This window comes from Dreissena polymorpha, chromosome 4 (assembly GCF_020536995.1).
Source record: "Dreissena polymorpha isolate Duluth1 chromosome 4, UMN_Dpol_1.0, whole genome shotgun sequence".
Lineage (NCBI taxonomy): Eukaryota > Metazoa > Mollusca > Bivalvia > Myida > Dreissenidae > Dreissena > Dreissena polymorpha.
Genome location: NC_068358.1, coordinates 21499529 through 21607504, shown reverse-complemented (window position 1 = coordinate 21607504; position 107976 = coordinate 21499529). Strand labels below are relative to the sequence as shown.

Here is a 107976-nt window from a genome sequence, read left to right as displayed (position 1 = left end):
AGAAACAAGATTAAAATTAAACAAAGAAAAAAAAGAAACCCTCAACTGGGCTAAAACCCTTGACCCCAGGTGTAGAAGTGTAAGGCTTAGACCACTCTGCCATCCGTGCTCATACAATTAATGATGTATTTTATACTTAATAAAAGCCTTTCTCGTAGTACCACAAAATATAAAGACAACAACAGAACTCTCACAATTATTCAATCGTTTCGCGTTGCAACGCTTTATAATTTTCAAGTTTTTATGCCCCCGGTAGGGTGGCATATAGCAGTTGAACTGTCCATCAGTCAGTGTGTCTGTCCGTCCGTCCGAAAAAAACTTTAACATTTGCCATAACTTTTTAAATATTGAAGATAGCACCTTGATATTTGGCATGCATGTGTATCTCATGGAGCTGCACATTTTGAGTGGTAAACTTTCAAGGTGAACATCATCCTTTAAGGTCTAGGGTCGAAAAAACAAAGTCAAGGGAAGTAATAAGCTTTAAATGGACATAGTTATCTGACCTGCCCACGTATATATTTTTGATAAATTAATCAAAGCGGCGCAGGAGGCGGCATTGTGTTTCTGACAAACACATTGTGGTAAAAGGTCAAGGTCATCCTTTACGGTCTACGGTAAAAAATACAGATTTAAGGGAAGTAATAAGCTTTTAACAGGAGAAAATTATTCAATATTGAAAATAGCCTATTTATATATTTGGCATGCATGTGTATCTCATGGAGCTGCACATTTTGAGTGGTGAATAACAGTAATGGTAGTGGCTTTTTATTATTTACTACTAAAAATAGAGATTTGTTACAGACAATTATTTTCAAGGAAAGTAATTTATATAATTATAAATCTCATATTATATATTTCCTTACCAAAAATTGAAGTTCTTTTCACAGTTACTGTACAGATTTATTATTTTGATTATTTATAGCCCAAATGATTGATTTGTCAAAGTTTTTTTGTAAATGATATAATTATAATTTCTTTGATGTTCATTACATACCTGTGGACTTACGTCCATAGATACATGATCAACTCTGGCTATGATCTCTTTTATACCAAAGGCCTTGGTTGTCAGTGATGTCTGACATGGTCATAATTGACTGTGAGGCCCTCCCCCCCCCCCCATCCCCGGTTGGATTGGACAAAATTCAAGGGAAGTTATAACCTTTAAAGGGAGATGATTTCTATACCTGCCAAATGATAAATAGAAATTTTATTTCAATGCGGCGCAGTAGGGGTTAATTGTGTTGCTGACAAACACATCTCTTGTCTTAGAGTGTTTTCGTCTTATGATTTGGAGATAAAACAAGTCATATTCAAACTTTATGACTTGCTAAATCTTCTTAACTTCTGCTGCATTTAAGTGGCGTACACGTTTTAAATACTCAATTTAGAACTAAGGAGATTTGGTTGCATTGTTGTTCGATGATAATGTTTGATTCATTTGTGGGTTTGACAAAACTATATTTTTCAAATTTTTAAAATGTTTTTTTAATGAAGTTTCTGTATATTTGGCCAAATAAACATATTATGTAGTCATATATATACCAATCTCTATATTGCTTGGAAAGATATCATCTGCTTATAATTGTGTTTTAATGTATATTTGATGTTATTAATGAAACAGTAGTGCCATATGGCAAGATAAAGTGATTCATCAATTAGTGGAGTTAAATACAAGTAATACACAACTGGCATGTATTAAAAGTTTTACAACAGCAGTTTGAATTATGACGTAAAGTAAAAGCTGAAATTGGTAAGAAAAAAACTGCAAGAAAATGAAGGAACTAAATGAGGTGACAGAAAATGACGTGTAAGAGAAGCTTGGAATTGAGTACACAACCGCAGGATGTGACAGTTTGTTGAAAACCAAGTCGGTCAAACTGTTCTGAATCGACAAGCCCACGCAGCAAATGGTGGCCAGGATCCAACAGCAACTCAAGCAAAAATATTACAAATATCTCAAGAAGAAAAGGTTGGTTTCCAGGTACTGACCAAGGGTCATAGGAATTTGGGATGCATAAATGCTTGTAATTGAATCTGTAATTATCCCCCGCCAACGGTGGAGGGATATAGCCTTAGTGTTGTCCATTCGTCCATCCGTTTGTAACAAAATTTATTTTGGACGGGGGATATCAATTGATAGAATTTGCTTGTTTAGTTGTCTTCATTGCTAATGTACAAAGAAATCATTTAAGGTTTTTAATCTGTAATGAATTTCATGTAATAGTGCCTTATTTCGCACATTTCTGTCACCCCAAACTGTCCCCGAGTAAGTGTGTAAAACAACGATTTTTGAAACAAAATCTAAAGAGACGGTTTCTTATACATAACCACTCTTATTGTGCATAAAGTGGGCTATAGGTCAATCATAGATCATATGTCTAGAAGTGCCATGTTTGATTCCCGCAGTGGTCAATGCATTTTGAATCAACGTTTGTTTTTATCTCACCTGTGAGGTTTCATTTTTGCCTTTTGTCCATTGTTTGTTGTGTATCGTGCGGCGGCAACATTGGCCTTGTTGACACTTCAGAGGCCACATTTATTGTCCGATCTTCATGACACGTGGTCAGAAGATTTGTCACAAGGATATCTTGGACTAATTTGAAGATGGTTCCGGTTGGTTGAAAAGCAAGTCCGCCAGGTGGTGGGGCATTTTCCATTATATGCCTGTAGTAAAACCTTGTTAACACTCTACAAGTCACATTTGTTTTCCAATCTTCATGAGACTTGGTCAGAACATTTTGTTCTTGTGATAACTTGTTTGGGTGTTTAAATTATTTTAAACTATTCCTAATATTACAGTGTTGTAAATAAACATGTTAAAGGACATTGGTAAAAATTTGAAAAAAGTGCAAACCAGACCATTTATGTCACAAAGTCAGAATTTCCACTTTCTTTTACATGATCCAAAACGTCTCTTAAATTCCAATGTTCCAGGGTTAAGGTGAGTTATTCCTTCATGATCTGTGCACATACCATGAAAACATATTGCTTTTATGCTTTTATGTTCCCCGAAGGAGGGCATATAGTGATCGGACCGTCCGTCCGTCTGTCTGTCCTTCCGTCACACTTTGCGTTTAGGTTTCGAAAAATGCTCAAAACTTCTATGTCGCTTCAGATAGCAACTTGATATTTGGCATGCATGTGTATCTCATGGAGCTGCACATTTTGAGTGGTAAAGGTCAAGGTCATCCTTGTACATAAATAACAACTTTGAATATTTTCAAGCTACCATGAGCGCCTAAAGCAAAACTAATTCGAAATCATGGAGGATTTACACAATACAAACGCAATTGCTAGTAGCAATAAGTAAGTTTTCAATCCTTATTGTCTTTTTGAGTTGTATTAAAAACGGTAGTGGATCCAGTGTGGCTGGAATGTTAATCAGGTAAATTTTACATAATTTCGCGACCTGTCTTGAAAGCATCTTTCGTCATATACTAAGATTTATCATTAAATGATATTGTTCCTATGCTTTATCAGGCCAATACGGCTGTCTTCAGCTCAATAACAAAGTCGATATGAATTCAACTTATTAATAACATTATAGTATATCGCCTGAAATAAACATAATTCCAAAGTACTTGATTTATATTGTTCACTGGGAATGTGTGGCATCGAGGGAAAAACAATTCATGGATAGTAACTAAGTGATTGCGAATGTTTCTCTACGTTATAAGCGATATGTTTGCATGTGTGCGCGATGTCCGAGTATTTATGATAAACGTATAACATAGAAACTGAGTGCAATGGTCTACATTTGAAAAACGAAATTCTCATTGGTAATGTTTATTGTTTCAGTCATTTATTTTACGTTTCCTAGCGGGGACGATTGTATGTGGTTGTAATAATGGAGTGGTTGTTGTAGCATTATAACACATGTGGTAACATCAAAACTCAGCAAATGACTTCACTCCTTCATCAGTCGACATCCGCGTTCCTTGAACATATTGGAAATCTCCTCGCGGCTAATGAAGCCGTTCCCGTCTATATCGTACATATTGAAGGCCAATTTCAGTTTGGTTTCCGGCTTCTCACTTCCGGACGCGCACATACCCACTATGCACTCTGGTGCAGGAAGAAGGAAACATGGGAATACGTAAGCTTATATGGCATCAGTGACATAACACAAATATAAGTCCAAAATAAATGGTAGCAATGGTGAATTGGTTCTGAATAACGCATAAAGTGAATATTAGAGGACGGACTCGAATGTGTAATATCTTCTACAGTTAATAGTGTTGCAATACAGCACTTCTTTACATTCAAAGTTGCAATTATTACCACGTTTTTGTTTTTAAACCACAAACAGCACTCAATTGCTCCTTTGTATAAAACTATATAGCACAGCTTGAAATCCGCAATCGATGATCGGCTGACATTGAAAGTTCATTCCAATATGATTGACACATATGGAAGTTTTGGATTCGATCCAACTTCAGGAAAGGTACGTACACTTTTTCCATTCTATTCTATAATATAACATGAGCGTTTTATACCTGAACATGCACATATGGAATATATGGCAGAATACTTTCATGGAATACGAAAACAGAATTGCATTTAAGATTTACATGTATTACCATCCAAAATTGAAAACTTCTTAAAATGAAAATCCTTTAAAATATGTTTTCAACTGAAGAAGTAAACGTTTATCAATCTTAATGACTATTCAGTACATAAAACATTTTAAATCTGGTATCAGGGGAAGAATTTGAGAATAACGCAACGATTCCATTGGGTGGAGACCAACTAACACGTCTTACATTTGACTCGGCACGTCATCGCAGGTCTGGTACTTGCACTCGAAATGATCGTCTGGAACAGTTCACACCAGTCATAGAGGAATTGTGTCATGTCCAGCAGGATTTACTTGAGGTAGTTGTTAATTCTTTTTTCACCTTATCACATACACAACAGCAGTCATTAATGTTTTAACTTTTTTGGCAACCAAAGGTTTTCAACATAACTTCTCTTAAACATCTTGAGTCATTTTTTACAGTAATCGATGATACTTTGTTTAATTCCTGTTTGTTTTCGAATGTCTGTATTGTTAGAGTACAGAATTTACTTGGGAGGCAATCTTTTCCAGCCCTTCCAGTTTCCTGAAAGTAATTTTCTATGGAGGTTGGTGGTTTGTAGTGTATGACAACTCTTATATGGGTTGCATTGAGTCCCATACCTAATTCTACTTTAGCAAAAATAAGTCTTATCTTGCAATTTTCTTTTCCTAATATACTTACAATGAATTTCTTTATTTTTTCGGTGAATACATGTGGTATTGAGTAAAAAGTCTACTTTCTTGGATATTTTCTCCTCAGTACTGATCTTTCCCAATCTTTTTTTTTTTTCAAAAAAGGCATATGCATAACTGATTACATTTGTGTCTGTGTAAACAATAGTTAATGAATATTTATCTTTTACTTCTAGCAGCTGGCTCACCATAGGTTCACTGATCTTGTCTAAATGGTCATGAGTGTTTGAGGATGGAAGTCGTTCAATGTTTATGAACTTTATATTTGTTCTATCAGGGTTCATAAAAACTATTTTGGACTCTTTAGTTGAAGACTTTTGCAGATTTTTGTCCGGGCATCAGGGGAAGCTGTAGGAGTGAAGACCATTATGGCAATGTCTGTAAACCCTGCCAGAAGATCCGAGCCAATGCTGCCGAAATCTTTCCTGAAGTCATTTCCTTTGAAATACAATAACGAATAATATACATATTTCAGAAGATGTTCAAGACATTCTACAAGACAAAAACTGCCAGTGAGGCTGGCTCCCTAGTCAACTACAGAGCTGTTTTCCACAGAACGAATGTAAATGGTAATGTAAATGAAGCCCACAAGGATTACCTCATTACTGTTACGAGGTAGTTTCTTTGTCTTAATGTTATCGCCATTTATCATTGACATATTTATTAGAAGTGTTTTATCGAGTTAATTGAAAATTAATATTTACATTTCTGCTGCACTTGCCTGCGATAAACTATTTTGTCAGAATGCATTTTATATTCCTATGAAGCGCCGTTGCTCCCGGGGCGAAGCAATGACTGTTACGTATTCTCTGTGCACTAATTGCATGCAAAACATTAGCTCGCTGGGCTTTGCTATAATTGTTAGGCATTCTCAACTTAAGGACCGCACACAATCATGTTAGTAACAGAAACAATGCATGGAAATCATTTGTAAGAGGTGTGGTTAATATGTATGTGGATTTTCTGGCAGTTGTGGCTTAAGGGCACATCAACACAGAATGGCAGTCACCGTTTAACCCTGCGTAATTATAAGAGGCCGCTAAATTGGTGTCAATGATTGGAGTCTATCCATCTCTTAGGTCTAGCAGGTCAGGTGGTTTCGATCCCTGGTGTTGCTTTGAATTTCATAACACCCGAGGTTAGCCAAAATAATGTATTCGTTTTGTGGCGCCCCATGATCTGAAAGACTGATCATTGGGCTGTAAAACCCAACAATTACGTTAATTGATACATACATTATGATATGTCTATGTTTCAGAGCTTTGTGAATGGAACTGACATGTGAATTACTTCGGTTAGAAAAACCTGATACAGAAAATGCTACCGACTGACCTTCAAGAAATGACGGCATCTAACAAAAGAAGATGGTTTGAAAAAAATCAGCCCAGTTGTTGTAAAGATTGTGCGTACATCCTCAGCACCACCGGCACCGGACACGAATGTCTAAGTACGCCACAAGGGTACTTTGTATCATGTTGCCATCGGTAAGGATTTGTTCAACAAAGACTTTGTTCAATTTTAACTCAGCTGTTTTCGGAGAAAACCCGAGGTTTTGCCCGGCTGTCCTCCGTCGTTTGCTTCCCGCCAAAAAAGTTAACATTGGCTCTGAAATAAAAGTGCTTCCACCGCAAACTTTGAAACTTCATGTGTAGATGCATATTAATGGATTCTACTTGCTACACCCTTTTTGAGTCACTAGGTCAAAGTCAAGTCCACTATGACCTCTAACAGAAAACTTTACTTAAATGAATGCACTTCGTTTACAGTCTTCAAATTAACTTTTGGCAAACTAGATGGCCAAGTTAAACGTGACCTTTTCAACTTGTTTTCTCCTGACAAGCATTGTGTTTCACAAAACTATACCCAACGTTGATTTTTTTCACCCGCTTTTCAGTGGTCTTGTCATATCATAAGCCTGAACAAATACTTTTAGTGTTGTGACAGACTTAGACAGGCAATAAGACTATAAATTAAACATATATATAGAGATATGAATTTCTTTAGACAGGGTTGATCTTTTTTATGTTTTCACACATTGTTCATCTTTCCAATGATTGGTGCAGTCTCCTAAATTTACCTTTCCTTGATACAGATAAGAACAAAACTGAAGTCATTTCCATTTTAACAGCTATAGATATGTCTTTTTTAGGTGACATCATGCAGATCAATGTGCCTGCACAGTAAGAAAATGTCCAAGAAGAAATGGAAGATTATGTCCAAAAGTTCAACACTAGCATTGTTCGGGTAGCTATTGACTTCATTGTGTTCTGTGAAGTGATAAAGGAAGGAGATATAAACATGATCAGTATCTTAATGAAGCGATTCATTCCACCCTTCATTGGATTATCCTCCTAAAAATCGAAATATGCAATAGAGTGTGTAGATTTAATAACTAAAACAGATTGTCTTTTGTCAGAATATGATAGCGTGCGAGTTAAACTCGGCCTGCTTGTTAATCGTACAGGCAAACCAGGAAAAACCCAGCCGATATGCAACAAGAAAACAACATAAAGCTAGTTAAGCATGTGATTAGAGGACTTGTTGCTGGAAAGACAGCCGAAGATATGATGAGAGTTTCAAAGGCTGCACTAGTTGTCATTGAGCTTGAAAGCAGTGGGGCTGTTATCATTTGTTGTCCAAGTGTATTACAGAACATTATACAAACAAAATTTATGGAAATAATACAGTATTCTACAGACAACCTATAGCAAAGAAAATGCTGATATCTTTATTTGCAAATACAGTTCTTTAGGTCTGTCATTTCATGAAGTCTTGCTATGCTGACAGTTTTACAAAAATGAAATACTGTCAATCCAGGATATATGGCATTAATATAATGTCTTTCATCGTGTGACTAAATTTAGCTGAAATATGAAGACCGTCATTGCATTCAATTTTAGAGATCTCAAGTAGTTTTTCACAAGTAACTGATTCTAATATTTAAAATTCCAATACAGCATCTTGAACATAGTATCAGTATTGATTTAATATAAATGTCTTAAAATATTTAATAAAACTATATGTAACGATCGATTATGAATAAGCTAACAGTGATTGAATTTCATCAAATTATTATAATATATGTTTTATTAAATGTAATGGTTGTGTTTTTTTTGTATTTGTATTAAATTCTGGTCATACAACACAGTGATGCAGCTGCTTATGATGATGATGATGATGATGATGCATATGATAATGCTGCTGCTGAGTATGATGATGATTATATGATGGGACTTGGGTATAAGAAAATTTGTGAGGTTCAAACACGAAATCTGCAGGATAATAAAAGGAGTATAAAATAAGCATAACATTTGGAAAGTGACCATTCAAGGATCATGTGGGCTTCATCAACAGCAATGCATGAAACAGACAGTTCTATCTCTTTCAAATGCACTCAATATTGCTGTTCCATTTGTTGTGCTCAGAAATGCTTCTGGATGGGCATACACCAATTAGTACTTTAATTTAATTTTTTCTTCAAAAGGCACATCAACAACACTTTCGCCCTTAGCAGTATCTTCCTCGTCAGAACTGTCTTCAACACTTGCTGTGGTCTGACCACTTTGACAGTTATAATCAAGCCAACACGCACTTTATTGCCTGTTTGCTCAATGCATTAATTTGGTCCATCATGATACTGTTTAAAGGTGTCAAAATAAAACAAACTGAACAAGTCAACTTGAACTTCTCTTTCAATGCAAATGGAGCCACTTAAAATATCAAACTTTTCCCATACCCAATCGGCAATATAGACATGGCATCGTGTCTATTCAAAACACGCATCAGACACTCCTTCTGACACTCTTCAAGCGGTTTTGAAAACCCTATTTCATTGCAAACTTTTGTCAATAAAGGATCCGTGTTGTCATAAAACCGAAAGTGAAAGTACAGTTTAAAAAAAAATGAATAAAGAGCAAAATTGTTGAAAATTGACGAACATTTTTATTGATACTTACGTAAGACAATAAGACTGAACAAAATAACAATTTATTTCTAAACTTAAAAATGTTTACTTCTAAAACAAATTCGTCATTCATCCGCGGACGTATTTGTGTCGTAGTCATAAATGCCTCCAAATGGATTTGTGTGAAGCGTCAAGCAATAGAGATGACAATAACATAGTGACGTCATCCTCTATTTATAGATTGCACCACTAGGTTTATGGACTACCTCGTCTATGGCAGAGTCGCGTCCATTATTTACAGCCTAAAATAAATAGAGAGGAACTGTTTCATATGCAGTTTTGTCAAGTAAATATTTTATTGAAACGTGTAATAAAATGTTGAACTCGCGAGGTTGATTTATCACTTAGTTTTAGTGATTGAACGGAGTAAAATATTTGTGAAATATTTTATCAAACATGAATTTGCATTTCTAGTTTCGCTATGCATATGTTGAATGTGTGAAGATGGCAGACAGAGAAAGGATCGGATTTATTTTATGACGTTTGCTGCGATATATGCGAAGAGAAAAATGTCAATAAGCAAGCCATGTTTTATTGTCAGAAATGTTCGAAAGGCCTTTGTGACGAGTGTTTAGGGCTTCACAAACACTTTTTCACAAAGCACGTCGCGTATGGAAGAGAAAAGATGGATAAATGGTCTTTTACAACAAAATCTTTCGATGAACTGCAGTTTTGTCTACACCATCCTGATCGTCTGATAGAGATGTTTTGTGAAGATCACAGTAAATAATGTTGCTCCATGTGCCACTTCCATGAACACAGGTAGGCTCAGTTGCAATAATTCAATTCTAAGCTTTATAGCCCAATGGGCTGCTTCGAGTTGCAATGCGCTCTCTCTTGTCCATGGGTGCAAAATATTATCAACAATGCAAGGGTTAAGGAACACTGAAACAGCAAGAACTTATTAAAGTTTACCTATCTAAACCACAAACTTATCTAAATGGTACCATTAAAGCAAGAAATAATTGATTTTATTGACTTAGGTTTTGTTTTGTACGCTGTATCCGCCATATTGGAAAATTGACCCAATATTGATTAGGTCGCAGTACACCAATATTGTGCACGTCGAGTTATGTGCTCCAGCCTATAACGTCGATAACGATGTGTTATTCGATACAGAATACACTGTTTCGAATTTAAACATAAACATGTCAGGTAGAAAAGTGTGTTGAAACATCGTCGTGTTTTTATAGGGTGCATGCAAAGGATAACATCCGTAGGTTGCCATTCAGGTAAATTTAACATGGCTATGAAGTTTATTCATTATTTTCCTCAATTTGTCTCGAACGACGTCTGTTAAGTGAAGCGAACGGAAACGCTGCGCTGAACTGCACCCATGTATATGAAGGGGTGCATATGGACTGCCAGAGCCGCCATAGCAAAAATTATCAAAGGCTCTGGGAGTCCGTTTATATGGACTAAGGTAGGCTATATCATTTCTGTAAAACATTCAGTTACAGACTTTAAACAGTTTGCAAGACTAACCCGTTGCGGTAAAAATAAATAATTGGACCCTATTAAATGTATGGACGGTGAAAAACATAAGGTATAGTCAACACGGACTTATTGATTAAAGTGTACAGTAGCTTTGCCGCGGAATTCCTATGCTCCACTTAGTTCATAATGTCAAAATCGAAAGTACATATACAAGTTTGATATCTAGACAGTTATTTAATAAACTGTTCGAGCAAATAACTAGTTTTACACACATATTTCGGTCAGTTGACAGTAACATCAAGGCTGCCAATAATTGTATGCTTTATATTATGTTTAATAATAAGTAGTATAACAGACATATCTATAGAGTTTCATTATTTGTATAATAGTATTTCACGATAAAAATGTTAAATGACGAAACCTCATTTGAAGTTTTTATTGTATTTCGATTAGATCAATATCACGTTCAATTCTGTATATTAAATTAAAAAATGATTGAACATTAGTATGTAATGAGAGTTTTTGAGACAACACAAGATCGCAACCATCTAAGTAAATATCTCAGAAACTTTAACAAGATTTGTTTGTGAAACCTTATGCCCCAACCCCCACCCCGACTTTCCGCAAAGTTGCAGCTGCGCAATCGAAATTAGATCTCTTGATTTGAAATTCATTAGGGGTAATTATTTGACTAGAATAACCGGCACACTATTGTTTGTATGATCTTACAAAATCAATTTAGCGGAAAACAATTGCATAGAACTTCCCATTTGTATTTAAAGAATAAAAAATGACACCCTTCAAAAAGATTATATAATCATCAACATGTGTTAACTACATTGTATATACAATCGATTTCACCATATGGGGGCGGAGCAATTGCAAATTTAGTTCAGTTAATATAAAGAAACAAAATACAAATTCTCAGTCTGCCAAAACGAAAGTTTGCACAATTTTTAGACATTTTTTGAAAAGAAGCGAAATAACACTTATTAAAAGTACAATATTCAAAATATCAGTTCATTTATTTAAAAACACAAATCAAAATATGTAAGGTAATATAGCGTATATAATGCTTTTAATCGATAATTTGAAAAAAAGAGGATATTTTTAATATGCCCTTCACATCGGAATCAGCCCTTACTCCAAAAAAATCATTTTTTTTGGGAAAACGCCGATAGTTGTTGATGCCGCTGTGCTTCTCTCTTTAAGTAAGATTTAATACTGACAATCATGCCACGTGTTCATGTTATCGGATGCATTCACGGCGTTCTAACCAAATCCTTTGCTTTTTACATAGCTTATACTGCTATCTATCAAGGTTCACGCGGCGATTATCGGCGACTTAAGACGTCCACACTACGTTCCTTTTGTGAATAGTGCAGGGTTTACTCTGGCATTTGTAAAATTAGACAATGACTTAAAATCGACCAATTTGACTACATACATATCTATTTTGCTTAAACTATTTCTTCCTTTAAAGGGATCTTTTCACGCTTTGGTAAATTGACAAAATTGAAAAAAGTTGTTTCAGATTCGTAAGTTTTCGTTTTAGTTATGATATTTGTGAGGAAACAGTAATACTGAACATTAACCATGCTCTAATATAGCCATTATATGCATCTTTTGACGATTTTAAAACCTAAAAATTATAAAGCGTTGCAACGCGAAACGATTGAATAATTTGGAGAGTTCTGTTTTTGTCGTTAAATTTTGTGAAACTACGAAGATTGCTTATATAAGGTATAAAATACGTCAAGAATGTGTACTCGGCGGAATAGCTCAGAAGGCTAAAGCGTTTTTACTTCAGGACTCTGGCAGGACTCCAGGGGTCACTGGTTCGAAACCTGCTCCGGGCAATGTTCTTTTCCTTTTTTTAATTTTTTTCTTGATTTTTTACTGGAGCTTTTATGATCCAATGTTTACATTCATCAATATAAAGCATTTAATGAATAAGTTAAAAAATTGCCAAAATCTGTGAAAAGGCCCCTTTAAACTCATTAAAAAATTATTCAGATGGAATTTTGGCGAAGCAAACATTTTAGCCAGCGATAACTGCGACTGTTATAGTATACACTATAACTGTAATAAGAACAAGAACGCGACAGTGTCGTAATAAGAACCCAATGTACGAAATAGGAATTTAGTAGGGTCGCCGCATAATATTCATTCTTATGAGAACCAATTCTGTAAGTTTCCACAGTGACTCTAGTACGATTGCTCTAGGTCCCCTTCACGTTCTTCGCGTTTCTATCGCGCTGCTGCTGCGTTTATGTCAAACCTATGGCGTTGAAACCAAGACGCCGTAAAAAATGTCAAACATTGTCGCGGTAAGGTCGCCGCCTTATGCGGCGTTATAGGCTTTTGAATGCCGCCTTCTTGCGTTCTCACGAGGACCCCACGTTCTTGCCGATCCTACGGCATCCTGGGTCGCGTAAGAACGCAGTTAAAATGCCAGTATGGTGTGACGGAGATATAAGCGCGTTTAGTTTGCTTCTAGACGTTCTGGGTTCGAAACTCATTGAATGCGATTATTTTTATTCAAACATTTTTACTAGTATAATTAGTGATGGCTGTTTCAAGTAATAAGTATTTGTAAGTTAAATGATATTAATACGAAAACCTTTGTACATGTCGCTTGAATGTACCTATTCATTTACACATCTTAAACCAGTAACTTACATTATAGCAATTATTTTCTAAGACAGCATAGCCACATATTCATCCTTAAATTAAAACGTAATATATTACAGGCCCTGTATCAAGCTTGTGCTGATAAAAGACTAATAAAAAGCATTCCATGATGCGGGGAATTTCATAAAATATCTGCAACTATAACCAATGTTCAACAAGAGCTTAAGACTGCAATTGATGATACACAGGAATTTCTGAAGAAACTGCTGGATTCGTATGATAAAGCTTATGATGAAATTAAATTGTTTCGTCAGAAAATCAACGATATACTTGACGAATTGGAGAGAAGTACAATAAATTCCATGGACACCTGGCTGCAAACAATGAAAAAGTATTTACAAAGTGACACAGACAAGTGTTCGAAAGCCACAAACGGTTAAAAGAAAATCAGCGATGCGATCAATAATATAAAAATGATCAAAACGATGTAACATTTATAGCGCAACAAAGAGCATCGGAAATGGTTTCACATGCTGATAGTATTTTAAAAGAGTTGACTGTTCACAGAAGCACTGTTGTAACGTTTAAGAGCAACCCTAGTATTGATGAAACACTATAAGGGTTTCGTTGCCTTGGAGATATTAAATGTGATGAAAAGCAGCCGGATAAAAACAAAAACACGACACTCGAGTGTAGTAACAAATCGCTTTATGATATCCGAATCGCATCTGATCGTAGTTCATGCGACATAAGGAACATATGCGGGCAGAAATCCTTATAGCGGACAGAGTCAACATGAGGACGAAATTGCTTGATGCGCAGTACAAAGTTGTCACACATACTGACACATACTGACCTTAGGTCCTGTCCATGGGACATGTGCAGTATCAGTCCTACCGAGGTCGCTGTTACAGTTGGTGTTTTTGTAATACTTAAACTGTCCAGTTCCTCACTGTGAACAACAAACAGAAAATTTAAGGCAGGGAACTGAAATTCAAACACAATTGTCATGGTATAACACACTTAAACGGCAGTTTGTTTATCACATCAATGACTACCTTGCATCAGTACACACTGGCTGGTCAGCAGGTGAAGAAGATCTATGAAGATACTTCTCATGAATACACAGGTATGATTGACAGTATTATTAGTTACACTGTTAGTAACTGATGGTGTATTGGATATACACCCTCGGTAACTTCGTACTATACGAGAGCAAGGCTCGAGTATGGTATTAAATTACCGAGGGTGTATATCCCATACACCGTCAGTTACTAACGGTGTAACGATTATATCTAAACCAAATACTTGATTATCCGAGGTGTATTGAAATTACAAGGGGTATATGGAAAATATACCATGGGCACGTGACCGCTCTAATCCAATCGGATTAGGTCATTTTTGTAGAAGGTGAGATATACAACAAACATGTAATGTTATGCTTCAATCTTTTTAGCTCACCTGAGCACAATGTGCTCATGGTGAGATTTTGTGATCGCCTTTTGTCCTTCGTCCATCGTCCGTTGTGCGTCGTGCGGCGTCAACATTTGCCTTTATTTACACTCTAGAGGTCACATTGTCCAATCTTCATGAAATTTGGTCAGAAGATTGGTCTCAATGATATCTTGAATGAGTTTGAAAATGGTTACGTCTGTTTGAAAAACTTGGCTGCCAAGGGGCGGGGCATTTTTACTTATATGGCTATATACATGTATGGCTATAGTAAAATATTGTTAACACTCTAGAGTCCACATTTATTATCCGATCTTCATGAAACTTGATCAGAAAGTTCATCCCAATAATATCTTGGAAGAGATTAAAAATGATGCCGGTTGGTTGAAAAACATGACCGCCAGGGGGCGGGGCATTTTGCCTTATAAGGCTATAGTAAAACCTTGTTAACACTCTAGAGGCCACATTTATTTTCCGATCTTCATGAAACTTGGTCAGAAGATTAGTCCCAACGATATCTTGGATGAGTTCGAAAATTGTTTTGGTTGCTTTAAAAACATGGCCACCAGGGGGCGGGACATTTTTCCTTATATGGCTGTATATGGCTCTAGTAAAACCTTGTTAACACTCTAAAGGCCACATTTTGTGTCCAATCTTCATGAAATTTAGTCAAAAGATTGGTCTTAATAATATCTTGGATGAGTATGAAAATGGTTACGTTAGCTTGAAAAACATGGCTGCCAACAGGGACCGAATTTAACCTATTAAGGAACTTGCATTTTTTTGCAAGTTGATTTTTTTTCACTTGCAAAATAAAAAACTTACTCGCAATTGGGGATTTTTTATATTGTTTATTTAAAACAATACATTTCTTGTACCATATTGCTTAAAATTGTGCATTATATGTTGGCTACTTGAACAAGCATAATTATTGGAAAAAAACAGTTATCTTAATGATTATAGGCATGGATCCATTTTTTAACTGTTATTAGAGCTGCTTTCGGCGTGTCTTTCTCTGTAGTTTTTTTAGCTTTAAGTTTTTTTTTGCTGTCTCGACGCCGGCCTTTTCAGAAATGTGTCCATGATTGATGAACATTTTTTTATCATGCAGACGGAAAGATTTTTAGAAAGTCGCGATCTCCGAGACGCTTATTAGCCGCAAAAGCCTAGCGAACCATAGCTCGTACCAGAGTTGCTTCCTTTGAATCTTACAACAACAACAATGGTGTCCGAATGTGTTCACGCAATTTTTTAACACTTTAATCGTTTAATTTTAGCAAGATTTCGATCTTGAAAATGGGAGTCGTGATTATAGAAAGTAATTATCTCTCAATACTTACAGGATTTATGGAAAAGCAGGTTTGAGAAGTTTGATCATCATGAAACTTGGTCAGCTCTATGTGCTAATGATATCTTGGATGAGTTCGAAATTGGTTCTGGTTGGTGGAAAAACATGGCTGCCAAGTGGGCGTGGCATTTTTCCGTATATAGCTATAGTAAAGCCCTGTTAACAATCTAGAAGACACATTTATTGTCCAATCATCATGAAACTTGGTCAGAAGGTTTGTCCATATGATATCTTGGGTAAGTTTTAAAATGGTTCCAGTTGCTTGAAAAACATGGTCACCAGGGGGCCGGGCATTTTTCCTTATATGGCTTCATGAACTGTGTGAATGGTGATACAGTTAGACAAAACTGTTTTAAAAATGTTTCATTGTTGTTACTTTATAGTCTGCAGGTAGCATCAGCTTCATGCAAATTTACAAAGGTGTACAGTTATTATAGAATATAGAATAGAACAGTTATCTTTTAAGTAGTTCTAAGTTATCTTCATATATTGATCTCATTTTGATTTCATTTTGATATCTGATGAGATAATTATGTTCTTGTACCGTTCTTCTTGTATTATAGAATTCTAACAGTTATCTTTTAAGTAGTTCTAAGTTATCTTCATATTGACCTAATTCTGATTTAGTTTTGATATCTGATGAGAGAATGTACTTGTACCGTATACTTAAGGTATATCTGCTGATTATTGCGATGTTTATTGTCATTTTGTCATGTATACCATAGCATCTTATTCTTGTTTTTAAGATATGCATCCACCATTGTGTGTCTGATACCTATGGGATTAGATTGTTTTACAATTGGTATTAATAACACATTGCATTTTTGTTCAATTAATCATTTTGATGTTCGATTTTAAATATATTTATATGCAGACGCTGCAAGAAAAATCTTATATTCTGTATGTACAATGTTATGTTGCACTCTTATGTTAGGTTGTAAAACTATGTTTAATAATGTTTTGTATTTTGCTGATTGTTAACTATTTTAAGTTCATGTGTCCACATTGATGACCACAGTGTGTTGCTGCATCAGCATATCTGCCTTGGTGGCGAAGATGAGGGACTGTTTTGTAAAGTAAAACATGAATTCAGTGATTATTGACGGAAAACAAGTAAGTAAGAAGTTCTCTACGTATCTCTAGAACATTACTTTTTACCATAAAATTCCTTTATTTTAACCCTAAACAAGCCCAAACCTCCTGCATTTTGATGCAAAATATTCTAATATTTTTTTCCAATATTTTCACCTTAAGTCAGTTGACGGCCTGAGTAAAGTATTTGAAAAATGTTTCAAAACAAAAAAACATTCCCTTTTGGCTATACAATTACCAAGTCACCATTCACACACAGATGAAATATGCACTGGATAGATAAAAAATAATGTATTTCGAACGGTCAGTAGGATGTTCGTTCCGTAGATCGTTCGGTATCTTTGAGAACGCTTAGACCTACCATTATCCAGATAGGTAGGCTGGTTGTCTTGTAAGTAAATAAAACGTATTTAACTTATTAGTCATACAGTCTGGGTTTTACAGAAACAATAAAAGTTTGGGATCAACAAAATATTAATGGTGTGATTTGTTTCCACTTCTGGTGTCATTTACAATAAAAAATATTTCCTTTCTATTGTAATTTTATTAAATGTTTTATTGATTATGATATATTCTTAAAGTATCTGACATTTAACCTACTTAATATGAATGATAGTCGATGGACATACGTGTTTTCAAACAAATTGGTATAATGATTGCCTTAATATAATGCGTGACTTATTAGGTATCTTATTACACGAACACATGCGATACAGCCAACGCTAGTAGAGCGAAAACTAACTTTTATTAGAAAAACGTATTTATTTTAAACAAATCCTGTACAGACAGAATCAAGAATCATAACATGGTATGTACAGTTCAATTCCCACCACGGTGTAGAATGGATGAATCACACCATGGTAGGGACTTTTGAATCACACAGTGTATGTACCGCCAAAATCTAATCATGGTATTACATACTGAATCTCACCGGGAAATGTGATGACTATTCCTCCCCTCTCACTATTCTACGTTCAGACTGAATCTCACCATGGTTTATACTGACTAAATCTCACCTTGTTTTCTACAGACTGAATCTCACCATGTTTTCTACATAATGAATTTGACCATGTTATATACTGTTTTAATCACACCATGTTTTGTACAGACTAAATCTCACTACGATATTTATAAACTTAATCACATAACGGTATCTACAGACTGAATCTAACCATGTTACGTACAGACTAAATCTCACCATGTTACGTACAAACTAAATCTCACCATGTTACATACAGACTGAATCTCACCATGTAACGTACAGAGTTAATCTCATCATGTTACGTTCAGAATGAATCTCATCATGTTACGTATAGACTAAATCTCACCATGTTACGTACAGACTGAATCTAATCATGTCACGTACAGACTGAATCTAACCATGTTACGTACAGACTAAATATCACCATATTACGTACAGACTGAACTTCACAATGTTACGTACATACTAAATCTCACCATGTTACGTGCTGACTGAATCTCATTATGTTTCATACACTAGTCAGACTGATTCTTACCTTAGTATGTGCAGACTTAAAATCACCATGGTACAACTTACTGAATCTCAAAAGGGTTTAACTTACTTAATCTCACCATGACAAACACTGACTGAATCTCAACACGATATAAACTGACTAAATCTCAACACGATAAAAACAGACTGTATCACACCACGGTATAAACTGATTAAATATCAACACAATATATATTTATTGGTGTTTGATAAATCAACCCAGATAAAACTACTTGCATGACTAAAGATCTAAATTTGTTTGTAAATAACTCAAAAATAAAAATCTTGCAACCAAAACTTCTAAGTATCCATATTGATAAGCATTAAAATTGGAAGGCCCATGTTGATAAAACTTGTTCAAAACTTGTTTCGAAATTATCACTGTTCAGGCGTACATAATATTTTCTAACACTTGAATGTTTCAGTTTCAGTTTATTAGCAATCGGCAAAATATTTGCCTTTGGCCATTTACAAATATAAAAACTTATGGCAAAGACAATCATATACATATATACAAATACAATTTCTATATAAACTAATTCCATATACATATAACAAAGAACACAACAGAGTTTTACATAACGATCAGAGAATAGTTAGGTTTTCAAGAGCTTCTTGTCTTATACATAGAGATTCTTTAATATATTTTGCAAGATTATACATACATTTTTTACTATTTGTTGACATTAATAAAATGAATTTTTGAACAGTAGGCCATGAACAATTTCCAATATATTTTGATCTTATACATCTATACTTTGAGCAACATAAAATGAAATGATATTCTGATTCTACAGCATTTTGATTACATAATTTGCACAATCTATTATCTCTTTCTATGTTATAATATCTTCCTACTTCTATCTCTAGACTATGGGAACATAATCGTATACTTGTCAATAATTTTCGTAACTTGTCATTAGTTATAACATCTAAGTATTTTTCAAAACAAAATTCGGTTTTATATTTGCAATAACTATCAAGTTTTGACATTGCATTAATACTATCATGCCATTCCTGAACAAATTGATCTCTTATTCTTGATTTCAACAAACTATAATAATACACGTTATGATCGAAAAATAATCTGATATGTGCATAGCCTAGATGATCGACAATGGAGTTTATTCTACTTGCCCAACAAGGCGTATTGACATTATCGCATAGATCATTATAGATGTGATATATAGGTAATTCGTTATTTTTCATTATTTTCAACCAAAATTTAACAGCTCTTTCTTTACAAATAACAGATAGAGGTACTCGACCAAGTTCACCATACACTGCATATGTAGGAGTTTGCTTCTTAACACCCAGTAAATACTTACAAAAACGTATATGCAATTTGTCTACCTCTTTATAATTATAAACACCCCATACTTCACAACCATATGTTAATATAGGCACAATCATAGAGTCAAACAGAGATAACTTTGTACTAATATCAAAACTGACCTTATCAAAGACATTCAAAAGGTTATTATAAGCTCTAAGGGCTTGTTCATTTAGTGCTCTAACTGCATTTTGCATATTACCAGTATATGTAAATTTAATTCCAAGATAAACAAAATTGTCAACAATTTCGATTTTTTCATTATCTATATAAAAGTCAGGATATACATTTTGCTTCTTTTTTTCAAAAACACATATTTTGGTTTTGAATGAAAACTATGTTCTATAATGCGTACATAACACCAATTATTGATTATCGATGTGTCACATGGCAAAATGCACATAAACATAAACATAAACAGAATATCAAAACTGCAAGGAAGGTTTTTAAGAGTAATATTACGTAAAAATTTTCATATAAATTATTATGATGTATCACAAAAAAAATCAATGGCTTTCTTTTGAAAACAGATGTAAATATTTCACAAGTATAATTATTTACAAATCTCTTCATAATTTAACGCTCACATATATCGACGACCTAATAAAACTGGTCAAACACAACATTTACAATTTAAGATCGATATCAAACAATGATTTGACGCATAAAAACCTCACTAAAACCTTTTTAAAAAGGCGTGTAGTTACTCTGGTATGGAAATATGGAACCGCATACCGGTAATTATTCGACAATATGTCACTCTCACCACTTTCAAACATGGCCTTAAGAAATATTTCCTTATTGAGGCGCATAATGAGTCTCACGCGTAGTAACATTTTCTGTCTTTCTCTTGTTCAAAAGTCAAGTACTACATAAGTGTCGTTATGATTACTGTAGATTTCATTTCTGCAAACAAATATATACATATTGCTTTTTCTAAATATTTATTTCGCAAGGAGATGCAGGCTATTCTTCATAACAGTTGTGTGATTACATATCCTATTATGAACACTGTTCATGAATGTTGTTTTCTGTAATTATAATGTTTGTGTATATCAGCCACTTTCTGTCAATCGTAAACATTTTCAAGAATAATGTATTTCACGTTTTTAAACTCTGACTTTGTACAATAATGTACGCGGCTGTTCTTGTTAACTTCTTGTTATTGTTAATTGTCGTGTTAATTAAGATATAGTAATTGTATGTGTGTGTGTATATGTGTGTGTGTGTGTGTGTGTGTGTGTGTGTGTGTGTGTGTGTGTGTGTGTGTGTGTGTGTGTGTGTGTGTGTGTGTGTGTGTGTGTGTGTGTGTGTGTGTGTGTGTGTGTGTGTGTGTGTGTGTGTGTGTGTGTGTGTGTGTGTGTGTGTGTGTGTGTGTGTGTGTGTGTGTGTGTGTGTGTGTGTGTGTGTGTGTGTGTGTGTGTGTGTGTGTGTGTGTGTGTGTGTGTTGATAAAATTTGTTCAAAACTTGTTTCGAAATTATCACTGTTCAGGCGTACATAATATTTTCTAACACCTGAATGAAAACTATGTTCTATAATGCGTACATAACACCAATTATTGAGTATGGATGTATCACATGACAAAGTGCAAATACTAAAGACATAAACAGAATATCAAAACTGCAAAGAAGGTTTTTAAGAGTAATATTACGTAAAAATTTTAATATAAATGATTATGATGTATCACAAAAAAATCAATGGCTTTCTTTTGAAAACAGATGTAAATATTTCACAAGTATAATTATTTACAAATCTCTTCATAATTTAACGCCCAAATATATCGACAATCTAATAAAACTGGTCAAACACAACATTTACAATTTAAGATCGATATCAAACAATGATTTGACGCATAAAAACCTCACTAAAACCTTTTTAAAAAGGCGTGTAGTTACTCTGGTATGGAAATATGGAACCGCATACCGGTAATTATTCGACAATATGTCACTCTCACCACTTTCAAACATGGCCTTAAGAAATATTTCCTTATTGAGGCGCATAATGAGTCTCACGCGTAGTAACATTTTCTGTCTTTCTCTTGTTCAAAAGTCAAATACTACATAAGTGTCGTTATGATTACTGTACATTTCATTTCTGCAAACAAATATATACATATTGCTTTTTCTAAATATTTATTTCGCAAGGAGATGCAGGCTATTCTTCATAACAGTTGTGTGATTACATATCCTATTATGAACACTGTTCATGAATGTTGTTTTCTGTAATTATAATGTTTGTGTATATCAGCCACTTTCTGTCAATCGTAAACTTTTTCAAGAATAATGTATTTCACGTTTTTAAACTCTGACTTTGTACAATAATGTACGCGGCTGTTCTTGTTAACTTCTTGTTATTGTTAATTGTCGTGTTAATTAAGATATAGTAATTGTATATGTGTGTATATGTGTGTGTATGTGTGTGTGTGCGTGTGTACGTGCGAGTGTGTGCATATGGGAAAATGTAATAAACAAGAAATTAATATTCTTACATACTTTTTGTAAATAAATAATTGTTCCTTGAGACCATTTAATATTGAAAGAGAAAATAATAATATAAGAGAAGTCATGTAATAGACTTGCTTTTTATAACACTTCTATTACACTGTTACAGTACTCTTCATGTCCGTCAAAGTCGCACAAATGTATTTATTTATTGTGTTAATTCAGTTATTTTTATGCCCGTTGTGAAAAGCATATATATATTCTTATCAAAAAATATACACATGTTCGCATGATAATGCAAAGATGCATTATACATGTCATATTTGTTTGAAGGCCTCATTGAAAATAAGATTGCCATTGTTAAACTGTTTGCATGGCGTTGTATCAATGTGTTGTCTTAAAGGGATCTTTTCACGCTTTGGTAAATTGACAAAATTGAAAAAAGTTGTTTCAGATTCGCAAATTTTCGTTTTAGTTATGATATTTGTGAGGAAACAGTAATACTGAACATTTACCATGCTCTAATATAGCCATTATATGCATCTTTTGACGATTATAAAACCTAAAAATTATAAAGCGTTGCAACGCGAAACGATTGAATAATTTGGAGAGTTCTGTTTTTGTCGTTAAATTGTGTATTACTACGAAGATTGCTTATATAAAGTATAAAATACGTCAAGTATGTGTACTCGGCGGAATAGCTCAGTAGGCTAAAGCGTTTTTACTTCAGGACTCTGGCAGGACTCCAGGGGTTACTGGTTCGAAACCTGCTCCGGGCAATGTTCTTTTCCTTTTTTTAATTTTATTCTTGATTTTTTACTGGAGCTTTTACGATCTAATGTTTACATTTATCAATATAAAGCATTTAATGAATAAGTTAAAAAATGCCAAAATCTGTGAAAAGGCCCCTTTAATGAGATACCTTCGGAAAATAAAGAGATTATTATTATTATTATTATTATTATTATCATTATTATTATTATTATTATTATTATTATTATTATTATTATTATTATTATTATTATTATTATTATTATTGTTATTATTATTATTATTATTATTATTATTATTATTATTATTATTATTATTATTATTATTATTATTATATAGACAGACTGAATCTCACCACGGTGTACTGATTAAATTTCCACACGATATAGTTAGACTGAATCTCAACGCGGTATACTGATTAAATATCAACACGAAATAGACGGACTGAATCTCACCACGATGTATACTGATTAAATATCAACACTATACAGACAGACTGAATCTCAACACGGTATACTGATTAAATATCAACACGATATAGACAGACTGAATCTCACCACGATGTATACTGATTAAATATCAACACGACATAGACAGACTGAATCTCAACATGGTGTAAACTTACTGATTAGGTTACTATTAATAGTTTTGAATATGTGCTTCCATATTTTCTGTCTTGGGGAACGACATTCTAAGGTGTCAAAACATCCTGGTGTGTTTTGTTTTATTTTAACACCAGGCACACATGACATTTGACAATTTTTTTCAAAGTGATACATATTTTAATTAATGCATTCACATGATAAGCAGTTTATTCAAACGGTTTAATTCAAATTCAGTTTTTTTTTATATCTGTGTAGCATGCTTAAACGCCAATATTAATATATATTTCAAAAAAGTGTATAATACAGTATTGCATTTAAATATTTTGACATGAAATTGTATTTATAGTGTACCCATCCATTGATTCTTATCCTATTATAACAAAGTATTATATTATACATTTATAGTGTTTAAGTGTACAGTTAGTGCGGCTGGATCAAAGCTGTTTGCTACCAACTACAGTCGCGACAGGCTCCTGACCTTGTCAATGGATGGGACTGTCCTGTCATCCTTGGAAGATCCTGCACTAAAAGGTCCTAGAGGTCTACACATATCACAGACAGGACAGCTGCAGCTGGTCTGTGGACGTGGTTTACAAAACGTGGTCCAGGTGAATGGTGAGGGTGGAGTAGTGACGCTGGCTTCCAAGACGGATGAATTGTGTGAACCAGAGTCTGTATACTTCAGTGCTTGTACTAGCAGGGTTATTGTACGTTGGTCAAACCAGTGATAAAATTCTGGTTATCAAGACTTACTAAAACACAAAATGTATTTATTGTATTGCATACTTACATTTTAATCCACGACAACAGTGCATATTACGAAAACATTTGCTGGTAAGAACAATCATACATATACAACTCACTCGGTAATCTGTTTGCTTCAGTTTAAGTTGCTCATATTTTTTTTAATAACACAAGTTAGACAAGTCCATAATTTAGTTTTGAACTTATAATCTGTTTGGCGCTGTTCCCGATTATAGTGTCTATGTCAGTACATTGAAATATGTCATTACCATTCAAAACTGAGCTTAAATTGTTGGTGTTCTCATATTGTTCAAATAACATAAGAAGCACATGTAGGGTACTTATAATAAGTGCCAACACTTAAGTACTGTTCATTACCTAGTTTAAACCTATTCATTTTAGCTCAATTGCATCGGAAGTCCAAGGCTTATAAACGCTCTCGAGTTCGTTTCCTGTGCCTAGAAACAGTACTTGGTGTCTTTGGGGGGATCTAAAGAAAGCTCCCACGGTGGTTCGAGCCCGTGACCTCGCGGTCGCTAGGCGGACACCATATCCATAACACCACGGCGACCTGTTCATAAATTCATTTTCGATAACGAAGCTTAGGCACCTTTATAAAAAAAGAGGGATGGCGGATTTAGTTTTATTTAAATATTTATTTTATTTTTGTGCTCCCCGAAAATTTTCGGGGAGCATATAGTTGCCAGTTTGTCCTTCCTTCCTTACTTCCGTCACACTTTTGTTACATTTTGTCATAGCATCTTCAATACTTTACCGATCTCTTTCATATTTGGCATGTATGTACCTTGCATGGACCTCTACCTGTTGATGAGGTTTGAGGTCACTGGGGTCAAGTTCAAGGTCACCGAGGCTAATAATAGATTTTTCTGTCACACTTTTGTTACAGTTTGTAATAGCACCTTCAATACTTTACCGATCTCTTTCATATTTGGCATGTAGGTATCTTGCATGGACCTCTACCTTTTGATGAGGTTTGAGGTCACTGGGGTCAAGGTCACCGAGGCTCATAATAGATTTTTCCGTCACACTTTTGTAACAGTTTCTCATATCAGCTTCAATACTTTACCGATCTCTTTCATATTTGGCATGTTGGTACCTTGCATGGACCTCTACCTTTTGATGAGGTTTGAGGTCACTGGGGTCAAGGTCACCGAGGCTTATAATAGATTTTTCCGTCACACTTTTGTTACAGTTTATCATATCAGCTTCAATACTTTACCGATCTCTTTCATGTTTGGCATGTAGGTACCTTGCACGGACTTCTACCTTTTGATTAGGTTTGAGGTCAATGGGGTCAAGGTCACCGAGGCTAATAATAGATTTTTCCGTCACACTTTTGTTACAGTTTCTCATAGCACCTTCAATACTTTACCGATCTCTATTATATTTGGCATGTAGGTACCTTGCATGGACCTCTACCTTTTGATTAGGTTTGAGGTCACTGGGGTCAAGGTCACTGAGGCTATTAATATATTTTCCGTCACGCTTTTGTAACAGTTTCTCATAGCACCTTCAATACTTTACCGATCTCTTTCATATTTGGCATGTAGGTACCTTGCATGGGCCTCTACCTTTTGATGAGGGTTGAGGTCACTGAGTTCAAGGCCACCGAGGCTAATAAAATATTTTTAGGTGGTTATTAACACATCGATTGACAAAGCGCATCATCGGTGAGCATCCATCTGTTTCACTGATATTCTTGTTGTTTCTGCTCTTGTATTTACCATAGTTAAATAAGAAAATAATTGTATTAATTGTTTGTTACTATTGATCCATTTTTCACATATTTTTTCTAAATAGTTTTTTAAATGTCAATTTAGAGTGTGTTAAAACCATTTGTTCTCGGCTTGAATGATTACGTTTTCATTGGGCGCCTCATCTGATCCAGCTCATTACTCAAAGAGAATTGTAAGATATTATAATACAACATCATACAGTGAAATTATATTTGTATTTTGTCCCTGATATAAGCTTTTATAACTTCATAATTGCGTTTTCAAAATTTTAATTGAAATAACGTGTTTTTTTCCGAAATAAAATATTACAATTTTTGTAATGTGCCTACCGCTGAAATCATGGTTTAATTTCCCCGGCAGGAGGGCCACATTGCAGTCTTACTGTCATTCCGTCTATCCGTCCGTCCGTCCGGCGTTCCGGAGTTACATGACTAACAGATCAAGTTCGAGTTTTGTTGCGTTCTATAGAATTTAGACGAGGTTACGGGCATTGGAATAAACCATGCTCGTTAAATATCACTTTTCCGAAATGTTTATCATAGTTTTTTTGTTTTTGTTTTTCAACTTTGCGTTTATAAATAACTATTAAAACATTTTCATTATTTATTTAAAAAAAAAACACTTTTTGCGAAACTGCATATTTATTTATGCCCCCCCTCTTCGAATTCGCATTTAGCAGTCACTCTGTATCTGGGTTTATGCGAAACATAGTGTCTTTGTTATAACTTTGCCATGTATTGGTGGATTTTGAAATAACTTGGCTCAAATGTCAATCATCGTGAGACGACATTTCGCATGTTACACCTAATACGTCAATGTCACACTAAGACGTCAATGTCACACTAAGACGTCAATGTCACACGAAGACGTTAAAGGTCAAATTGTCCATGATAATTTTATCTTTGCTATTACTTTGCCTATTATTGTTTGATTAAGGAATAACCTGGCGCACGTGCTACCATTATAAGACCACCTGTCACATGTTAAAACTGTCCTCTACGTAAAAGGTCAAGGACACGCTTTAAGGTCAAAGGTTAAAGTTGGCCACGCAGCGGCACATTTGTTTTAGGCATATGTGCCTTGAGAACACATGTCTTGTTTATTTTGTGTTTTTTTTTTGTGAAAACTTGTTTAAACTTAAACTAAAAATGAAACCCGTCACAAAAAAATATAAATCTGCAACACATCGACAATGTAATTCATGCGCTTTATGGTGTAAGTAATTTCTTAATTTTATTTGTCCAGTGCTGATATAATGGAATAAAAATGTTGTAATGTTCGGCTGCATTAGTTTTTGTTTGCATTTTACGATAATTAAATTTTGCATACGCAGCTTTAGTTCATTATACACGTGAAAAGTCGTGTTATGATGGATTTCATTTTAGCCAAGTTATTTAAAATTCCATCAATATATGGTAAAGAAATGGCAGATACAGGAATGTTCAATATGCTTTATTGCCAAATTTGATCTTCAACAACTAAGTGTGACCTCGACCTTTAAAGAAGGGAGACGGGAGCTACACGTGACTTGTTATATTTATGATGGTGGACATTTAAGCAAAGTTGTTAAAAAAATCCATCAACATGGCAAAGTTATAGCTGAGACAGAAAATTTCGCACAGACGTACAGACGGACAAGGCGACTGCTATTTGCCGCCTTTTTCAAAAACGGACATAAACCAATCGAACCTCGAATAATAATTAAGTACAAACAAATAATACACACGAGTAAAGTGAAGTATCATGAATAACTGTGCAGTCAATAAGGAGTAACTTAGTCAATCATATATTCAATATAAATAAGAGTTGTCTCACGTATTATATTTTTTTATTTTGTGAAGACTGGTAAAAGGGGTTTTCTTATATTTGACCTATTGAACTTGTTTTTGAAGCACGTCGCCCAGATAATACTGGGTCTAGAAAAGGATAAGACAAACATTCGGACCGTATTTCATCAAGATATAGTTATAAATGCGGCCTCTAAAGCGGGAACAAGTTTTTTTTCTTTCTAAAGTGTGACCTTGTGTCTAGATAATTTCTAGAGTAAGATTATCATCAGGATTGACTTAAAGTGTCGTCTGAAGAGTGGTAACGAGCTTTGAACGTTCACGACTCACACCGCATACTTGACACCGCGAGACGACAGACGCCGAACATAGGGAAATCCCAAAAGCTCATCTTACGCACTTCGTGCTCAGGAGAAATAACAATCAACAAGGACAAACATGCAGCATTTGATTATATTTATTTCCTTCATCACTGCAATACACCTCAAAACGCTGTTGGTTACATAGTCTATCACACTTGAGCATTACACTTTGTACGCAAGCACGTCTGCATGTCGTCATGGCAGGGTTTTCCATTACACGTCTGTGGCAGGTGCATAGGCGAGTCCTGGCACGGCAATATACATGCGTGGTACGTCTCCATACAGCCCGCTCTACACTTCACACTGGCGAAGCCATGGTCAACCACCATCAGTGAAACCATTAGCACGGCCACAACGGTTTTTAACGAAGAGTTCATTCTGTGCAAAAACAACGACATTTTCAGTATAGTTTTTATCCAATTGTTCCTTCTTAGTTCGATAAATTTTGAATAATCATTTTGAGTTACAATTGTCATTCTTAAATAACAGTAAAGAAAACGCTTTAGCCGCCTAGTTCAAGAGCAAATAACTTAGGAAGGCGAGGACAGCTTGCGATGAAAATAGTACCTGTAACGTCTGTCTTACATGGTGATGATATATTTGATGTTAAGATCATTCGATTGAAAAATGCGTAAGTTCGCAAAAAAAAACATTTGAAATTTAATGCCGTTATGTTATACTGGCAACACAACCTTCCAGCAATTCAAACACTGGATGGTATGAGTTATGTCATATAATATGTTTTCATAGTTTAAATAAATAAAAAGCGTTCAAAACCTAGGTGTGTTGTTTAGCTGCATTACATTGAAACATTATATGCGTGAGAAACTTTGTGATATAACTAATATGTTGTTCGTTTGCCATTAACTGTACGCAGATATGGCATGCGCCGATTTGTTATGTTTTAGAAAAAGGTAAGAAAAACACCTCACATTGTTTTACCTGAGTCGTAATGTTAAAAAATTGAAAGACATCAACGATATTCTTCAACATATTGGACAAGCAAAAATTGACTTACCTCATGTTATATTTTCTGAGTCGGTAGAATGTCTATCCCTACTACGAGAGTTGTGCTGATGTTTATATACAGCTGCCGTAAAGATCCAACGTCAGTAAAGCGTTGCGAGTTCTATGTATGCGTGCTGTAAACAACCTGTTTTGAAATATGCAAGCGTGAAATAACAGTGACTGATGGGCACAAGCTTTATTTTATCATAGTTAAAGGGACATGTTCACAGTTTGGTAAATTGAAAATGTTTGTCCAAAAAAGTCATAGCTTCAAACAATATAATATGACACTATATTCAGGTAAGCAAACTTATACTTTTGACTCGGACTGTTTTATCCAGTTTTTCACCTTCATCGACCTTTTACATAACTGCAGCAGACCCGAATGGGTACATTTCATTTATTTCATTGGCTTATTTGAGCAAAGTCACCAATACCATTGGCAACATCATCGCGTCTTTGAAGTGTGGGATGTAACACTTTTCAGTGTAGGGAGATGCGGGCACATTTTGGTCAAATTACAATTACGCACTACAGATAAATTCCAGCCCAAAGACTTTCAGGGACAAAGCTGGATCCGAAAATCGCTAGGGGAAGACGGAATGTACTGTTAATAAACGCCTTGTGTTCCAGCCCAAAGACTTTCAGGGTCAAAGCTGGGTCCGAAAATCGCTAGGGGAAGACGGAATGTACTGTTAATAAACGCCTTGTGTTGGTAACACAATATAGTTTTCCATATATCAAATGACACGATTTTTAGGAAAATAAATAAATTAAAACCTATCGGTAAATTCCACTTGTCTTGCATTGTGAGAAATGGGTCTTATATAGTAAAATAATATATTATTCTGCCAGCGTTGCTCCTGCCCAGCCTGCGCATCCGCACAGTCTTGTCAGGATATGTATACTGAATAGGCTTCACTGGAGATACAAACCTTGCGAGCTTTTTTATAACGGAAAGCGTAGCCCCTGACTAGACTGCGCAAGTGCATATGCAATAAGGCCGATATTCGCATTACGTGGATGTAACAGTGTCGTTTAAAGGCGGGGAAAGAAAAATGCGTCTTAGTAAAAAATCAACGTACCACATGGTTGGATCACGAAGACATAAATTCATAATAAACCATGTTATGACACATATGATGTGATCTTACGTAGTAAAATTCGTATCTACAAAAACTAGTATTTGGTTTATTAAACGTGCAGTTGATAACAAACATTTCATCCGGTGTATATGCAACTTTTTAGTGAAAAGAGAACACAACAATACTTAGACCTTTTTTTTAATTTAATAACTTAGAACTGTCAATTTTCTACCTTTATTCCAAATATCCTTATGCACCCCGAGTAGGCGCACTTTTGTATATGCCTCTAAGATCAGTTATAACTATTCCAAATATTCGAGTTTTGTTATTAAATGCATTTAATTACATTAAATAAATATGTGAACGGGTCCCTTTAAGATCTAATGTTCTCGTCTGAGTAAACAGGTCTGTTTAGAAGTATTTGTACTTCACAATTCACACAAATGGATAATGAAGCGTCACTTAAGTACAATGTTTATGTTTTTGTTTATAACAACGGTTGATTAACGATGACATATGAACAAAGACGTGTCCGTCGGTTTTCCGAAGGTAGACGTGGAGTTGCGCTCACTTGTTCATCCTAATATAATTCTTGTTAATTTTGTTTTGAGTGAAACGTTTAATGTCACATGCATACTCAAATATATAACGTCAAAATAACAATAAGTTTCAATTTGGAATAGACCTTAACATTACTACCGTTAGTTCAGACTGGAAGTGTTATGTAGTTTTTTTTGTAGCGTTTTACGACACACTTCTGATGACGTCGATTTTTTTTCGAAAAAGTTTATTTCCATTTTTATGACAATGTCATACTTTAAATCCAAATGTCAAAAGAAGCATTGTTTGCAAAAATACGGCTTCTTAAAGCTATAATTTCGATAAGTTTTTAAGGATTTCAAAACAACTTGGCACACATTTTAACACGTGCCACAACAATTATTACAGACACAAATAAAAGCAACAAATTTCTTTCCTTAAGGTCACGGTCATACTTCAAGGTCAAAGGTTGAAAATAGCACTTTAGTGATCAATAAATTTAATTTGAATTTTGTTTCTCAAGTATTTACTTGACTTACGTAACTTAACTTATTCCATTGAACTCCTTATGGATCATAGGGCCTCGGCAACAATCTACTAGCGTACTCTGTTTTGGGCTTCTTTCTTTAGCTCTCCCCATGACATGTTGCAGTTCTTCATTTCTTCCTCAAAGGATCGCCTCCAGGTGGTCTTAGGGCGTCCGACTCGTCTGTTGCCCTGGGGATTCGACTGTAAGGCCTGCCGAGTGATGTCTTCTGGAAGTTTTCGCAAGGTGTGACTAATCCACCTCCATTTCCGCCTTGCGATCTGCTGTCCGATGGGATCCTGGTTTGCTTGTTTTCATATGTCGGTGTTCTTGACTTTGTCTCGCCATCTGACTTTTAGGATGTTTCGGAGGCACCTGTTCATTAAGACTTGGATCTTGTTGGTCAGAGTGTTGGTGACTCTCCAGGTCTCAAAGCCGTAGAGGAAGACAGACTTGACGTTGCTGTTTAAAATGCGAAGTTTAATGTGAATAGACAGGGATGCTGCTTTCCAGACTGGCCTTATCAGAACCGCCTGTTTCTGACACAACACTGCCAAGGTAGGTGAAGGAGTCCATCTTCTTGAGCTCTTTGTCTTCTAGGGTAATAGGCTTCTGTTGTTTCTTGTTATTGACCATGGTCTCGGTCTTTTCGAGGTTAATTTGCAGTCCGGATTTTGCTGCTTCTCTGATAAGGTTGTCTGTTTTCTTTTGCACGTGTTGAAAGGAATAGGACATCAGGTACAAGTCATCTGCAAAGTCGAGGTCCTCCAATGTCTGTTTCAGGGTCAACTGGATTCCGGTCACCCGCATGACTCAATCCACCAAAAGCAAAAATATCATCGTTGACGGCATGCACCGTTGGCAGACTCCTGGAGATTCTCATAGTCCTCTGTCAGTTTGCCATTGTGGATCACCTGGCATGTTGCGGCCTCGTAAAGTTGCTGAATCAGGTTGACAAATGTTGGCGTGATTCCATAGTGGTGAAGGAGTCTCCAAATGGTCTCTCTGTTAACACTGTCGAACGCTTGGCGGAAGTCTACAAAGTTTAGGTACAGCGTTAACTGCCACTCCAGGGACTGTACAATCATTACTCTAAGCGTGGTGATCTGGTCGGTGCACGACTTGTCTTTTCTGAAGCTAGCTTGTTCTGGTCTGAGTCTTTTGTCGACTGCATGTTAAGTCGCTCCAAGATGATGCGGGCTAGTATCTTGCTTGGCACTGACAGTAACATGATGCCTCGCAAATTTTTTGCAGAGTCCGAAGTCCTTTTCTTTGAAAGTTTCACCAGGTGTCCTTCTTGCAAATCTGCTGGGACTCTTCCATATGCCCAGATTTCCTGCAGTAGGGGCAAAAGCATGGTTTCCGTGGTGGAAGAGTCTGTCTTTAGTGCTTCTGTTGGAATTCCATCTGGTCCAGGTTCTTTGTTGCTTTTCAGCGCCTGCAAGGCCTTCTGGATCTCAGCTTATGTGAGAGGGTTGGTTTTGACTCTGAATGGAGTGTCTGCAGGAGGGAAATCCGGTCTCTCTGATGGTTGAGGTCGGTTTAAAAGGTTCTTAAAATGTTTGGCCCATCGATGTCTCTGGTTTTCCTCCTTGGTGATAGTATGTCCCTCGCTGTCTTTGACTGGTATGATTTGGTTAGACTTCTTTGTAGAGAGAGTTATGGTGATCTTGTACAGAGTGCTGATGTCTCTCTTTTCATCTGTCTGTTCTGCTGCTGTTGCCAGGGTGTCATAGAAGACTCTCTTGTCCGTCCTGGCACTTTTCTTTACTTCTTTGTTCATGCTAGTGAATTCTTCCTGGAGCACTTTCTTTTCATCTTCATCCTTGGTGTTGTTTATTTCTGTTTATGTCTCGCCTGTTCTGTATCAAGTTCCTGGCGTTTCCGGAGAGCCATTCTTTAAAAGTGCTTGCTCTTCTTCCCAGGACTTCTTGACACGAGTCTTTCCATATGTCCCTCAGGCAGCTGCAATGTTCGTCCAGTGGCATTTCTTCTGTCACCATACCAAAGGCCTCAAATCTGTGTTCAAGAGAAACTGAGAAGGAATCATTGAAACCTGTTTCTTTGAGTCTTTGGATGTTGAATCTAGCCTGAGGTCTATCAGCTGTGTCTCTGAAGGCCCGTAGCTTGATCTTGATGACTCCCATTACAAGTTGGTGGTCTGATGCTACTTCGGCTCCTTTTTTGTGTTGATATCCAGGTTACTTTGTGGATACCTTTGTGTTGAAACGTGCTTCCGCTAATGACCAGGTCATTGAAGGCACAAAAGTCTGTGAACAGTTCGCCATTTTCGTTCATTTATCAGAGTCCGAGGGCATGTGTACCCATGATCAATTCCTTACCTGTGTTGTCTTTCCCTATCTTAGCGATCATGTCACTCATCAGTAGCTTGACGTCTTTCTTGGGTAGTTCGTCGACTACTGTTTGCAGTGCGTCGTAGAACGTTTCCTTTGTCCCTTCATCTGCTTTGTTAGTGCGGGCATAGCACTGTGTGATGGTAACTTTCGTCCCTTTAGAGTTAAACCTTGCTGTCATGATTCTGGAGGAAACTGGCTGCCACTCCATAAGTGCGTTTGCAGCTGCAGGGGACATCATGATGGCAGCTCCTTCTGTGTGATCATGGTTTTCTTCCGCATGTCCCGAGTACAGGATCTTCTCTCCAGTTGCTAATGTGGTCAGGCCGGATCCATTCCATCTACTTTCACAGATTCCTAGTACTTGGATGTTGTAGCGCTTCAACTCATTTGCTATATTGACTGTTGCTTCGGCTTCTGTAGCGGGGTTCTTGTTCCGGGGAGGTATTGCTAACCCCACGACAAATCTTCATCCTTTCGCATATGGGGCTTAGGACCGTCTATGGCGGAATTCTCAAGTATTTAAGGACTTCAAAAACCTTCGCACAAAAATATAAAAGATAACTCCGTCAGTTCAAAGGTCAAGCATGAGCCGCTTAACTGAAAATGTAATAGATGTAGTAATACTTTACCAATTACATTGTATATGGCACATTATGTGCTAAACTAAATAAGGTCATGTGTTGAGCATAATAACCCGATGGTAACATTTAATGATGAAGTAAAACAAAACAAGTCAATAGTTAAATGTATTTCGTGTTGTAATTCAAATTTATTAATGAGTTATACTTGTGAGTGCCACAAACATTTTTTGTATTTTATATCCGATACTTGTGAAGACAACACGTAATACATACATCTAATCATTTACACAAAACGTGCATCCCCAATTCCGACACGGGGAGGTAGTGACGAAAAATAACAATATAACAGAAAGAGCGTAATACACAAGTCTAATCACGTATAAAGATATTGGTATTGGGGGTAATACACACGTCTAATCACTTATAAAGACAGTGGTAACACACACGTCTAATCACTTATAAAGACAATTAGTAATACACACATCTAATCACTTATAAAGACAATGAGTAATACACACGTCTAATCACTTATAAAGTCAATGGTAACACACACGTCTAATCACTTATAAAGTCAATGGTAACACACACGTCTTATCACTTATAAAGACAATTAGTAATACACACGTCTAATCACTTATAAAGACAATGAGTAATACACACGTATTATCACTTATAAAGACAATGAGTAAAACACACGTCTTATCACTTATAAAGACGATGAGTATTGGGGGTAATAAACACGTCTAATCACTTATAAAGGAAATTGTAATACACACGTCTAATCACTTATAAAGATAATAAGTAATTCACATGCCTTGAGGCACGATCGAAATAATATTTAATTGCTTTCATTTTCTTCATGATTTCATCAATTTAACAATGTTGCTTGACATATATCTACCGGAACAGAGAGAATTGTTTTAATAAATGTATATATCTATATGAATTTATGTCAATATCTTCTTTGATTTGCATGGAAAGTTTATATTTCCATGGGCCATTTCCAGCCAAAACAAAAGAACTACGTGGAGCTAAAGTGATGAAACTTATAAATCAGCAGATGAACTTGCGCATCTCCACAGTTTGAGACCGTTCGGAAATTATTTTTTTTTATTGTTTGGTGTGTTTTAATGTTTTTGAAGATATTAAACTGCTATGGTTACGCACTGTGATCTTGCGCACCTCCATTTGTTTGGTCATATCTGAGCAAAATGTACATTTTTAAACTTGTGTTTTGATGCTTAAGTTGAAAAACACAACAAGCATATTAATCTTACTGTGAACTTGCACACCTCTGTTTTTAGATCTAGTTTTTATACAAAATATTCATTATGGTCCCTTTTATCCTTAAATGCCTTTTTAAATACGTGTGCCGCGCGTATCTCTACATCATTCACATACGAAATAGTTTCGTCATAAAAAGTGTTAGGGCACTTGTTCAACAAAAATATAATACATTTTAACTTGTGTCACTCTAGAAGTTTTTCTGCTATAGTAAGAAAACTTTATGAACATATAAAGTAATGTGAACTTTTTCTTCAATTTTTGTAGTGTTCATACATAAATAGAATCTTCGTGTCCTACGCAAACATGCCCAGTGTATTTCTACACGTGTTATGAGTTTCTTGAGATATCAAGGTTTTGTTTTTATTGCAATGACATTAAACTTCAAATTTCGCGGGCTAAATTTAATGCACTTCAAATCATGCGCAAAGTTTAATAAATCAAAACACTATTAATTTTGGGTTGAATACGTTCATTTTAAACTACCGGTAATGACAATCTGAAGGTAAGTAATACCTCCACATACCAAATTGTCATGTTAACACATGTTACAAGAGAGTATTGGTGGGATCAGTTTGATATACACATATTTGACATTAAGATAGTGACTGGACGATAACGGATTGAACACTGGCTTGCTAGGCGGTTCGTCTGATGTCCATTAACCAGGTCGGTATCCGAAATTAAACCCGTAAGAATATACAACTTTTTGCGGCTTTGCACATAATAAAATGTTGTAAACAGAACTCAGGTCACTTTAGTTTAAAACAAGAGCACCGCATAACGCGTGCCAACGCTCGGCTGCGGGTGCAGTTTTGAATAAACGAAAGCTTGTCCGAAGAAATATTTATATATATATGTATGTATTTATGTATGTATGTATGTATGTATGTATGTATGTATGTATGTATGTATGTATATATGTATGTATGTATGTATGTATGTATGTATGTATGTATGTATGTATGTATGTATGTATGTATGTATGTATGTATGTATGTATGTATGTATGTATGTATGTATGTATGTATGTATGTATGTATGTATGTATGTATGTATGAATGTATGTATGCATGCATGCATTGACCTTTGTATGAAGTTTCAAAGTTGTAGATGGAAGCACTTTGATTATAGAGCCAATGATATGGTTTTAGTACGGCATTGACGGCGGACGAGCTGGCTATGACAATACCTCAGGTTTTCTCCGAAAACAGTCGAGTTAATAATACATAACTCCTTTTAGTCAGGTTCTTTGCATGTGTATCTCATGTAAACATGTGGAAGCAAAACAATGTTTGCCGGAGAAAAAGAAACCATGATTGCTTAACAGCTGTGAAAAATGTAAGTTCGTATTTGTATTACCAAATGATGGTCTGGCATATATGTATTTACAAGATATACAGATGCCCATATCCACGGCATCCTTCTTCCATGTATAACTTGCTTTTAGATTGCAAGGGTAAATGATAAATTCCACCGTCGGACGGGAATTTAGTTAGTTAGTGGTTATCTCCGCCGTCTGTCCTGGCCACTATCTTCTCCTACACTATAAGCACTAGAACCTTTAAACTTACATAGTAGCTATGAACATATGTGCGACCCTGCATTATTTGGAATTTTGATCTGACCCCTGGGTCAAAAGTTATGGGGGTTGGGGTGTGGCCAGGTCAGAGATTTTCACTCATTTTTATGTCCCCGGTATGGTGCATTGGCCATAACGCTTGCACTGTTGAAGATAGCAACTTAATATTTGGCATGCATGTGTATCTTATGGAGCTGGTCATCCTTCAAGGTCAAAGGTAAAAAAAACAAATCCAAGGGAAGTAATAAGCTTTAAAGGGAGGTAAGTAGTGAACCTGCCAAATGATTTTTTTTTAATAAATCAAAGCGGTGCAGGAGGCATTGTGTTTCTGACAAACACATCTCTCGTTTTTCATTATTTTGCTTTAACTTCTTCATTTCTACACCGATTCACTTCAAATTGATACTGAACATCTCTTATGACAATCTATACTAGGGGACCTATTGTTTTTGCCCCGTCGGTTTGTTGGTCTGCGTCAATCTTTAATATTGGCCACAAATTTTGCAATATTGAAGATAGCAACATGATATTTGGCATGCATGTTTATCACATGGAGCTGAACATTTTGAGTGATGAAAGGTCAAGGTCATCCTTCATGGTCAAAAGATATGGGGGGCATAATGTTTCACAAACACATCTTGTTCTAAGCATTTTATTACTGTAAATTAGAATAAGAAGTAGCAAATGGATACATTATAAAAATACTAATACATAATTACATGTATAATCACAACAGAACAGAAAAAAAGAAATAACTCATTCTGCTTTGACTTTTTAAATGACACAGACAAGTGAGTTTGGTGAATAGGCAAATAGTATATAAAATTATGTATATTAATTTTCTAATACTTAACAAAAATGTTTAAACTATAAAACACAAGCTCTCATTGAGTTCTCTAGTAAACTCTCAAGTTTATTTGTAGAGCAGATGCAATTTAAAATGTAGTAAGAAAACTTTTTGAAGTACTTGTCTCTACTGCTTTAACAACTAGAGCTTAGTCACAGACGTGACGAATACCCCCACATGCCGCATTGACACATAATATTTTGCATGTCGTCTTCACACAAAAAAAGCGGACACCATGCTCAATTTTTTAAACGCACTAAGTGACCCCTTGACGTAGTTTTTGACCCAGAAAGGCCCATGTTCTAACTTGGCCTTAAGATCATCTCCATAAAACTTCTGACCAAGTTTGGTGAAGATCAGACGTGAACTACTTGAATTAGAGCGCGGACACAATGTTGAATATTAAAAAAAAGTGACCTCGTGACCTATTTTTAGGCCCGGAATGGCCCATGTTCAAACTTGTCCTAGAAATCATTTAGATAAAACTTGTGACCAAGTTTGATGAGGATTGGATGAAAACTACTTGAATTAGAGAGCGGACAACATGGCGAGGTTTAAAACGCACTAAGATACCCTGTGACCTAGTTTTTGACCCCGCATGACCCATATTCAAACTTGACCTAGACATCATCTAGATACAACTTCTGACCAAGTTTGGTGAAGATTGGATGAAAACTACTTGAATTAGAGAGCAGACAACATTGTGATGTTTAAAACGCACTAAGTGACCCCGTGACCTTGTTTTTGACCCGGCATGACCTATATTCAAACTTGCCCTAAACATTATTCAAACTTGACCTAGACATCATCTAGATACAACTTCTGACCAATTTTGGTGAAGATTGGATAAAAACTACTTGAAATAGAGAGCGGACAACATGGTGAGGTTTAAAACACACTAAGTGACCCCTTGGCCTGGCCCATGTTCGAACTTGACCTACACATAATCTAGTTACATCTTCTTACCATGAGTGGTGACGATCGGATTTAATTTACTTGAAATAGAGAGCGGACACCATGCTCAATGTGTAAAACATACTAAGTGACCCTGTGACCTAGTTTTCGATCTGGCATGGCCCATGTTCGAACTTGGCCTTCAGATCATCTAGATAAAACTTCTGACCAAGTTTGGTGAAGATCGGATGAAAACTATTTGAATAAGAGAGAGGACAATATGCTGAATGTTAAAAAACGCACTTAGTGACCCCGTGACCTAGTTTTTGACCCGGCAAGGCCCATGCTCGAACTTGGCCTTAAGATAATCTAGATACAACTTCTGACCAAGTTTGGTGAAGATCGGATGAAAACTACTTGAATAAGAGAGCTGACAACATGCTGAATGTTTAAAACGTATTTAGTGACCCCTGTGACCTAGTTTTTGACCCGGCAAGGCCCATGTTTGAACTTGGCCTTAAGATCATCTAGATACAACTTCTGACCAAGTTTGGTGTATCTCGGATGAAAACTACTAGAATTAGAGAGCAGACAACATGCTGAATGTTAAAAACGGACTAAGTGACCCCGTGACCTATTTTTCGACCCGGCAAGGCCCATGTTCGAACTTGGCCTAGACATCATGTAGATACAACTTCTGACCAAGTTTGGTGAAGATCGGATGAAAACTACTTGAATTAGAGAGCGGACACTTAATACGGACCGACAGACAGAGCGATCGACCGACAAGTTCACTCCTATATACCCCCCTAAACTTTGTTTGTGGGGGTATAACAAGAGCACAACAAAGGTTATAACACAGAATAAATAATACAATGCACATATACAAGACAACAGGTATAAGACAACACTTAAAAATAAACTTGTGATTAATATTTATTGTTAACTTGTATCACTAACAGCGCATCAAAACAAACTTATTTTGCGAAAAAATATTTGTAAATTGTATCAAAATTCACCATTCTTATGTTTTTTTTATCATCCCAGCAATGCCCATGATTTAAATACCCTACCGCACAATTGTGCCTACATAAATAAGTAGCTTCATTTAAGAGAAAAACAAAATGTAAAATACAACAAATATTTTACCTGAGAACATACAGATTGTTTACAATGATTCTTCTAAATAATAAGTTATGGCTGTGTAAATAGGTAATTTGCATTAACAATTTTCTCAGAATGAGCGATGGAAGAAAAGCAGCTCTTTGATGCATAATTATGAATGTAAAATTGATCTTTTCATCTCTCCTATTTTTGGTAAAAACAATGAGGTTTTGAAAATCATAAAAAAATGTACTACATGTCTATAATTGAACCATAACTATCCAGGCTTGATTTTTTTCTATTATACTAGTACTTTTATTCCTATTATTAGGCTTTTGATATGGGAAGTACAAAATAAATATGATGACTGCTTATTATTTGATTATTTACATGGTAAGCATTACATAAAAAGTAGTTTTTCAATATTTGACATACCAGAAAAATTGAAGAAGAGACTTCAGTTACCAAGATGACAAATATGATTCAATGTTCAAAGAATAAAGTTAATTTACAAAGCTATCTGATAAGTTTAAAGCAATGACCAATGTGAAAAAGAATCCAAACAAACCAGAAACACAATAAAGCAATAGTATTATTTCCAAAAAGATACCCTCATAAATATGTGGAGTCATAGTGTCTGGTAATGAGAACACAATACCTTGCCTGACTTTTGAACACACAGTAGCTCCAGACTAGTCCGTCCAAATGGGAACACTGGTCTGGAGCTACGCTGGTTGCATATGATATACATGTATCCTTTTCTACACTATTCAGCTTACATATCATTGCAATCAATGTCAAAACAAGAGTCGCTGTTTGATAAACACGCATCCCAACTGATTGATACTTGACAGCCCATCTGGTTTAAGGGTGAAATGGGAATGGAAAAAGCAATAACCATCAGTTAGACAGGAATGTAACAGCAGATAACTGTTGACCAAATTTGGGTGAAAGTGAAGGCAAAAGTGAGGCCTGGTGATAACAGTGGATTAGAAATACACATCTAGCACATGACTGATTCCTTATCAAGGTGGGCTGGTTTGAGTGCCTTTAAAACCCCAATAGACTGTATAACCCCAACTGCTATGCTAGTGGGTTTGAAAACAACTGACAGAGCTCAAAAGCTGTGCAGGTTGAAGGGTAGAGGTCATATGAATATCAGCCATCTTTACTTGAGGCTAATGGGTATGAAAAGAATCACTCAGAGAGCAAAACTAAGGGCAGGAGAGTGTCTAAAGCCTTGGCAAGCAAACCCCCTAGGACATGGACAAGTTGGGAAATATGCCACTGCAGAAGACAGGTGCACTGAACATAACGACCGTGCAATTCTTTTCACTCCAATTATTAGTGGTCAACAAACAAAAGAAGGAATATTGTATTCTTATTGGTAGCCCAGAGGAGTTTCTGCAAGAAAAAACAAGAACATCCTAATAATCGAAAAACAGCCATTTTAATTTACCATTGATTCCCAAATAAGGTCAAGGACAATGTGAGGAATCACCATAACCTGTCATGAACGGACAGATAATCATTATATAATTTACCTTCCATAGGAAATGCAGGAGGCGTAAACAATAAGAACAGCTTCATACGCATATACTCAAGTAGAAAACATGAGGGCCTGAGAGGCCCAAATTTGCTCACCTGAGAGAACAAGATCAGTCCTGTTTACCCTACCGATTGCTTCTCAGTAGTATGGAGGGCATCTCTCAGTAGTTTTGGACTGTTGTCAGTAGTTTGAAACTTTTCAATCATTTTGAGCATTAAAACAACATGACTGGGTCACATATCAATTTAATGGTACATAAAGCATTAGATGAATCTAGTTGCTAATAATTAAATCTGTTAAGTGATTGTTTTGCTTTGATTTGTTACAGCCTGTGCCATTTGGTTTGGGAAAATTCGCGCGTTAAACCACGAAATTGGAAAAAATAGCGCGATAAACCATGAAATTGGGAGACATTCAGCATTATACATATGCTTATAAGTAAAAGAATTAAAATTGTTTTTAAGTGCATGTTCGACAGCATTTTATATTATAAAGTGCTGCTTCAATGTCTTATTACAATGAAGACAATATTTAGTTAATATCCATCCACATGCATATTCAACTTGCAATAATCTATAGATTCTTAAATACACCATTTGATCATGAGCTCTTTAAGAATAGCTATTAGTTTAATTCAGTATTTTTTAAAATTAACTATCATAAGGGGAAAACAAACAAATATTGACAAACATCCTTTAGTGTTCTTGTTTTGTTAATGATATATTAAATAGAGTTAAAATAATATATTTTATTTGTTTACCCAAAGACCTTTAGAATCTATAGGTCTTTGGTTTACCTTTAAATATTTTGCACTTGACAACCTCAGTTCAATGCTATTTCATTAAACTGCACAGCGTAACAAATATAATAAAGCAGAATACGCATATAAATCTGATTATACACAGATCCACTAACATATAAATCAAATCATGTTTGTCTCTTTTCATTTTCGAACGATACTCATCTTATTATAATAAATGCTTTAACTTTGTGAGTAGACAATTTTCCAATACTCGTTTCCGTGACGCACATTCACTGTGCAGATTTCTGATAAATATTTTGTTCAAATCTCAAACGTAGTATGTTGCGTTAATTGACACACGCATTACATTATTCCCTAATGACCATATGATATTCCTTGTTAATTTGAATGGTATTTATTATTTTCGCCATTAATCACAATTTCTCGTCTGCTTGCCGCCATCTTGGACGTGTGTAAAAACAGGCGTGCTCAATCCTGATACTATCGTCGGTATTATCCGCAATAGAAAGAGAGATGTGTATACTGGATAGAAACGTAAAATCATACATATTCGGATAAATTTGCGAACCAATACGCAAGTCAGTTGTCGTTCGGTGACGACTTGACAAGTTTGATCAGCACTCCTTCTCCGGGAGGCTTGAATTTCAACGTTTTTTACTATGCAAGTGCCAAAATGATTATGATTGGTACATTACCCGTTAAGACCGAAAATAAGCGAAAGTAGGATTAAAAACTGAAATTTGACCATTTTGATCGATGAATCCGTAGTTTTTCAGTACAAATCCGTAGTGCGTAGTTTAGCCCAATAATCCGTAGGAACTACGGCGAATCCGTAGAAGTAAACAGGTCTGCAAGATATTATTGGGACAAATCTTCTGGCCAAATTTCATGAAGATCGGAAAATAAATGTGGCCCCTAGAGTGTAAACAAGGTTTTTCTATAGCCATATAAGTAAAAATGCACCGCCCCCTGGCAGCCATGTTTATTCAACCAAACGGCATCATTTTTTTTATCTCTTCCAAGATATTATCAGGATGAATCTTCTGACCAAGTTTCATGAAGATTGGACAGTAAATGTGGCCTCTAGAGTGTTAACAAGATTTTACTATAGCCATATAAGGAAAAACGTCCCGCCCCTTGGAAGCCATTTTTTTTTAAGGAAACATAATTATTTTCGAACTCATCCAAGACATCATTAAGACTTATGTTCTGACCAAGTTTCATGAAGATTGGATTATAAATGTGGACTCTAGAGTGTTAACAAGATTTTACTATAGCCATATAAGGAAAAATGCCCCGCCATTTGGCAGTCATGTTTTTCAAGCGAACATAACCATTTTCGAACTCATCCAAGATATCATTGAGACCAATCTTCTGACCAAATTTCATGAAGATTGGACAATAAATGTGGCCTCTAGAGAGTTAACAAGGCAAATGTTGACGCCTCACGACGGAACAGACAAAAAGTGATCACAAAAACTCACCATGAGCACGTTGTGTTCAGGTGAGCTAAAAATTGAATAACAAAATACATGACTGTCAACAGTAATAAAATTGCAGTACCGGTACTAGAAGAATATACCTATTTTGTTCAAGGTCAATAAGGTACAGAAAATAAAATAACATCAAAATTATGCAAACATGATATAATCATGTATCATAATGTAAAATGGTTTGCTTACAATTGCACAACAAATGTAATATGTTACAATCATTGTTAACAAGAATTGCTAACAAACTTCATAAATTGTATAAAAACTTCAGTTAAGAAACTCCATGTTCTTACTTCTAACAAAACTTAAAAGAATAAGCTGAAAATGCTGGTTTATTAAAGATTACATATGGACCTACAAGCATAAGCAGTATAAAATTTCATCTAAAATAGCTCTGGTCTGTGTAAATGGTACTGATAAACAATGGCAATATTTGATTATGGCTTGCATGTGGTATTCTTAGTGTTCCGCTTCGTTTACATTGGTAACCTTTTAATGGCGTGAATATGCAGTGCTGATTTTCATATACATAATGCATGGCAACAAAAATCTCTATAGTTTTGAAAGTATACATTAATGTACAAAACAATTGCAAAACATTTGCTAAATTTATTACAATTATTTAAAAGCCTGAATGTTGATACCTGCAAACTGACTAAACAAGGTTCGCGTCAATGTTTCTTCTGTTTCCCATTGGTATGGGACTCCGAGCTGGTACCGGGTTTCTTTTTATATGCCTGGATGTAGAAATTGGCAAACATAACGAGGAAGATGACAGCATAGGCGAGTATCCAGTACGCGAACAGGCGTGGGTAGCGACAGTCCTTCATCCAGAGGAGCTGCACTGAGTGGACCGTAACCAGGATAAACTGGATCTGGAATCACAAAAGAGTATTTACATCCAATGTTTTACGGATGGGTATTTACGTACTTGTACTATGTCGTTATTGTGTAGAGATTGTAGGTATAAGGTGAGTATTTGACAAGTATTGCACTAATATTTTTTCTTCGCTTGTTTTTCATCTTCATCTTTATCTTATAGTGAATAGGTTATGGCACATAAAATACCAAAGATGTTCAACTTTCTGAAGAAAGCACCAACATGTGTATGAAGCTTATTTAATATACCCTTAATAAGATAAGACGTGAGGACACGCTCTATCTGTCCGGGAACCTACTTTTAAACCAATTTCAAAAAGGGAGGTAACAACGGCTTTTCTGAGATTGAGATTTTCCTGAAATTGCTATATGTCACAATTATTGTGTTAAAATGATTTGAAAGTTTAAATAATGCAATATTATGAAAGAGAGGTGCGTGAACTGTTGAAATTGTATTGGTATTCATTGATGCATTACATGATAATCCTCCAAATTCGTTCTTGAAAGGGGAGATTATAAGTACATCACCTTTAGTACATATACAAACTTCTATAACATTAGAAGTAAATATATTTAATACCCGTATCATCTAGTATTTACCTTCATTTCAAATCTTTAGGTAAATCATTATATTAAACCTTATCTTGTCGGGCTAATTTGTATCAAAGAGATAATATTAATTAACTAAAGCACATTTTAATAAAGAGCATCGTGCTTGTTTTTGAATGATGGATTAAAATATCAAGAACAGAACAGAACATGTACATAGTTTATTATTGAATTAAATAACATATTAATTAATGTTAATTACACCATGTAATTGAAAGTATTTAAACATGTATATATGCGATGAGTATGCAATGATCTCAGAGCATAATTATAATTATGTTATATACACATATAATAATGATATCAAATTATTAAGAAGTAAACAATTAAATAGTCCTTACTTTTTCATTGTACATCTATTTATGTTCATATAAACAAGTTTAGATAGCATAAATAGTATGCCAAATAAACTTAATAGAATTCTTGTCAATTTATAATAATAAACTGATAAGCTGCTACATACATGTAAATTTAGTATTGTCATGATTGTAACCCAAACTTTTCTTGCAAAGAAATTTCATGGTGATTTGCTATGATTAAGCATGGCATGGATTTTATAAAACAGGCGACGCAGTACAAGAATCCTTTTCAGACCCCTGTCTTAACTGTAGATCAGCCACTGTATGCTATTGCAAAACAGATCCATTGGTTATGGCCAGAGGAATACCGTGAGAGAAAGTATTTTATAATGATGGGTGGACTACACATCGAGATGGCATTTTTGAAAGTCCTTGGTAAATGGTTATATGATAGTGGTTGGATTACAGCAATTACCACAGCTGGAGTAGCCACGGCTGGTAGAGCTGACAGCATTAAGAATGGTGTTAGTACTTCACGTGGTCAGTGGGCCCACCAAGTGATGGTAGCTGCTCTTTATATATTGAAGTGTAAAGCTTATAAAGAGTATACCGAAAGAGTCACAGATAGTGCTGAAAAGTAAGCAGTGGTCAGATATGATGGATAATTTCCACCCTCAATTTGCGTACTGGAAAAAAACAATGGAGATTGAAATACTGTTTTTACAGTTTATGAAATCTCAAAGGGAGGCTAATTACGAGATGTATGTAGAAATCCTAGGTAAGATGGTGCCATGGATGTTTGCAATGGACCATGTTCGTTATGCTCGTTGGCTGCCTGTCCATTCACAAGATTTAATTTAACTTATAGAAAGAAGTATCGATGTCAACGAAGAGTTCACAAGAGGATACTTTGTAACAAATAAAACTAAACACAGATTTTTAGCACTTGCTCACGACCAAATTCATGAGCGGCAGAATGCTATAGTAAAGGATGACGGTGGATACGTTGGACTAACCGAAAGTCCAGATGCACTTCGAAGATGGATGGTGTCTGCACCAGAAACATTACGCATTCTTATGTAAGCGAGTGATAATACAGACAATTCAGATGATACGAAACACCATTAGGAGAAGCAAACTAAACAAAAAAAGTTTCAGACTAAGGTACGCCAGCTAGTCGAAACAATAGATGATATGGGAAATCCCTTTGAAGAAGACACATCAGACCTTTATACACTTGACACAAAAGTTGTCATGTCTCCTGAGGTAATCATGTCAGTCAAGACAGCAGAATCAATTGGAAATGCTCAGTACGAATCTATGATTGTTGAACGTCTAAGCAACAATATGAAAGGTTTTTACGAGACAATAAAGAACAAGAGTTCCGCGGTCGGAGATGACCGCATTGAAGCCGGATTTTTTATTTAAATGACAGGAAAGTACCTTTCGTGTTTTTGTCAATGCAATACTTAAATTACTGAAATATTGTTCAAAGGTCAAAATGAAATGTAAGTACTTTTCAAGGCATGAGCAAACCTTGTGTTATGTTTTGAATGCATGCATATACATGAACAACAATAACATTTAAGGTCACAAATATGAACTTGAATTGACATATCAAGTTTGAAGACTCTAGGTCTAAGCATACCAAAGTATTAACAACTTTAACATATTTACATCCAAGGTCACAGTGACCTCGACCTTCAAATGAATGACCTTGAATGACCAGTGGTCATCTAAGTGTGCTTGCAAACCTTTACGTCAAGTTTGAGATTCTAGGTCCAAGCATACCAAAGTTACAACAATTTTAACATTTTAACATTTAAGTTCACAGTGACCTTGACCTTCAAATGAATGACATTGAAATGAATGACCTTGAAATGACCAGTGGTCATCTAAGTGTGCTTGCAAATCTTTACGTCAAGTTTGAGATTCTAGGTCCAAGCATACCAAAGTTACAACAATTTTAACATTTTAACATTTAAGTTCACAGTGACCTTGACCTTCAAATGAATGACATTGAAATGAATGACCTTGAAATGACCAGTGGTCATCTAAGTGTGCTTGCAAACCTTTACGTCAAGTTTGAGATTCTAGGTCCAAGCATACCAAAGTTATAACAATTTTAACATTTTAACATTGAAGGTCACAGTGACCTTGACCTTCAAATGAATGACATTGAAATGAGCAGTGGTGATCTTCTAGTACTGGCCAACCTTTATGTCAAGTTTGAAGACTCTAGGTACAAGCATACCAAAGTTATAACATGGAATAAGAACTTTAACATTTTTACCTACCAAAGTTATAAGAACTTTAACATTTTTACATTCAAGGTCACAGTGACCTTGACCTTAGAATGAATGACCTTGAAATGACCAGTGGTCATCTAAGTGTGCTTGCAAACCTTCATGTCAAGTTTGAAGACTCTATGTCCAAGCATACCAAAGTTATAACAATTTTAACATTTTAACATTTAAGGTCACAGTGACCTTGACCTTCAAATGAATGACATTGAAATGACCAGTGGTCATCTTCTAGTACTGGCCAATCTTTATTTCAAGTTTGAAGACTCTAGGTACAAGCATACCAAAGTATAACATGAAATAAGAACTTTAACATTTTTACATTCAAGGTCACAGTGACCTTGACCTTCAAATGAATGACCTTGAAATGTCCAGTGGTTACTTACTAGTTCTGGCCAACCTTCATGTCAAGTTTCAAGACTCTAGGTCCAAGCATACCAAAGTTATAACAACTTTAACATTTTTACATTCAAGGTCACAGTGACCTTGACCTTCAAATGAATGACCTTGAAATGTCCAGTGGTTACTTACTAGTTCTGGCCAACCTTCATGTCAAGTTTCAAGACTCTAGGTCCAAGCATACCAAAGTTATAACAACTTTAACATTTTTATATTGAAGGTCACAGTGACCTTCGCCTTCAAATGAATGACCTTGAAATGACCAGTGGTCATCTGTTAATCCTGGCCAACCTTCATGTCAAGTTTGAAGACTCTAGGTCCAAGCATACCAAAGTTATACCATGAAATAAGAACTTTAACATTTTTACATTCAAGGTCACAGTGACCTTGACCTTCAAATGAATGACCTTGAAATGACCAGTGGTTACTAACTAGTTATGGCCAACCTTCATGTCAAGTTTCAAGACTCTAGGTCCAAGCATACCAAAGTTATAACAACTTTAACATTTTTTATATTGAAGGTCACAGTGACCTTGACCTTCAAATGAATGACCTTGAAATGACCAGTGGTCATCTGTTAATCCTGGCCAACCTTCATGTCAAGTTTGAAGACTCTAGGTCCAAGCATACCAAAGTTATACCATGAAATAAGAACTTTAACATTTTCGAGCACGCCGCCACCCCGCCCGCCCCCCCCGCCCGCCCGACAACATCAATCTATAAGCCGAGATTTTTTCGAAAAAAATCCGGCTAAAAAATCGCTTCCCCTTTTTCAAACTGGGTCCAGAAAGAGAGAGGCAAAGGCATCAAAAGTTAAGAGTATACAAAGTGACATTCAATTATTTTCTAGAATGTATATTTTATGTCAGGTGAGAGACGGTGATTTAGGCACCTTTTTTGAACACGAAAACCATGCATGGCCCCCATCTATAGCAGAAAATAACAAGATGAGACTAGGTAGTAAAGCAGACCTACTGAAGTGTCTAGAAAGAAAAGATGAATCGCCAGAGATGAGTCCTCCTGTAGAGGTTAGCATAAAAGATGGTGCTGCGATTGTTTAGTCCCTGGATCCCAATAGGTCAGACAAGAGAGTTCTGACGTTCAGTGATTATGCATTGAAGCGTGTATTACCTTATATATCTAAGCAGCTAATGTCAGTCGACACGATCGATGTAGTATGGAATACTTACAGACCTGACAGCCTTAAAGTACATACTAGACACAGTCGAGGGACAGGTGATAGAATCAGAGTAAACGGATCGACTCGAATTCCTGCTAACTGGAAATCATTCTTAAGGGTTGATGAAAACAAAACAACACTTTACGAGTTTCAGGCAACACAAATTAGTCTTTTGAAAACACCACCAGGGAAGGTGGTTCTGACCACTTTTAGAGAGAATGTTTAAGTTGCTAACACCAGCACTGAGCCAGTGGAACCAGATATAAGCAATATCCAGCCTTGCAACCATGAGGACGCTGATTCTCGTATGATTTTGCATGCTGTGGATGGGTATAAACAAGGCTACAAGCGAGTAATGCTTCATGTAACTGACACAGATGTCTTAGTGCTAACGATTTACACCATCAGTCAGTTTGAAAATTGTGAACTGTGGCTAGCATTTGGACACGCCAAACATTTCAGGTACATACCAGCTCATTTGATAGCCACATGTCTTGGCAAAGATGTTTTGTTTGGTCTTTTATTTCTTCATGCATTGTCAGGATGCGATATCGTCTCTGCATTTGCAGGCATTGGTAAAAAGACGGCATTCACGCTATTCATTACGCTCCATCAACTTTTTCCAGTATTTAAATGTTGTCAAGTCCCTTACTGTCAGTGACAGATGATGATTTCAAAGTTGTGGAAGGATACATAATCTTATTGTACAGCAAAACCTCATCCAATGCATCTGTAAAAGAAGCTAGGAAGCATCTCTTTTCTCAAGGAAATAGACAGATTGAAAACATTCCACCTACCAGATGCGCACTTGTCCAGCATGTTAATAGGGCAGTGTATCAAGCAGGTCACGTTTGGGGTCAAGCCATGATTGCGAATCCTGAGTTGCCTAATCCTAGTGACTGGGGATGGATCAAGAACAATGACACTTGGGTTCCATTTTGGAGTTCTGTTCTGAGTTGTAGAGAGCTTATCAAATGCAACTGTAAAAAAACCTGCTCTGGTAGATGTAAATGCATCAAGGCAAATTTACTCGGTGCACAGTTGTGCCATTGTGAAGGCCTTTGTGTAAGAGAATAAGATACTTGCATAATACGAGTATATACCAAAAGTACTAGATACATTTAAGTATATCACTCTATTATAAATAGGTTTATATGATATGAATACCAGTACAATATCATTTAGTAGTAATAACCGAGTTTTAGCTCTTATCCCATATTTGTAAAAATAAATTACTGCCGTATAGAACTAATGGAATTATCTATAATACATTTCATGATATGTTTAGATAATACCGGCATACATGATAAACCAATAATAGGGCCTCATTCCGAGTTTTAATCTACTGATCATTTTAGTTGTGTATAATTATGCATTAAACATACATGAACAGACTATTGAATTATCATTGTTTAGGAGACAATTACTAATATCAAATATTACAAGAACCTCACCGAATTAAGATAACATAGTCAACACTGAAGTTGTTTAGACTTGATCAAGTTCATTTGTTAATTAGTTTGCTTGTTATTGAAACATAATTATTATATGTTATATCATGCATTTGATATGAACTGAAGTTTATGAATAGTTGTGAAAAAAATAATATTAGGTATTGTTTGGCTTAATCATGTTCTCATTTTACTCATACTCAGTATTGAAGCTAATATGCACTAAACAATTATTAGTATATTCCCATGAAGGGCCTCATATATGGCTTTAACCTTAATAATTAAATATGTAATACTTGTTATGAGATGTTAACAATGCCAAAATGATAAATTATTTTAAGATTTTTTATTCGTCCAGTGATTCAACATTATTTGTATTATTTGCATTACCAGAGAGGTATGACTTAAGTGTTCCCCATTAGGGACCTAATTAATTTTGGTGCAGGAATTGTTTAGTTTTGGATTTAAAAAGTTGTAGGACATTTATTAAGATCAATTTAGTTAAATATTATATGTAAGCTCAATAAGTGGACATTTTTAAGCATTAAATGTCTATGTAAACCATTATTTTAGATTTTTTCCCTTTTGGGGCCTCTTTTTTGTAATTTTACTCTGTTCTTAGTATAAAAATGTTTGATATATTAAATATTGATACATTTTTAGATAAAGAAACAATAGTAAATGACAAAAATATGTATTGTTTTTGTTTTCTATCCTGTTGCTCAAAAATAAAAAATAGGCCCCCTTTTGGTGCCTCATTTTAGGGCATAGAGAGTTATCCAATCGCGTGTCCTCACATCTTATTTAATTCAGCATACCTTAAAATGGCTATATACAAAGTTTCATGCTTTCTTCACAAAGTTGAACATCTTTTTCCTATAACCTATAGACTATTATACCTTAAATTATATTGATACACTTTTTTTCACCATTATGGGAATAAGGACGAGGCTCTATGAATTCATTAAAAGTGCATTGTTTTGACATAAATGGGAAACTAGTGCTGTTTGTTTCTTCACTAACAAATAAGTAAAAATCTACACTACAATGTTTTCCAATATAATATTTATTAAGTTCAAACGTATCGAGTTGGATAGATAAATGAACTAAATGTTGATTTTTGTTTTTATTTTTTAAACCTTCCATTTGGAATTCTAGACAGTCATCAAATACGGGAATATACTTTCTGAGATTAGGAATAGGACTGTCTTATTTCCCCAACTAATAATTGACACATAAAATACCCACTGTTATACAATAATTATTTCTAAAATAAGGCTTCTTTGGGGACATGACCTGTATTGAAATCACAAGATAATCATTAACTAATTTATGAAACTCTCTCCAGCATCATTGTCCTTCAAAATAGTCATAAGTATTGACACAGAACTTACAATCTGCATCTTGGTCATGTATTTTTTCCACCAGAGGTATTTCTGGTATCTGGGTCCCAGGGCGGCCATGAAGTAGTAAGTGTACATGACCAGGTGGATGAAGGAGTTCAGCAGGGCGTGGAACGTACCAAAACCTCCTGCAAACACACACATATAAAGTGTCAATAGAATTGTGATAACTAACAGGTTGCACTTATTTGACTCTCTTTTTGTTTTGCTTAAAGACAAAGTATTTTGCACAGAAACAGTGCTATGCTATTTGCGCCTATCAGTATCTTAGGGTTGAAAGTGAAGTCTTTAAACACTGGAATCTACTAAGAAAGGCTCATAATACAGTATGATTTTCACATACTCAAAATGGGTATATGAGTGGTAAAGGGTTAACTTGTGAATATTAACTCTTTCAGTGCTGGAACCGAATTTTAAAGGCCTTTGCAAACAGTTTGGATCCAGATGAGACGCCACAGAACATGGCGTCTCATCAGGATCCAAACTGTTTTCTATTCTGATAGTAGTCTTTGAAAAAAAATCGAAGAAAATGCTAATTTTAGAAATTCAGCAGACGACATTTTAGCAGACGACAAATTTCCCAGCATGCAAAGGGCTAAAGTTTGGCAAGTTCTTGTTACTCAATTTGTTTTGCTCCAGGTACTTGGAAGTTTAGACAGTTTTTTGTGATTTACTCATGTACATTACAATTTTCACAGCATTACATCACTACTTCACATACTATTATTTTGCATCTTCACTCTATGTTGTATGCTTTTTTCAGACCCTCTACTTCTATAAATTCTGTAAATTCTATTAGGGATTGCACCAATGTGAACATTTTGAAAAACAAAGAGTAAGAAATGGTAAGTCTTACGAATTATCTGGAATTTATGAAACTTCTATGGCTGCAACTTTGAAAGTTATAAAACAATAATAACATATGCATTTCTTCCGAATTTTCATAAATGCAAGCACTAAAGATAGCAAGGTTGATCTTTAAAAACAAGACTATAAGCCATGAACTAAATCACTTATAAGGATTGGACATGCATGCACAGAAAAGGGTTACATTTAATCCCCTTCAACATTTTACAAATTAGGAAATTGGAATTCACACAAAATGTAAATACATTCTCAACTTTTCTGATAGTTGATTTTCAAGAGAAAGAACTGCTTATGACTATCAATCATTTCATAACTGTTCGTCTTTCAAATGTATGGCAATTTAACACCTTGGGCACAGTATTAATATTATACATATTTTTGTTTGTGTTATCTCAGTATCTCCCATACTGATGCCTTACCTGGTACAAATCTGACCCCAAACCACCATGAGGCAGGCATGATGGCGTGATGGAAGACATGGAGAAAGGAGCACTGGTTAAACTTCTTCCTCATCACAAAGAAGATCTAAAAGGAATATACATCATCAGGCATAGAAAGCAGTTGAGTGATTTGGGAGAACAAAGGGGATGACTCACCTGAGACCCCAAGGAATTTACATCTTCTTAGCAGGTACTTTTCACAAAGATTCACACAAAGGCAAACTGCCAGGCCTCATTGAAGCCATGGTTGTTATAGAAAGAAACCATATCTCACTTGTCAGAGAAATCAACAGAACAAATATTCACGGAACGTTTTCTGCAGGTTGCACAAACAAATAAGATTTCCAGTGTTCACAAGCTTTTATTTACCTACTGTCCTTATTTGTTTTACCTCAAATTACCTAGTCCTAAATTAATTTGACAACTCATTGGGTACAATGTTCTTGACAAGTTTCATGAAGATTTTGCACTAAATGTCCTCCAGAGTGCTTGTCTTTTATTTGACCAAGTGACCTTTACTTTTTATCCCAGGTTAGCTCTCAAGTGTTCACAAGCTTTAGTTTTAACCAGACCTAGTGACCTAGTTTTTTACCCCACCTGAACCAGTTTCCAACTAGAAATGGCGCGGCAGAGGCCGAAGCGTATCCCCACGCCGCATGTTTGACCCAGGGGGCGCCCCAGGGTTGATAATGGGGCCATGCATAGTTGAGATTGACTGTATTGTCGTAAGACATGTTCAGTATCAATTTGAAGTAAATCGGTGTAGAAATGAAGAATTTATAGTTAAAGGCAAGTTTGGGTGGGTGTGGTCTAAGTGGGCGAGGGCGCCCCAGGGTTGGTAATGGGGCCATGCATAGTTGAGATTGACCGTATTGTCATAAGAGATGTTCAGTATTAATTTGAAGTAAATCGGTGTAGAAATGAAGAAGTTATAGTAAAAGGCAATTTTGGGTGGGCGTGGTCTATGTGGGCCGGGCACCCCAGGGTTGGTTATGGGGCCATGCATAGTTGAGATTTACTGTATTGTCATAAGAGATGTTCAGTATCAATTTGAAGTAAATCGGTGTAGAAATGAAGAAGTTAATGTAAAATAATATAAAACAAGAGCACCGCATAACGGGTGCCACGCTCGGCTGCCAAACCTTGTCAGAATTTTTTGTTTGTTTTAGAGGTCACAATAGGATGCACAATGGACAAAAGGTGATCACAAAAGCATGTCGTGTGCATGATGTGCAGGTGAGCTAAACATACAAAAACGTTTTATAATATCATGCAAAAATTGTTTACTACAAGTGCTATAAATCAACAGTAGTTTTCTATGTTTATGCTTTCAAAATGATTGATATTAATAATCCATCAATGAAGAGGTCATCAATACATGACCTCTCAAGGGACACATCTTTCATTATTGATGCCAAATAAATAGCGAAAATTACATAGATCTGTTGTTGTTTAAATAGACAATAAATCATGTACTTACAGTATCCAGTAATTCTATGAACTTTGACATGTAAAACCACCAGCATACATTGGCCATCTGAAATTTTTACAATATTCTCAAAAATAATTCAGAAGGTCAAAAAAAATCCTTGCTGAAATTTCACCTGGAACTCTAAAAAGAAATACAACAATTTTCATATGATACATTATCAATGAAGAAACATCAACCATTTTAACTTCGTACTTTTTTAAGATATAAGAGGACAAAAAGAGTTACACACGTAACTGAGACCGGACCCAAGAAACTTAACTGTTCTGAGCAGGTACTGTTTAACAAAAGCAAATTTGTTAAATTGATATCCCCCGCCAATATGCTTCTGGACACAAAAGTGTTATATTTGACACTCAAAAAAGCATTTTTCAAGATACAAAGGGCCATAACTCCCTTATTAACAGATGGTGCACAATGACATTTGGCGTGCATCATCCTCTTATCCATATATATACTCATACCAAGTTTCAATGAAATCCGCCAAAGCACTTCCAAGACATGGCTACGGACGGACGGAAAGACTGACGGACAGACAATGCCAAAACAATATCCCTCTACCTATGGCTGGGGATAAAAAGCCCAAACACCTGGCAGCCATGTTTGTAAACAAACAAAAGGTACTTTGAAGTTAACAGCTCAACCCAGATATCATAACAACGCTACTATCATCATAAGTTTTAATATGAGCTGAATACAAATGTGGTTTGAAGTGTGTTCAAATGGTTTTACTACAACCATTCAGGATAAGAGCAGCACCTCATGGAAGTCATATTTTTCATAAGACTGGAATCACATCTCACTTATCAAAGAAATCATTAGAAATCAGCTTGAAAATTCATAAATAATTGCCTCAAATAAATGTTTTGAAGCTTTTTCTTTAAAAGGCGCTAGTGATCGAGATGACCGGTCAAGAAATTTATCCTAGATGATTTTATAAATGTTGTGACCAAGTTAGTGTGGCATCTAAGATGCTGTTCCTTAAATTTGACCTAGTGACCCTTTTTTATCCTACATGGCCCCGTTCAAAGCTGGGCTGTGATAACATTTTGAAAAAATTTATGTTCCCTAATATGCAAAAGCAAGGAATTTACAAATACTATATATCAATCGGGTGTTCAAAACAAGTAGAGTGTAAAAAAAAGGTTGCTACATTATTTATTGAAAAACCTAAGAGAACTTCATTACAAGAAAGCATCAAGCATTTCTAATATTCAAAGTAGCAAGCATTTCTAGCATTTCAAGTATCAAGCATTTCTAACATTTAAAGTATCATGTTTTGCCTACAATTTCAAGTAACAAGCATTTCTACGATATAAAGTAGCAAGCATTTATACTATTTAAAGTATCACACATTTTTACCAATTACAGTATCATGCATTTCTACGATTTCCTAACAAAGATCTACCACACTACATACTGCATGTTACTCACCCGTAAGGCTTTGGGAGAATTGGAGTAGTCGACCTCCTCACAGCCAAATGAATACCCCGTGAACCAGCCCGCCACTCCAAACTGGAAATAGCACGTATACAGTGGATAATAAACATAGCACAAGGGCCATGATAGCCCATACACCCTCACCTGAGTTTACTGACACCTATTGATGAAGACTTGACCAGTTTATCAAGTTCTTGAACACACATATACCAGATTGAAAGATGGCCTTCACTTTGTCAAGATAGATGTCTGATTATGTTTCATCAATGCTGTCTCATAAATGTGGCCTTAGAATGGCAACATGATTTCTCAGATTGGACTTGGGGTTGTATTCCAGAAGCATCTTAAGTTAAATTGTATTCTTATCGTTAAATTGTGAAATGTTCTTAACTGTTTCATTTCCTATTGCAATAGTTTGGCATCAAGAATTACATCAAAATAACATCATTATCTCAATATTATTTTAGAAATACCAAAAGAACCATGAGATTCCTTAACTAGTAAAGAAATAAAAGACATTGTTATTTTGAACTCAAGTGAAATTATTTAAGGAATGACATAAGACGTTTCTGGAATACCACCCCTGGTGATCTAGTGTTTTGAGACATAACTGACCTAGTGTCATCGAAATTGAGGGATAAATTTGGCATTCAGAGTATTAGAGTACAGTAGTTACAAGGTTTATCTTAGTTTTTAATCAAAGACTTTGACATTTGATTGCATGTGACCTACATTCCAGCTTGGCCTAGAAAATGTCAAGATTATCATTTTGACCAAGTGTTATTTATATTGGGCCATAAATTTGGCCTCTAGAGTGGTACACAATTTTTATAGGCATTGTCTAAATAAACACTTTGACCAAGTTTCATCAAGATTATATGAACAAGAGATGTGTTTGTCAGAAAAACAATGCCCCCTATTGCGCCGCTTTGAAATTATTTTTTTTGACCTTTGACCTTGGAGGATGACCTTGACCTTAAACTTCCACCACACAAAATGTGCAGCTTTGTGAGAACGCCGCTTTGAATTTTTTTTTTTTTTTTTACCTTTGACCTTGAAGGATGACCTTGACCTTGAACTTCCACCACTCAAAATGTGCAGCTTCATGATAACGCCGCTTTGACTTTTTTTTTTTTTACCTTTGACCTTGAAGGATGACCTTGACCTTGAAGGATAACCTTGAACTTCCACCACTCAAAATGTGCAGCTTCATGAGAACGCCGCTATGAATTTTTAATTTTTTTTTTACCTTTGACCTTGAAGGATGACCTTGACCTTGAACTTCCACTACTCAAAATGTGCAGCTTCATGAGATACACATGCATGTCAAATATCAAGTTGCTATCTTCAATATTGAAAAAGTTATGGCCAATGTTAAAGTTTTCGGACGGACAGACGCCATATATTTGACATTAGACCTTGAAGGATGACCTTCACCTTCACCTTTCACCACTCAAAATGTTCAGCTCCATGAGATACATGCATGCCAAATATCAAGTTGCTATCTTCAATATTGAAAAAGTTATGGCCAATGTCAGACATCACTGACAACCAAGGCCTGTGGTTTAAAAGAGATCATAGCCAGAGTTGATCATGTATCTATGGACATAATTCCACAGGTATGTAATCAAAGAAATTATATTATTTAAAAAAAACTTTGAAAAATCAATCATTTGGGTTAAAAATAATCAAAATAATAAATCTGTACAGAAACTGTGAAAAGAACTTCAATTCTTGGTAAGGAAATATATAATATGAGATTTATAATTATATAAATTACTTCCCTTGAAAATAATTGTCTGTAACAAATCTCTATGTTTAGTAGCAAATAATTAAAAGCCACTACCGTGACTGTAGATTCACCACTCAAAATGTGCAGCTCCATGAGATACACATGCATGCCAAATATTTAAAGTGGCTATGTTAAATATTTAATAATTTTCTCCCTTTTTAAATCTGTATTTTTTACCGTAGACTGTGAAGGATGACCTTGACCTTCTACCACAATGTGTTTGTCAGAAACACAATGCCGCCTACTGCACTGCTTTGATTTATTTAACAAAAATATAGACGTGGGCAGGTAAGATAACTATGTCCATTTAAAGCTTATTACTTCCCTTGACTTTGTTTTTTCGACCCTAGACCTTGAAGGATGATGTAAACCTTCAAATTTTACCACTCAAAATGTGAAGCTCCATGACATACGCATGCATGCCAAATATCAAGGTGCTATCTTCAATATTTAAAAAGTTATGGCCAATGTTAAAGTTTTTTCGGACAGACTGACATACTGACTGACGGACAGTTCAACTGCTATATGCCACCCTACCGGGGGGCATAAAAAGTTATGGCCAATGTTAAAGTTTTTTTCGGACGGACAAACAGACTGACTGACATACTGACGGACAGTTCAACTGCTATATGCCATCCTACCGTGGGGATAAAAATGTGTCCTCTAAAGTGGTAACAGCTAAACGTTGACAACTTAAACAGCACACCAGACACCACACAACCATGGAAGCTGGACATAGGAGGATCACCATAGCCCACCATCAGCACTTTGTGCTCATGTAAGCTAAAACAGTCAGGTTCAACATGAACAAATCCCAGGAAAACTACAAAAGGGTGCTTCAGCGTAGTCATAGTATTAATGATGTTTTTGAATAACAAGACAGGTGTCCATAAGGCATGGATACCACCAATTTGCATTTTTGGCTCAAAAAAACCCACAATATGTAACGTCAAAAACAACCCAAATGTGACTTTTAACCTCTATGTGTGACTTTAACCTTTGAGGTAGGGAGATGTGGGATACAAACAACACTTATCTCCTGTTGGTGGTCATTTGGGGAGATTTATTTAAAAATTGCTTGATGAATAAAAAAATAACAGTCAAAACAACCTGTTTTATGGTAAAGTTTATTTGATATCTCAAAGTGTGCCCTTGACCTTTGAGTAAGGGAGACAAGTGCTGCCTGCAACACATCATCTAATGATGGTTTTTATTTGTTCTAACTTATTGTAAAATTGACAAACAGTGTGTCTGCTACATCATATAGGTTCCATTCAAAATCAATATGTTTGCAAACAGCTTTTGTTACTGATTCAAAGCCACAATGACTTAATAAAGAATTCAAATAAATAGAAGAATAACATACATGTTACTATACCTCTACAAAACAAAATGTGGAGAGTAGAACCATGACAAAGTTGTAAGCAAGCATGACGTTCCTCAAACCAAGTGGCTGCCTGTCTTTCATGATCCATGGACCAAGCTTGATGATAATCACATACAGAATGCAGATGACTATGCTTGGAAGCGGTGATGACATCATGAACCAGTCATCCACCCTTGGATCTGGAAGGAAACCATTTGTATATTTGTACACATAGATAGACGCTGGCATTTAAATCTTTCCCGCTCAGAAGCAAAGTGAAAATGGCTTTATGCAACCAGGATAAAACCAGAACAGCCTGCCTGTTACTCGCAGTTTGCTTAGGTCTGATGCTGTTTGCTGCTCATCAGTACCTAAGGGTCCAAAATACAGCCTTTAAAACTTGAATCTAGAAAGATATGCCTTTAATTAATTTTCTAAATCTGGCCTACAAATGCATGCATATCTGAGTGGAAAAGTAAAACAGATTTGTTCAAACGGATCTGTGTTTTACAACTAACAATTTAAATTCATCCCCATTTATTGCAAGGATAAATGTCCATTCAGCTCAATTTACCAACAATACCGTATTATAACCTGTGCCTTTTCAGGCTTTTGAAAAAGCACAAACAAAAAGATGAAGGGAAATCAGTCTAGCTAAAATATAGTACCAATCTAGAACAAATTGCAAAACAATTTATTTTAGTAATATTTGTACACTAAAAATTTGTTGTTGATCTGAACAAAAATCCTCATCTGCTGCTCCTTCCATTATAAAAGCAAATCCATGTGATAAAAGATCGCTGTGATTCAACTCTGGATAGCAGAAAATTATCCTATATTTGGTATCAGAGCATTTAAGTAAAATCTGTGACCTGCAAACAATGTGTTCTTACTGAATTTTGAATGTTATTGTAAATGACTACTTATAAAGCTGACCAAGTAAATGTGTAGCAAACTTTAAATGATAAATATGATTTAAACCTCCAAAAAGCTTCCATCATGGGTAAATTAAACCTTAGCCCACCACTCAAAATATGCAAGTAACCTGATTGGTCTATTACAGAATTCATTTATTGCAGTCAGAGACATGCATTTAAAATTTATTTAAAACTTACAAACAGTATAATATATTAAACAAGGCCTGTTTGTAAAACATGCATGCCCCCCTTATGGGCTCTCCGTTGTAGTGACAGCCATTGTGTGAATATGTTTTTTGTCACTGTGACCTTGACCTTTGACCTAGTGACCTGAAAATCAATAGGGGTCATCTGCCAGTCATGATCAATGTACCTATGAAGTTTCATGATCCTACATAAGCGTTCTTGAGTTATCATCAGGAAACCATTTTACTATTTCAGGTCATCGTGACCTTGACCTTTGACCTAGTGACCTGAAAATCAATGGGGGTCATCTGCGAGTCATGATCTTTCTACCTATCAAGTTTCATGATCCTAGGAATAAGCGTTCTTCAATTATCATCCGGAAACCATTTTACTATTTCGCGTCACTGTGAACTTGACCTTTGACCTAGTGACCTCAAAATCGATAGGGGTCATCTGCGAGTCATGATCAATGTACCTATGAAGTTTCATGATCATAGGCATAAGCGTTCTTGAGTTATCATCCGGAAACCATTTTATTATTTCGGGTCACCATGACCTTGACCTTTGACCTAGTGACCTCAAAATCAATAGGGGTCATCTGCAAGTCATTATCAATGTACCTATGAAGTTTCATGATCGTAGCCATTAGCATTCTTGAGTTATCATCCAGAAACCATTTAACTTTTTCAGGTCACCGTGACCTTGACCTTTGATATAGTGACCTGAAAATCAATAGGGGTCAACTGCGAGTCATGATCAATCTACCTATCAAGTTTCATGATCCTAGGCAAAAGCGTTCTTGAGTTATCATCGGGAAACCATTTTACTATTTCGGGTCACCGTGACCTTGACCTTTGACCGAGTGACCTCAAAATCAATAGGGGTCATCTCTGAGTCATGATCAATGTACCTATGAAGTTTCATGATCCTAGACATAAGCGTTCTTGAGTTATCATCCGGAAACCATTTTACTATTTCGGGTCACCGTGACCTTGACCTTTGACCTTGTGACCTGAAAATCAATAGGGGTCATCTGCCAGCCATTATCAATCTACCTACGAAGTTTCATGATCCTAGGCATAAGCGTTCTTGAGTTATCATCCGGAAACCATTTTACTATTTCGGGTCACATGAACTTGACCTTTGACCTAGTGACATGAAAATCAATAGGGGTCATCTGCGAGTCATGATTAATCTACCTATCAAGTTTCATGATCCTAGGCCTAAGCGGTCTTGAGTTATCATCCGGAAACCATTTTACTATTTCGGGTCACCGTGACCTTTGACCTAGTGACCTCAAAATCAATAGGATTCATCTTCGAGTCATGATCAATGTACCTATGAAGTTTCATGATCCTAGGCCCAAGCGTTCTTGAGTTATCATCCGGAAACCACCTGGTGGACGTACCAACCGACCGACAGACCGACATGAGCAAAGCAATATACCACCTCTTCTTCGAAGGGGAGCATAATAACAAGATTACATAAATGCATCGATCCACACGATCTGAATTGGTAACCTTTTCTTTAAAGCACATGACCCAGACTTCAGCTAAGATTTAGCATAGAGGAAAATTCTAACTAAGTTTCATCAAGCTGAGTCCTAAATGTGGCCTCAAGAGTGGTAGCAAGTTTTTTTCTGAGATTTGACCTGGTTTTTTAATGCACACCCAGATTAATACTTCTTTTTCCAAGATTAACATTCACCTTGATTGAGAAATAAATGGGGCCTTTTCAGCAAAACAAAGTTTTTCTAGGATTTTACATGGTGACCTAGTTTTTGGACAAATGTGACCCAAATTCTATCTCAGACAAGTTATATCCCAGCAGCCAATTGTCTGAATCTTGATAACTTATCAAGCGCATAATTTTCTGTTTACTTCAATTTTAAGATATCTTTTTTTGGTGATTGTATAAACAAATAGATATTCAAACAGGTGCACGTTTTGGATACATATTTTTATAAGATGTAGCCAAGGTATTTGACTTTGGTTATCTTTATCCCAAAAAGGTTATCTTTTGGATTGCGTTAAGTTTGCGTTAAGATTGCTAAGTGGTAATAAACTATAGATTGACAATGCACTCCACACGCCGACAGATGCCTGTAAAAAGGTCATCAATATAGCAAAAACTACAACAACAATATGCATACCTTTCTTGGCAAAAACTTCATCATAAAAATGAACTGCCTTTGTGTAAAACCCATCCATGGTTGTGGTTTAAATTTATCTGAAAGAAAAAGAAAAAACATTACACTTAACAGGGGTGAGATTCAAATTTTGGGAAAAAAAAAGTTCTCAGCAGGTATCAAACTATATATAACCGAATCATTTCACAACACTGTATCTTCTGGAGCAGTTTAGAATAGTTCATAATTAAGATGAAAGTACACATTATTTCAAATAAATTGCTGGTAAATAATGACATTTTTAATTTATTTTATACTTGCCAAATCATTATACATAGTAAGTAAAATACTAACTGCAGCTTCTGTAAATGATTTTTTTTACATTCAAGCGAGCATATCCCCATTCCACCAGAATTTAGTATAAACAAGCAAATTTGTTGAATTGATATCCCCCGCCATTATACTTCTGGACATAAAAGTTTTCTGGACTGATGGACTATGCCAACATGCATCATCCTCTTATCCATATATATACTCATACCAAGTTTCAATTAAATACATCAAAGCACTTCAAAGATATGGCTCCGGACACACGCAAAAAGCATTTTTTCAAGATACAAAGGGCCATAACTCCGTTATTATCAGATGGTGTACAATGCCATTTGGCGTGCATCATCCTCTTATCCATATATATACTCATACCAAGTTTCAAGGAAATCTGCCAAAGCACTTCCAAGATATGGCTCCTTACACAAAAGTGCCGGATGGACGGACGGAAAGACGGACGGACGAATGAACAGACAACGCCAAAACAGTATCCCTCCGCCTATGGCGGGGGATAAAAATTGTCACTGAAAGGACATTTGTCATTTTTATATGGTGACTTAGTATATACATGCATGTTACCATTATTAAACCTTGATCTAGATATTGTAAAGATAAACATTCTTTCCAAGATAGACATTCAGGCCAAGTTTAAGAAAGATTAAGTCATAAAGCTGGCCACATTAACGTGGACAAATGGTTTTTATAAGAATTGACATGGTGAACTAGTTTTTGGACGCCCATGACCGATATTCCAACTTGGAATATTCCAACCATTTCACTGTAAAGATTTACAGTGTTACCAAGTTTCATTTAAAATTTATGAAAAATGTAGCCTCCAGAGTTGCAACAAGCTAAGTACATGAAAGAGGGATATAGGGAGACCACATATGTTTACCATGAGCACTTTGTGCTCAGGACAGGTGAGCAAATAACAGGGCTTTCTCTCATCATTTTGTGAGTGAGAACTACCTATTGGGAATCCTAATTTACTTTAAATTGAGAAACAAATAATTTTTTCATGAACAAATTTGGAATTATTGGTGATAAGCTTTAGCAGCAGCGTGTCTAACCGTTGTATCGGCACTCTTAATGAATACATACGAATTTTTGAAGTGAACAAATACAAATACATGCATATGTTCTATGTCAATCTATAGTGAAATGTGTATTCATGGACATAACAAGGAAAACTGCATTTAAATCGGCAATGTTTTGACAAAATACTGGCTAGACATAGCTCCTGTAGTAATCTGTTTCATGTACGATTGTCTCATAGCATCAGCCCTTTTGATTGGTTGCTAAGATTTGTTACTATGCGCATGTGCTTGTTCTAAAAAAAGTAACTTATTAGAAAAATGAAACTCTTGCTAATGTTGTTCTTAAAATATTTTTACATTTTATTTAAAATAAGCGGCATATAAAACATTTGATAATAAATATACATTTGAAATAAACATGACCACCAAACACCAGAAATCATGAGAATGATCATCATTATAGTCATGGATAACCATCAAATAAATTATAACTTCTAAAAATTGAAAATACATCAAATTTCCAGCATTCTTGAAGGTTTTTAGTTAAAGGCATGATACTATGAGGAGGACCGATACTATGACTCCATTGGTCATTGTCAGCTCGGGTACTACTTACATGTACCCTGGGTACTGTTAAGTATACTTACATGTACCCCAGGTACGGTAAATATACTTAAACGTACCCGGGAATTTTAACACTAAATCTGTTGTTGTCTGTTATTTTTTTTTAAATTTATTATGTTCACATGTATGCCCGTTTCTGTTAAATGGCATCAATATTATCAGAACTCATACCCAATAAAACATGTTGATGCATTTTTTTTAAAGAGAAGTTTGTTTACAGGTTTTTTTTCCCACTTTTTGGGAAGATAGCCCACGGCTTTGGAATTGGGAATTTTATCGGCATTTTCATGAAATTGGGAAAATTCATTCATTAGCCTTTTTTTCTCCACACGAAAAGTCCACTAATTAGGGAAATACTAAATTTGATATAACACTTTATAATCATTAAAATTAAAAGAACAAACTCATAAAATACTTTGTTAGATGTAATTGAATTAAAATTGAGATAAAATACGCATAAGACACTTCTTTCTAAAAAAAAAAAAAAAAAAAAAAATTTTTTTTTTATTTTTTTTTTGAAAATTGGGAATTTTTTGCCACATTTTGGGAAAAAAGTATACTTTTTGGGATTGGGAACATAGCCGAATTTCGGCTATAAAATCGGGCCAAAAAAAAACCCTGGTTTAAGATAAACAAAATGGTTTTACTGTTATCGGCAGCCCGTTTTAAGACATCAGATTTTGGGCGGGAATACATGCTAGTATACTTAAAAGAGTACCTGGGGTACATGTAAGTAGTATCCAAGCTGACAATGACCAGTCGAGCAATACTATGAGAGTAAGGACTACACTCGAAATACAAAAACATATCATAACAATGGATATTGCAACTTCAAAGCTATTTCTTGACTAATAGTTTCTATTACTCAACAGCATAAAATCATGATGGATTGGAAATGTTTAAACTGGAAAAAAGGGTTCCTTTTGGCTATTAGGAAAAAGAACAATAATGGCTAAAAAAACAGCCAGAACCCTGTAAATATTTTTTAAAAATCTCACTGCTGTAACACATTTATCAATTTTAATCCAGTAAATGTATAGGCATTTTAATTTTGTATCAAATTAAAAAAAAATCATAAGACATCCTTTACAAAAATCGAGCTGTGCTACACAGGACCCTGGGGCATTAATTTTAACTCCTCAATATGTAAGACCATTAGTCATTTCATGATTTGACTTTATATTATCAAAATCTATTGATATCCCAGTGTCTGGCTACAATCTCCGAGTTTCTTGAAGACTGAGGCAGTATGTCGGAAAGGAAATTTTACGGAGTCTGGTGTTTTAAGTGAAAAAACTTCATAAGTTTATGAGTATGTACGCGATTGCAGGGGTACGATTTGCTCATGGTTACAGTATACTTAATAACTGTTTCATGTAGGGATGTACTCTTGAAAAAAATATCATAGTCAATGCGAAGGCATGTTGTACACTTTAAACTATTGTTTTGGCTTTATCTTTTGGGGAAAGAAGCAGGGCATAAACAGGTGCTCACTACTTAATACCTGAACTTAAAGACTTAAGTAAAACATTGCCCTGAAAAAGGTTACATTCCACTAGAAAACGGCCAGAAAAAAATGTAAAAACAGTCGATTTTTAATGTTGACACGTTCTTTCTTGGTTCGTACATGACATATCTTTTTAATTGCATAAATCGACTACGCTTAGAATGGCCTTTGAGAAAAGGTATGGTTATGGGGGTCTCTATGTGCAAAATGTTGCATTTATTTTCGCCTAAAGATGTCGCTTTTACATTGAATTATATAGGGAAACTATTTAGTATATTGTGACCTCATGTGACTTTGTGAGACATTGTGTTACCAGATCTAATTCCATTGTATCATCTATTTCTATATCGCAACTTCAAGGCCAATTAAAACCCAACTTATGTAAATTTAGTTTATTATTTGGCGGAATTTACCCTCTGAATGACAGGATAATTAGCACCACGCCTGTTCTGGAGACTCTCGCCGGTCTCTTACCGTCAAGAATCTGGACCAATCGATAAGTGGGAACCGTATCAGGTCGTTCGCCTTAGATATGTATTCGCCCTGGGTTGGTTCGCCTTCAGTCCGTTAAACTATGTTAGAATATGTAAGTATTTTTGTGATTTTATTTAAAGATAATTATGTTGTTATATGCAACTGGATGCATTTTCTGTCTTACATTTAATAAAATTAACGTGGATTGAACTATGTATCGTTTCACACGTATAATGTATGCTTTCTCATTGCGAACGAAACATTGTGCGAACAGATAAGGCGAATCTTAATCGGGGCGAACTGCAATAGTTAAATGGGAACCAGTCAATCCGGAAATAGAAATACAAGTGCAACAACAACAACTAAAACAACAACAACAAAAACATAAACAGTATTTATTTTAATCAAATTAAGATGTTAGTATTATTTAGTTTTGTTATTGTGGTCAGTCACCGTCCGTCTTTATGTATTGAATAACTACCTCTTTTATAAATTGTGTTTTTTTTTCTGAACAAAATAACCAATTAGTTCCATAAAAAAATGATAAAATTTTATCGATAAATCTTTCCAACAAAACATAACCTTTTTCAAGTAATGGTAATTGCTTTTCTACATCTACATCGGTTACGTTGACCAGTCAAACTTGACAATTGCTCAACGGGTGGTGGCGCTTAATACAAAAGTAAAAAGATGGATAGAAAGATAGATTATATAAAAAAATACATGAGGTGATACAAATTAAGTACAATATAATTGTATATATTCAGAGTATATAATGGTAGAAGAGATAATACCAATAAAGAACACAATACTATATATTTAAATTAGGAATAATAAGAATAGATGCATAGTAAAAGGAAAGAAAAAGAGAGAGAATCCCAGCTGGTCATACAACTGGCTGGGAGTGAAGCCCCTTGTTAAAAATGCAGCATCGCTAGCTCCCTCTTGAAGGATACCAAAGGGGGGCCCTCAGCTACTGTGGCTGATAGTCTGTTCCACACTGGGATGGTTCTGGGGAAGAAACTGAACTGAAGACATCTGATGTTGTTGAGTAATGTTTTTATGTTTCTGTGATCCTTCAAACAAGTAATATAATTACCCCCAGTCATTTATAAGTTTAACAATGCCCTAAAGCATACATGCCAGACGTTTCGATCTCGGCGGGACAGTCCAGCTTTTGGGCTCTTTGTCTCGGCATCCCAATATGAGACGATTTGTCCCGACATTCGTTAAAAACAATATAAGGTCTATAAGTTCCCAATAAAATTCGCTTTTCGAGTCCTTTCTGGCTAAAACTTATCATTGCTAATCCCTTTATTGCCCCCAATTAACAACCCACTTCTACTTCTCGAGTGCACCAGTGTTGTTTTTGACACTGTATCAGCGATTTATCGGCAACTAATTGATTTAATCAGCATTCACACCATGGTGTTTTTATGATAGGGGTCGCTAATTGCTATCGAAAGATGTATTGTACAGAAATGAACGCCACCTGCGTTTGTATTTCATGGCCCAATCAAGTCCAATGATACTTTTATCCTGTGTATTATACAACCTAAGGTTATAAATCCTGTCAAAACACTTATTTTGTACATCAAACAAATTGAATGATGACCAATATACATTGATGTTTCTCACAAATTACCTTTCGTTTTCGACTTATTTTCAGGAAATAGTTTGTACATATTGCATCAATCTAAATTAAGAGTCAATTTACGATTGGTTGAATAAGAACAGTGCTCGATGCACTCACATCGTGTCACGCGATTTACATATGTTCAAGGGGATATCCCTGTACCAATTGGATGACAAATCGAGGCATAAAGGGATACCCCTCATTTTAATTTATGGAGTGTGTTTACTTCCGGAAAATGGAGAACATCTGTGTTCACGAAATTCTGAACACACATTTATCGTCAAGATTGGGTTTTTGTTAGTAATAAACTGACTGTTGACTTGAGTATATAGAAATGGTGGAATGATTGATCGTTTTAGGTGTCCCGCTTTTTGGTAAAATGTCCCGACAATTTTTTATGGAAAGTCCCGATTTGGACCTGAAAAATTCTGGCATGTATGCCTAAAGACTCAAATTGTAAAGACTGTGCGCTATTCTCTGTAGCCTGTATAGCAGATGATCTAAATCTCCCCATGAATACATCTGAGATTTTCAGTTTGTTAGTGAAATAATTTTGAAAACATGTGTTTGATTTGTTAGATTATAGGAAAATGTCTATTCTTGGACATGACAACATGAACTTTATTTAAATGTTGAATATTTTGGCAATTTGCGCACTAGATTCATCTTCCCATAGAAATATGTTGCCTTTAATCTGTGGTTCTTGTGGAAATAAATAAATAATCATTAGTGTCTAAATGCCATGTTTATCAGGGCTTTTTTTCCTTCTTTGTGATTGGCCGTGGACGGACATTTCACAATTTTGACACGGCCAATTCACAAACCTGACATGGCCGTGAATATTTACAAAAATGGCCATTTTAAATCGTGAAAAACAAACTTTTCGTGCTCAAAACTGTCAAAAACGGCCATTTCGGAACAGAAATATAAGTTTCATAACCTCGTTTTTAATTCCGAATTCGCGAGTAATTGTCGACTCGCTTTACCGATGTTTGCTTGTTTTAATCGATTTTAAAGTGTTGTGTAACCGGTAAAACCGGCGTTAATAGTAAAAGCTCTGCCAAGCAACGCCATTATAAAAAAATGGCGATGCGGAACGCTCGTTACTACATGAAGAAAATGAAAAAAATGCAAAATTATCCCGATTTATTGAAATTAGGATAACAGTGAAGAAACAAAAGCTTTCTACAGAACGGTAAGTCTTGAAACATGCACATTGATAACATTATAAGGAAAGTTATTTGATAAAAGTGAAAGCATCTGCCGCAGCTTATGTATTGATGGAAGTTAGTCAAAACGGTCCCAAGTCAAAACGTCCCCTAGTATTGATGACCGAGACTTCTTATTCGTATCTGTTTACGATTGTAAATCTTGGTAATAATGTGGTCCCTTCATCTATGTTTTTTTATAATTTAAATGCATATTCATGACGCATATTCATGATTCAAAATTTGTATGTAGTCTATTTATGCTTTGTGAAAAAATTTGAAACATAAAATAACTCGTTTACATTTCTTACAAAAGTACTGTTGTTCAATGAATACCTAATGTTTCAGATCAAATCACAACCTCCCAGGGAGATCATCCTGCACTAGCAAGGGTCAGGCTCACAGAACATGAAAATAATCATATAGAAGGAATTTTCCTCTTCAGATATTGAGAGAATTATTGACATATTTAAGAGTAAAAAGAACAGAGTTCTAAAGCTGTAAAGTCCAGAACATGTCTGAGTTATGTGCCCTTGAAATGTTCTTTGTTTATAAATGTTATTTCTGTGGTAAAGAAGTGTTGGGACCAGGTATTTTAGTTGCATTTGGTACATGAATGTTTTGCAAATCGGATATATGTATATGTGTTGTTATTGTATCAAATACAGTATTCATAGAAGGAAAATATGTCTTTATTGCATTATTTAAGGAAATTTTGATAATATTCAAGTGTTTAACATGCTTTAACTATACTAATGCATTGAACTTTGAATTTCACAATTTTAAGAAGTTCGCGACTCGTTTTTTCACATATTTAAGAAGTTCACGACTCAATTTTTCACAATTTTGAAAAGTTTGCGACTCAATTTTTCACAATTTTGACAAGTTCGCGACTCATTTTTTTCACAAAGTGAGGGGCCAGGGCCACTTCACAAAGTCAGGAAAAAAAGCCCTGTTTATATATCAGATAAATTACTGAATAGAAAATCATATTTTAGTTTACTTTGTTTCAGAATTTCTTTTTGACAATGAAATCAATAAATATTAACTAAAGTCACAACAACAAATACACCACTGTCTGTCCTTATTTATCATCACATCGGGTATTTCCACAGTAAATAGGACAGCACTATTCAAACATGTATTAACAATGATCTGACATACCGTTAATGCAACAATCTATTTAGTTTATATCAGTTTAAATAATGTAATTTAATACACAAATGAATAATTATCACAGTTATTGTCGAATACTGTCCATAATGGTTCTTTTAGAATCAATTTAATTGAGAATATTCCTTGAGTCTGACTGCGTAAATAATCGAAGTAAATGTGCGCAACCTAAAGAGTTTAGTCAATATTGATTACATTTTCCAAGAATCCACAAGCAGACAAACACTCTAAACCTAAAAAGTGTCACTGTGAAGAAGTTGAAAGAGAAATTTTGTGTCAAGATAGATTTTGAGTAGATTTGGGCTTAAAATGATGTCTTCCATACTTTTTAAAAATGTATTTTATTAATAATGCTAGCAAGGCAGATTTTACAAGTAGGTCGCACATATGTGCTATTAGGCAAAAGCCAGAGGGCATTAATGCAATACCGCGAGAATAGAGGACCTGAGAGAATACCGGGTTAGAGTATTTAATGTTAAATGTTTCTTATTGGTCTGGCCCTTCTGATTGATTGATACTTTGGCATGTTTAAAAAAATAAAAGTAAGAAAATTTTGTTTGTGTTGTTCTGATGTTTACAAAGATGTAAGAAATTAAGAACTTTTAACACATTTTTAGCTCGACTATTATATATGAAATATATAAAGTGGAGCTATCCTACTCAACCCGGTGTCGGCGTTTTCGTTTTTGTGCAAATGTTAAAGTTTTCGTACTACCCCAAATTTGTTCAATGTCCCGTGACATATTGCTTTCATATTTTGCATACTTGTTTACCATCATGACCCCAACCTATAAACAAGAGCAGACAACTGTATCAAGCATTTTGACAGAATTATTGCCCCTTTTATACTTAGAATATGCATATTATTGATAAATTTATGTTAAAGTTTGCGTACTACCCCAAATATTTCCTGTTTCCCTTGACATATTGCTTTCATATTTTGCATACTTGTTTACCAACATGACTCCAACCTATAAACAAGAGCAGACAACCGTATAATTGAACATTTTGCTTAAATTGCCATAACTTCTTTATTTATGATCAGTTTTTATTAATACTTTGACAAAACAACACTTACCTGAATACCACAATAGATTCCACCCAAACAAAACTCCACGCCCCAACCCAGAATCCCTGCCGCCCCCCCCCCCCATTTTTTTTTTTTTTTTTTTTTTTTTTAAAGATCATCTTATAAATGAAGACACAACCCATTATACCCTCAAAAAAAAAAATATATTATATGGAGTGTGATTTATAATAATCTTCATACCATATTAGAGTAAACATGACCTACTTTCTACTGAACATGACCTACTTTCTACTGAACATGACCTACTTTCAAATGAACATAACCTACTTTTAACTAAACACCAGTGCTGAAATCATGCAAATGATCATTCAAATGATTTATTATAAATGCAAATTAATTAGGTTTTGAGCATTCTAGAAGCCACATTAATCGTCTTCATAAACTTTGGTCAGAACTTTAGTCCCAATTACATGTATATCTCAGCTTAATTGGAACTGGATCATGTTGAGTCAAAAATGAAGGTCAAAAGGTCAAACTAGAGAAAACTTGTGAACATTTAAAGTCATATATATTGCCAAAGCTTTAACTAACTACCGGTATGTCCGACCATTTGCTCCATTGATATTGGTCAATTAACATATTGTATTTCAAAACAGGGTCATCTGGTATTCATTTCTAGTTCGCTGGTTCAAACACTCTTAGGCTCTAGATTTTTTTACTAATCATCATGAAACTTGCTTAGAATATTTTCTCATATTGTATCATCATCAGAATTTAAAGGATATTTTTGTATACAACAAAAGCTGATAAAGCTTTAAACAGTTTTGTTCCTTTGGTTGTCAGGTGAGCTACAGTCAGCCTTTGGTTTTTTGTGTGATTTGTGTGTGTGTAGTTTGTTCTCTCCTGTTATAGTTTTTTATATGAGCAATGGCAAACTGAAATAGGTCCCTTTTAACACACTAAAACATATGTAAGCCAGTATATCTATCTGTATATGGCAGTACAATTAACATTCCATTTGTGTTTCAGATGTGGGGCTCACGTGCCTCAGTTAACTCTCTTCTAGAGAGCCGCCGTCCACTGCGCCACATAGCACTGACCACGACAGGACTTGACCATGAGATGACCCTGCTGCAGGACAACCCTGACCACCGGGTAGAATTTGAAATAAAGGTACCTTTAAGCGAGAGGCTGTCTCTTAAGCCATTATCTGATGGCATTCTTGCAAGCTGGCTAGGAGCTACCATTTCTGTTGAAACCAAAAACCTTAAATGAAATTATAGTGAAGAGGGTAGCTTCTGACCAGACTGCGCTTATGCATATGGCATAAGACCCATTTTTGTATGATGTGGATCATTTAACTTTAGTTTGTTTAGTGTTGTTGCTTTACACTTTGGTGCTAACCCATCATTGTTTCCAACAAACATTATGCAATATTGTCTTGTATTTTTCTCTACAAACATGCTTTGATGTCAATCCAACTTTGATTTGATCACCAAAATGTCTTCAGTGCTTGGTATAAACAATGGTAACATTCAAGTGCATTGCAGTGGTACATCCATCATGATGTCTCTTTGAATTACTTTTCTTGATTTATAAGGATATTATATGGTAGATATGCTAAAAGTGTTTTATGTTGAGCTTGTTTCAATACATGTAGCTCTTCATAAGATGTTACAGTTTATGTTTATTTTTTTCAGGGGGTGGGGGGGATCTGCCACTGTGTTGAGAAGACTATTACATTAAAATCAAATGTCAAAGCTATCCGGATATAAAGTCACAAATGTATACATTTATCCATCTGACATACCAATAGGTTGGGGAATTCGCCTACTCTGTTGGCAGTCATGGTTGGGTAGTGAATATGGTGTACGCCCAGTGATCATGAGGGCCCAGCTTCCAATCCCAATGTGGTTGCTTTCTCAAGATAACATCAAGATATTATGTTTCTTAAAACAACAAGTTCTGGTTTTACGAGGAAAAGAGGCGAGGAAGTGTCTCCATGAGCATTCTTAATTTAGTGTAATCAAGCTAAAAAAAATAATAAAAAAATAAACTATCAAGGCAGTTGAGGATTCAAGTCTTCTACCATTTAAGTTCTGATATGACTGGCTTCCTTCTCAGCTAATTAAAGAAAAAAGTTCCCTTTTCTACTAAAGGCCAAGCATAATGTAAAGCAACTTCAGTAATGTCCTTTGAGCCGGAGCAGGTACCTTTCATTGTAAGGGTCCACACTTCTTTAACCTCTGTGCCTTTCTTTCTTGTTCTTCTTCTCTTTCCTTGCTTTTAATTGAGTCTGGACGCAAGGATAAAACAGTTGGCTTTCTGTGGAGCTCCCAAATGTTCATACAGCTTCTTCAGCAGGTTTATAGGTTCCACCCATACATTTTCTGTCGGTGGTGGGTGGTCCCTGGATTCCTTTAGAATGTGTTCAATATTTTTTTCTTGCCCCACAGGGGTACTTTGGAGAAGATATCAAGCGATCTCTTTTGCATGTATTGGTTTAGTGAAGTGTGCCCTGTTTGCAGCGAGATGATCTCCTGTTCTAGTCTGGTCAGTTGATGGGAGATGTCATGTGGCTGTTAAGTTGTGAACATGCACTTGATGATGGTGTTCATTTCATCTAGACAGACTCAGTTCTGCTTTTTTCTTCGTCCATGTCTTTCAGTTCCTGAGGGAACTGCGCTTAGTTCATGTTCATAAAGTGTCACCCCAGAGTATCCTGTGCATTCGGCACAGGCTTATCAGGATAGACATTTCCCCTTTAATTGAATTTTTGTTTTAAAAAGTCTCTTCTCACCGAAAATGCAGTCCATCAGGAAAGTGTCGTCCCTAGTAAGCCTGTGCAGACTGCACATGCGTATTTTACCCACAGCATTTAGCCCAATTTTCGCAGAACGAGGCTAATATTTTCAGTACCTGGGCGATATCCCAGGAGTGCCGGGGCACACAGACACAACCAACAGAACAGAGGTCTTAAAGATTATAGACAGGGGAAAGGTCAGTTTAATAAAGACAGAGAATAAGACAGAAAGATATATGAACAGAGCATAGGTCACAACAATAAATACACCAACAAATGGTTAGTACAATAAATATACTGAGTAAATATCAGTGCTTAAGATAAAACGAGATAAGGTTAGATTGATAAAATATAGCAAGAAAAAAAGATATTACAATAAATATGCAGGGAAAAGGGTAGTAGGTATAGTCAGAGATGAGTTCAGAGATAAATGTACAAGGAAAAGGTCAGTCAATAAATAAACAGACAAAAGGTTAGTGAATAAATAGGCAAAGAAAAGGGCGATACATTGGCAGAGAAAAGGTCAGTTGATAAAATAATCATAGAAAAAGTGGATAATAGGACACTGAAAAGGTAAGGCAATAAGTATGGATAAGGTCACTTTATAAATATACAGTAAAAAGGTCAGTGTATCAAGAAAAGTCAGTTACCACAGAGGAAAGGTAGGTATAAAACATAAACAGTATGAAGGTTAGTATGTTAAATGTACTGAGGAACATAATTTATATAAATATGCCAAAGAAAGGACATTATGATATAAAAAATATACCGAAGAAACGTCATTATAATAAATTAAAAGAAAAGTTCTCATTAGATTTTAAGAAATGCCTGTTGCTCTGGGAAGTATATTCCTTTTTGATCGAACCAGAAATTTTGACCACACTGAAAAGTGCTGTAATCCATAAGATTCATTCTTGTATGCATCAGTCTTTGCCATACCTTTGAAGAAGGCTTGTCTATTACTTTTTTTACTTTAAAACTCAAGCTGACAGCTCTGCAGTTAGATTTTGTTATCTTCATATGCTTTTTGAAAGTGCTACTCAAAAGTCTCAATTATGATATTTAACACCAATGTAGCATTTCATAATTATAATGCATTTATTGCCATGGTCATATGTAATTGGTTATAACCAGTAATTGAAATCTTGAATTGATATAAATGCCATGATATTCAAAAACAAAATTCTTTAATGATACATACATGTAACTGACCTAGTTTGTTGCTTTAGACCTGAATTGTTGTGTTGTAGAAGCAGGGACTTGTACCTCTACAGTTGAGCACAGATCAGGACGCTGTGCTGCACCTAGGTACAGAGTCCATCAAGATCACCAGGCGCGATGGTGCAGAGGTAGGTCACATCATATATAATATATTTCAAAATGATCTATCAAACTTTTTAAAATGCCTCCCTCTATTTATTATGCCCCCCTTCGAAGAAGAGGGGGTGTATTGTTTTGCACATGTCTGTCGGTAGGTCCGTCCGTCGGTCTGTCCACCAGATGGTTTCCGGATGATAACTCAAGAATGCTTAAGCCTAGGATCATGAAACTTCAAAGGTACATTGATCATGAATGGCAGATGACCCCTATTGATTTTCAGGTCACTAGGTGAAAGGTCAAGGTCACAGTGACTCGAAATAGTAAAATGGTTTCCGGATGATAACTCAAGAATGCTTACAACTAGGATCATGAAACTTCATAGGTACATTGATCATGACTTGCAGATGACCCCTATTGCTTTTTCAGGTCACTTGGTCAAAGGTCAAGGTCATAGTGACTCGAAATAGTAAAATCGTTTTCGGATGATAACTCAAGAATGCTTACAACTAGGATCATGAAACTTCATAGGAACATTGATCATGACTGACAGATGACCCCTTTTGATTTTCAGGTCACTAGGTCAAAGGTCAAGGTCACAGTGACTCAAAACAGTAAAATGGTTTCCGGATGATTACTCAAGAATGCTTTCACCTAGTATCATGAAACTTCATAGGTACATAGATCATGACTGGCAGATGACCCCTATTGATTTTCAGGTCACTCGGTCAAAGGTTAAGGTCACAGTGACTCGAAACAGTAAAATGGTTTCCGGATGATATTTTAAGAATGCTTACACCTAGGATCATGAAACTTCATAGTGGTACATTGATCATGACTGGCAGATGACCCCTATTGATTTTCAGGTCACTGGGTCAAAGGTCAAGGTCACAGTGACTCAAAACAGTAAAATGGTTTCCTGATGATAACTCAAGAATAATTAGGCCTAGGATCACGAAACTTCATAGGTACATTGATCATAACTTGCAGATGACCCATATTGATTTTCAGGTCACTAGGTCAAAGGTCAAGGTCACAGTGACAAAAAATGTATTAACACAATGGCTGCCACTACAACTGACAGCCAATATGGGGGGCATGCATGTTTTATTTTTATAATACTTAAAAAAAACTTTGCAATCTGATGTCTTCATCTTGTATTTAGCGCAAAAATAAAAGCATTGATAAAGTTTTATATGCAGATACATGTATGCATTACATATGAGCAAACAAATGGTCTCATATTTAACATTTACATGAAAAACATGATTTCAGTGTCAGTCTTGGAAAATGGTGTTTTATGAATGCGCATAAAGTGTCTTCTAAGATTAGCTTGTGCAGTCTGCTCTTACCAAATAGGGACAATTCTTTCTGCTTTATTGGTTGTTTTTGTTAAAATGAAAAAAGTCTTTGTGAATATTCAGTTAAGGTGGAAAGTGTTGTCCCTGATAAGCCTGTGTGCCACGCACATGCATTATACCCCATTATCCCAGAGTGAGCTCATTTCAATGTTGCCTCTCTAGGATGAGCTACAACACTACAAGCTGCATGACATTGCTCAGGTGTGCTATGTGGACGAGGATGGGCAGCATATACTGGCAGTCACACATGGTACGGGAATGGTTGTAAATGTTTGTTAACCCTTTCCTGTTCATATATACGCATATACTGGCAGTCACACATGGTACGGGAATGGTTGTAAATGTTTGTTAACCCTTTCCTGTTCATATATACGCATATACTGGCAGTCACACACAGTAGGGGAATGGTTGTAAATGTTTGTTAACCCTTTCCTGTTCAGATATAGGCATATACTGGCAGTCACACACAGTAGGGGAATGGTTGTAAATGTTTGTTAACCCTTTCCTGTTCAGATATAGGCATATACTGGCAGTCACACACTGTAGGAGTATGGTTGTAAATGTTTGTTAACCCTTTCCTGTTCAGATATAGGCATATACTGGCAGTCACACACAGTAGGGGAATGGTTGTAAATGTTTGTTAACCCTTTCCTGTTCAGATATAGGCATATACTGGCAGTCACACACAGTAGGGGAATGGTTGTAAATGTTTGTTAACCCTTTCCTTTTCAGATATAGGCATATACTGGCAGTCACACACAGTAGGGGAATGGTTTGTAAATGTTTGTTAACCCTTTCCTGTTCAGATATAGGCATATACTGGCAGTCACACACAGTAGGGGAATGGTTGTAAATGTTTGTTAACCCTTTCCTTTTCAGATATAGGCATATACTGGCAGTCACACACAGTAGGGGAATGGTTGTAAATGTTTGTTAACCCTTTCCTGTTCAGATATAGGCATATACTGGCAGTCACACACAGTAGGGGAATGGTTGTAAATGTTTGTTAACCCTTTCCTGTTCAGATATAGGCATATACTGGCAGTCACACACAGTAGGGGAATGGTTGTAAATGTTTGTTAACCCTTTCCTGTTCAGATATATTTACCCGTTTGTAGTCCCTTAGAAAATCAAATGAAATTTCAGACTTTTCTTTCTAGATTTAATTTTTAAAGGCTTCATTCCAACCCTAAGATACTGATAAACAGCATCAAACTTGAACAGATTGCAAGTCACTTGCAGGCTGTTCTGATTTTATGCTGGTTGCATAATATCCATTTTCACTTTGCTTTATTAGTGTGAAAGAGCTAACAAAACCATTTCTTTCATTCATTAGGAGAGTCAGAAACAGATGTGAATGCTATGTTAAAAATAAGTTCAAATGTATACTGCTGCCAAAAACATTGTATTTCTCAGTTAATGGTTTATGTCATATGCGTGATAAGATATAATAATCGTTTATATAAAAGTCAGTAGGTTGTGCCAATCCTGGTTTGTCATGATCAATTAGTTGTGTCATATATTTTATGTCATGATTACTCTTAGGTTCAATCAAAGACTGTGGTTCAGTGCCAATAATGCTATGTTTTAAGCAGACTGTCACAGATAAATGTGTATGGAATCATTAAAGTAGGTAATTAGCTGATTTTATTTCAAACAACATTATTTCATGGAAAGGTTTGTAAGTGTTGACAAAACCTGATAATGTTTCTATGTGAGGTCTTATGGTCTCATGTGAGTGCCTTGGCCCTTTTTGTTTTGTGATAATCTAGCTTTCTTCTTTATATTCATTTTGAGAATACTAACAAACTTTCTTTCACAGTGCATGCCTCAAAAATGTAATACTAGTATTTGGCAGACACAACCATGGTTGAGGGTGAAATTGTTCTACTTGGCAGACATAGCAAACGTCAAGAGTGAAAATGTTCCACTTTGCAGACATAGCAATGGTCAAGAGTGACACTGTTTTACTTGAAAGACACAGCAGTTGTTGAGGATGACATTTTTCTACTTGGCAGATATAGCAATTATGAGGGTTAAACTGTGCTTTTTGGCAGATATAGCAATGATTGAAGGTGAAACTGTTACACTTTGTAGACATAGCAATGGTTGAGGGTGAAATTGTTCTATTTGGCAGCAAAGCAATGGTTTGGATGAAATTGTTCAAATTGGCAGTCACAGCCATGGTTGAGGGTGAAACTACTGTATAACCAGCTGTTAAAGGTTGTTTCATTTATTAATGGATCAAGCATTTTAGCAAAGGGGGTAATAATTTTACAACCAAGATGGTTTACACCCTTTATTACTTTTATTTATCTTCACTTTACAGCCATGTCTGCAAGAAAATGATAAGCGTTTATTTCGTATTATTATTCACTCTTTATCTCGACTTTACTCCCAACGAATTTGCTTAGTGGGAGCTGAATTTTTTTGAGCCATTTATATATTTTGCAGCAAGTAAAAACGAGATATAGAGCGAATATTTATATTATATATAAACACTGATCACATTCTTGCTGATATTGCTGTAATGAAAGTAATAAAGCGTATAAAATGGTGAAAAATACCTCTCTTGGCATGTACATCCCCATCTTGTTTGTGACATGATTACCCCCTCTAAGTTGCCAATGGTATTTAGTTTACCCCATGTGAAAAAATATTTCACTGAATAGTGTACACTGATGTTGCTATAATTTTGATATTGTCATGTTACTTGATGTGTGATGTTAAGTTCATTTTAATAAATATTTTTTGTAGAAATTCCACAAATTGCATCAAATGTTTAAAAAGGTGAACACTGTGCTGTGAATGTTAGATCATCCATGGTATTTATCTAGCTAATTACAGATATAATTATGCTTTATCTATGTGACCAATTTGTTTTTAGTGAAAAAAGTATCGATATTGAATTGCAATTTTTACAGTTTTGATTTGTTTAAATGAATTTGATGACTCTTTAACAATATATAGTGCGCAAACTTTTGTTACAATTATTAAGGTAACGAGTAAATTTATGTTTGGTTATAAGCATTATGATATGTAAGTTAGCTGGTTTTCAGAATACCGAGGGAAACATACGTGTATGTGGGAGATTTTTAGCATATAAACATAAAGTGAAATAAAATGATTTGCTGTGGATTTAAATAGAATAAGATTCTTTCAGGCACCCCAGAAATTGTCAACATGACAGTGCTTCTCTGTGATAGTCAGGTATGTTATAAGTGATCATCTGGAAATCTCACATATTACTTGAATTATCATCTTTTAATATAGTATGGATGCAACTCTGCGCTTGTAAAACTTGAAATATAATATTGTAATTTATTGTTGATGTGACTGCTGGTATAATATTATTATCAACCATGCGTCATTAACTGACCAATGAGAGATTTTGTTTAATAAGAGAAGCAAACTCGCTTTTAGTGATCAAAATGTGCACAAGTTCCTAAGCACTGCACTGGTCAATTTTAAAGAAGTCTTGCTTAGATTATTTAAATTTAAAGCCTTGTAACAGTTTTGCCATCTTAAGTAATCATATAATGATATAGTACTTGTGCTGACTTGATGGACCTGCTGATTTCAAAGACTAAAGACTTGCAGTATTTATATGAGCCTTGTTCTGGGAAAACTGGGCTGAATGCATGTGTGTAAAGTGTTGTCTCAGATTAGCCTGTGCAGTCAGCAAGGCTAATAAGGGAAGACAACTTCTGCTTTTATGGAAGTTTTCGTTTTTTAAAACATCTATTTTTTTAATAAAAATTATGAGCTATTGTCATCACCTTGGCGTCGGCGTACGGTTAAGTTTTGCGTTTAGGTCAACTTTTCTCATAAAGTATCAATGCTATTGCATTCAAACTTGGTACACTTACTTACTATCATGAGGGGACTGGGCAGGCAAAGTTAGATAACTCTGGCTTGCATTTTGACAGAATTATGTGCCCTTTTTATACTTAGAAAATTGAAAAAAATTAATTAAGTTTTGTGTTTAGGTCCATTTTATTCCTTTAGTATCAAAGCTATTGCTTTCATACTTGCAACACTTACTAACTATCGTAAGGGGACTGTGCAGGCAAAGTTATGTAGCTCTGACTTGCATTTTGACGGAATTATGGGCACGTTATACTTGAAAATTTGGTTAAGTTTTGTGTTTTGGTCCACTTTACCCCTAAAGTATCATAGATATTGCTTTCATACTTGGAACACTCGCAAGCTATCATAAGGGGACAGTAAAGGACAAGTTGCATAACTCTGGTTGTCATTTTTATGGAATAATGGCCCTTTTTTTAATTAGTAACTTTGAATATAAGGTTGCATTTTGTGTTTAGATCCACTTGACTTCTAAAGTATCAAGGTTATTGCTTTTAAACTTCAAATACTTTCATGCTATCGTGAGGGTACTGTACTTGGCAAGTTGAATTTTACCTTGACCTTTGAATGACCTTGACTCACAAGGTCAAATTATTAAATTTTGCTAAAATTGCCATAACTTCTTTATTTATGATTAGATTCGATTGATACTTTGACAAAACAACTCTTACCTGACATACCACAATAGACTCCACCCAAACCATCCCCCATGGATGGCCATCCCATTTTTTAATTAAAGATCATCTAATAAATGATCACCATACCCTCACACTATACCCCTCCACCCACCACCCCAAAAAAATAATTTTTATGCCCCTGGTAAGGTGGCATATAGCAGATGAACTGTCCGTCAGTATGTCAGTCAGTCTGTCTGAAAAAACTTTAACATTGGCCATAACTTTTTCAATATTGAAGATAGCAACTTGATATTTGGCATGCATGTGTATCTCATGGAGCTGCACATTTTGAGTGGTGAAAGGTCAAGGTCAAGGTCATCCTTCAAGGTCAAATGTAAAATTTATGGTTTCTGTCTGTCTGAAAACTTTAACATTGGCAATAACTTTTCATTATTGAAGATAGCAACTTGATATTTGGCATGCATGTGTTTCTCATGGAGCTGCACATTTTAGTGGTGAAAGGTCAAGGTCAAGGTCATCCTTCAAGGTCAAATGTAAAATTTATGGTTTCTGTCTGTCCGAAAACTTTAACATTGGCAATAACTTTTTCAATATTGAAGATAGCAACTTGATATTTGGCATGCATGTGTATCTCATGGAGCTGAACATTTTGAGTGGTGAAAGGTGAAGGTCAAGGTCATCCTTCAAGGTCAAATGTCAAATTTATGGTGTCTGTCTGTCCGAAAACTTTAACATTGACCATAACTTTTTCAATATTGAAGATAGCAACTTGATATTTGGCATGCAGGTGTATCTCATCGCGCTGAACATTTTGAGTGGTGAAAGGTGAAGGTCAAGGTCATCCTTCAAGGTCAAATGTCAAATATATGGCGTCTGTCCGTCCGAAAACTTTAACATTGGCCATAACTTTTTTAATATTAAAGGTAGCAACTTGATATTTGGCATGCAGGTGTATCTCATGAAGCTGCACATTTTGAGTGGTGGAAGTTCAATGTCAATGTCATCCTTCAAGGTAAAAAAAAAATTAAAGAAAAATTTAAAGCGGCGTTCTCATGAAGCTGCACATTTTGAGTGGTGGAAGTTCAAGGTCAAGGTCATCCTTTAAGGTCAAGTTCATCCTTAAAGGTCAAAGGTCACAATAAAATAAAATCAAAGCGGCGTTTTCATCAAGCTGCACATTTTAAGTGGTGGAAGTTCAAGGTCAAGGTCATTCTTCAAGGTCAAGGTCATCCTTCAAGATCAAAGGTAAAAAAAAATAAAATCAAAGCGGCATAATCATGAAGCTGTACATTTTGAGTGGTGGAAGTTCAAGGTCAAGGTCATCCTTCAAGGTTAAAGGTAAAAAAAAATATAAAAAAACTCAAAGCAGCGTTATCATGAAGCTGCACATTCTGAGTGTTGGAAGTTCAAGATCAAGGTCATCCTTCAAGGTAAAAAAAATAAAAATAAAAAGTCTCAAAGTGACGTTCTCATGAAGCTGCACATTTTGAGTGGTGGAAGTTCAAGGTCAAGGTCATCCTTCAAGGTCAAGGTCATCCTTCAATGTCAAAGGTCATTTTTTAATTTTTTTTAAGCGACGTTCTCATGAAGCTGCACATTTTGAGTAGTTGAAGTTCAAGGTCAAGGTCATTCTTCAAGGTCAAGGTCATCCTTCAAGGTCAAAGGTCAAAAAATAATTTCAAAGCAGCGTTATCATGAAGCTTCACATTTTGAGTGGTGGAAGTTCAAGGTCAAGGTCATCCTTCAAGGTCAAGGTCATCCTTCAAGGTCAAAGGTCAACATTTTTTTTATTTCAAAGCGGTGTTCTCATAAAGCTGCTCATTTTGAGTGGTGGAAGTTCAAGGGTAAGGTCATCCTTGAAGGTCAAAGGTAAAAAAAATAAATAAAAGCAGCGTAAAAGGGGGCATTGTGTTTCTGACAAACACATCTCTTGTTTTTTTTCAAACATGGTTAAAAAACACAAATATTTCTTTTTATTATTTTATTTTTGAAATACTGTCCAACCATCCCACCCAAGAATCCCCCCCCCATTTTTTTTTTGCATTTTTTTGCATTTTTGGAAGATAATGTAATAAATGACCACACCCCACACTATACATCCCTCTCCACTCCACCCCTCCCTCCTTTGTGATTGAAATTGAGATAGGTCCCTACACCTTTAAAAAGAAAAATAGATGAGCGGTCTGCACCCGCAAGGTGGTGCTCTTGTTATGAAGTCTGTCCTAAGGAAAAATCCAGTTAAGGCAGGAAATGTCTTTCCTAATTAATCTGCACAGGCTAATATGGGGCACTTTATGCACATGCATTAAACCCCCTTTTCCCAGAACAATGCTCATGTAATCTACATTTTGTAACCAGGAGCAAGCAGAGGGTGTCCACTGTCTGTGGGGCTACTGCTTCCAGCTGGTCTATGAGGACGCAATGATCAAACTCATAGAGGATACCATTGACGGAACTATTGAAGCATTTGACCCCAAGACTTCCACTCCTGGCACAGGTAATATGAAAACTTCTTGTCCTTCAGGTTAATAGAACCATAAACAAGTCAGTTGACTGTACCAGTGACTCAGAGAATTCTTCCCCTTTCTAGTATAAAAACAAGTTTACTAAGCTTTCTGGGTAAACTGGTCTGAAGGCATTTGGGTGTTGTCTCTGATTAGCCAGTGAAGTACGCAGGCTAATAAGCCACAACATTTTCAACCTAAACTGGATTTTTGCTGAGATAAATATCATTAAAGCAGAAAGTGTCATCCCTGCACAGGCCTATATTGAACAACACTTTATACACATGCATTAAGCCCTGTTTTCCAGTGCTAGGCTCATTTACTGCACTATTGACTCACATGATCTAAACACTTTTTCCTCTGGCATGGGATACAAAAAGATTTTTGCTACACCATGAGCACCTTAGTTTGTATGTATTTATGTTATGTGTAGAAAGATTACTATAGCATCTGTGGCTGCACAGTTTTTCTTGTTCAGATAGAGCACCTTAAGTTCTGCTGAATTATATTTCCATTGAAGTCATAAACAGTGTTTACTGTGTATGTCACGGTTAAAAAAAGATCATAAAATAACCATGATTAACTCATGGGTTACTGTGATAGCGATTACAATATCTTATAAAGGGTATGTGGTGAAATTATATTTGAGGTCATTAAACACCTTAATATAATTGTTTCTGTTTCATTTTTTAGGATCAACGAAAAGCATGTACATGTAAGTTATTAAATTTCACTTTTTATCTTGACAATCAAACAATTAGTCTTAGTTATTCTACTCACTAAAATGTTGGCGTCCTCTTAATGCTCTGGTCAAGGTCAACTTGCTACATCTCAGTATCACTGGTCCTATAAAAGGTGTTCAATCAAAACTTAAGACATGTGTTCAGGGTCATTGTTTGAGGTCAAAAGCAAAGTTCCATAACTCTGACCTGGAATGTAATAAAATTATGCCCCATTTTTATGCCCCCAAATCGAATGATCAGGGGCATATTAACTGTTTCTTCAAAAGGTAATCTATTGAAACTTCTCACATGAGTTTGGGTCATTGTGTGGAGGTCATTAACAAAAATCCATACCTCTGACCCTCAATTTAGCTGAATTATGCCCTCTGTTGTACTTAAAACATTCTTGTTAACATTTCAATGCCACTAATCTATATCTCTCGTTTTACTGCAGACGTGAAAATAAAATGATACATACATGTATGACATTGTGTATCGGTTCTTCATGAATATTCACTGACCATGTCAGACCTATAACCTCGAAAGGCCTTAAACCATGATTATGCCTTCTTTTGTACTTAGAAAAGTCTGATAAGGTTTGCATGCAAGTTGAAATTCATATTCAAGTTTGCCTGCAATAAGTACATATTTCTTTAAAGAAAAGCACAAATTTTGCATTTTGTTTCTTCTAGTTTCAGGTAAGATCAGTTTTATTTCCCTTTTGTTTATAGAAAAAAAAATTAATGTGATATTTTTTTTTAATCTGGTTTTCCAATAATAAATAATAATTGGAAACATTCCTGAAAACTACATTTAGTGTGTATTTACGAAGTATATTCGGTGTTGTTTATTTATGCAGATTGGCCAAGTGCTAAGAAAATTGCAATTGCATTTTTGTAAACATAAGTTTGAACAAACATGTTAAATATGATTGATGAAATACTAACTGATTAAATTTCTGAATTTGATCTTAGAATAAAGGCAATTCACAAAATAATTCTGCTGGTTATAATGTAAGCAGCCTTCTATATCTGACCTATTGTTCATGACACAGTGTATGTTTCAGCAGTGGTGACCCCCACCCTCCCCCCAGTGTCACTCCCAGTGACACATCCACACAGGCTGAGATATTACACAAATACATGTGGCAGGTATGGTCATATATATTGACTTTCAATATTGTCAAATAACATTGCTTAATTATACCCCCATAAACGAAGTTTGGGGTAGTATATAGGAGTGACCTTGTCTGTCGGTTAGTCGGTCGGTATTAAGTGTCCGCTCTCTAATTCAAGTAGTTTTCATCGGATCTTCACCAAACTTGGTCAGATGTTGTATCTAGATGATGTGTAGGTCAAGTTCGAATATGGGTCATGCCGGGTTAAAAACTAGGTCACGAGGTCACTTAGTGCGTTTTAAACATTGAGCATGTTGTCTGCTCTCTAATTCAAGTAGTTTTCATCCGATCTTCACCAAACTTGGTCAGAAGTTGTATCTTGATGATGTCTAGGCCAAGTTCGAACATTGGTCATGGCAGTTCGAAAACTCGGTCATGGGGTCACTTAGTGCGTTTTAAACATTGCACATGGTGACCATTCTCTAATTCAAGTAGTTTACATCCGATCTTCACCAACCTGGTCAGAAGTTGTATCTAGATGATGTGTAGGTCAAGTTCGAACATGGGCCATGCCATGTCAAAAACTAGGTCACAGGGTCTTTTAGTGCATTTTAAAAATTGAGCATGGTGTCCCCTGTTTTTTTTTAAGACAACATGCAAAATATTCTGTGTCAATGCGGCATGTGGGGGTATTCATCACAACTGTGACAAAGCTCTAGTTTACTTTTGTCATCTACAAAAATATCAACGATGGCAAAGGCAAGAATGCAATAATTTTTTGCTCACCTGTCACACAGTGACACGGTGAGCTTATGTGATCGTGTGATGTCTGGCTTCTGTCATTCATGTGTGCGTCTGTCATCAATTTGTTTGTGTAGACAGTAGAGATCACAGTTTTCAACCAATCTTTAAAGGTCAAATAATAGAGAAACCTTGTGCAGACAATATAGGTCACAGTTTTCATCCAATCTTTATGAAATTTGGTAAGAATGTTTATCTTGATAAAATCTGGGTTGGGATTGTATTTGGGTCATCTGGGGTCAAAAACTAGGTCACTAGGTCAAATAATAGAAAAAGCTTGTGTAGACAATAGAGGTCACAGTTTTCATCCAATCTTTATGCAATTTGGTCAGAATGTTTATCTTGATGAAATCTGGATTGAAATTGTTTTTGGTCATCTGGGTTCAGAAAATAGGTCACTAGGTCAAATCATAGAAAAATCTTGTGTAGACAATAGAGGTCACAGTTTTCATCAAATCTTAATGAAATGTGGTAAGCATGTTTGTCTTGTTAAAATCTGGGTTGGGATCGAATTTGGGTCATCTAGGGTCAAAAACTAAGTCACTAGGTCAAAGTTAAAAAAACACAACTTGTGTAGACAGTAGAGGTCACAGCTTTTATCCAATCTTAATAAAATTTGGCCAGAATGTTAATCTTGATGAAATCTGGGTTGGGATTGTATTTGGGTCATCTGGGGTCAAACACTAGGTCACTAGGTCAAATCATAGAAAAACCTTGTGAAGACAATAGAGGTCATAGTTTTCATCTGATCTTAATGAAATATTGTCAGAATGTTTATCTTGAAAATATCTGATTTTGGATCGTATATGGGTCATCTGGGGTCAAAAATTAGGTCACCGGGCCAATTCTAGTAAAAGATGTGTAGATAAAAGAGGTCAATGAAATTTTGTCAGAATGAATTAATAAATGAAATCTGGCTTGGGATTGTATATGGGTCATCTGGGGTCATAAAGTAGGTCATCTGGTCAAATCATAGTAAGACTTCCTGTAGACGATATAGGTCACAGTTTATCAGATTTTTATTAAATTTTGTCAGAATGTTTATCTTGATTGAATCTGGGTTGGGATAATATATAATTCAACTCAATTCCTTAAAATGTACTTGTGCACTTTGATGACCTTCAATTTTTGACCACTTGTGCAACTTAATTTATTGATATGAACTATATGAGTTATCAAGTTGATAAAGGAATTATTTTTACTATATGTTCTGCCCATTTGTACGTCATGATATAGCTAGCCATAGTCTGATAGAATTTAAGTTGATGTAGCAAGGTTAGTCAGGTGAGCGATTCAGGGCCATCATGGCCCTCTTGTTCATAATTGTTGGTCTTTTGAATAACGTAATACATATATTTGTAAATAAATACACTTTTTAACTCACCTGAGAACAACGTGCTCATGGTGAGCTTTTCTGATCACCTTTTGTCCGTCTTGCGTCCTGCATCATCAACATTTGCCTTGTTAACTCTCGAGAGGCCACATTTATTGTCTAATCTTCTTGAAATTTTGTCAGAATATTGTCCTCCATGATATCTTAAAAGAGTTCGAAAATGGTTACGTCTGCTTGAAAAACATGGCTGCCAAGGGGCGGGGCATTTTTCCTTATCTGGCTATATATGGCAATAGTAAAATCTTGTTAACACTCTAGAGGCCACATTTATTGTCTGATCTTCATGAAACTTCATCAGAAGATTCATCCCAATAATATCTTGGACGAGTTCGAAAATGATGCCGGTTGGCTGAAAAACATGGTCGCCAGGGGGCGGAGCATTTTTCCTTATATGGCTATGATAAAACCTTGTTAAACTATATAGGACACATTTATTTTTCAGACCTTCATGAAACTTGCTCAAAAGATTTTTCCCAACGATAGCTTGGATGAGTTCAAAAATGGTAACCTTTGCTTGAAAAACACGGCTGCCAGGGGGCGGGGCATTTTTTCTTATATGGCTATAGTAAAATCTTGTTAACATTCTAGAGGCCACATTTATTGTTCAATCTTCATGAAACTTGGTCAGAAGATTCATCCCAATAATATCTTGGAAGAGAACAAAAATGATGCCGGTTGGTTGAAGAACATGGCTGCCAGGGGGTGGGGCATTTTTCTTTATATGGCTATAGTAAAACCTTGTTAACACTCTAGAGGTCACATTTATTTTCTGATCTTCATGAAACTTGGTCAGAAGATTTGTCCCAATAATATCTTGTTATCTTAGGTTAGCGACTTTGGCCTTTCAGGCCCTCTTGTTTTAATTTGTTACCTCATAGCATTGGCCTAAAAAATTATATCGGCATAGCTAGTAGAAATAGCTGTCTTTTGTACTAGTTATTCGAAGAAGAGGGGGTATATTGTTTTGCTCATGTCGGTCGGTCGGTCCGTCTGTCGGTCAGTCCATCCGTTGGTCCGTCCACCAGATGATTTCTGGATGATAACTCAAAAACGCTTAGGCCTAGGATCATAAAACTTCATAGGTACATTGATTATGACTGGCAGATGACTCCTATGGATTTTCAGGTCACTAGGTCAAAAGTCAAGATCACAGTGACTCGAAATAGTTAAATGGTTTCCAGATGATAACTCAAGAATGCTTAGGCCTAGGATCATGAAACTTAATGGGTACATTGATCATGACTGGCAGATGACTCGTTTTGATTTTCAGGTCACTAGGTCAAAGGTCAAGGTCACAGTGACTTGAAATAGTAAAATGGTGTCCGGATGATAACTCAAGAATGCTTATGCCTAGGATCATGAAACTTCATAGGTACATTGATCATGACTGGCAAATGACCCCTATTGATTTTCAGGTCACTATGTCAAAGGTCAAGGTCACAGTTACTCGAAACAGTAAAATAATTTCCAGATGATAACTCAAGAATGCTTACGCCTAGGATCATGAAACTTCATAGGTACATTGATCATGACTGGCAAATGACCCCTATTGATTTTTAGGTCACTATGTCAAAGGTCAAGGTCACAGTTACTTGAAACAGTAAAATGGTTTCCGGATGATAACTCAAGAATGCTAACGCCTAGGATCATGAAAATTCATAGGCACATTGATCATGACTGGCAGATGGCCCCTATTAATTTTCAGGTCACAAGGCCAAAGGTCAAGGTCACAGTTACTCGAAACAGTAAAATGGTTTTCTGATGATAACTCAAGAATAAATATGCCTTCAGAGGCTATGAATACAGATTGTGTAAATCCAGCCTAGACACATCATATTCCATAATATTATAATTCAGAAAATTACATCATAGAAGTATATGTATGTTTGACATAATTTCATTTTTATAAAAAAGTTACATATAGCATAGTATAATCTGGCATTACTCTTTCCACGTATATGGACTTTTTCTTTGTAAAAAGTTGCTTCTTAAAGAAAATCCAGTCAAGAAAGAAAGTTTCATCTTAGATTAGTCTGTTCAAAAGTTAGTTTACACACATTTGTTAAGTCAGTTTTTCCCAGAGAGGGACTCATAGGCTTTCCAATAGACCATCTCATTCACACTTTGTTATATTGAGTCTCATACAATAGAACATGCACTGATTTTAAAACTATTATCAATATGCTCTGATGATTGCCAGGATAACAAAGTACTGACAAAGGTGAAATATGCTACACAGGCTGATCACAGGCTTAAAGTGGATTTATGCTTTGTGAGATGTCATTTATTCAGAAAATTCCATGCATTAAGCCTGTTTTCCCATGACAGGTATCAAAGTCAAAATTATTTTCAGCTGAAGACCAAGTTAAAGATAGATGAACTTGTACAGTTTTCTGACATGTGGAAGAACTGGAACTTTGCGAAGTCAAAATTACTGGAGTTTTGTGAAAGCCTGTACACCTTGTTTGGGCTAGAGAGAACTTATCTGTTGTCTGGTAAGAATTATGACCTCTTTTTTGTGTATTGTCAGATACTCCAGTAGTTCAACATAATTTGAGATGTACTTTAAATGTTGGGCTTGATTCTGTTTCAGACTTTTATGTAAATAATTTATGAATGGTCTGAAACAGAATCAAGCCCAACATTAAAATTAAATATGGACATATTCAATGACATTCTGTAATTCTTAAAACATCAAGCTAATCCTCATTCCTACCTGCCAAATGTGTCGATATAATCAATGACATTTTGTTGACATTAAAACTGCAGGTCTTTTACCATTCATACCTGCCAAGGATGTGGACATATTCAACGATTTTCTCCAGAAACATGAGATCAGTCTTCCTAGACATGGACATGGAACTCTCAGCAGTCTAAATGGATATCCTGCTTTCTATACGTGAGTTGTCCACTTTCAGTTTTTTTTAGCTCACCTGATTGCTCAGGTGAGCTTTTGTGACCGGTCTTTGTCCGTCGTCTGTCCGTCCGTCGGTCTGTTAACATTTGTTTGTAAACACTCTAGAGGCCACATTTATTGTCCGATCTTGGTCAGAAGCTTCGTCCCAATGAAATCTCGGTCGAGTTCGAAACTGGGTCATGCTGGGTCAAAAACTAGGTTACTAGGTCAAAAAAAAGAAAAACCTTGTGAACACTGTTGAAGTCACATTTGATACCCAATCTTCATGTAACTTTGTCAAAATGTTTGTCAAAATTATATGTTGGTTGAGTTCAAAAATGGTTCCGGTCCGTTGAAAAACATGGCCCCCAGGGGGGGCGGGGCTGTATTCCTAATAAGGCTATTGAGAAACCTTGTGAACACTCTAGAAGTCACAATTTTTTCCCAACCATCATGAAACTTGGTCAAAACATTGGTTTCATTGATATCTCGGACGAGTTCGAAAATGGTCCAGATCGGTGAAAAAACATGGCCGCCAGGGGGCGGGGCAGTTTTCCTTATATGGCTATAGTAAAACCTTGTAAACACTCTAGAGGCCACATTTATTGTCCAATCTTCATGAAATTCTGTCAGATGATTGGTCTGTATGATATCTTGGATGAGTTCCAAAATGGTTACGTTTGCTTAAAAAACATAATTGCCAAGGCGCGGGGCATTTTTCCTTATATGGCTATATATATGGCTATAGTAAAATATTGTGAACACATTTACAGGCCACATTTACAGTCCAACCTGTACCTACAACCACCTTTTAATAGCGACCAACAGTCAATAACGACCACATCGATTTCCTCCCGAACGATTTCACTATATATTGAACCTGCGAATAAAGCCCACCTGTGAACAAAGACCGCCCTTTTACATTCCCAAAAGTCCATTTTGATAGCCTACAACGATCACTGCAATCCTAAAAATCAACGATGTCGCAACTTTAAAAAAACATGCCGCCATGACGCTGTGTAGTCACATGATACACATCTTACCAGTGGATTTGTCGGTCGCTATGGAGATATTGGCAAAACACAGTTTATCGCACTCGATAGCAGATGTTTATTTAACACACCTTGCTAATTCGCCTGCTTCTTTCATGCATTTGACAGTTTGTCAAAAGTGTTAACATTTGCCTTTGTATTTAAGGTAGTGCACCACTAATGGGCACATATCCAAATATAATCTAATTAATTATTTTCTTAATCAGCATCATTTCACTGAACTACATGCAAATTTGTAGGTAGGCTTTCCATGCTTTTTAAAAAAATATACCGATTTTTTCAAAACCACCCCCACGCTCGGCTTTTGTCCAGTTTATTTTCACCCCTGGGGTATATAAAAGTTCCATAATTCATTCAAATTTCCAAATATGGGCATGCAGTTGGTGTGTACAGATGCTGTAAAGGTGTTTAAAGTTTAAACAAGATGAAAGAAGTATTCTTTTACAGATATTTATTTTTTACAAATTTTTATTTATGGAAGACCACCATGAAATGTAAGTGATTTCAGCAAAGTAAAAATTGGGTCGGTTAAAAACAAAGTGTCATAAAATTCAAAATAGTATCATTTAAGTCATATTTTAAACTTAGTTTTTATAGAAACACTATATACAGCAAAAATACCAAGAACTAGACAGATTTACCGTTTACTTTTTTAAATAAAAATAAAAATGCAACATGCATGGTTCGTATTTTTAACAGTAAATCACCCAATTTCGCCATAACGTTGTTTTAATTTTAATAATTGAAAAATGTGCATAAAAATTGCAACATATTTAACAATAAATATAGCTTATATGCCATATTAAATCAAATTACGTTTGAAAATAAATAAAACGCGTCGCAAAAAAGTAAACGTCGTCGGCAGGATTCGAACCTGCGCGGGAATATCCCAAAAGATTTCTAGTCTATCGCCTTAACCACTAGGCTACGGCACCTAATAGTAGGCTCTTCAACCTTCGAAGAAATCGCGGGAAATCATTAGAGGTGCACTACCTTAAGTGACTCGCGATTAATGTACTAATTGCCGAAAATATCAAAGTTTGGGGCTTTCATCAACTCATTAAGGAAATTAACTGTTTCATATCCATTACGATGCCTTAAACACAAACATTTTGATAGTCATTTCTTTCTTAAAGTGATATTATGGGCATTTTTCACTGTTGAATTGAGCTGAAAAGAATTAACAGGTCAAATTAGTTAGCTTAAATGTGGTTACTGACCAATTATCTGTAACTCATCTTGCTACCAATTGTTTATAAAAAAAATATTATATTCGATATTTTACATGACTCACCCAGTCCTCTAAGCCGAAATGATCCGTAAAACAAAATAGTGTCTTTGTGTCGTATGAACGAATCTGCACTAAAACTCAATTTAGATTCACATCGTTAATCGAATCATTTCTGTCGTCAGATGGACATAATAAATATAAAAACAAAAACTGTGTTTTCAATTCTTTATTTCAATATACATGCATAAATAGTCAAACATTTAAACAATAGAGCACATACATAGATAATGTACCTGTTAAAAAACTACTAGCATATTTTTCGAAGTTTCAATCGACCCTGCGAATAAAGACCACCTGTGAACAAAGACCACAACGACCAAATCCCTTGAGTGGTCTTTATTGACAGGCTAGATTGAATTGTCCAATCTTCATGAAATTTGGTCAGAAGATTGGTCTCAATAATATCTTGGATGAGTTCGAAAATGGTTACGTTTGCTTGAAAAACATGGCTGCCAAGGGGCGGGGCATTTTTCCTTATATGGCTATAGTAAAATCTTGTTAACACTCTAGAGGCAACTTTTATTGTCCGATCTTCATGAAACTTGGTCAGAAGATTCATCCCAACAATAGCTTAGCAAAAATGATAACGGTGGGTTGAAAACATCTCAGGGGGCTTGGCATTTTTCCTTATATGGCTATAGTAAAACCTTGTTAACACTCTAGAGGCCACATTATTTTCCAATCTTCATGAAACTTGGTGAGAAGATTTGTCCTAATAATATCTTGGATTAGTTCGAAAATGGTTTTGGTTGCTTAAAAAACATGGTCACCAGGGGGCGGGGCATTTTTCCTAATATGGCTATGTATCATGCTTTTGTAAAACCTTGTTAACACTCTAGAGGCCACATTTATTGTCCTATCATCATGAAACTTGGTAAGATAATTTGTCCCAATGATATCTTGGATGAGTTCGAAAATGGTTCCGGTTGGTAGAAAAACATGGCCGCCATGGGGGCGTGGCATTTTTTCTTATATAGCTATAGTTAAACCTTGTTAACACTCTAGAAGCCGTATTTATTGTAAGATCATCATGAAACTTTGTCAGAAGATTTGTCCCAATGATATTTTGGACAAGTTCGAAAATGGTTCAAGTTGCTTGAAAAACATGGCCACCAGTGCCCGGGTATTTTTCCATATATGGACTTATGAATCTTCATGAAACTTTGTCAGTATATTTGTTTAAATGATATCTTGGATGTGTATGAAAATGGTTCTGATCTGTTGAAAAACGTGGCTGCCAGGGTGTTCACTAGTCACGAAAGTTGGTAAGAACATTTTGTTCTAATGACATCTTGGGCTGCACAGAACAGGTCAGTTCCTATTGTTTGCATCATATACCCTACAAGTTAGATATAAGCAAATTGCCCCAAAACAATTATTTGATACATTATGATGCAATTTACACTGTTAACTACCAGGTAATAACTTTTAAACTGTTTAACTGTAACCTTTTTTCAAAATATTGCTTAATACTGTGTGATTTTCAAGTATGTTAATTAAAAATAAATAAAAACAAGTTAACAATGTTTTGAAACAAACTGATAATATGAACTTTTTTATTCCTTTAAAAACATGATTTCTTTCAGGAGTTCAATAAGTGATATGTCCATCAACAGCAACACGACAATGAATGACGCTGACCTTGATTCCAGTGACCGTGACTATAACGAGCTGGACAACATGGGCAAAAAGTTTGAGAGTATTGAGCTCAGTGTGGGTGACACAGCCCAGACCTACTTTCCACAGGCTGGAAGCAGGAATGGCAAGGTTTGAGGCAGCCTTGAGGGTTAAGGCTGTGGTATACCAGTTTGAGGCAGCCTTGAGGGGTGACTGTGGTATACCAAGGTGCCTTATATTGCGGCTCTATGCAGTGTGGAATGGAGGATATTGTTTGAATATATCATTATATGTGATGCCCTGGACGGTAAGGAAGATGTCCTGAACAGAACAGGATAGTCACAGAGGAAAAAAAGAAGAAAAAACACATGTTTTTTTTAGAAGACTTCATAAAAGAATTTTAACAATTGAAAGAATAAAAGAAGAAAAAAAATATGACTCTCTTAATCCAGTTATAGAGGAAAGAGTATTTGCATAAATACATAAAAGACCTATTGTACAAAGTAAAATGCAGTAAGTGGCAAAACTCGATGAATTATGTAAAACTATATGGATTACCATTCTAGTCCAGTACCGTAATTACTCTAAGTTTTCGGACACTTAAAATTAATTTAAAAAATGTTGTGTCTGAAAATTAAGATACGAAAAATATTCAAAAATTACGAGTGTCCGAAAATTTAGAGACATAGATGTTACGGTTGTTTGTCAATTTACTGAAAATGGTAATCTACCCAATAACGCAATTGTAATGGTTCATTGCCCTCAGGGCATTCTATGCCAGGAGTCATTAATTATGGACAAAAATCAGTATGTCCGAAAATATAGTCATGAAAAATAATTATTTTGGCTAAAAAAGAGGGTGTCCGAAAACTTAGTGTCCGAAAACTTAGAGTAATTACGGTATATAAATTTGAAGCACATGTTTCAGATGTGGCATAGCATGCATAGTTTACTTCTTTACATTAAATGTTAGAAATTGCAGAAATGTTTGCAACATAGGTCAAATGTTTGCTTTGGAAACTAAATTTGGAAATTCAAACAATCAATAATGTACACATGACATGACAACATTTCTTATCATGTATTTTGTCAACACTTACAAATATGTGGCCCATCAGTCCATCATATTTAATGCAAACAGATAAGAGCCAATCGAAAAAATGAACGTACGAAGACAATATCATTTAAGTAAATAGATCTTTATTTTAAGACATACATGTATGTTGGTTTTAGTGTATAACTGTATCTTATTTCATAATTTGTTATTAAAAAATGATTGTAATATATTTATATTTATTATGCCCCCCTTCGAAGAAGAGGGGGTATATTGCTTTGCTCATGTCGGTCTGTCGGACTGTCTGTCGGTCGGTCTGTCCGTCCACCAGGTGGTTGTCAGACGATAACTCAAGAACGCTTGGGCCTAGGATCATGAAACTTCATAGGTACATTGATCATGACTCGCAGATGACCCCTATTGATTTTGAGGTCACTAGGTCAAAGGTCAAGGTCACGGTGACCTGAAATAGTAAAATGGTTTTTGAATGATAACTCAAGAACGCATACGCCTAGGATCATGAAACTTCATGGGTAGATTGATCATGACTTGCCGATGACCCCTATTGATTTTGAGGTCACTAGGTCAAAGGTCAAGGTCACGGTGACCCGAAATAGTAAAATGGTTTCCGGATGATAACTCAAGAAGCATACACCTAGGATCATGAAACTTCATGGGTAGATTGATCATGACTTGAAGATGACCCCTATTGATTTTGAGGTCACTAGGACAAAGGTCAAGGTCACAGTGACCCGAAATAGTAAAATGGTTTTCGGATGATAACTCGAGAACGCATACGCCTAGGATCATGAAACTTCATAGATAGATTGATCATGACTTGCAGATGACCCCTATTGATTTTGAGGTCACAAGGTCAAAGGTCAAGGTCACGGTGACCCGAAATAGTAAAATGATTTTCGGATGATAACTCAAGAACGCTTTTGCCTAGGATCATGACACTTCATAGGTACATTGATCGTGACCCGCAGATGACCCCTATTGATTTTCAGGTCACTAGGTCAAAGGTCAAGGTCACAGTGACAAAAATCGTATTCACACAATGGCTGCCACTACAACGGACAGCCCATATGGGGGGCATGCATGTTTTACAAACAGCCCTTGTTTATAATTATGTATAAAAGTACGATGGGTATAATGTGTTATAATCTGTGCATTTTTGTAGCTATATTAGAGTTTTATTGTTTTTTTTACTGCATTTGTTGGTAAACACATGTTTGTGAATATTTTGCATATGTTAACATTTGTTAAGATATGTTAGTAAGACTGTTAGACAGATGTTATTGTTGGAAAAATATTTTTGTTATATTTTCAACAAATATTTAAAAAAATTACGTTTTAATTGTGTTTTGTATTTTTGTCACAAATAAAGTTATGTATTTCACTTAAAGGCATTTTATAAAAGTAATTATGTTGGCACTAAATGATCAACAACAATTAATCGTGTTGCAGCCAATTATACCATTCAGTTTAGACAAGTTTCATACCACTTTTAGACACGGCCTAATCAACATCATCCATTGTGCTTTCATAAAAATCACTGAAACTGGTTTAAATCCTATCATTTGATACAGTGCATGTGTGTATTATGATTGGTTGTCACATTTTATGTTGTTATTTTATCTTTTGTCTAAATGTTTCTCACCTGTGCATGAAGTGTTCATTGTGAGCTTATTTGGTCACCCTTAGTGAAAGGTCCATGGTTGTGCACGAGTGCGTCGTCAGTGGTGTGTTTTCAACTGTTTGGTCCTTACGTAAATAGAGCTTCTTTTTTATTGAATCATAACGAAACTTGCTCAGAATGTTTATCTTGAAAATGTCAAGGCTGGGGTCGAATCCAGGTTACATGCATGCAACCAAAAACTAGGTCACAAGATCAATTGCTTCACAATATCTAGTTGGAATTTGAAACTGGGTCAGATGCTTCAAAAACAAGGTCACTAGGTTAATACTTAGAAAAAAACTTACCGCTTTAGAGGCCACATAAATGACTGGTGATCAAAATGGTTATCTTTAAAACATCTTGGTTGAGTTCCAATCAGGGTCAACTATTCTTAGGACTTGGTCGAGAGATCTTATCTTAGAAAAACCATGTTATCACTTTTCATGTCATATTTATGACTAAATCTTTATGAAACTTGGTATCTTGTTAATGTGCATCAAGGAACTATGTTGTTAGGTCCAAGCTTAGAAAATCTTAGATCTTACTGCTCTAGAAGACACATTTGTGACTCAATCTCTATCATATCTAAACTGGGCTTGATTGTGGTTAACGTGTATAAAAACTAGGTCACCAGGTCAAATTTTACAAAAACTTGTCACCAACCTAGCAACCATACGTAGGACTCAAACTTAGACGAAATGTGGTCTGAAAGTTTATCTTGGCTATATCTAGGTTGATTATGAATCTGGGTCATTTGCATCCAAGAAATGGATCAACTGATGAAATTTACAAAAGTCCTAGCTACTTCTTTAGCTTTAACAAATATGCTACCACTCTATAGCCCACATTTTTTACTCAATCTTGATGAGACTTTGTCAGAATTTTTATCTTTATAATGCCTTGTCCATTGTCCAAGTTTGCCAATGGATTATGTGCTTTTTCAAATTAAGTCAACAGGTCGAATCTTTAAAAAAAACTTGTCACCACTCTAGATGCAACATTTATTACTCAATATTGATGCAACTTTGTAAGAATATTTATTTTTCTGAACAATTTCTTGTCTAAGTTTGAATCTGGGTCAAGTGCTTCCAAAAAGAAAATAACCTGGTCAAATATTGAAAATAACCTGGTCAAATATTGAAAATAACCTGGTCAAATATTGAAAATAACCTGGTCAAATATTGAAAAAAACATGTTACCACTGACAAGGTCACATTTATGATTAAAAAATGATGAAAATGAGTGAAAATGCTTATATTCTTTTATTAAAAGTTTTTTCAAATTGACACACTTTAAGTTATGTAAATCATGTGATAGTTATTAATTGTGCAAAACATAATTTAAGACAATAAAGTAGCAGTTATCAATCGAAAGGCAACTGTTATTTATCAGTAAAAATTTAGATGTAACAGGCTGTAGAAATATTTTAAACACAATTATTCAAAGGTCATAATAAATTAAAATACAACTATATTTATTTTATTATCATTTATTCATGAAATCTCCACTGTTTGTAAAAAGCTGGAGAAATAGTTCATAAAAATGAATTTTCCATGTCAGCAGTTTTGTGCTGTGTTTCATTTCATATCATCGAAACTCTGCTGCAACTGACGGAATGGTGAAACATGTAATACAAATGACATGTTTTTATGTGAGCAGTTATTTGTGTTGTCATAAATAGAAAAAATATTATAAGATTAGATTATACATGTGCATTGTCTGTGATGCAGAATGCAAAGAAGAGCCCATTTATCTTTGAGGTTTATTATGAACCCACAATTAATAAGTATTGTTTCAATGTTGTATTATTACTCTTTGTCCGCAAGGACATTACATTTGATTTTGAAGAAATCATCAATTTGTTTGCTATAAAATACTCCAGTGGAGTGTTTCCAAATAGTCACTTTCCCATGATTTATTATAGCATTGAGTGAATATGTCACAGCATGCAGTGTTATATTCTTGTATCATGTATCTGACAAAATCAGTATAAATGTTGTATTAAGTTGGTCGTTGCATATTGGATAGGTTGTCCGCCTAGCGACCAGGTTTGTGAAGTGTTCGATTCCAACTGAACACACCGGTTCAAGTATTCACGTCATTATATGTAAACATGGCTAAACCGGGTAAGTCATAGTGAAAATATGATAATGAAAGACCTGGATTTGCGGCATTTAAATCATCACAATAACCGTTTTGTTTTGCATTTTAGCAGACAGTAATTACATAAATGTTATTTTCAATGTTAAGTTTTACGAAAAGCCGACGTTATTATAATTTTGTTCGCTACTAAAGTTATGACATATATCTCAACATTACTCAACTGCGGCACAAAATACCAAATCGTATTGCGGGTACCATAATAATAATTACGGGTTTTCCATCGATGGCACTTGATTATCGTGTTGCACGCTTACTAGAATTTGCCCCATATTGTAAGTACCATCAAAGAATTATTTGATTGCTAAACGCTGGGTTCATATGGTGTTGGCATTTACAGTTGAGAATATTTTTTTCGCAGACGCTCATTGACATGCGGTGAGCCTATGGCGGGAAGCGCAATTGAAATACCTTGATTTCTTATATGTCGATATATATTTTAAATGCCAGTCAAAAGCCTTGATTCCATGCTTCAAGTAGACAACGGAAGTCGTAAGTATGTTAAAATGACCAAATGTAACTGTTTAACAATTTGAATTGAGATGCTGATGTTGGATTATTTTTCCTTTCAGATGATGTATATTTGTGTGATTCTAGGTTGTAATAAATAATTCTGAAACATTTATGCAGTATACTGTTACATTATTGTAAACGTTATTATATAATGTTGGTTATCTGGTTTATCAAGTGGAAAACAATCTTATTTATATAAAAATAAAGCTTATTAAGACTTATGAAGGTACTTATTGTTTTTTTAATATGTATTAAAAAAAAATACTTCTCAAAGTAATAAAAATATAGTCAATGCGTTTATTCATTAATGTCGTAAGGTTCCGTAAAATGATTGTCCTTATTAATAAAGTTGGAATTACCTGCGGTTTTCACACCGCAATAAAGTGGCGACAACTTTTTGGGGCCAGTTCCACGCACGGAGTCAGCAAAAGGCACAGGTACTATGACCAAAATGCTCAGCAAAAAAAAAACCAACAAGTTTTTTATGGACAAGCGAAAAAATTGCATACCTTTTGAACCAGTTAAGATATTTTTTAAATTCAAACTAATTTAAAAACTGCACATCAAGACCTACAGTCTGATTATGATCATTTTGCACATCAACATGTTTGAAATCAAGCAGTGTTCTTGCTTATTAAAAAGAACTTCATACCGTAACATTTTTAAAATGAGTGCATATTTGGTCACCCATCTTTTTTTTTCCGTCCTCTTACCCGACACTTTTAGAAGAAAAATCCGAAAATCATTTAATTAAAAAATTCTGGCCTAAAGCATGCATTTCTACGTTTGACATAAATGTGAGCTGTACTTATAACTACCAAAACATTACACAAATTATCTCGTAATGTGGCAATCTCACCAATCAACTTCAAAGGCAGCATGATATAAAGAGTTATACTACCGATCCTTCCACAGACAAATATATGTACAACTTCAATGCAATCAGTCTATCATGATTAATTGTGAAATACCAACTAATTCAGCCTTAGCGTAAACAAGTATAGCTACAGTGTAGTCACGGGATTGTAAAACCTGCTTTTCTTAGAATAGTTGCTAATCGCTAAAAGCGTCTAATTGCTATGCGAGATTTGTTTATCTGCAGCTTCAATTGTTTACAAATTGCTAAATTAATTTGTGAAACATGCAATTTCCTTGATTTCTCATCGATGTCTTATCCTTTAACACTTTCATCCGCAACCATGTGTATGATAACTTTGTTCATACCTATTCGTTTATATCGACCTGGTACAAAGGAATCTGATATATTTTTATACCAGGTTTGTTGGCTCTTATATCAGTAAATGTATGGAGATGAAACATATAACTCGGAATCAACGATATAGTGTTCATTTTCGGTAGAAATGAAATAGATGACACACACAATTAACTAGATACAGAACATTTGATACGCAACACACAACAAAAACTGATACAATGTTGTTGTTTTTTTAAATTAAGCGCTCTGTATAGTGCTCATAACATCGTTATTAAAACGTCATAAAACGTCTAACGTCATTCCCGCCAAACATGCAGATTCGTAGCAAGTATGTGTTATGATTTCTTAATAAATCGGTCGTAGAGTTATGATAAACCGAAAACAAGTTACCGCTATTACGTTTTGTAATATATCAAGCTCAGAACGAATAATTTTAATGTAAGCCTCGCCAGATATACTAGTATTACAGCTCAATAAACAAAATGTTATTGTCTAGTCCTCAAATAATCTTTATATGTTACGATAGATTCCTTTTGAGTTCAAGGCGACATTTTTTTATTGTCAGTGTTTTAATTATAAAACAGAGAATGCGTTCGTGCCTTTGTCATTTATGACCAAGACCAGTATCCTGCTGAACTTGATTAGAATGCGTCCATGCCTCTTTCAAAGATGTTTATTTTTGATAGTAATCTCTATTAAATTGATTAATTAGTGAAGTTGAAATCCGAACGTTGAAGGTGACATCAGTTCGTTACTTTGTGAGGTGTAAGGTTGATATTAATCTTTAAATTTATACTTTAATGAGATATTGTTAAGAAATAAATCAGTTTAGGCAATATAGGGGTCACCGGAACTATTACAGTTAAAAAAGCAAAGTTAAATTCAGTACCGAAACTTGTATGTTACCTTTAAAATAACACTAAAATATTATTTATTTATAAAGGTTAAACCAAATGGCAATGACATCGACACCATAACCAACAACATCAAGGATACCCTACTGTCTATGGCCGTACAAGTGCTTGGGAGAGACAGAGAGACACACGCCATGGGTGACGACCGAAATCATGGACCTATATTACAAAAGAAGATGCATGGGAGGTTCACCAGCCTTGACTCTATGGAAAATAATAAGAAAGCGAACAGGAAGGTAATGATGCAGATGGAAGGGGCCAAGAAGGAATGGATTTAGGAACAATGTATTATCTTCGACAAGGAGATGTCCGCATGTATCAGTAAGAACTTACTAAGAAGGCCTACAGCACCATCAAGACCCTCACGAAGACCAGTCAGCCCAAGTCCAGAGTGTTATCAGACGCTAACGGGAATCTTAACGAGAGTTGCAGACCTAAACAGGTAGACTGTATACTGCAGTGACTTCTACAACTACCCGCTTCAACCAGACTCGAGTCCCCTTCAGAACGACCCCAGACCAGGATCGGACGACTAAAGTCCGTCCATACTTAAGGCAGAAGTGGAGGAGGCAGTGTGTAGTCCTAAGGCAGGAAAATCTCCGGGAGTTGACACAGTCACATTTGAGCTGATCAATGACGGAGGAGGTGCAACTACTGCAGCAATGACGGCACTATGCTAAACAATCTGGTTGGAGAAAAAGTTGCCCAAGAAATGGACCCAGTCACTGGTCATACCCCAACCGAAAAAGGGCTACCTTTGTGAGTTGTGCGAGAATAACGGCACCATCAGCCTCATCATAATACCAGCAAAGGCATGATGCGAATCATCCTTAATCGATTGAAAAGTAAGGCCGAGGAACTGCTGGCAGAAGAGCAGGCTGAATTCAGAACTGATCTTCAACTGTAAAATCATCATTGAGAAAAACCCTGCAACATCAACGCGAGCTCTTCCACAGCTGAATTGACTTTAAGAAAGCTTTCGACCGCGTGTAGCATGATGTCATATGGGATGTTATGAGAGAGATTCAACAATTTGACGAATGACTGGTGCAAGTCATTCAAGAACTCTACGGAAACATCAGTAGCTCAGTATTTCTCAACGGACAGAAGGGGGACTTCTTTAGGACATTAATATGAAATACAAATGTAATACAAAAGTCTGGTCGGCCTGACATATTACAAAGTTGCGCTAATGAATATCTCTGAGATTAGTTCAGTTAAAATCAAAGTTTACTACAGCCTTGACTGAAGCTTTCGATTTTACCTTAAGAATTTATATTTAATCCGTACAATCCATTAAGAAAGTTTAAGCGAGTTTTAATAAGTACTGTAAATGTTCCTTTAAAAAAGCTTACTCGGCCTTAAAGTATTACGCATTGTGAAAAAATGATCAAGAATTTGTTTCCTGTTTCACTTTTGTTTTCAGTTCCAGTTTGAGAAGCCATAAAATCATGATTATTTGGATCAAAGGGGCTTTCACATTGAAGTCTCGCTGAACTGAACTAACACCAGATTGCCGCAAAGTTTAAAGAGATCTGTCTAAGTCTTACCTTGTTTCGTACCTTTGTTTATGAAAGATCATCCTTTGAACACAATTATTAACCAATGTTCCATTGCACAGAATACCAACTGAAGCTAAACATATAATATCGGGCACACACAAAAAAGGAACACATTATTTCCTTCTTGCACTGTGTTAATGCTAACAGTTGAACTGCGTTTGTAAATTAAATTACTTTTTGTTGCGAGTTAATGCACCCTGGTTTTATATATTTTCTCTATAACAACCATTTTCTGAGTGTGTGTTTTACGCAACTCGTTTAGATATTAAGTTGAATTTTACGCTCCGGTAGGATGGCATAAAGCAGTCAGACTGTCTTTCCGTCCTTCAATCTGTCTGGCATTTCAATTTTTTGATTTTCTGTTCAAAACGTTTAAACATATTGACCTGATATTTGGTGCGTGCGTCTATCCTCATGACTTAAAAACAGATGAAGTTTGAAATTCGAATGTTTTTTGTTTCGGTCGATTGATTTTTTTTGGCGAAGTTATGGGCATTGGACTTACCCTTACAGAAATAAAAAAGGTTGCCGCTATGTAGCGGCAGTTTTGCGGCTACAAAGCCGCTATCATTTTTGTAGCCACAACTACTAGCCAGAAAGTAGCCAATAGTAGCCGCTAGCGGCTACCTTGTGGCAATTTTATGAAACTCTGGCTCTGATGATGATGGAAACATGTCATTTTCAGATGAAGGTTCAACAAGAGTGTTGATATTGGTTTCTGATTGGCACGGGGAATCACACATATCGATTTGAGTGTTAATCTCTGCTGAATCAGTGTTACAACAAGCACTATAAGCTTGGATAGCATGAGTCTGAGTAGGATATATCTGTAAGAAGCAGAAAATCAGAGCACAAGGTAAATATGTTTAGTTGGGTTAGTCACGGGAACAAAGTTAAAATAAAATTGTTATCAGACTTGTCCATTTTCCATATCGATTCAAATAATTCTATGAAATATTTTTATTCACCAATTGTGTTTGGTAACACTTTTTAATGTTTAAAATTTTATACAATTGGACAAATCTTCTAACAGCATGCAGGTGATATCATTCAGTCACACACAGGTTTTCAGGGTGCAGGAACATGACCTTATGGGGTTCACACATAAATGTTAATGAATATATACACACCGGTAAGAGGTGCTTCAAAAAACAAACATTTTAAAACAATTGTTCAACTATTGCATAGAAGACATAAAGAATAACTTTATTCAATAAGCCTGTGGTCTTGGCAAAAATGGCATGTTTACAGCCATTCATAAACAAGGTTATGCTGCTCGAGACGTGAAATTGTGGCGTTTATTTCAGAAGTATTCAATGATTAATTCTTAAATCTTACAAACTGCACGTAAAACTGTCTTTCCTGCACAAAAGATTTATGCAAGTAAAACTGTTTTTCATGCACAAAAGATTTTTGCAAACATATTTTAATAACTTTAAGATATTTGCCATAATAAAATTCTTTACGGTGGGTTTTCGTTCTGTTTAAACCCTGTTGATCTTGCACCCTGATTATATGGAAGGTACAAGCAGGTACAAGCAGGTACAAGCAAGTTATACGGTTAGTAGACATATATGATAAATCTGCAAACTGTTAATTTTACGACGTCAGGTAAAAGAAATTTGTTTTCTCCACAATTGATAATGCTATTTATTATATTTATTTACCATGATTTATAAAACGTACATTAACGATGCTGAATAAAAAAAGAAAAACTGATAGATATAGTGTAATGTGACCTACTGAAGTGAAGTAACTATTACAAAAACAAATATCTCGGATAACTGACAACACAAGAAAATGTCGGAAATGACATTCGGAAATGACCGATTTCGGATTAAAAATGTATAAATAATCGTTGGTACTTGAATTCGTGGCTCAGTGGACCAACGAAATCCAAGAAAATTCGTACCACACGAAATTTAATGATTTTACAGTACATTGGTTAATTTAGAAATATATACTAAGGTCATGCAACTATTATCTATTCTGGTACTTCAAGCATTTGAGTTACAAGCAATGCAGTTTATAATCCATATACAGCTTACAATAAGAAGTACATGTTTAACTACACTTACCTCTGGCAGAGGCTCTGCTAATGTGTCGGAATCTGGCCTGGGAGAACGCCTTCTGCGCTTCCCAAACACAGGGCTGCGTCTTGGTGAATCCAGTTTAAAATACCATCCACATTAACCTCAACACTCAAATTAAGTATTTACTTCGAAATACAATATATATCTTCTTATTACAAGTCTTTTCAATAGGCATCTTTCACTGTGTAAAACTTATTTCCGGGTCGCGAAATTATGTGACGCGGTAAACAAATATGGCGGGTGGCTAGGACATGTGACATTTCGACGGACTGAGCAAAAAAATGAGCGACCTTTGTTACATGAACCACGCACATCATCTGATCATTAAATGAATAATAATTCATATGATATATCTTCTATGATCTTCTATTAGCATGTATCCGTAAAATTGCCTTCCCGAAAATGACCGATATTTCAACGTCTAAGAGGCGCCAACATACAGCATGTTTCTACAAATTTTTCATATGCTGTTGAAAGGCCAACAATTTCACTTCATAATGATACCATAAGATCATGAATACGACGAGAGGAACGCGAGAAAATGGATATTAAAACGCGCACTCACCGAAGTCAAAAGTCAAACGTTCAGCTGTTCCAAAATAACGCGCAGGCTTTTGCTATTTTTTTTGCCGATTACTAAGTCATAAAATCAATGTTCATTTGATTTCTTTCATTAAATGAAACGGTAAATTATTTATTTAGTTAACACTGTTACGTTCATTGATAAATCTTATGACAATAATCCGTTTTTTACAAAAAGTTTCAACCACGTACTTACATTATGCCAGAAGGGAAAGTCAATATGGCGGCTATCGCTGACCTTACTAAGTCATGGCCAATCCTATTAGTGGCCGCTAGCGGCTCTTATAGCCACTAGCGGCTCATAGCTGTAGGTGGATGGTCCACGGCCGTCCACAAGCTCAAATGACCATATATGGAGAAAAAGGCGGGACCAAACCAAATAGGCTTGCAATGCGCATGCCCAAGCAAAACCGATTGTAAGCCATCTTGAATTGTTAGCGTGAAAAGAAATATACTACATTTATTGGATATTTTAATATGATGAATATTCTAGGTAGAGAATATGGATAGTATTATCATTATTAGTATTACGTCAACATTAACTCAACA

At 35.6% G+C, this 107976-nt stretch overlaps 2 protein-coding genes and 3 long non-coding RNA genes across 8 annotated transcripts; 3 read left to right on the top strand and 2 right to left on the bottom strand.

Moving 5' to 3' along the window:
* The first annotated feature begins 4714 nt into the window (after nt 1-4714).
* Nucleotides 4715-8198, top strand: LOC127877899 (uncharacterized). The gene is made up of 4 exons (XR_008048658.1): nt 4715-4878; nt 5730-5823; nt 6513-6738; nt 7404-8198. It is a non-coding gene; the product is annotated as an uncharacterized LOC127877899 (long non-coding RNA).
* Nucleotides 8199-9402: 1204 nt separating this feature from the next.
* LOC127877895 (uncharacterized) lies at nt 9403-26553 on the top strand. The gene is made up of 4 exons (XR_008048654.1): nt 9403-9980; nt 13409-14418; nt 17081-17202; nt 24252-26553. It is a non-coding gene; the product is annotated as an uncharacterized LOC127877895 (long non-coding RNA).
* A 2022-nt stretch (nt 26554-28575) lies between these two features.
* Nucleotides 28576-29708, bottom strand: LOC127877893 (uncharacterized). Its single transcript, XR_008048652.1, has 2 exons — nt 29515-29708; nt 28576-28874 (listed from the first exon to the last, which is right to left on the bottom strand). It is a non-coding gene; the product is annotated as an uncharacterized LOC127877893 (long non-coding RNA).
* Nucleotides 29709-43396: 13688 nt separating this feature from the next.
* Nucleotides 43397-67337, bottom strand: LOC127877887 (elongation of very long chain fatty acids protein 7-like). 2 transcript variants are annotated; one of them, XM_052424208.1, is made up of 8 exons: nt 67227-67337; nt 63282-63358; nt 60039-60226; nt 56863-56943; nt 55420-55476; nt 53919-54024; nt 52624-52760; nt 43397-44984 (listed from the first exon to the last, which is right to left on the bottom strand). In XM_052424208.1, exons 2-8 carry the CDS (start codon nt 63337-63339, stop codon nt 44781-44783), a joined length of 831 nt encoding a protein of 276 aa, XP_052280168.1. In that variant the 5' UTR covers nt 63340-63358; nt 67227-67337; the 3' UTR covers nt 43397-44780. The 2 variants fall into 2 exon arrangements, with proteins under 2 accessions (XP_052280168.1, XP_052280167.1); XM_052424207.1 differs by having other exon boundaries at nt 43398-44984; nt 67166-67310.
* Nucleotides 67338-67562: 225 nt separating this feature from the next.
* Nucleotides 67563-101281, top strand: LOC127877880 (cerebral cavernous malformations protein 2 homolog). Of its 3 annotated transcripts, none has more exons than XM_052424196.1 (12): nt 67563-67642; nt 73303-73446; nt 75190-75273; nt 76327-76425; nt 77917-78004; nt 80918-80964; nt 84618-84756; nt 85457-85478; nt 86555-86636; nt 91150-91291; nt 91566-91695; nt 95622-101281. In XM_052424196.1, exons 2-12 carry the CDS (start codon nt 73303-73305, stop codon nt 95806-95808), a joined length of 1164 nt encoding a protein of 387 aa, XP_052280156.1. In that variant the 5' UTR covers nt 67563-67642; the 3' UTR covers nt 95809-101281. The 3 variants fall into 3 exon arrangements, with proteins under 3 accessions (XP_052280156.1, XP_052280154.1, XP_052280155.1); XM_052424194.1 differs by having other exon boundaries at nt 86552-86636; XM_052424195.1 differs by having other exon boundaries at nt 67580-67617; nt 86552-86636.
* Nucleotides 101282-107976: the final 6695 nt, after the last annotated feature.

Excerpts from the sequence above, each read along its gene's own strand:
- LOC127877887 (XM_052424208.1), bottom strand. The coding sequence starts at position 63,339 with ATGGATGGGTTTTACACAAAGGCAGTTCATTTTTATGATGAAGTTTTT. Across the intron at positions 60,227-63,281 it reads TGAAGTTTTTGCCAAGAAAG|ATCCAAGGGTGGATGACTGG; the intron begins GTATGCATATTG and ends GTTTCCTTCCAG. Across the intron at positions 52,761-53,918 it reads TGGGGTCAGATTTGTACCAG|GAGGTTTTGGTACGTTCCAC; the intron begins GTAAGGCATCAG and ends GTGTGTTTGCAG.
- LOC127877880 (XM_052424194.1), top strand. The coding sequence starts at position 73,303 with ATGTGGGGCTCACGTGCCTCAGTTAACTCTCTTCTAGAGAGCCGCCGT. Across the intron at positions 78,005-80,917 it reads TATACTGGCAGTCACACATG|GCACCCCAGAAATTGTCAAC; the intron begins GTACGGGAATGG and ends AGATTCTTTCAG. Across the intron at positions 86,637-91,149 it reads TACACAAATACATGTGGCAG|CTGAAGACCAAGTTAAAGAT; the intron begins GTATGGTCATAT and ends AATTATTTTCAG.